The 142,526-nt window shown below is 39.7% G+C and overlaps 10 protein-coding genes across 15 annotated transcripts in view; 4 read left to right on the top strand and 6 right to left on the bottom strand.

Annotated features, from left to right (window-relative positions):
• Positions 1–2,312, bottom strand: part of LOC310961965 (uncharacterized protein) — a 3,472-nt gene extending 1,160 nt beyond the window's left edge. Inside the window, exons 1-6 of the mRNA XM_083934281.1 lie at positions 2,177–2,312; positions 1,319–1,391; positions 977–1,120; positions 745–806; positions 546–635; positions 1–79 (exon numbers count right to left, since the gene is read on the bottom strand). The exon at positions 1–79 is cut by the window's left edge and continues 11 nt beyond it. Of these exons, the coding sequence (XP_083790407.1) occupies positions 1–79; positions 546–635; positions 745–806; positions 977–1,120; positions 1,319–1,391; positions 2,177–2,179 (451 nt within the window). The 5' untranslated portion in view covers positions 2,180–2,312. The remainder of the gene's footprint in view (positions 80–545; positions 636–744; positions 807–976; positions 1,121–1,318; positions 1,392–2,176) is intronic.
• A 3,871-nt stretch (positions 2,313–6,183) lies between these two features.
• rhag (Rh associated glycoprotein) lies at positions 6,184–14,417 on the bottom strand. The gene is made up of 10 exons (XM_083933682.1): positions 14,163–14,417; positions 10,327–10,510; positions 10,001–10,151; positions 9,740–9,887; positions 9,260–9,426; positions 9,017–9,154; positions 8,351–8,472; positions 7,960–8,033; positions 7,723–7,796; positions 6,184–7,444 (listed from the first exon to the last, which is right to left on the bottom strand). Exons 1-10 carry the CDS (start codon positions 14,341–14,343, stop codon positions 7,370–7,372), a joined length of 1,314 nt encoding a protein of 437 aa, XP_083789808.1. The 5' UTR covers positions 14,344–14,417; the 3' UTR covers positions 6,184–7,369.
• Positions 14,418–34,012: 19,595 nt separating this feature from the next.
• On the bottom strand, positions 34,013–35,774 carry LOC310962200 (cysteine-rich venom protein TEL1-like; the record flags this gene model as incomplete). The annotated part of the gene is made up of 5 exons (XM_083934583.1): positions 34,013–34,111; positions 34,287–34,429; positions 34,940–35,030; positions 35,266–35,396; positions 35,678–35,774. The coding sequence occupies 5 exons, from the start codon at positions 35,772–35,774 to the stop codon at positions 34,013–34,015; spliced, it is 561 nt and encodes a 186-aa protein (XP_083790709.1).
• Positions 35,775–40,935: 5,161 nt separating this feature from the next.
• LOC310961544 (macoilin-1) lies at positions 40,936–49,774 on the top strand (the record flags this gene model as incomplete). The annotated part of the gene is made up of 11 exons (XM_083933661.1): positions 40,936–41,027; positions 42,543–42,684; positions 42,797–42,923; positions 43,131–43,254; positions 43,603–43,781; positions 44,411–44,873; positions 44,978–45,136; positions 46,014–46,184; positions 47,337–47,463; positions 48,142–48,316; positions 49,584–49,774. Exons 1-11 carry the CDS (start codon positions 40,951–40,953, stop codon positions 49,772–49,774), a joined length of 1,935 nt encoding a protein of 644 aa, XP_083789787.1. The 5' UTR covers positions 40,936–40,950.
• Positions 49,775–53,074: 3,300 nt separating this feature from the next.
• On the bottom strand, positions 53,075–64,024 carry nrbp1 (nuclear receptor binding protein 1). Its single transcript, XM_083934105.1, has 18 exons — positions 63,558–64,024; positions 61,715–61,973; positions 61,502–61,624; positions 60,136–60,237; positions 59,944–60,033; positions 59,725–59,765; positions 59,525–59,619; positions 59,330–59,413; positions 59,096–59,154; positions 58,593–58,691; positions 58,354–58,486; positions 58,020–58,110; positions 57,335–57,385; positions 56,886–57,021; positions 56,473–56,526; positions 56,277–56,340; positions 54,895–54,950; positions 53,075–54,782 (listed from the first exon to the last, which is right to left on the bottom strand). Exons 2-18 carry the CDS (start codon positions 61,943–61,945, stop codon positions 54,687–54,689), a joined length of 1,605 nt encoding a protein of 534 aa, XP_083790231.1. The 5' UTR covers positions 61,946–61,973; positions 63,558–64,024; the 3' UTR covers positions 53,075–54,686.
• A 1,704-nt stretch (positions 64,025–65,728) lies between these two features.
• On the top strand, positions 65,729–86,730 carry capn3b (calpain 3b). Its single transcript, XM_083934110.1, has 23 exons — positions 65,729–66,242; positions 75,384–75,453; positions 76,020–76,138; positions 76,872–77,005; positions 77,508–77,676; positions 78,042–78,125; positions 78,218–78,309; positions 78,427–78,504; positions 78,804–78,964; positions 79,062–79,231; positions 79,310–79,321; positions 79,526–79,734; positions 79,876–79,912; positions 80,757–80,780; positions 81,007–81,093; positions 81,944–82,021; positions 82,104–82,161; positions 82,244–82,308; positions 83,197–83,265; positions 83,346–83,424; positions 83,579–83,695; positions 83,892–83,950; positions 84,560–86,730. Exons 1-23 carry the CDS (start codon positions 65,931–65,933, stop codon positions 84,584–84,586), a joined length of 2,310 nt encoding a protein of 769 aa, XP_083790236.1. The 5' UTR covers positions 65,729–65,930; the 3' UTR covers positions 84,587–86,730.
• Positions 86,731–86,783: 53 nt separating this feature from the next.
• Positions 86,784–97,243, bottom strand: znf106b (zinc finger protein 106b). 3 transcript variants are annotated; one of them, XM_083934108.1, is made up of 21 exons: positions 97,183–97,243; positions 96,193–96,329; positions 96,030–96,091; positions 95,152–95,355; positions 93,948–95,063; positions 93,509–93,863; positions 93,349–93,406; positions 92,485–92,642; positions 92,337–92,397; positions 91,452–92,256; positions 91,294–91,355; positions 91,064–91,206; positions 90,615–90,749; positions 90,257–90,373; positions 89,326–89,517; positions 88,867–88,929; positions 88,480–88,599; positions 87,462–87,533; positions 87,300–87,371; positions 87,043–87,189; positions 86,784–86,897 (listed from the first exon to the last, which is right to left on the bottom strand). In XM_083934108.1, the coding sequence occupies exons 2-21, from the start codon at positions 96,319–96,321 to the stop codon at positions 86,841–86,843; spliced, it is 4,128 nt and encodes a 1,375-aa protein (XP_083790234.1). In that variant the 5' UTR covers positions 96,322–96,329; positions 97,183–97,243; the 3' UTR covers positions 86,784–86,840. The 3 variants fall into 3 exon arrangements, with proteins under 3 accessions (XP_083790234.1, XP_083790232.1, XP_083790233.1); XM_083934106.1 differs by lacking the exon at positions 97,183–97,243 and having other exon boundaries at positions 96,193–96,508; XM_083934107.1 differs by lacking the exon at positions 97,183–97,243 and having other exon boundaries at positions 92,485–92,639; positions 96,193–96,508.
• A 214-nt stretch (positions 97,244–97,457) lies between these two features.
• Positions 97,458–100,014, top strand: churc1 (churchill domain containing 1). The gene is made up of 4 exons (XM_083934442.1): positions 97,458–97,595; positions 97,777–97,912; positions 99,417–99,487; positions 99,636–100,014. Exons 1-4 carry the CDS (start codon positions 97,557–97,559, stop codon positions 99,726–99,728), a joined length of 339 nt encoding a protein of 112 aa, XP_083790568.1. The 5' UTR covers positions 97,458–97,556; the 3' UTR covers positions 99,729–100,014.
• A 1,032-nt stretch (positions 100,015–101,046) lies between these two features.
• On the bottom strand, positions 101,047–109,229 carry ttbk2b (tau tubulin kinase 2b). Its single transcript, XM_083934145.1, has 15 exons — positions 109,119–109,229; positions 108,535–108,665; positions 108,294–108,441; positions 106,981–107,054; positions 106,734–106,874; positions 106,522–106,626; positions 106,014–106,079; positions 105,849–105,941; positions 105,633–105,758; positions 105,385–105,542; positions 104,965–105,154; positions 104,442–104,656; positions 103,881–104,328; positions 102,909–103,609; positions 101,047–102,224 (listed from the first exon to the last, which is right to left on the bottom strand). Exons 2-15 carry the CDS (start codon positions 108,601–108,603, stop codon positions 101,873–101,875), a joined length of 2,886 nt encoding a protein of 961 aa, XP_083790271.1. The 5' UTR covers positions 108,604–108,665; positions 109,119–109,229; the 3' UTR covers positions 101,047–101,872.
• A 3,113-nt stretch (positions 109,230–112,342) lies between these two features.
• On the top strand, positions 112,343–125,613 carry mideasa (mitotic deacetylase associated SANT domain protein a). 4 transcript variants are annotated; one of them, XM_083934357.1, is made up of 14 exons: positions 112,343–112,838; positions 113,264–114,040; positions 114,170–114,999; positions 116,582–116,800; positions 118,006–118,348; positions 118,448–118,514; positions 118,600–118,742; positions 118,860–118,963; positions 119,147–119,222; positions 119,404–119,492; positions 120,875–121,018; positions 121,207–121,323; positions 122,552–122,718; positions 124,354–125,613. In XM_083934357.1, the coding sequence occupies exons 2-14, from the start codon at positions 113,521–113,523 to the stop codon at positions 124,592–124,594; spliced, it is 3,060 nt and encodes a 1,019-aa protein (XP_083790483.1). In that variant the 5' UTR covers positions 112,343–112,838; positions 113,264–113,520; the 3' UTR covers positions 124,595–125,613. The 4 variants fall into 4 exon arrangements, with proteins under 4 accessions (XP_083790483.1, XP_083790481.1, XP_083790482.1 ...); XM_083934355.1 differs by having other exon boundaries at positions 113,264–114,993; XM_083934356.1 differs by having other exon boundaries at positions 113,264–114,999; positions 118,600–118,727.
• Positions 125,614–142,526: the final 16,913 nt, after the last annotated feature.

The raw sequence follows: 142,526 nt of genomic DNA, 5'->3' as shown, positions 1-142,526 counted from the left end.
TCTTTGACTTCTTTACTTTCATCTTTATCTTTTTCCCTGAAATCATGCTGTACTTGCCCTTTTTCTTGTCCTTCAAGTACTGAAAGAAAAACAAATGTGACTTCAATGGGGCTATTATACAATTTATTTTCGTTAAGTTGACTGACAAAATAACCAAACCTGGGATTGTTGTAACTAGGTATGTGCATATCATACAAGTTGGATGGCCAAAACCTCCAAAAATGTTCTTAAATGATCAACATCACCACCCATAAGGATGAAATTACATTGCTTTTAGATAAATACATTGTGATAACTATAATGCTAAATTGACAAAGTACAATAATAATAATAATAATAATAATGAAATATTATATATAATAAAGATAAAAAGCTGGTTTGAAGCCAGTTCTTTGTCATGCCACAGTGGGCAGTGTGTAGATGAACTGTGTTTGGCTTCCCCTCTGTGGCGGAAATCCCTGTGGAACGAACATCGTAGGTCTGCCAGCAGGGATTTCTGCCAAACAGTTAAAAAAGGGTTTTGTGGGACCCTAACCGGCAGTTACCTTGGAGATCTGTACAGGTCCTGCGTCCTCTTCTCCTCCTTTTGCTTTCTTGTCTTTTTTACGTTTGTGTCGCTTCTCTTTCTTCCCTTTCTGCTCCAGGATACAAAATAAAGTTGGACTTACTTTTCAGTCAAGTAAAACATTTTACTTTGTTACTTCAACTTATAAATAAATACATGAGATAAATGCACAAGATTACTTTTTTGTGTTGTTTCTCATTTTTCCTTTTCTTTGACTGCTTTCTGGATTTACTGCGCGAGTCTAAAAACAAATTACAAAAAATCAATTTATGGGCATACAATTTTATGATGCTAAAAATAGACATAAATGTGGATTAACAAAGCACAAAATCCTCTCACATTAATACAATTGAACATTGATGAACACCAGCCAAAGATTTAATGTACTGCTGACTTTAAAGATACACTTACCACTACTGCTAGAGCTACTCCGGCTATGGCTGGACGAGTGTGACGAACCCGATGAAGAAGAGGATGATGAGGATGAAGATGAGCTGGAAGAGGACGACGAGGAAGACCTACTACGACTGCGTTTACGCTTGTTTTTTTCTCGACCTGAATAAACGCAAGACAGACATAAAGATAAACCTTCTTTTGTGATTTTCACAGGAGATGAGCAAAGAAAAACTGTAATTAACCCTACTTATATGTCCCACCCTGAACACAAACAACATCTAACATTACAAGCCCACAACAACAGTAACAGAGGCTAGTCAGGAGTTTCATGTATCGGTTTGTTATAAGTGGTCTCGCCTGTGCTGCTGGATCTCCTCCTCTCATCTGATCTGGAGCTGGAGCTGGAAACCCTGGATTCCGCCCTCGTTGACTAGAAACAAAGACAAATATTTATGCTAAAGGTATTTGAGTGGGAGTCCTGGATGGGACAGGTGACACGTTTTTTAATTGAAATCTGCGCTACAGGAATAAAATGTTAGCCAGGGTTCCTACACCTTTTCTAAAGTCAAATTCAAGCACTTATCAAGGTGTATTTTCATGCTTTTCCAGCACCTTACTAATTACTACACCTTAGTAAACTACATATTTGTATGCAGTACAATACTCAGTATTCAACATACTTATAATTGCACTTGTTCATCACATTAAATTATATTTTATTGTCTTATAAACAACCAATATGATGTTTTGAATCAGCTTCCTACAGAAGGATGACAAATGAAAGTCGACAGAAATATAATCACCAACTCTTTTAAAGATCCGTTAATCATCAATGTTTTTAGTTTCTCTAATAGGGGGAGATTCTTTTGTCTGGTAAGACGACACATAAAACATAACATTTCAAGCACTTTTAAGCACTTTATTACATTTACATTATTTACACCACACTAAAATTCAGGTGTTTTCAAGGATTTCCAGCACCCGTGCAAACCTTTGATAAACTTACACACTGACGTTATCCAACGGTTTAAAATAGGCAACGTTAACTCTTTACATTCAACCGGAACTTCTGATTACAGGCGCTTACATAAATGGTGCTTTCTCTTTGCTTTAACGTAAACAGGGCTAAACGGTTACTGAGCTAAAGCTAAACTGCTCTTTGAGATATTACATGATCTCATAATAATGCAAGAGAAGGAGAAGTTCTGTACTCACCATGGCGGAAGCAGAATACTGTTAATATATCATATATATGCATAAACTGTCACTTTAACAGCTGAAAAAGGGGGGTAAACTACATATATACTCGCAGTTTTCTCTCGCAATTAGCATTAGCCGGAATTATTAGGAGACATTTTGTATCCCATGATGCACCGCGGCTAATATGCTCAAAACAAGGGAGCGACCGACAGGACAGCAGGTGAGTACAGCGCCCCCATCGGTGAAGGAGGGGAACAACAAGTCGTGAAGTGTGAGTTGAGGTGAGTTATGGCTGTAAATTCAGGGATAATCAATACATTTTATTTCTACTGAGGATGTTTTTGATCTAAGACTAGCACAATGTAACCACAAACAACTTGGGAAGTAGTTAAATCCCTTTACCTTCCACACAAATTTACTTTCTAGAGCAGTGGTTCTCAAAAGTTGTACATGACAAACCACCTGAGGAAATATCAGGCTCTGTCAGGTACCACCACTAAGACCAATGTTACAATACAGCAGTGTAGACCGACACTATTCAGCTACGGATAGGAAGGTTTATTTCTAATCAGAAGATTATTTGTTGTTGACTGTCTTCAGCCATAACTGCTCTAAATATTCTCCTTTTGATCTGCACTTCTCTTCCTAACAATGAGACGGGATAAACCTACTACCTTTGTCAGCAACACTCATCCTTTTGAGGATAAATCTCTCTGCAGCCATTGATTCAACTTTTTATTTGTCTTATCACTAATCTAATTAAAGTTTACAGAGCATTTGTCCTCCTCATTTTTCATTATAGTTTGTTTGTTTGTTTGTTTGTTTATCTGGATCCCCTTTAGCTTCAGTTTCACCTGCAGTTTTACGTTGTAATACAATTTACACAATCACATTAAATACTCGAACATTAAACATAACATCACATTACACAGAATGCAACTCAAATAGTGACAGAATTATAACCCATGCAACCAACTCACAAGAACTAGCATTAGAGACTGAAGTTTTGTTGAAGGTAATATTCTTTAAGTGATTTTTTAAACCTATATTGAGTGTTTTGTGTTTTTGTTTAATATTATTTGTTATTATTATCTTATTCACACATTGCTCTGTATGTGACTGAACGTTGAACTGATTAGTTTTTTTGCTTTAGGTAAAATAAAACAACCTCCAACTGCATGCCTTGTTTGATTATGGTGATGTGTATCTGTACTAAAAGATATTTTTTTACACCCAGTAACAGGTGTCTTAGTTGTTATGACATTTCGTAAGAAAAACCATGAGTGAGTTCACAAATCTATTTTTAACTTTTAACCAGGAGAGGCTTTCATGCGTTTTACTGACATTTCAATTCAATTCAATTCAATTGTATTTATAGTGCCAAATCATAACAAAGGTTATCTCAGGACACTTTACAGAGTAGACGACGCTCTATGACTTATTTAGGATTTAAATAGACCCAACAATTTCTCCATAGAGGAATTTCACCTCAACCCACATGAAAGAGCTACACATGCAGCTTTATTCTGTATCAGTTGTGTTTTTTTAATATTACCTATTAAAATGCCGGACCAAACCACGGAGCAGTAATCCAGGTGTGAAAAAAACAGAGCCTGAAATACTTCTTTAACTATTTGTGGTGTTGAGTTTTTTTAATAATGGACAGAGTGATAATAAACCCTAGATAAGTAACCTTTTATTTGGGATTACAAACAGGGGAAGTGTCACTTTCTTTAAGGGAAAAAAGTTCACGTTTCTTCAGATTTAAGCAGAGTCCAGAAGCTTCGGAAAATAATTTTATTGTTTCAGAGTGGGTCTACCTCCATTCGAGAGAACGGTGCTTCGATCCCCCAGGTCTGCATGTCGAAGTGTCCTTGGGAAAGACACTGAACCCCTAATTGCTCCCTGTGCTGCACATGGGTGTGTGAATGTGGTGTGACTGGTTAGATTAGAAGGTATGTAGATGTCCACTGCCATCTGTGTAAATGTCTGTGTGAATGGGTGAATGTGACAAGTAGTGTGAAAGCGCCTTGAGTAGTCAGAAGACTAGAAAGGCACTATATAAGTACAAGTCCATTTCCAATATGGGTGGAAAGAAATTGTGTACATGAAGCAAGGCAGCCCTGCTGGATGCATTTTTTTTTGCATGGATTATGTGTAAGGGTTTTAAAGTCTGTGTGTTTCCTGAATGGCAGAACACGAAACACTTGAACACATATTCTTCTCTTCTTCGGTCACAGTGATGTTCTGGAAAGATGTTTTTCGATGGTTAAATATTGGGATTAACAATTCTTTGTTTAAGAAATTTCAAGTGATGATACATATGGATGGTCTGTCAAAAGAGATACCCAAAATGGTGAACATAATTCTCATTATGGGAAAATATCATATACACAAGAATACATGGAATAACAGCAAATCCACCATAAACTGTTTTAAAATGAAAAGAAAAACTATATAACATTCCTAAACGTGTTATCGGAAGAAAATCAGTCTATAAATGAATTATATGAAACAATGTCAATTTCTTGCTCTTTAATTTATAATCCCGTGTTCTTTTAACACGCTTAAAGCACCGACAGGACAGCAGTTGAGCACAGCGCCCCCATCGGTCAAAGAGGGGAAGAACATGTCGCTCAAGTGTTTCAAACAGGTGAGTTATGGCTGTAAATTCAGGGATACTCAATACATTTTATTTCTACTGAGGATTTGTTATTCTTAAACTACCAGAAAGAGACCACAGACCACTTGGGAAGAAGTTACATCACATTACCTGCCACACTTCTTCACTTTCTAGACTAATAAGGATTCACGGTTTCAGTTGTTGCTAGGTAACCTTAACGTTCCAGCTAGCTAACATCTAACGTTAGCTAAGATAATTACAATAAACTCAGCAATAAACCATAACGGTACTTTCGTCAAAGTTATGATGTTCAGGATTTGTTAAAAAAGTCTGTAGAGATTTGTCGATCAACTCTGGTTATTTTGCGGGTGTTTTTTGTGTCTACACACCAATATAAAAGGTTGGGCTAAAAGCTAACATCTGTATAGTGTTCACAATAAAGACTCCCTTACTGTAGTTGAGTTTGTTAGCATGCTACATTTGCAAGGCTGACCCTAGGTTTTTGATGCTCATATTTTACTATTTGAACATTTTATAATGCAATATCGAAGAATATTAGTGTTTTAACCCCCAAACAAATAACGCAATAAACTACCGTTTTCTGATGAAGATCCCTTCAACTTTTGCTATTGTGACCAAGATGTGTTATATTTCAGAGTTGAAAGATAAACTTGTCATTTCTTTTCAAAAATATCTTTTAGTTCATATTTACACACACTCACACACACACAAACACACACGCACGCGCGCGCACACGCACACACACACACACACACACACACACACACACAATTCACTTCAATTTTATTCATAGTGTCAAATCATTACAAAGGTTATCCGAAGACACTTTACCCTACAATTCCTTTATGAGAATCCGCAAGTCGCAACATCTATAATAATAATAATAATATTTATATAAAATATGTATCATCTGGCAATCTTGTGCACACAGTGGCAATGAAAACCATCCTTATAACAGGCAGGAAGGTCGATTTTGTTATATAAACTATTGTTGATGCAGTGAGCTCTTCTAATTGGTCCTCAACACAAAGCACATCTGTTGCTTATTGATGATGTAATTGGACAAATTATAACTTTGTCCTGCTGGTGGCGCTAGAGGAGAAGTTATTATTCATCCCTAGGGGACAGGAATGTGATAGGAATGAAAACTTTTCCAACAGTCTATGAGCTATTTCACTCAAAACCTCAAATGTCAACCCTCCTGATGCCTGATGAGTGATAATTCAATGTAAGGAAGTCATAAGACTGTAATATTTCCGCCATATATTTGTAATATTTCTACCACAAAAACACACAAACACAGGTATTGTACAAAACATATTTATTATGACAGTATTAGTATACTTTACAAATACAAGCACATGCCCACTGTATAAAAATACAAAATCTTGATGAGTTTCAGTGTTCTCGGCATTATAAATCATTTGACAAACCAAACTATTGATTACAACTATGTGTCGTCAGTTCCATCAAGCCCTGCAGTCTTATGTTTCAATGTAAAAAAAAGTCCAACTGATGTATGTAATGGCATGATGAAACTCTTTGAAAAAGGTTTGTTTAGTGTCACATTTGCACCTCATATAAATGCCAGAATGTTCTTATTTATCAGTTTGCAAGTCCTGTTCAACTCTTTGAAAAGCATCTAAAAAATATTCACTAAAAGTCACTTCTTTTTTTAACATTGAAGGACTTTAATAAAACCGACCATGTCAATCCATCTAAAAGCTAAACTGTACATAAGATTACACTAGATGTAAATAGAAAGCAGACAAAAAATGAACTTCAGCTGGCCGAGTGACAGCTAATCTAATGCTGAATACATTATTGCATTAAAGAAATGGTACAGCTGCCCTGAGATGGATAGAAAATGATTATAAGCAGTGGGAGATAAGCAAAGCAAAGGTTCATTAGTTACAACATATCATGCGACTATCCCTGCCCATGTCAGAGCCTCCCTGCTGGTTTCACGCAGTCAGACTCTGACTCCTTGCAGAAGGATTGGGCTCCAGTGAGGTGACATGAAGCAGCACATCAAAGCAGATTTAACCCCTCTCTTTGACCTCAGCCTCAGCAAAACATACATATGCCAAACGGATAGCAATATAAAATAATGTATGAAGAAAAATAAACACTATGCTAATGTTTTAAAAACATGCTTTTTTGCGTTTTGTAATATAAAAAGGAAATAAAGAAAAATGTAATGGAAGTGGTTGCGTATCAGCATCAGAATCTATGTTTTTTAAAATTATTGAACACAATTTTCAACGTTACAAAAAATACCTTACGCTCTCTGTTTCAAATTCTTATATTTTTTTCTTAGTGTAAAACACACTTCCCATCCTCATTGCAAATTTAAACTGTACTATGATAATAAAAAAAAACCCTGCTGCAGATATCTTTGCTCACAAAACAGTTTCCAAATGAACTTGGTGGAGAGTAGAGCAAATAGTTTTTAGTTAGGCCTATGTTTATATCACATTAATATCATTAATAGATATCTGCAGACATCATGGTGCAGCTGATTAATGATCCTTCTTTGAGCTCAGTGGACGGTGAGCAGATATTTAAACCTCTGCTTTGTTCTTCGAGTGATCGGCGTGAGCCAAGCTCTCCTCATTCTCCTCCTCCTCCTCAGGAACCTGGAAAACATGCAGTCCAAATGATTTGTCTGTAGCTTAATGAAAGAGACTTGAATAAGACACAAGTACACAGACTTTACCAGCAGAGAATAAAACCAGCAGTACCAGAGAGTTGGAATGAAAACAAGTCTGTCTGATGAAATCTTGAATGATTATAGTGAACCACATTCATCTAATAAGATCACCAAACCAAACATTTTGGGGTACTGTATCTATCATTTGTGATGCTCAGCAGTCAAATACTAGAGGTGATATTTATGAGGAATGGGATGCCTTACCTCCCAGTAAAGAGAATCATCGAAGCAGTTCTGGTCGGGAGGCTGGCCCCAGAATGGCAACTTCATTATTAAACCTTGAACGAGAAAATGAATTGTTTGATCACGCAGGTTTTTTACTAAATCATAAGACCCCTGGCCTTTTCCCTTGAGTGACAAACCCTGTGCTCAGGAACTTAACTGCCTTGTCACGTTTATGGGCTCATGTTTCTCACGTCTCATGTTATCTTCTCCACCCACCTGTAATAGCACCTCCAACCAACGCGAACCCTAGGGATGAAGCCAAGGCGGCAGCTTGCATGGCAGCATCACCCCTGAAGAGGAGGAGGAGGGAAGACAGGAATGTAAGCGCTGACATTTAACTAAAGCAAAAAATGACACAAGAGCTACAATACAGTTATGTGTGTGTTTATAGAATATAATATCTTTATTGTCATTGTACAAGTACAACATGGTTGCAACCTCTGATAGATGCAATGGAAATAAGGTAACAATAAAAAGTAAGGTAAAAGTACAAATGGGTCAAAATAGCAATAAAGTGGCAGTAAAGTTATAACAGTACTGAAATACTGCAAATGGCTTGGATGTACTATGCAGCATTAAAGCATGTGGTGAGTGAAATGGCCCTTACCCCTCTTTTTTTCCCAAAGCCACAGCCACAATACCAGCCAATCCACCCAGGATGCCAGGCATGCCGTGCAGATTGTGGACACCGCAGGTATCCTGGATGCCCAGGTTGGATGCCAGGATGGGCTACAGGGAAACAATCTCTTATTGCAACCAATGGAGTGTCTTTGTAAAAGGTGAAACATATATTTTGTTTTTTTTAAAATGGACATGGGCCTTCATATTATAAAAAATATGTAGGAATTGATCATTTTTGACTGACAAAGACATTTTTGTAGTTTTAATTGTTTTGCAGCTAATCTGTATTTCTATTATCAATCAGCCTACGGATTATGTTCCACAATCAATCATTTGGTCTAAAATATGTCAACAAATTGTAGAAAATGACCATTACAGATCCTAAGAGCCCAAGGTGTAGTTTTCAAATGTCTTATTTTGCCCAACCACCAGTCCAATATATTTTATTCACTACAGAAGTGTGAGAAAACCATAAAATATTCCCATTGAGAATTAAAAATCGCTCAGAGAATGAATCTACTATAAAAATTGTTCCAGATTTTCTGGAAACTGACTCATCAAGTAATTGATCTGATCGTTTACACAAACATTTTTTATGAAACTATAAATTACAATCACTGTTGATGCACCTGTGCTTTGACTTTCAACTCACAGTTAGGAACTTGAAGCCCAGAGTAGAGATGATGCCAGCCACTAATCCAATCAGCATAGCCCCAAATGGCCCGATGTTCATGTCAGCACATGTTCCCACAGCTACTCCACCAGCCAAGGTGGCATTCTGAATATGCACCTGTAGTAAATCAAGATATAAAAACAAGTATACAACTGAACCTTTTTTAAAATTCTTGAATTAGTTTTAGTAATGACATTATAAGTTAAAGGAAAGTTATCTGACCATGTCCAGTTTTCCTTTGTGCTCCACGAGGCTGGAGATGGCGTAGGCAGAGAGCACGCAGGCAGCCAGGGAGAGGTAGGTGTTGATCACTGCTGTGAGCTGAGTGAAGCCGGGATCAGCGATGGCCGAGTTAAAACTGGGCCAGAACATCCACAGGAAGACGGTTCCTGTAGAAGAGGGTGATAAGGAAACAGCATGTGTATCAGTTAATATTAAGTATTTTCTCCCTATCAAATCACACCACAAGTTAGAAACTTAAAGTTTCATATTAATCTTTGCTGAACAGGATTGATACACAGTTGAGGTCAGTATGTTTATCACCGTATTCTGCGGTGTTATTTGTATCCACTAGGTGGCATAAGTCGTGCATGTGCAGGGGCCAGGGAGGAACCAGTGAGGGAAGAGTACAGCAAAAAAAAAACTCATATCACTGCTGTAAACAGATGACTAATATATGACATTAGTTGGATTAGCTCTTACCAATCATAGCAAACAGATCAGAGTGATAAACCGATCCGTCGTTCTCATGTCCGTTTCTTAAACCTGGTCGGTAAAGTACTCGAGCTACAGCCAGACCAAAGTAGGCTCCAAAAGCATGGATGATCATGGATGCTCCAACATCATTAGCCTGTGCAAGAACAGTTGGTACAGAGTTAACACAGCGAATGTCTATGGTCATAATGCAGGAGTTGATGCCGTATTGTAGCTCATCAACACATGCACGTGTCATTGCGTACTTACTCCGAGGATTTCGGCCACCAGATGTTCATTGATGGAGAAGATGGTGATCTCCAGTATGGTCATGATGAGGAGCTGCACTGGGCTGGTTTTACCCAGAACTGCTCCGAAGGAAATCAGGACTGTTGCTGTGCTGAAGTCTGCGTTGATTATTCTGTAGGATAGAGAAGAAAGTTTAGGAAAACAGAAATTAGAGGATGATAAGGAGAAAGGGTAGAAGACAAAAATACCCAAACCAGCACTGTTGGACCTCCATCATTTACTGAAAGTTAATGTAAAGGATAATCAGCTTATTGAAAACCAAGACGCCCAGAAAAAGACATTCGTACTTGAAGATGTTGACTTTGATCTTGCCATCATCCAGGTGCCAGATGCCCTGCATGAGGAGGCCCCACTGCAGGCCAAAGGCAGCTAGGAGTAGGTTGATGCCTACGCTGCTGAACCCGTATCTCTTCAGGAAGGTCATAAGGAACCCGAAGCCAATGAAGATCATGACGTGGACATCCTGAAACACTGGAGACATAAGAAGGGTGGTTAGTTTTGCTTTTAATTTGATGACAGGGCCCTGCTTTGTTTTGAGAGTCCTACTTTGGCCTTAGCTAAATGTGGACATAAAATTGAATCAGATAAAACACTTGATACGCTGCCAGAAATTAGCCATTTTCCAAGACTTTACTTTACATGGTGGTATTCTTTTGACGTTGTAGTATAAATGATTCATTGAGCAGTTACTGGACTTCACGGGAGTAATTTCCTTCAATAGAGGGTGTGACCTGTTAGATGGAAAATCAATTAAATCACACTGTGAATGGGATTCTGGGAAACTGCTCCTGCTGTTGAGTTTGTGGTCTTGTACTGTTTCTATGAAGTGCATATGACCCTAATTGTTGAGCACACCCTTATCTATTAGTCTCAGTTGATAGTCGGACAAAGACAGCAGGGTTTGGAATTAGTTTGGATCACATTTTAAACTTTATTCTCAGTAATGAAACAAACAAAAAAGACAAGCTCTTCAAGAGGAGATACTATGAATCTGAATTAAGGCCAGGTAAGTTCGTGCGGATTTGTGTTGAACTGAAGTCCCACTTCCTGTCAGGATATTGGAATATTTCCCAGATGCCTTTAAGCTTGATATGATGAGCCCCTCACGTAGACAATACATCCTGTGCGCAGGCTTATTTTCCTCTGTTTGTAATGAGCATGAAGGTAGCCACTGTTGTCTACAGGACAAGAGTAAAATGTAAAACAATGCTTTCATGATGATTGAGCTGTTTGGGAACCCCCAGTCAACAGGACAAACATGTTTATTTCTGCTGTAAATCGCATTCCAAGCTCAAGTGGCCATTCGAGAACTGCTATTTTTGGCTCTTTTGTGTTAACTTCATTTTTTAGCCCCAGAGGTCACCACTTGGTCATATCTGATTTGTTTGATTCCTGGAGTCTTGTAGTCACAGTGAAGTTGCCAGGCAACCAGCTGAAACTAGATAAAGTAATCCCCTGTAAAGCCACAACATGTTGTTTTTATATTTGAGTGAGAACACATAAGATAAAGCAAATACTATTATGCAAATTAATCTGCACCCTTTTTTCACAAAAAGTATTTACATATAGAGTATGGCACATTTTCAAAATGTCCTTTGTAAAAGTGAGACATGAAAACACCTCTATCTACTTTTGCGAGGCAGAATCCAAAGATGCCACAGTCTAATAGTGTTTTAATGGGTTTCTGTACATGCTCAAACAACAACATATTTAAACAGATATTGTACTGTAGGCTACTTTAATCATAAACAAATCTGATAAACATAGAGCTGCTCAGTATTTGTAAAGAAGATCCAAAACAACACAGGACTGAGAATTACTAATATCACCAGTCTGTGTTCAGGGATTATTAAAGTCATATCTCATCTTGTCAACTTAACTTTTAAGCTCTCCACCGCTTGATAAAGAATTAATTAACCAATTTAATCAATCACTTTACAAACACTTGTGTCGATATCATAAATGGCTTTCTTCACTCATTTCATGTTTACACAGAGGCCAAATGTTGTGGCTTTTAGTATCAAACAACCTCTAAAGACTTGTGTAAGTATGTTTTCACAAGAAGACAGTTGTGAAATGTATGTAATGATTAGCTCGATAAATCCTGACGTGTGTTTGTTTCGTGTTGCATAACATGCGGTCAGCATTTTGATAACTGTACAGATATTATCAGCCAGTCATGGTGTAAATATTTGATGTGGCTCACATCCACTGAGCTGTTTTTAACAGAAAACAAAGTTTGCCCCTTCAACATGCACTTTGACCCCCCCTTCCATTTACACAGGCCTGCTCTCTTTGTAGTAGGGGGCTTCTAGTGATCAGTAGATTGAAGATGGAGAGGAGGTAAAGCTGGAAAGCAGCCATAGTGACTGGCACCACGCCCAGATGTTTGGTAATGAGAGAGAATCCCCTCAGGACCTACTGTAGTGCAGACCGTAGAGCAGTGATGCAACCAAGGCAAAAAGTACTATTTCATTTTTTTTCTAAGTGCTGGAGCAACACATGCCCTCGTCTTTGATGTTTTTATTCTGCAAATCAATCCTTATTAAGATAAATTCACTTTCCAAGAGTCTTGGTTATAAACGGATGCAGTGTTTCATCAAACCGTTTCAACCAGAGTTAGTTTCTGTCATTTTCCTGGTTTTAAAAGTGAATGGATTTGATCCGTAAACGCTTTTACTTGTTCCAGTCCACATTTCTCCGCTTACTTGTCTTCCTTTGAACTACAGTTGTTTGGTATGTGTTTGATAGCAGATCTGTATGCACGCACGCCTAACATTAAAAATCACATTTTAAATGCTTAGTCAACATAATTGAGCTGACATCGGGCATGAGGCGGGGTACACCCTGGACAGGACGCCAGTCTATCACAGGGCACATAGAGACAAACAGAGAGACAACTATTCACACTCACTTTCACACCTATGGGCAATTTACAGTCATCAATTTACACATTAACACGTGCATGTCTTTGGACTGTAGGAGGAAGCCGGAGAACCCACGCAGACACGCAGACACGCAGACACGCAGACACGCAGACACGCAGACACGCAGACACGGGGAAAACATGCAAACTCCACACAGAATGGCCTCTGCCCGGATTTGAACCCTCTTGCTGTGAGGCGACAATGCTAACCACCACACCACCGTGCCGCCCAACATCAACATTTTTTTAAATTAAATTATTATTTTTTATAAATGTCTGGAGACAAAACCAAAATAATAATATAAATTCAGGAGAACACTGTTGTTATTGATAGACATGTTCCTGTCTATCTTAAACGCTCGGCCTTAATTCTAATCATTGGGCTAATCTCTATAGGTCACACCCGCCCCTCCCAATCATGAACAGATGTTCAAAGAGTAAAACAGCCGTTTGTAGGTGCAACTATCTTAATGCAGATAAGTGCTCCAAATGCCTCAATTGCAGAAAACCGCTCTATGCTCTAAAGGTGCCAATGTTTAATTTAAAACACAGCCTTTTCGCCCTGTCTATCATCTGTCTTTGCTCTTGATTACATTCTTTCATTATCTGTGTTAGACACATAAATCACATGTGACCTCCACTGTATGAGGCCTGACTTTTCTCTGCAGGATCCTCTTTGACTGCTCAGCTGCATGTGTATGAATAGACTTTGTGAGGGATGAGAATGTGACCCCATGACTCCTCTTATTGCATTCAGCAGACCTGCGCTGGAAACAACCTCCAAATTCTTCTGTCTGTTAGAAAGTAATTGGAAAATTACATCCGTAAAACAGAATTCACGTTGTCCCAGTGAAGGAAAGGAGACCTTTTTTAAGTCACTCAACTCTTCAAAGTCCAAGACTACAGAACGATAGTTTGGGAATATGGACAATTTGTAGATTAATTTATTTGGAATAAGTTTAATTTCACTATTTTCCTTAACATTTCTAAATCAGAATTATTTTTCATATCCTACTGAAAAGCAATGAAAGTCAGCAGAACAAACTTTTTCCTCTGTTTAACATCATAGCTACAACAAAAGTGATGTGTTAGAGGATAAACACTTGATAATCCATCATTTTTAACCTCTTCAAAAGCAGTCTAGTAACCAAACTTTGAGGCATCTATCCCTCAGCTTGCAGCCCCAGGTACACTTACTAGGATAGAGATCCATGGGCCCCTTCTCTTCATGGTCAGTCTCATTGGAGTGACCGTTGTGCCCGTGGGATTTTCCATCATCATAGACCACAAACACGGCGAACAGGATGATGGTGATAATCTCCAAAGCCAAGGCCACAATGGGAAACTTCATCCTCATGTTGGTGGCGTATGCAGGCATCCTGAGACCAACTCTAGTTATCACTCACAGTCTGACGCACACTCACTAACTGTGTCTGTCCCTCCCTATCTGTCTTTTTTAGGGCTGTGTAAAGGGAGGGAAGAAAGTGGTGTCTGGCTTTAAACTGATGCAGGTTCTGTGTTGACCAATGAGCAGAAGACTGGGGCCTCGGTGGTGAACACCCCCCACATGCACTTTACTCATGGGGATGGGTTTCCTCTCTGGATGTCAGAAGGGACAAAGCAAAACACAAATGTAATGACACTCTGCCAGTGAGCGGACATTAGAGAAATACTGCTCCTTCTGACTCATTTTTCACTGTCAAAGTTTGTTGACTTGTTGACTTAACTTTAACGTCAGGACTGGTGCATTCCTTTCATTAGAAGAAGAACAATCTTTGAAAATGTAAAGATAAATCTCTTCATAAAGAGATATTTGCTATTTAGAACTGTGGTTTGCTCAAGAAAATATACAGTAGCTTTCATACAATTACAGTTTTTGTTTTTATGCGCTCTACTGAACACTGTTCCTCTTTCTTAGTGCAGACACCTTTTAGACACTGTACCCTTGATATTAAACACTTTCAGATGCATTACTAAAGTAAAAGTATCAATATGACCCTGTTAATAATACTTAGTTACAAATTTTTTAAGTATAGAAGTCGCAGCAAAATATACTTAAAGTATCAAAAGCAAACTTGGTGAATGGAACATTTATAATCCATTCATTTATAAGCAGCGTGTTGTAGCTGTTTAAGGTGGAGCTGACTTTCTACTTTATATACTTAAATCCATAATAAAGCTATATTACACAAATGTATCTATGTTTCTATGTTTTGTATGTAAAAACGTATTTGCCTCTCTAACTACATTTATTCTGCAGTAATAAACAAATCATTATTAAGAATAAACATTTAATAAGTGGTTTGTACATAAGCAGATGTAAAAATTTGTCAACAACTGTAACTCCTCCTGTGGGAAACCAAAGTGAAGATTGACAGATAATGATATATATGATATATAGTATTATTACAGTTTAATAATATAAAACATGTCTTCATAGGATAAGTTATAATGTTCTTGCTGTTTATTAATAAACACTTAAAATGCCCTCATATCTCCTTACAACTACAACATGTTGGTTTAATGCTTATAAATTTGGGTTGTTAAAGTAAAGTATTACCAATTCTACTAAATTGTCATTGCACAGAGTCAATACGAGTGCAACCAAGTGCAGTTTAGAATTTAACCAGCAAACGAGTAGCAAAAACGCATACAAATATATGATAAGAAAAAGTAATTTTACAGATTGAACAATACACTGGGTGCTACAGTAAGAAGGGACATAACTGAGATATACAAAATAAATAAGATATACAGTACAGTACAGTATACTAATATATAGTATTAGAACAAATGAATGGTGGCTATGGTGTGTCAGTAATAGAGCTATGATATGTTCAGTATGAACAGTGACATCAATCTCAGAACACATTGGCTATCACTGTGACAACCATTTACTGAGTCAAAGGCCAATATTTCGGCGGTAGCGGATATCAAAGCCTCTACAGTCCAGATGATATTTCGTCTAATCTCTATAAATGGATATCTGCATATTGGGGCAATGAATTTAAAAAAAAACATGACTACAAAGGGAAATCAGAACACTTCCGATACCAAAATCCTGTCCTGTTGCTTACAGATTCTGCGTTCATATGCAGATCTCTGTTAATAGAGATTACGGAGACATAAAGCAGAATGGGTCAGGTTATGTTATATACAGTACAGACAGCATGCATTAACGTAATATGTACAGTTTAATACGAAGACAGTAAGGACATGATGAAAAAAAACATGTACTATCGATGATCCAGATAATGAATAAAGAAATAACTTGAGGGCATCAGTTGATCTCACTTATATATATAGTTTAATAACAAAAATCTGATCAGCGTAGCTTCTGGCACAAGCATGCAGGAACACAGACACTAGAAACTTGAAGTGTCCCCAAAAGTGAATGACACAACAGTGCAACCCTTTCAAGGACCAAGGTCCAGTTATCTGTTACAGCGCCAGCATAAAAAAAACGACCCCTTGCATATGCATTAGAGAGGAGACAGGCATCTCTCCATTCACGTATGTAAACCCAAATATTTAAGATATAATAGCATATTCTATATTTATCCAACAGTACAGTAACTAAAACACAGCAGGATAATTATAACTGTAAAATAAATAGTTGAAATATTGTATAACGAAGCATAAAATGAAAACACTCGAGTAAAAGTTGTAAGTAGAGAATTCCAGTAATTTCAGTTTTCCATCATTTCATCCAGTCGAGGAAGACGGCCCCCTATGGAGCTCTGTTAGTTGTCTCATGTTGCTTCAACAAAAGCTGAACATTGTCGTTGCACCCATGACCCCTACTGACAGCGTGTGTAACTGTGATCAGGTTACCTCATGGTTCAAGTCCTGTACAATCAACATACATACAGTATGTTGTTCCTGTGCTTCCTTTCCCACTGGAAACCATCCAAGCGAGCTCTTCTGATTGACCCGTAGGTTCTGATCCTGCAAGTTGCTCCCACAGTGGGGTGTGAGGCCTCTTACCAAATTACCTCAGGCAAGAGGTCCTTTATTTGGGTCCAAGCACTTTATGAATGAGCGGAGTAGTTAATCACTGCCAGCAACACATTTCTGTTTGTCTTGGAGCTGAGAGCAGTGAGGGTTTTCCCAGACCCTTTGGGAAATTACTTCCAAATGTTGAGAGATATCAAAAACTTTGCAGCACTGCTAGAACGAATCTGCTCGTGCTGACCATGTGCACTACATTGTTTGCCTTAATATTTGGCAGACAGTGGAGGTTTTTTCAATGGGTGGAGCCACGTTTTCTTATTTCACAGTTAGGTGAGCTAACCAGCAAACTTGAACAGCATGAGAGGATTTGTGGTCCAACTGCTGCAGTCATTCATTCATGACGGCCACACATACTTCCTCATATTAGCTTTCTCTTCTTTTAGCTCTTCTTTAAAAATGGATTTTAGTCTATTGTTTACTAAACAAACCATGGCTCTTTGACTCCTCATATTTAACAAGCTGATTATTTTGCCTCCAGTCTGGAGTAGCTCTAACCCTGAGAAATGTTTGTATAATGGTTGAAACTCCAATCTGCAATTATTAACCAATTATTATGTCTGTAGTTTTGCGATCAACTTTTCTCACTTCAGCTGTAATCTGTCAGCGATTTGACAGAGAGCATGAGAACCGTTTATATAGTCAAGACTGTTCAATAACAGTAAACACTCTGAGTCTCACATTTCTCAGCGGGGTATCCCAGAGGTGCCGGGGCTCATAGTTTGTTTCTTTTGTCAACATTTGCTTTCTTGCCTTGAATATGCATGATTTGGTGTCTGAGACTGATGGTGGTAACATATAATCTCCCAAATGTCACTTAGTAAACAGGAATTCTGCAGGAATGGAACATAAGTTTTGGAAAATACACTTATTTGCTTTCTTTTGAAGAATAAGATGACATGATTAATGGGACAATTTGCCTCAAGTATGGAGCTAGAGACAGGAGACCGTTTTTCCATTTCAGCGTAAAGACTGAAAGCAGGGGGAAACTGCTAGGCTGGCTCATTCCAAAGTGAAATAAAGCTCACAATAACACATATCTTTTTGTTTAATCTGTACACAATCAGAATAAAAGAATAATGTACTATTTGTTATGAGTTAGAGCTGCTGGAAGATGGATTTTTAACTTAAGAGAGAGCCGGTTTGGCGTTGGTGTCTTACAAACATAAAAGTGGTTATTGATCAGCTCAACCAACTATTTCGATAAAGGCCCATTGAGGTAACAAAGTCTAAAATGGAAAAAGCTATCTTTTTATCTGTTTAGCTGATAAAAGTGCATGAAGCAAGCACTTTTATCTAACTTTCTCTGTCGGACTATTTGCTGCTCCACCACAGAGTTTAGAGACCGTTATGAGACAGAAGTCGATGGTACAAATACGTCTTTTTTTTTAAAAGTTGTGTCAGCTTATTTTCCTGTTAGTAAACATACTTGTGCTAACTGACTTTGAAACTTATTCCCCCTCTTGACCCTTTAATGATGGAAATGATGTACAAAATGCTGGGAGAGGTAAATGTCACAGTTTAGGGAAAATAGTAAAAAGCTTGGGAAACTATTGTGACTAACTAGTGCGAGCATATTCCAGGCTTGCTAGCACATAAGTGGTTAGCTTGCTAGTTGTTCAGGAGCTGGCCAAGCGAATAATCTGAATATACAGTATATCTACTGTATATCTGTTTCTGTTTTGTAGTTCTGTCAGTCTTATATTGAAAAGTTAGGCAGTTTCATTGACAATCCCTATTATCGCTGCTGGAAATAAATGTGTTGGCTTGTTTAGGTTCACAGAATCTGAGTATGTTTGAACATTAAAGCTACACAAACAGCTAAGCTAAACAGCTAATCTGTTCATCAGATCAAATTGGTGTTAATCAGCCTCCCTGTGAACTTCCATGAACATTCCAGGAAAACCATTAAGCGATTTATCTCTGCTCACTCACAACCCCACTGTAAAATGATTTGTGGAAAATAAACAAGCCATCATGACTAAAAGTGCTCCATACTTTGTTTCGGATCCCCAAGTGCCATTATGCAACATACATGACTACACAGACCCCTCTTATGCTTTGAAACCACATTGACCCTGTTCACTTTGTCCATCTGTCACAGACACTCTGAGTGCGAATGATCAAAGAGCAAAGGAGCTGGATGATGGAAGCATAGTTAACCTACGTTTTTAGCGTCAGGACAATCCTGGACAGGCTTTTGTCTGCATGTCTATATGTAAAGGACAAAGTGAGGTTCATGGTCTCATATATTGTTCTAATAACTACTTTTGGATGGAACATCCAGGAAAACGAATACTTTTATCTGAGCTGTAGGAGCAGATACTGTAGATTCATGTGACATTTATGATGAAAAAGTGTTCAGTGTACTTATTGAAATGCCATACAATGGATTTAAATGTTGCAAGACATTCATTTCAATCCATCAAATACATCTTTTCTTGTATGGAGGGCACCACCTTGCAGCTGATATTTTCTTTTGGATATTCCTCTGTGTGGTTGTGTTTGTTCAGCTCTTTCTCATGCAAAGGTCAATTCTACATACATCGTTATTGGGTGCCCCAACCCGTAAAGTATTCACTTCTTATCACTTGTAACGAGGACCAGAAGGTCCTCACGAGAAGTCCTCCTTTTACACGACGTGATACAGACCTCTGCACTCCTGTGAAGATATGTACACGCCTCTTGTTGGATACTCAGGGGATCAACACCACATTCCTCAGTTTGGAGGATTCTTCCATATAGAGATATGTATGTGGCTGATTGGAAACAGAGGCCAGTTGGTGTGACAGACAAAACCCAGGTCTTTTCTCCTCATTAATCAAAACTGTAAAGCAATCAGTCTTTTGTAGGGTGGGGTAACATATGTTAAATGTGCGTGAGCTCAAGACAGCTTTGCATGAGCAATATTTTCAATAATCCAGCCTGATTTACGAGGCCTGAGAAATAAATGCAGGAGAGTTCCTCGAGTGAATGTTGACCTCGCCTCAAAGTGAAGCTGTGGGCTTTGAAGCCATCTATGAAGCTGGTGCTTCCACTGGGAAACGTTTGTTGTACTGTTTTTGATTTCAATCTGTTGCAGGTTGAGAGCAGTGCTGCAGATATTCCTGCCTGTAGAGCTCAGAATGCCAGAAGCTGGAAGTTAAAAATACATCCCATGTATCTGTAAAAACGAACCGTACTGTAGCTGTGAGTTTGCAGGCACTACTATCTAAACTATCTAAATGTCAACTATAGGTCAAGAATTTGTCTAATAAAGCTTTTAATGATAAGAAAACTAAGCTTATATAACTGGATCACGTAGCCACATGAACATCACCATAACCTTAATAGGTACATAAAATTCCCTTCTCATCATTTGTGAAAATGCACCAATGTGTGCAGGAACCAACGTGTTACACCATTGAACAAAACACAAAAGGCACCAATTAAAATGAAGTTATAAAAGTTATATTTTGAAATGCTTAAAGTACTGAAACTCTTTCAGCTATCTAAAAATATTAGCTAAAGTTATAATTACATAATAATAAAGTTTAGGATGGAGTTGTCATTTCTTTACATCCCTCTGTAACATAGTTGAAAATACTGTCCATACCACCACAGAGGTCGAGGTCAGCTTGGATCATAGAGCAGATAAATGTGCAGTGTGTTGCTCAAGGACACTTTGACAGGTGTGAAAGTGTCGGCTCTCACGGGCCTCAAACAGACATGGCAGCTATGAAACAGCGTCTATCCCAACAGTAGTGAGTCCTAATTCTCTGTAGTGTCTGGTAGATATACCACTCTACTCTCTAGTAGTTCCAGTCTCTTGGAAAATGAAAACATATATTGGGATTAGACATTAATGAGGTTGTGTTCATATGTGCGACATATATTTCACATTTCCATCTGCAGGATTCTTGTCTTCTTTGAGCCAACAGGTGTTTTATTGAAGTGTGTTGAAACCTTTGTGGAGACACATGTAAAGGGTTAATATTTCCAAGAAACTTGTGCTGTTTCTTTTCTGTGAAAAGGTTTGCTTTGAGACCATGTCATCATTTTCCTGCTCTATACATGTCATTATCTCTATGTGCACCTGTAGCTTTAAGTCTGGTGTAATTTGAGGAGGGAGTCAGAATGCGTTTGTGGGTCAAAGAAGGGTCACAGACGCTCAGTGGGTGACTGCTGTTGAAGCTAAAGATGAGAAGAATGGTGTTGAGGAGAAAGAATATGGTCTCTTCTTATTTCAGAAGAAACCAGAAAAGACCACATCAGAAGACTAAAGAGTGTGCAGTAGAGATGCCATTTTATGTCAGTCATTAATACAAATACCTTTGTATTTATTCTGAAAATTCTTCTTCAAACAAGTGGGGACATTTGTGATGAGGATGATCTGGTTCACTTGTTTACAAAGATAGATAGCATTCAAACCAATCCGTCACTGTTTAGTAATATTTCATAATGAGAGATTGCTGATTTAACTCTAGCTCTGTATCATGACACTGTTGGCAGCGTTTCCATATGTAACCATAATGAATAGAACATTTGGAGATCTGTCAAACACTGTCAAGCTGCACACACTGCCCAGATTGCCATAACACAAGAATTGGAGGAAAATCAGGAAAGTATCCCCAAAGCAATTTCAGTCAAAATCAACTAGACTTGGTTATTTGTCTAGGAAGACCTCTCATCCAAGAGGCTTCATCAGTTTATGTACGCATAACGATGACCTGGACAAATGAGAACATTCACAGGCAGGAAAGTATCCCTTTAACCATGTTTGGCTCATGAGGAAAAGTCAGCTTCACTCAGATCTGATGGGGTTTTCCCCCTGGCCGCAAAGACCTGCTCAGCAAATGTGCAAATCTTTAAACATTGCATAATCAAGAACAAAAATACAAATGGAAATGGCTAATCCTTTGATGAGCATGATGTCCTCTGTCATTTTTAAGGTGAGTTGGTCATGTTACCTAAAGTGTTGCTCAAAGGAACATTCCGATTTGACATTGGTGCTTTACAAATGTCAAGCGGTCACCAAAATGATTAGGAATCATCTAGCCTGATAATCAGCCTGAATTGCCATTTTGATTTACTTCATTCATTCTGCATAACATTGCGTTCATGGTTTGCTCCAAACCAATTAGTACACAGTGAACCAGTTCCTGTAGCGCGCGGCTAGCTAGCTGTGTCGAAAGCTGATGTCACCATTCATAATCTTACCTATACAGCTCTTATTGGCAGAAATAACTTTCTCAATTCAGAAGTCTGGAACCAGGCTAGGAATCATCTTCTCTATGAATAATCATAACAAATTTCACAGCAATGTGGTCTGTAGTTGTGAGAGTTTTTTGCAGTGAGGTCCTTGGCCTAGTCCACAGAGACTCCTCCTTTCTCACCACAACCCTCCTGAACGTTCCCCACCCCTCGTTTCCTGTGGCTGGGGCTGAGGAGAACAGTTGCACACCCTGATAAGCTCGCTCGGAGGGAAGCCTATGCAGGCGGGTAATCAGCATGTTAGATACTAGCAATCAAGAACAATCACAAACTCTCATCATGTTTATGTTGCGGTGGCCTTTTATGTTATTTAAGTAAAGGGCAATCATATAGCATCCCTTGTTGTTTCACATAACACAGTTAAGAGGGAGTCTGGTAGAATTTGTCAATTTCAGGTAAGATGGAAAGAATGTATAGCAAGCAGAGAAAATAAAACAAATACGTTTCTGTCAGTCAAACGTTGCATCTTTATAACATGAACATTTCCTTTACACCAGCATCTGCGTACAAGTCTTTGCACGAAACTGCAGATGCTGATAGGCGGCGCTGTTTGAAGAAGGCTGAGAGCACTCGAATGTTTAACAGGTGTGTGTAGGATTTAGCGCCATGCCTATCGAGTTACTGTGGGATATGCAACAGGCATCAGTCAATGCAGAGTGCAGACAGCGAAGCGTGAGCACAGTATGAACGCCGTGGGACCAAAACCACATGTGCAAAACGTGATACAAAGAAATTGCAGTTATGTGTTTTTCCATGACATCAGGGAGGTGTACAGTAACTGACCCTCGGAAGCCTGTTCATGCTTTTTAAAGAGGTATAGTTGTGACTTGGATGGTTGCTTGTTTAAATCCCAGAAGGTTTAAAAAATAGAATAAGCTCAAACTTCAGAAGTAAGGCATCACATTTTGTAGAGTTTTTAAAAGACTTTAAGAGAATAGATTCACTGTATGGCAATTAGAATTACGTAAAACTTTGGTGGCATTTGCTGGTTTCCTGTGTAAGTTTGGCTCCATGAAGACCTATTATGTCTACAAATGCATTTCAACCCATGCTTACTGTTTACAGATACAGTATGGGGCCTGTTTGCAGGGGGAGGGGTTAGTTTGGTTACTTTGTAATGTCGTGGGACTTCTTCTATTTGCTCACACATTGAGATAAATCTATGCTTTACTTTCTAGTTTCCTCAATTACAAAGATAACACAAGCAAGTCGTCGCCCCAGGCCACCGCAAGTAAGAAAGAGTCCATTAGATTTTAATTCTGGCATTTCTTCTGGTAGAGAAAGTGACAAGAAATGCAATCAAACAAGTGATGTGTGACAGATCAAGAGCTAGACTTGGAACTCATCATGTCACTGCAAAGCCACATTTTCCTTTTCAGTTTCAAGTGTCAAGCTAATTGTATGCACGGCACAGTAAAAATGTAGCGCATTCATAAAAGCACCTCTCTTGCTTTTGCTTTTAATTTCCCAGTCTTTATCCCTACACTGGTAAATCCACCCGGCCTGAAAGGAATTGCCTCTCTTATTGTTGGATGAAAGCCTTTTGTTGACTACGCTGCAGCTTCCTCAGTAGTACATCCTGATATGCCTTTTAAAACACAGAGCCTCCCTACAGTGATGTTGGCATTGCTTTATCTAGTTCAGGCTTCTTTAAATGACGCCTAATTGAGGGCCTTCACCGCACCCTTTCCTCTCCTCGTGGCACCATGCAGCAATCAACCTGCTGCGTTATCACCACATCTTAATAAAAACTCAAATGATTGGACCACAACCCAGGACTTCCCGTAGAAATAGGAAAACGGAGGGAGTGGGGAGGGGGGGTAAAAAAGCAACAGAAAAAAACATCCTGATTTAAACGACATGGGGAGTGGGCTTTCAATGCACAGGATGTAGAGAGTTTGGTGGTTTTCAGTGAAGTAGAAAAGTCAGGAAAAAAGAAAATGACTTGTCACGCAAACGCAAGAGCAGAACACACAGCTGGGAGGAGCTTTGTGTATATTATATAATTAATGACTACAGCATCTAAAACATTTACACACTGAAAAATGGTTGGCATCCAGCAAACACCCGGAACAGTCATGGAGGTTTCAGCTGTGTAATGATATCTCTCTTGAAAATATTGATTTAAAGCAATGAACAGATTACATCAAAGAATTTCCAGCAGCCACGTGAAACAGAATATACGTAGAATATGTCTTTTGTATGATGATCCAGCTGTTTAAATGTTTCCCCACATGCTAGTTATTATAAGAGGCATGTTAATTACATAAGTGCCCCACGGATGTCCATTTACTGTAGATAGGAGACCATATGTTTGTTCTCTCCTCTTGAGACTTTCTCATGAAAGAAACACCACAAACCAAATCCTTGATAGAAACACCATACATTTGGAAGGACATGGTTCAACTTCAAATGTAACGAGCTGTGTTTGGATTGTAGAAACTGTGCTGTGATAATATTTACAATTTTCTTAGAAGGTATGAGTTTGTTTGTATATGTGTGTGTATGCACGCTGTGTTCACTGTTTAGATTAGAGGGAAGCATATTTAAACTATATTTTACTAACATATTTTCTGCTACCTGTTAAGTTTTTCTTTTATTACATTTTTTTTGTCAACTGGACGATATTATTTATCAGTTTCTCTTTTCCACACCATGTTTTGTATAATGCATTTGCTTGCGGTGTTAAAATATCGTATGTAAGACGTAAAGATCTACTTGCTGCTGTGTAGCGAAATACAATTTTCAAAAAATCAACAAAAGACGGAAAGAAAAACTTATCTGCAAACATATTATTGGAGAATGTTTGTGTGTGACCTTGAGTGTAGAATATTCATAACCATCATCTTTCCCTATAGACCCAATCTCAATGGTTTACAGTAACTTCTGGGTAGAAAACCTCTGCTTTCCATGCATACAATGCAACTGCGCTGAGCAAAGGGTGGCGAGGAACAACTAGATATACTCTCTTTCATCTAAACTGCATGTTTGATACTTTCATATTTAATGAAAAACAACACTTTTACTAATGTAGTTTAGAGATCTAATTGGGCGACAGACTAATGATACCACCCAGCACTAGCAGTTAGTCTGACCGGTGGTGAGATGTTGCCGTTTGTAACGCTATATTGTTTTTACCAAAGAAGCTAGAAACTCAACACATAAAATGTACATAAAATGAGCACAGCAGTAACGTCAGATAAGTTGGACGGCTGTGTTTTACTTAAGCATATCTTTAAAAGTCACAATTACGGATGAAAACGACTGAAAATAACAAGTTTCCAAATTTAACACAATGTTGCAGACAATGCAAATCAATTGTCAGCTGTACCTGGAAGTGATTTGTTACTAGTAAAAAAGCAATCATTTCAAAAACGTCACATAAAAAAATGTTTTCAAAAAAAAGCCTAATCTGGGATTTGCACTAACATCCAGCATTGAAGTTCTTGTCCGACCATAGGCTTAGCATATTTAAACCGAAACTGTCTGCGTGGCCATAAGCTGCAGAGGCAAATGAGAAAATATGTTCGGTCAGCCAACCCTTTTAAAATGCTAGTGATGTTTCTCTGTGACCAATCAGTGGGCTGCAGTGTTTGAACCTTCTAGCCGAGGTGGTACAAAAAAAAAGAAAAAAAGCATCAAAAACTACAGCTTCTGTTAGGGGAAAACCAAAAAGGAGTGAGGTGGGTAGAACCATGCCATAAATGTGGCATTAGTAAATAATTAGCAAATAGCTGGTACAACATAGTCCTGAACTTTGACCTTTCAAACTATCTTCTCTCACGTCACATAACAGCTGTGCTGTCCCACAAATGTATTGGTTGCCACTGAAATAATGAACCGTGAGCAATTGACCCTTGCATGACCAAGCCATTCCTGAGTGAAGCTTATGGATTTGGTCCTTGCATCTGTCTGACACGGCTAATGGCAAACAGATTTACCAGAGATGAGAAAAAGGAATGTTCTCCCCGTATTCAGTGTAAATGTCAGGCCCGGCAAACGTCTGTGTCAGATTACTGTGGCAGCAGCGATAAGCAGATGTAAAGACCCATGGGGCTTATTTATTATTAAGGGAAAGAGTGGGGAAAAATATAGCACTGCACTGCAGTGAGAACAGTACTCTGGAGAAAATAACGCACTCTCATGCAATATTTGTCAAGGCATTAGGCCTCTCTCGTGTGATAAAACACCAGGATATACAGTACAAACATATTCCCATCTATTTTAAAGATTTTTCATGCAGGAATAAAGAATATGAAAGTTGACAGGGAAGTTTGCATAAGGCACAGGAGCCAACCTTTGAAAATACAGAAGTTGGCTCTGAGAATATATGAGAACCGATTGATTTTCTGAGCAGAAATGTGTTTGACTTTTGCCTTGAAGTTGCAGTATGTTGAAGAATGACTGTTGGGTTGTAATCATATGTCATGGTCGTGATGCATTCACTCTTCATGATGATATTATCAAATACTGTATCTGTATCTGTATCTGTATCTGTATCCTGTAGTTTTTTCATTATCCTGCTGACAAATAAACCGACCTGAAAACATGATCTCCTTGGTGGAGGTAATAAACATTCATATGTTCTTATTAATTGCTTTAAAGGATTATTAATTAGAATATTTTTTAATCATATATCTTACAAAGGTAGTTTATTAGAAAATTGCATTTTGTAGAGCACAAAACCTTTTATGTAGTGACATTTTAGTTTGTTTTCCTTAAAACTTGATTCGAAATATCACAAGTGTATCATCCATGAGGCCTGTATTGTATATTAACTTTACTTTAACACACCCCTCACTTTCCTAATCAAAAACAGGATCCTGTTTCTTTTCTACACCTTCTTTTAGGTTTTTCTTGAGTTTTTAAGTCAATCGATTTTATTTCTTTCACAGTTGTGGTTGTGTGTCATTGAATGTTTTGCACTACATTGTGTTTGGGATACGCCCACACCCACTTTACCCATTTCCTCCACTGCTGCCTCTGGACCCCTCTCCAAATGTTTGTTTAATGTATGTTTGCGGGAGGACTATTGAGTGGGAATGCCTATCAAAGAGGCAGTGACTTGGAGAAAGAACAACACCAGTCTGCTGATGGCTGAAGCGAACCAGGCCTGTTTTATTGAGCTGCTGGGAGAGCTCAGTCTTTGGCCACTGGTTGAACTCGCAGCCATCACGGCAGCTTGTGAAACAATATCCACACTAACAGGCATGAGAGGAAGCACAGGGCACACAAAAGCTCCATACTGTGCACCCATAGATTATAGGCTTCTCGGGACAATATAGGGAAGTATATGGTGCTATAGAACTGGCTTCCACATACTGATTAGAAATTAAAGTCCCACTCCAGACACGTTTTAAAGTATGTAACAACTACTCTGCTGTGATTAATATTTTGTTTAACGGGATTTTCCCACATAGGAAGCCCCCTTCCTCCCTTCCACTAGGTTTCCTCTTTGGTAACTACATTCTAGCTTCTACCGGAGGTTGATGAGCAGGCCCAAGCTGAAAGAGAAGGGGGTAATCCACCCATCAGGATAACTAAGCTGTGGACCTACATGTTTGAGCTGGCTTTAGACAGGAGGCGATGGGGCAGCGGAGCCCCTCGGGCAGAGGGCTATGTGGTGGTACGTCAGGTGCAACTTGCAGAGCACCCCGGATAGATGGACGGCCACAGGGACCGTGCTGCCCGTCCATGGAACATTCTGTAACTAAGCTAGGTTGTTCATCCTGAACCGGGGGTCAGTCAGACCCAGACTCAAGTGAAAAGTGTGTTGTGCAATAAAATTTAGCGATTAGCAGATGTATCAGATGTATCAGATGCGTAAATGTAGTCAGTATCTTTCATTAGTTTCTGTTCAGTCAGGGCTTTGATGAAGATCAGTGCTGCGTTGGAGGTTTCTTTGCCGGTATTGTGTTGAAGTCGTCCCCCTGTCGAATAGTGTTTCACATATTACACAGTGATTGGTTTACAGTTTAGTAATGTACCAACTTAAGCTTGCCTGGGATTCGTTTCACTCTCAGAGAAGTGCATAAACATCTCCTCCTTCAGGAGAGTGATGTGAAAACACATCTTGTGACAAACTTAGATACAAGTCACTATACTCAATGTCAGACATTTTAGAAGACAGAAACTTAAGAAAAACACATTTTTGAGTGTGGAGGGGGACTTGTGTGTCTGTCATGGCTGCAATCCTCCTTCCTTTAAGCCTTTATCGATGAAAGTGATCTGTCAATGCTTTGGCATGCAGCAGGGGAGACATGTTTTCAGCTGGCTTTGGTTTGACTGTGGTTCTGTGATATTCCTGTATTTGTGATGAAAGCTTAAGAAGGAAGCTGACGGGCCTGTCAGCAAGTTTTTTTGTACTGCACGCCAAAGCACTAAATACAGGGAAGGAAGCTGCACAACACTACAGTGCTCTGCATTCATTAGAGGGAGGCCTGAATGTTTCTGTAGCACTCAGTGGGCAGGAGCTCACTTCCTACAGGTGATACTTCAATACAGTGTGGAGAATGAAACCTGTAGCCTTGATCCAGGACCGTCACACAATCATAAAGGTCCTGCAGGGCAACGTTTCAGTCATTCAGACAGCTCCTCACAGGCTGGTGATTGGTCTGAACCGCTGGTGGTTTGGATACAAACGCATTACTTTAAGCCTTACAAGATTGATTTGTATGATAAAGTGATCCCAAGATTCTCTGTGCAAGGTAATTGATGAACCACTTAGATAAGGTCAGAGCAGGTTTACTACATTTGAATAAAAACTGCACAGTTAAATACGCATTATTAAAAATGTACCGTCCTTTTGTATATATATATATATATCCCCCGCCCTGATATATATCTCTCCAAGCAGGTCAAAACACACTAAACTGTTATTTCAAAGGCTAGCTGAACCAGTGGTGATGTAAAATTTAGTCTGGGTTTAAAAGTCAGTTGAACACAGTAAATCACATAGAGTTTTCTGAACTGAGCTCTCCGATCTTTGGTCAGATTCAAATGGAATGAGCTCTTTTTTTTCAGCATCCTGTTTCTAATCCATAGGGACTGTGATATGGCGAGATAACAGCTCAGACTAAATGAACTGTCTTCAGTCTGGACAGACTGATGTAAGTGATCTCCTAGTATCTTCCTGCCTATGAAACTGTCTTATTTCCCTTTTTCTTTTCTTTTCTTGTCCATCTCTTACTCTTCCCCCTCTCTTTTCTAACACTATTACATTTAAAGAAAGAAAAAGGGGATTGTATCTTCTGCACTTGATTACTTTCTCTGTCACAAAACATGCAGAGAGCTGTGTGGCAGAGTAAGCTGTGTTAACATATCTGATTTTAACTCAGCCGATGCAAAGCACAGGCCAGTCTTTTCTGCAGGAACTTACGAGATCTCAGGTCACATTGTACATTTATACGAAATCTACAGTGGTGCAGAGCATAGTCATTATTTTTCACATATTTACACGTCTACAGTTCAGGAAGACGCACTGACGCCAAAGTCATAAACATTTTTTTGGCCCTGGGACCAACTGTTGAGGCTCACTGCTGGAGTTGATAAGCCCCACAGGATGGCACAGCCACGCTTATCGAGCTTGGCCAAGCCAGAAGACCTCTGATATCACTTGAAGCACTGGCGGAAGAAAAAGTCACCCCCTTATCTCCCCTCTGCTGGGAGAATAACGCTCCTTCCAGCTCGCCCTGTCTGCTCACTTCAGGTGGTGCTGTTGTCTGTCTTCATAGTTAATTTCATGGAGACTGCAGTGTCGGAGCCGAAATAAGACTGTTGTATGACTCCTACATGAGAAGTGAAGCTCTTTTGGCATGCAGACAAGTCTACAGAAATTCACCCAAGAGTTTATTTTCAATGGAAGAAATATGCTATCACACGAAAAGGCAGTAATTTCAACACAATAGCAGTGCATGTGACAATGTGGCGAAAGGAAATCCAGTTTTGAAGTTAGAGCAGATTATTTAATGAGCCAAAATTAAAACAATCTGTTCTGTAAGTGCAGAGTGGAAATCCATAACAGAAAAGAAAAGAAATGAAATGAAACTAGCCGATCCATCTGTGCTTCTCAAATGTAGACTGCATGAGCCTAACTCATACAAACACAGCCTTATTTAAACAGGGGCCTGCTGTGTAGCCCGAACATGCAGGGTTGACCCCTGAGGAGAGGCACACTGTCTCAGCCTCAGATGTGGGTAAGTTGGAGAATCTTCTTTTTAAAAAAAACAACCTGTAGCAGCATGATCTACTGTAAGTATAAAAGAAATAATGTGTCTGTATATGCATGCAAGTATGACTGTCTTTAACCTATCACAAGAACCGTTCATGTAATCGACTTCACACTTGGAAGGTGTATTGCTGAGGACCCAATGGAGTGCAGTGTGGTTAGGATTCAAGCAGTTCTCAAGAATGCTGCAAGCAGCGCTTCTGGGGGCCAAGCTCTCCCCAAACTGGTATTGAACTAGTATGACATAATTTAAGATGACATGATGCCACAGCTTATTTGATTTAGAGAAAGGATCGGACCCAAAAAATCAGGCCCCACCCGACATGAACCTCAATACTTTCTGTCCAACCCAGACCCCGAACCACTAGCAACAGTTTTGGGCCCAAGCCCGACAAAGAACCCACGTTTCCACTGCTTTTTATCCATGCGTGTAAGTTGAATTGATATCCTTGAAATTTGTGCAAATACAACCTTTTTCCGGCCCGAGTGAATTTTGAGAAATTACAGCCGAGCAGTCGGGTTCGGGCAGAGAAGCTTTAATTTAATTGCAGCTCAAGACTGTTACCTCTTTCGCTCAATGTTCCTACCTTTTTTCTAGTCTAAGTATCTCTGAAACACAAAGTTTATACCACCTGGTTCCATTATTACGGATACCCTTTCTGTAATTTGTGGCCTGTGGTCCAAAGCTTTACCAAGTACTCCATTACAAGTCCTAAAACAAAAGTGAAAGTATTCTTTAATTCTCAAACGGCTCCTTTCAATGTGTTATATGTATTATAGGATTATTATCACTGATGGATTGTGTGAATATTTTCTGTTGTTGTTTATAGAGGTTGAAATTACTTTTACTACTTGTACTTGTAATGTTTGGCTTCAAAAACAAAAGCTTATAAAAAACCATTTCTGTCTATAATGGAGTGCTAAAGAAGAAGAAATAAATAGACACCATCACTGCGATAAAATTAACCATCCATCATCACCCATCATCTTCAACCGCTTGTCCCTAATAGGGTTGTCGGGGGCTGGAGCCGATCCCCGCTGACAAAAGTCAGTCCGAAAAAAAAATGATGAATTAATAATCTCCAAAATATAACTAGTTAAAGGTAAAAGGTAAAAGTACAATATTTCTTTCTGAAATGAGTAGAATATATTTATATATAATGCACTTTAAGTAAGAAATATTGCGTACAGAGTTAATATACTTAGTTACATTGCACCATTTGTGGAATTTTTTAAATGGAATTTGTTCTGACACTTCCTTTAAAATGGGAAGCAATGCATTTTAATGTCAGGTTTCCATCTTATCTAACAGGAAGTTACATTTTCAGCATCCGGTAGAATTCATGCAGCCTGGATTCAACAGGAAGCCCTTACCTGACAGTGTTATCAGTGTATCATCGTGAATAAAAGTGTGCTCTCATTGGTCCTATAACACTACATATTCTAAAGAGTGGACCAGACTGTTGAAGTCTGGATTCAAACTGCTAAAACATAGGTTATATAAGATTAAGGACAAGATTATACACATTATTAGTAGTCTGTATCAGCCACATCAAGTAGGTGTAGCTGCAAACTGTTTTTATTGGCTCAGCTTTAGGAAATCCATGTGGAATTAACTTTTCCTCCCCACTCCTGCCAAATCCACCCTGACAAATGTGTTCTCCTTCCTCTTTATGAGTTTACACCTTACATATGGTCAAAGGGCACCTGCCCCTGTGGGCGGTGTTTGTCCAGAGAGGTGCAGTACCATACAACATTTCCTTTCTAATAACAATTCCATATTCAGTAATCAGCAGAGGGACACAAGCTTCAAAGATAGGGATCTTTTATTGAAACTGGTGAGTCAGAGCACATGTGGACATGTTGCATTTAAAAAATCTCAGACCTGCATTTGCAAGAGGCAGGACACCAAGAGGACACACTCCTGTTGGAACAGCTATGCTTCCTCTTCAGATCAGGACAGTTACCGTACTTATTGAAGTAGGGGCAGGGGTTGGCTGCAAGAGACAAAGGAGAAAAAGGAGAATGGATGCATAAATTAAAATTAAAATAAAAACTCAAGAGAGCTCCCTATTCAGATTGGTGTCCTTGAACTTCTGAAAGACGTTCTGAAGACAGAAATGATCTCACTGCTTGGAGTCAAAGAAAGTTTCCCAGTCATTTCACTGAGATCCAGGAAAAAGACAAAGGATAACTGGAAGTAGCCAAAATCAGGAAGCTGGATAATCTCCTAAAATCTAAAAAACAATCTATCTTTGCCGATGCAAAGATTAGCTGGTGATACTAGCTGATTAAGAAAACTAGTTTGCTGTCCTGCTTATAAAATAAACACCATGGTCATGAATGGATGAGAAAATTAAGTATTTATTTCTTCTTTATTCTCTTTCTGTGCAAGTGGGCTCCACTCACTTATCAAGTTAATACTTCTATGTAAGCTTTGACCTGTTGTTTTACCTATGATAAATTAGGTTTTTATGTATTGTTTTATTAGTGATGATAATAATAATGATAATGCTTTAAGGTGTATAGTACCTATCTTAAAAAAAGTTACAGATTGTTTCACAAAATACATGACAAAAATAAAAAAAGAGATGTCACCATACAAAATGTAGTTACAATTCAACACAACATTTACAAATCAAGCATCAAAAATGTGATGCAATGCCTTTTTTTCGTCATGCGTCATTACTCCACATCAATGACTACAACGGAAACAAGTCTGACTTTGTATTGTGTCACCGTTGAGGACATCATTTTGGGATTTCTCTTGAACAGGTCCAAAATGTAAGCTCAAAATAATGTTAATAAAACAATAAATATGTAAACCCATACCGGTAATATTTTGTTTTAACCCCCTTATTGAGCATATAATAATAATACAGTGTTTGGGCTCTCTCAGTGGCCACACAGTGTATAATATCCACATTGCCATGATCCAGACCTGGATTAAGACAGGTTAAATATATTTTTCAAATCTGCCATTGCTGTACTGTATTACACTTACTGCACAGGTTGTTGCTGCAGGAATAACGGCAATCACCGCAACGGCGTCCAATCGTGTAGGGTTGTTTATTCCGGTAGTTTCCACTGTAATGTAGGCCAAAGCATCAAATATTAAATGTAACAGCATAGACACTCACATTGGATATCGGCCCAAACATGTCACGGATGTGAACTGAGAAAGCAAAGCATATTTAATAAATATTTCATACTCATTGAGGTGTGGAAGGATAACTTAGATGCAAACTGCAGTTATTTTTCAATACTGTTTTATTACTTGGTTTTACTTGGGTTTTGTCTTGCATCCACGACTTTCGGACATTATTTGTGTGAGAACAGCACTTTAAAGTAGTTATTCGTGGTCTGAAATGTACAAAAACATTTCCGGATGAAAAATTGGATGCTTTTTGGGCCTTTTTCTTTTTTTTTTAAAACTCCCCAATACATTTATTTTTTAATTTTCATGATGAACCTCGATGTCGGATCCATTTAACGCAACCTAAATAGTGAGAAAATGTGCCGATCTTACCACTGAAAATAGAAAAATGTGTTGTACTCACGGTGGGCAGTAGTGGCAGACGTAGAAGTATTTGTATTCAGCGTTGGGGCAGTAGGCCACAGCACAGCCAACCTTGTTGGAGTTGTACCAAACAACCTTTTTTAATAGAAGAGATAAAACACAAAATTGTCAGAGCCCACGGCATTAATACTTATAGTCACTGATTAGATTACTGAGCTTTCAAAGATTTTCAAGCAAGTCAGGACCCATTTGAAATAAGTTAGTCAGAATTAACAAGTACTTTAGAAACTGAGATGTAGAGTAAGAGAACCTGTGTGAAGTGTCCAACCATTCCTCCATTGGTAGATCCCACTCCGTAGCGCCAGTCCTTAATCTCGTCGTACCAGGTCTGGATAGCGTTGCTCCAAGAGTTCTTATAGCTGGCCATGTACAGGTTCTCTCCACAGCCGCTAGCTACAATTAAAGAGGGAGAGAGAGGGAGAAAGAAGGAGAGAGAGAGAGAATTCTTTTAAAGACCATTATGAAGTTGCTCTCAATTTTAGCTCACAAATGAAAGGACCTCATCGTCTCCACTGCACATGTCTCTGCTGAATAATCCTAACTCATTCCTTGGAAGACTTTATTTTTGGCTCAAATCAACAAAACCTACTGTAAATCCCCTCTTGAGGTAAATAAAGATTACATTATTGGGTTGGGAGTCAACGCAGTGGCATTCACATTTATTGAATCTATACTTTGACTGTAAGTTATGTAATTTGTCTGGGTGTCAATGTAGCGTTTAATGTCACATGATGTTCTAATCATGTTACACATTAATTACACAGATTAAAATGCTTGAAACACATCATTCAAACGTGTAAAGTAACACTGTAGCTCTCAATTATCAATTTGCTTGTAAATTTACAGTGTGGCTGTATAGCTTTTTTTAATATAAATAATATTACATTGTAATAATGAACTTACTGCTGATCTTTCCGAAGCCGTCAGGGCTGTGCTTCATGGAGCAGGTGTTGGCCCATTTCTGAGCGTTGGCTGCAGCCTCGCTGCTCCAGCTCTGTAAGGATCAGAGGACAGATGAGCACATTTAGACCACTACAGTTATATACACCAGAAAATGGTGGTGCTTTTCTGGAAAATTATTTTAGCTTTTTCTGATTTGCTGCACGAGGGAGCCTGTGAAATATCAATCTGAGCATTAAGAGCCTAGATCAAGTGAGTATCCATGCTTGATACAATTCAGTGAAGCTCACACTGCTTTTGAAATTATGAAAGCATTATCAGGATGTTACCATTTCCAACATGTTGCTAGCAGAAGGCTGAACTCCTCTTCTCAGGGCATTATGCTTGTTCACAATCTCACTCGGGTTAGTTTTGACTGGAGATGTATCAGATGTATCAGGCTTTGTGGGAGATCCTATATCTAAATAAACATAATTTAAACAGAAAAAGAAGATTTTGAGGTGTGAATCTGAATGATTATAGAAAAAAAAATATCATAATAATATTAATGATAACAATTAAAAACACTCACTCTTCAGGATGGTTTTCAGAAAGGAAAGAAAATAATGATTAGTTTATTGCACAATAGTAGCAAACAAAGAAATGTATGTTTTCTAAAAAAATAAAAAGATTTTAAAGTTAAAATAACAAGAAATATGCACTCAATACAAATCCCATATTAGTGAAGACATATTATTTCACTTACCCCCCAGTGAAAAAAAAATGCCGAGGTGCTAGGAACCTGAAGAGTGATGAAGACGGTCAAGGCGCACAGGAAGGTGAAGGTGTATGAAGCCATGGTTAGGACCAGGACTGTTAACTTCTGAGAGCCACAGGTGTCCCTTATATATACACGGCCGCACAGACATGTGACAAATGAACACACAGACTTCAGGGCATCCTATTGTCATCAAAGAACCTATGACATGTTGTTGATGATGTCTGGAAAGCTGCTGGTCTGTGTTTACATTGTTTTCTTTGTGATAACTGTGACACGGGATGCTGTATATGCCTCTCGAGGGTGTAGAAAATCTCAAACAGATCTTAGTATCTCAATTAAACATTGATAATGTAAATCCAACACAAAGCACTGATTTATTTACATTCTCCCTGTCTTGATAGCTCATTTTGACTGGATGGCTCTTTTCAGATCTTCTAACATGATCATGTGTAATCTATACGGTGCATCATGTTTGTTTTGACATGTTTGTTTTTTGTTTTTTTTTCAAATATTCCATGTGACCACCTCTCTTTAGTGGTGACAATAGCCTGCCGGCCTTCTGTCACCTTAATCTCTACAAATCCTCCGCACACATATCCTCAGGAAACAACAGAACTTGTACCTTGTTTTGCATCTTGTCTGTACTCTTGCATCACTGGCATCGAGTAATTTCAATGAGGGAAGGCATCAACCATGAGCCCAGTGTCTGTCTGACGTTCCTGCCTGTTTAAAGGGGGGTTTCATCGCCACTGTTTGCTCATGGGAGTATTGTTGAGTCTCTGTGAATCATAAAGAAATCATTGAGTGTAGACCTACTCTGTGGAGAAAGTGTCCTGAGATAACTTGTGCTGTTATTAGACAGTATAAATACAATTCAACTGAATTGATAAATCCACTACACTCTGCTACAGCTTCTTCGCGCAGGCTGTCAGACACCTCAACACTCTGCCGTCCACAAGCTTAACCTCTGTCTATTTACATCTTAATCCCTACACATCTGTACTCAAATATCCTCAGGGAACCACAAATGGCCACTGCTGTTTTGGTTGTGCACCTTGTTTGCAATCTTGCACCATATGTGTTATCCGAATGCATCATTCATTCTTTTTGTATGCAGATGTATGACAATAACGTTTCTCGTAAAGAAGATGTACTGGGGCTGCGCTGGGATTGCCTCCACACAGCTCTCTCAGATCGCTCCCCAATACCTGTACTACCTACGTTTTTTTGGTCACAGGCACTAATGTGCTCGCGGGGCCCTACAAGCTATGAAAACAAAAAACAGTGGAAGGATGAGTCATTCAGTCTCGGGTCAAGACGCCATTACTCTTTACATAGCAAATATTTGTTTATATTCTACACTACTATTCTCTATATGAATTCCCAGAGTGTTCAGAACAGCTCCCTTACCTTGTCCTACTTGCTCTCTATGTTTCACAATAAAGCTTTGAATGATTTATTGAATCTTAAATTGACTAAGGTAATGATATTAACCAGAACAGTTTTATAAATAAATAATGTGTTCATTAAATGTATCAGGAAAAAAAGAAAAACACATTGTATAAAGCAAAAAAAAACAAACTACAATGGTCTACTGTAGTGTGATGAGCAATTTCACATGAGAGACCAAAATAAAGAAACCAAGTAAAAATCAATTTGAATGAGGTTGAAACAGAAAATACATTTCTGGGAATGATCATAAATGAATTTGGAGACCACAAATGTTAAAGCACAACTGTTGAAAAACCCTTTCAATATTTTAGCAATAGCAATGTATAGCAATATTTTACTAAACAAAGGATATCCTGAACGAGAACACATATTTATTGTATTTTTCTCTCATTATTCCATATATGACCAATGGTGTGGAGCAGCACTTGTAAAACAAACTCAAATGTTATATTTATACTTCAGAAGAAGGCCATAAGAATTATACATTGGCTTGGTTATTATGACCCAACAAATACACTTTTCATTCAACTATATGCATTCAATTTCTATGACCTAGTTGACAGCATGAGTAATTTGTAAAGCGCATCATTGTTTACTCCTAGAATTTCTACAGCGCCGGTTTGAGAAAGTCCCTATCAACTCAGATGAACAGGAAGGAGAAAGATGTGTTTTTAAAAGGGGAATAATCTTGACGAGGACCTAAAAATGTGTATTCAATTGACAAATTCTAAACAAATGTGAAAATATAAGGTGACCAACAGCAATCCCAGCAAAGAAACCAACCTGTGATATATAATAATAATAATAATATTATTTATTTTCAGTGTATGGAAATTTAGTTTAGTTTTTTGTCTGCAATTATTTTTCCTGATTGACCTGAGTTAAAATCATGCCACTAATTTAAAAGTAAGAAGGGTAGGTATAATAAGCTGTACAGTAGCTTCAGCCTACACGTTTTCAGTCTCCATAAAATGTTTTGTTGCTAAACTGTTTGATATTTGTAGTTTGAGGCTTGATAAAAAATGAAATCAAATGAAATAACATTTCTGGAGGACAGAGTCGAAAACAGGACACGGCTAATATGCAAAACACAGGACAAGTAGATAGAGACAAAATAAGCTTGACTGCATATTTCCACAAGTAATCCCTGTACGTCCGTACACAAATATCCTCAGGGAACCACAAACGACTACTGCTGTTCAGCACCTTGTTTGTACTCTTGCACCATATGTGTTATCCAAATGCACCATTCATTCTTTTTGTATGCAGATGTATGACAATAACGTTTCTCATGTGTTTTAAAGAAGCTGTACTAAACTGTACTAAATACTGAGAAAAAAGTGGGCTGGGATTTCACGCAGCTCTCACAGACCGTTACGATACCTACTACCAAGGTTTTTTCATGGTCACAGGCGCTAACATGCACTACTTTCTTTTAATTTGAGGCTCGCTATATAATGAAATGAAATGAAAATAAGGTTTCTGGATGTCAAGAGTGTATTCATTCATAGTGACATTATCATAGTTCATGACGATTTTAACAAAAAAACATCCTTTTCCCCGCAAGAAAATATTTTATGATGACAAATTGTTTTATGTATTACTTAATTTATACAATTTTATAGCTATATGTTTATTTAATGTCAATTTTAAATATTTATTTGACCGTTCTGACTATTTATGCTTAAGGCCCCCAAAAGCAGCAGCCCTGCTCTAATGGTAATGGTTATCACTATATCATGTGAATATGTATATGTCTATTTCCATTTCTTCCCTTTTTAAGAAAATTTAACTTTATTGCTTATTTTTGCTATTTTTTATCTTATTTTGTCATATTCTGTTGCTGTTGTGACAAAAGAATTTCCCCGTCTGCGGGACATTGAAGGTTTTCTGATTCTGATTCTGATTCTGATCAAACCTGTGACGAGCTTCAGCTGCTTGATAACGAGCACGTCATTAGAGTCAGGTGTGTTAGAGCAGAGAGAAACCTAAAACATGCAGGACAGTAGCTTCTAATGTTTCTCTCTTGTTTCTGTTTTTCGCTTTAAAGCAAATGCTCTGACGAAGTATGCTACTGTTGTGCTTTTCTTTGCCTGTCTGCAAAAATGAAATAAAGGAATTTGGAATAAAAAAACATGATCTCCTCTGCAGGGTTAATATGCAAAACAGCCAGCAGTGAGGCTTCTTTGCCTATTTGCACCTTAATCCAGGGACCATAAGAAACAGTTGTGTTCGTCTGTCGTGTACTGAACTTTATGCAGATGGTTGAAAATAATGTTTCTGGATCAAACCTTTTATTTATCGTCATTATTATACTTAAAAGGATATATTTTTTAAAACCCTCATTAGCCTGCCCTGCTGTTAACCTAATAATCCCATAATAAGGTTTTAAAATGTGACCTTACAGAATATTGTGGTGTTTTTTAGTAGTAAACACACAAGTAGCGTGTGTACAGCTGGAAATAGGTGGGATAAAAGATCCTGAGTATATCATTACATAATTGTGTATCTGTGGGGGAGGGGGATCTGTCCCTGAACGTTGAGGAGTCAGTTCTGCAGATACTTTTCAAATTAAGATTTTAGAAACAAAAAAAACAAAATATTGCACTTAATATGACACTTCGTTAATAGACATTTAATGGATTTACTCATTTCCTTGTAATTAGGTCATATTTATATTTATCTTACCATTTTTTATAGTTTCAAACCAATCAATGAATCAATAAAATAATTAGCAGACTAATTTATAATGAATATAATATTCAGTTGCAGACACACCTATATTAAATTGGAAATAATTAGCTCCCCCCCAAATTTGGTATGGCTTCTCTAGATAGAGACAAAACACAAACACTAAATCAAACCAGTAGCAGCAGCGGCCCAACAAACATAAATAAGGTACAATTTTAAAATAAAGGGCAGAGTTAAATAAAAGACAACTTTAAAAAGAGAGTGATAGAAGGCGCTAGTTAAATCAAATCTATACATTTACACATTTACTGAGTGTAACACATAGATGCCAAATCTATATCTACCTGAAACTTTATAAACTTTATAATTCATCTCCCCCTGGTCAGGTAAGGAACAGTGGAGACACTGTGTCCTGAAAATGTCACTTTGTCACTTTATATCATCACTGCACCACTTTATTCAGTTGTACTGTCACTTACTTCAGTAAGAAATGCTGCTACACTTTACTGTACTTTACTGTAACTTACTTCAGTAAGAAATGCTGCTACACTTTACACTGTCTCTTTATATCACCACTACATCACTTTATTGATTTATTTAATGGAACTGTAACTATCTGCTGCTACCCTCACTGTTTGTACTTTATTTTGATTTGATTATGTTAGCTTATTGTTACTCTGATCCTTTTCCACCTTTGTATTGAAACTGTTGCAAAATAATTTCCCTCGGGATAAATAAAGCTTCTTGAATCTTGAATCTTGAAAATATAATTTGTTGTACAGTTCTGGTTTTATTGTTGCCTTTATTAATTATATTATATTCATATTGTATAAATGATGTGTTTGTAAAGCCGCTTGCAATATGATTATGTGTTATCATCAGACTATTAATTACAGATTGGGTACAGTGTGTCTGCTCCCCTCCTGCGACGAGCACTTGTAGGTACAACACCCAGTGCGCATGCGCGGACGTGTTCCCAGACATCATCACAGGTTGAGCTGAGCATCCTCTTCCACAAGGAGGGACCTCCTTCATCTATTTCTGCCCTTTTTTCTCGTCTTCGCTGCGGTGTAAAAAAAACAAACAGCACGGGGGGAGGAGAAGCCATACGATGAAGAAACGTTATGTGGACGCGAGCAGGCTACGGAAAATGAAAAAGCTGAAAATAACGGAGAAGCTGTCTGAAAGGTAGCTACAGCCGCCTGGCGGACGCTGCTTTTGTTGTGGTGCCTCATCGTCTTTGTGTGAAAATTTCAGCCGTCGTCATCCCGCTCACCTGTCTGCCTCACACCCCGTATCACTTCATGTCGCGGGTCACATTGTTACATGAGCCGGTGGTCAGGGCGCCTCAACGCGCTTCAAACTGCGCACAACTGAAGCGTTGAGATGTCGCGAGTTACTTCAGCCGACATTGTTTACAGAGAGGCAGGGACGAGCAGCTGTGCAAGTTAACATCGGCCTGCTTCTCCTCAGGGTGTTAACACCTGCTTTGGCATCGTCTCCTGCATCTCCGCCACATTATGCGCACTATTAACGCATTATATTTGGATTCATTGCATTTCCCTATTAGGCTTAAGGAAGGAAGTTCATTTTGCACACATAAAAAAAAAAGCCCAATTTGACCTGTCTAGACAGTCCAGAGAAGAAAAGACTTACTCCTGAGGGATAAACCACTTGTTTTAAATGTGCACCATATCACATGAGCAAGACAGTGAATTAAAAAAACACAGTTTAATATGATGTATTTTCTGAACATTCAAACACTATCTGCTTTTGTTTTCACAAATGTGCTCGATAATCAGATATACAGTTCTTGATTTTATTCTATAATATCATACATTTATTTCCCAACTATGATTTTTAAATAAAAATACCCCTAACATTTATTAAAATACCCTCTACTGGCTAAATTATATTTTATATTTTAACTTCTTTGAATGATTTAAGATGATGTAGCCCTCCGTTTCCCCCCCTATGTTATCTTAAAGACTAAATATTGCTTTTTTTCCTTTGGAATAACTCTCATTTTGGCAGCTCTATTTAAGATTAAAGTGAGATACATTTAAGTACACTTTTCACGTAACATAGAGCTAATTTGAACTTGTATAAAGAATGTAAGAGCTGTCCCTCCTCACTCTTTCAGATAAAATATAGCTTTTTATTGTTGCATGTTTAGTGTTTTATTTAGTATAAAATACATGTAAGATCAATTACAATACATTGTTTATCGGTCACATTAAAAGGCAGATTTAGAACTTGCATGTGCAATGGGGTGTTATGGTGCTCCCTCTCTCCTCCAGATGAAATATTGCCATGGTTACCAAACAAAGGGGTGATGTGATAGCAGTCTACGGACAAGCAGAACAAAGGAGGAAACCACAGCTCCTGTTTGGCTCGTGGTCGCCAGATAAAATGAATGAGGGAACAGTCATTGTTCTGCAGTGTCTCTACTTAAAAGGACGGACTGCCGTTTTAAGATGCAGCTGCACAATTATAGGTTTAGCAGCGTGTTTCCAGTCTAGTATTGGCTTCTTTGTGTTTAATGCTTTGTTGTAAGAGGCTTCACAGTTTCTGTAATGTCTTTACAATCAGAGACTATAAAACAAATCTGTTTCACATTCATCCACACTGAATACAACACCCCCGCTGATGTTATATGCATAAAAATAATAACAGTAATTGACTGTATACGTCTATTTGCAGTGCGTACACCTTCCTGAAGTTTATGATGATGTGGACGTTGGTGCTGCTGGCAGATTTCATCCTTGAATTCAGACTGGAGTACTTGTGGCCGTGCTGGCTGTTCTTTGGGAGTGTATACACCACTTTCCACTGCCACGGGCTGGTGAGAACCCCTCCTGTGTAGGCTCATAATGCATGCCCAGACAATTATAATCCCATAGAATGAATCCAGCACATTTTTACTGAAATTAATGTGTGTTTTTGTTTGTTTGCAGGTTATTTGTGTTGTTTTTGTCTGTGCTGCCTTCACTCTGGACATCTTTTTTTTTATTTTTGTTCCTCTGCACTGGCTGTTCTTTGTGGCAAGCACCTATGTGTTATTCAATTACATATGGCACACAGGTGAGTAATATTGTTAGTTTTGTTCTGTTTCTTTTTTGGCACACATGACAAAATATACCACACTCTCAGTTGCTTTCATACAAATCAAGCTTTGTTCAGTGTAATAGCTATGCAGCTTCTCACAATTTAATTGAATTAGTAGTGATTTTATTTGAAAAAACACTTTTGTCATCTCTTCACTTCTGATTCTGTCGTATCTTTTTGCAGAGAAAGGCATCTGTATATCGACAGTGTCCCTGTGGATTCTGCTTGTTTACACAGAGGCTTCACTTCGACTCAAAGACCTTAAAACCTCTCATGCCAACCTGTCTCATCTTTTTGCTGCACACTGGTTTGTTGATTTAACACAAAGCACCCTTTACACTCCTTAAATATTTTTCAAAATTGAGGTTACTTAGATAAATTAATTGAACTGTAATAAAAAGCATTAGTATTAAACTTGTATTAATCCCACGTGGTATTGATATTGGCCTCTATGTCTGTGCACCATAGATTAAAGTTGGAAATTAACATTGATAATATCTATTAACAAACAATTAACAAGTAAAATAAATAAAATATGCATAAATCTAAAAATAGACTTACTGTTAATAATAAATAAATTGTCAGAAGAGATGTATTTATATATTTTTAATGTGGCACACATACTCTGTCTTTTCCCCTTCGTATTCACATTCAGCATTGGATATCCTGTCGTGTACCTGGGGTTTGATGCCACCTGCTACTTCACCAACATCTTCAAACTGCGCATACAGAAAGCCGTGCAGAATGAGAATGACTTCCACATGCACCTGCTGCAGCACTCGCTCCCTCCAGGCCTGCAGGTTTACCCCAAGACTGGCACAGATGGCAGCAGCAGTAAGTCTTCTGCACCACCTGATAATACACACTTGTCTCTTCCACTCTTACTATCTGCAGGATGGGTCGTATGTTTCCGGTCAAAGGTTCAACACTTAAAGTAACCACTCAGTTTAATAATGTTTATTTCAAATCAACAGTGGGGGAGACCTACCAGAAACTGGGTGTTTAAGAGCAACAATAATAAATATAAAACATGTCAGTTCATCATTATGACATCAGGGAAATCCTCTAGATTTTCTACAATTCTATTAATGACTATACGTCATTCACAAACTCTTCAGGCAATGAGAACTGAAAAGATTCCTGCAGAGATGTAAAGAGAAAGCAAATTAGGGAATTCTTACATAATACAATTATTCCACTAAAGTGAAAATGATGACAACATAACTCAAGTGGCAGCAAATGTTGCACCAGGCATCCACAGTTTCTTTTCCATTTTTTTCCCAAAGTGTCTGCAAGGGTGTTGTTGATATGTGGTGGCACAAGAATAACAAGTGAACTGCTTATTTTTCTACTTTTTAATGCATTGTTTGCAGGGAAGGCCAGTTAAAAAAGGACGGAAGGCTGCAAATGCTGCATAATTGAGATCATATTATATTCATTTTTGTTTCTGCCCGCACTTGCAGGCTCAAAATGGAAGATAAAGCCTGAGTCGACTCAGTATCAGTGTCAGAATGGCGCTGTAGTGGCCCATGATGAGGCACAGACTGTGGACTGCCTCCAGATCCGCAGTGAGGAGAGAGCGACAGAGAAGGGAACACAGGAAGTGAGGTCAGCTGAATCAAACCGGCGGCCGTTATCATCCAAACCTTGTGAGTCCAGAGAAATGCCCCACAGTGGGGCAGGAGGATCAGAATCCTCTACAACCCCAGAAAATCTACCTCAAGATGAGCAAGGAAGCAAAGCCACGCGGACGGCTAAAAGCTCCTCGCCAAAAGCCTGCAGAGGCAGCACAAACACTCCTTCACCACCTGCAGGGAGGACTGATAGGAAGCAGAGATCCAGCTCAAAAACAGTCAGCCCCAACCGGGACGTTACAGAGAAGAGTGCCACAGCCGCTCAGAATCACCACGCTGAACAGGCGAGCAAGTATGCCACCATTAACTTCTGTTTAAAATTAGGCATGTGAGGGTGAAAACCAGAGCTAAAGAAATCTAACTTCCCCTGTAACTCTACCTTTTATTGTCTTCCAGGCTGGAGCAGGAGCTGAGGAGGCTGAAGGGTGAGCTGCAGGTGAGCAGGCAGAGTGAGCAGGAGCTGCGAAGTCACATCTGCAACCTGACCAACAGCGAGAGGAGCCTGAGACCTGAGGTTTCCCTGCTCAGACAGTCCAACATGCTGCTCCAGAGCAAGTGAGTCATCCAACAGATCCACTGCTGGAAGCTCTTTGGTTCCTTCTGTGGGCTGTTTGACACATTACACCAGTGTACAAATATAAAATAAGATGTCTGAATCCTCAAAAGGACTGATGGCTCTCTTTTTAAGATGGATTATCAAGTCATATTTCATGTTGAAGGCTGTGGCTCCCAGTTCTCATCCATAAATGAACGATAACCACTTGAATCTTACTTTTACTTTCACAGCATGCGATCTGAAATTCATTAGAGTAGATCTAGGTGGGTGAATCAATGTGATGAGCATGAATTTAATATTTTTACTTGGAAAGGTTCACAAGCACAAAATACAGTTTTTTAAATATGCAACCAACAACATATCCACCCACCCTCCCACATGTCTACTGGAGCGCACTCACCTGGAGGAGCAGAAATAATAAAAAATATAAACAAGGTCACATTTAGCTGTACTCATGTCATTATGTGTACACATTTATATATCTGTATACACATGCCTGCATCGATCTACAAGGTAAAAACTAAATTAATACTACACACACACACACATATACCCAAAAACATTTTGGGGCATGTGAAGAGTAACAGAGCACCCAAACTATTCCTTATACGGGCAAATTTACAAAAAACTAATAGTTATGAAAACCATCAACTCTTTTACCACATCAGACCCACATCCACCAGCTGGTTTTGTTGTGTTGCTGTTGTTCACAGCTTTGATCAGCGCCACCAGTTCTGAGAAGACATGCTCCGGTTTTTAAAGCATGGTGCTCTCCAGCAACTACAAGGATTCTGTCTGTTTACGAGACGCTGGAAATTAATCTCAAACAGGATGTGGCAGTAGCCAACTAAAGTGTGATTAATACTTTTCCTTCAGGATGCTGTGTCTCACTAAAACCAAGCAGAGGGACAAACAGAGCAGTGCGATGCTGGAGAAGAAGACCAGAGCAGAGACGGAGGCCAGACTCTCTGTTGAGAAACAGCTGGCTGAGCTTCAGGCTCAGAAACTGGAGGAAGCAGCCAGCACAGCACGGAGCCTAACGAACAGGTAAGTCACACTTATCAAACCTTTAAAATGCACTGTTACTCAAGTGGCTTTGTACCTGGAAAGTAAAACTGGTATCATTAAATCATGTTTGAATTATGCCTATTCACTTTCTTGCTGAGAGTCAGATGAGGCGATCTAGCTTGGCTCTGTCTAAAGGTACGACGATTTAAGCACCGCGTTACATGCCGGACTATTTCTTTGAGGTCACTGCCTGGGCAAGAAATAGTCCGGGACGTAACCCCTCGAAGGACCATCGGTTTTTGAACGCATTAAAACAAACGAGATATAACTTTAGAGATGCGAGTAGGTGGGTATAGTTTCCCTCTGCTTCCAGTCTTTGTGCTAACTGTAACACTATATTGAAAGTAGGGATGCAACAATGAGGACATTCTCCCACCGGCTATTAAACTTGACAACACTGGTGTTAACAATAATACACCGGACATTTTACAAGAAAAGAAATTCGTAGATGACACTCACTATCTGTAGAGCTTATTTCGATCTCTGGCCTCTCCAGTTGAGCTTCTGAGCTGATCGTGGCTACTGACGTCATCAGGTTCCCTGTCAGGTTTAAATCTGAAGGTTTGCCAAATAGATGCTTTTGCTTTTTGTTTTGACACCAAGTCCTCTGCCATGTCTCGTCACGTGATAAGTAAAGTCTGACTCCTGCTACCTGCAGTTTATAATTGAAGCGTCCCTCATCCGACCAGGTTTTGATGTCACCCTTATTTTACAAATTAGAGTTGTTTTATTTAATGAACATGGGCAATGATACAAAGACATTGATTAAATGGGTTTCATTTTTATAAGAAGGTGGTGGGAAAGTAACATCGATGTCATAATGGTAAGTCTGACTACTGTGGCAAGCCTAATTTAAAGTTCAGATATGACCCTAATATGAATTTTTATCTTCTATGTAAAGGCAAGAAAGTGAATAAAGGTATTTCCCAAAACTATTACTTTTTTTACAGATTGATAATATATTTCCTTGCATTTTATATAACCATCTTCATGTGTGATGTATAAAAAAACAACAACAAGACCAATGCAAATAAAAATGTCATGTTTCTTTCTGTTTAAACTGGTCTTCATTTCCAATGAAACCCCTCTCTGACCTCTCAAAACTGTTAATTTCTCCATCTCCTACACCAGGCAGGAACACTGTGAGACCCAAATGTTAAGGAAAAGAGTTAAAGATCTAGAGACAGAGTACAAACAACTACAGCTGGAGTGTCAAGTGAAAGAGAGTCGTGTGGTAGATCTAGAGAGTGATGTTGAGGTATCTTTTTACACTATTTGGGAATGAACTTGTGAGTTTCAGTGTCTGTGAGTCTCAAGTGGTGCAGTACTTGGTTGTGGTCATGTAGTCGTCTGATTTTTATGTCTGTAATTTTGTGTTCGTAAAGTCTTTTTTTAAACTGAATTGTTCATTAGGACCATTTAGATCTTTTCATTTTTTTTTATTTTGGCCGGCAGTGATCATATCAGTATGCAGTGATATTGTATGGTTGTTTTTGTTGTCTTGACATCAGGTGTGTACATTGTTTTATTGTGTGGTATTTGATTTCATTTTATTCACATACTCCCCATGAAGCATGCTGAAACAAAAGCCAGGTCTATCATATAAACATTCTTCTGCTTTAATAAAAAGTTAACGCAGAAAATCAATTCATCCCTTAGAGTATTTTATATCTAATATAACGTTCAGCTTTTGTGTTTTTTGAATGGCTGGCCAATTCATCATGGAAATGGAAGTTTTCTCTTTGTGGTGCATTGGTTTCCTAAGTGAATGAACCTGAGCACATTTGCATGAAGGCAAAAGCAACAGCGAAGCACTGAGACTGAGATTTAAAAAAAGTAAAGTACTTAGGACACCAAAGCACTGCATCCCTCAGGTGGTCGTCGCATAAAGTTGACTGATGTTTTGATGTTACTGTCAATGTGTCTTTGGACTCAGGCTCTGGGAAAGTACCGCTGTGTGGAGAAAGAGACAGACATGCTGCTGTCCACTCTGTCAGCAATGCAGGAGAAAGCTCAGCATCTGGAGTACAACCTGAGCGCGGAGACTCGCATCAAACTGGACCTGTTCTCAGCTCTGGGAGGAGCCCGCAGACAGCTGGAAATCGCTCAAGGTTCCTACTCTCTCTCTTTTACATATTTCACATTTGTCTTGTCTCCTTGTGCATCTTAATTCTTGAATATGTGACTTTTTTTGACTTACTGCACCACTATAAGCTTTGTTTGTTTGTACGTGTGTCTGTTCACAGGATATCTCAAACTACTGAACTCACATTAGAACATTATTTTGAGGAAAAGTAGACCATAAGCAAGTGATTTGAGTTTTTTTGATCAAAAAAAGGATCCAATTGCCCCAACATGTGGCTTTAAAGTGCTTTTTATTCCGGCCCCACTCCTTAATCATTAGGCCATCAATGACTTTTGGTAAAATACAGTTTTAAAATATTGCAAAAGATTCACAGATTTTTGTGTGAACACATTTTCTGCCATTACATTTTTTATTTTCCTAAAATACTTTCCTAAGTTTTCTGATCATTCCTTTCCTACAAATGCAATCCAGAGTTCACCAGACATGACCCATAATGTATCTGGATGATGATAAGCTATATTATTAGTCTCTCACTGGTTGTCAATGATGCCCGTTTCACATAAAACGACATAACCTTTGAATGCATTGTGCAAAGATATCAACTCTGACACATTCTGCATAATGTTATGGTTGCTTTTATGTGACGGTACAGAAACATAGTAAACATAAATCTATTATATTTTATTAAATTAAACATTTTGCACATACTCAAAATCCTCAAAAGCCATTATTCAATCAGCACAGTGTCTGTTACACTGTGTTGTGGTGCAGATTTTATTGCAGATACAGGTTTAACATTATTAAACAATTACAGTATTAAAGAAGAAGGGCACTCGGAGAGCGCAGACCATATTAAAAAGGGTGATCAGAGCCGATAAGTGAATATCTACATGATGAAGGGGAAGTTTTAGCTCTGGTGTCATCCAGAATACCTCAGCAATGAAGAAAACTAATGATTCAGAGTCACAACAAATAAACATTGACAAAACGTCCTATGGGTAATAAATTACATGACTGGCTTGTTGCATGGATCAGTTTCCGTTTAGACAGAAAAGCATACGTGCATTTACCAAAACAGTTGACAAACATCCGTCAGATCATGTTCTTAGGACGTAACCAACCTCTCCTGTCTAATATGACACCTAAAGACAATTCCTTATTCACCCAGACCTAATCAAATAAATACATAAACCTGAGGTAAGAATGTAGGTTACACACATTAATGTTAAAAATGATGATGCTACATCCTGCAGCCTCCTCACCCTCATGTATTACCTTTGTTTGTCCCACAGATAAAGTGCTGAGGCAGGACCGGGAGATTAAGGAGATGAAGCAGAAGATTGCGGAGGTGATGGCGGTCAGTCCCGGTGTGTCCTACATGGCTCCTCGGCCTCAGGTGCCGCAGTATCTCACAAAGTTACTGAACTCTGAGCGCTACATGCTGAATCCACGAGCACTGATGTACCAGTGTCTGAAGAAATAAAGGCTGTCACTGCCTATTTCTGATCCTCAGACCCCTCCATCATGAAACGTGAGGGGCAGGGCCTAATGGACTTTTAACACAGAGCTAAATGACACCATGAAGTCATCTACTTCCAGCCATGAGTGGAACCAGAATGAGCCTCCACAAGTCGATTGCCTTTTGCTGCACGGATGGTGCTAACTTTTACATTATTATATATATATATTTCCTGTTCCCTCCCACATCCAGGGTTGAGGAGTGTCACATTTCAAAATAAGATATCTGATATGCAGAGCTGCTGTAGGCACAATTTCTATGTAAAGCAGCATTAACCCTCTAGTCGTGGTTGCAACAGAGAAAAGCACATTTCTTCAAAATCACAACCCCTAATTTGTGTCCAAATGACTGATTTGTGGATATGTAAATTCAAAATGTGCAAGTAGATTAATCTTGCTACCCTGCAGACCGACTTACTTACTGTAGCTTTAAAAGACTGATTAACTCTGTACAACATATTGACAGTAAAACTACAAACTCAATATTGTTCATGCCGTTATCAAAAGTATTATACTTACAAAGTTGTAACATTTAGGGACTGTTATAACCTTTGTTCTAATTCTACAGAATCAGCTTGATCCGTGGCCATATCGGCTAATCAATTCAAAATAACACGGTAAAAGGATTTTAATCTGGCAGATGCACTCCCTTTTGAGTGAAATTAATTTTAGTATTATTAAATTGTCTAACCAGCCTATTTCACAGCGGACATTTTGACTTGTCATAAAAAAGCACAGGTGTTACTGAAGTGTCCCAGATGAACGTGACTTCAGCCATGATTTCATTATTTACACATCTGCTTTTCCTTCTGTGAAATGTCGAAATGTCTTCTGTGAAAAGGCTCATTAAAATATGAAGATTTCATGCTGCGGCTGATTTTGGTAAAATGTGTTCAGACTCGAAGCCACTCAATGAACGTCTCAATGTGAAAATATGAAAATGGAAGGAAGATAAATTATCATAATGAATTATCCCCAAACACTAGTTTGTTTTGTTTGTTGACTTCCTTTGAATTTTAAGAATAAAATAAACCATTATTTGATCAAACACAAATGTTAAGTCTAAATAATATTGTATTTACAATTTTCTCAAAGCATAATTATGAATTAATAACCACCGACATATGCTAAATTTTTAAGGAGAGTATGTCTGTGCCTGTAAATAGTGAAATTAAGATCAAGTTAACAATTTTTAAAAAATCTAAAAAGGGTTTTGTAATGTGTCCCCTCAGAGTTGCAGACATTTTGATTCAACAGGTGTTGTTTTTGTGGGAATGCAATCGGGGACCTTCTTGAGAACAATGTGCAGTGGTGTTTTAAATGTCTCCGTGCCCACATAAAGTTGAGGAGATGCAGTAAAAGGAGCTCACAGTTGGTGGCGTTTTATCTCTTTATTACTACAGCTACACTCGGCAGCTTTCGGCTCCATGATGGCAAACCTCTGGAAAAGTGAACTGGATGGTTTCCACTTCTGCTTGCCAGAATTAGACTCCGTCCATTCAAGTGGAGTTGTGAATAATAAGGAATGACATTGAACTAACATGGTTCATGAATTTAATGACTGTGCCTATATACATTACTTTCAAACTGGAAAGTAAAACACAAATTTAATGTGAAAGAGTAATGTGTTTGAATTGAAGTGCTACGTACTGTTTTTGTATTTTTTGTTTGTTTCTTTTTACTCACAGTGTACAGAATTGAAAAGATCCACACAGCTGAAAAACACTCATGAACTGGATGTCGCCATTTTGGTAGCTTTTTCTTTAGAGTGTGTTTCTAAAGTGTTTTCTATCAAAAATATTTTTTAGTCTTGCTGTACTTTTATTATGCTGCTGTAATTTTGTACGGCAATGTGTTTGTCAGCATGAAATGTGTTTTATTCAACTGTTATTTGAGCACACATTGTGACTTTAAGTATGTACATGAATACTCTTGTACAAGGGCTACAGTTTCTTAAGATTTTGAACAAATGATTAATTCAGTGATGCTCTGAAGGTAGAGATCACGCTCCTGATATACCAGGATGGGTTTTTTTGTATAAATAATTTAAACAATTGAATTTTGTCTCATTTGTCTATCTATGTGTACATTATTTTACTTAGAACATAAATAACTTAATTTTCCAAGCTCAAAAGATAAAACTACACCAAAATGTAATTTGTTGCAAGGGAAAACCCATTCTTTGGCCTTAAAATGCTATTTGCACTTGAAACAATGGCCCCTTACCTTTTAGACTCATGACCCCTCAAATCAACAATAGTCATAGTATAGTATGTCATGAAAAATGTCAAATAATATAAATAATATGTCATGACACTGGTTCTCAAACTGTGGTACTTGAAGGAATCTCCAAAATAAAAAAAAGGAAACATTACGTACTATTTTAATATACTAGAAAAATACTTTTAAGATCCATGAAATTGAATTTAAAATAAGTTTAGTATTTCCTGTAATGTTTTTGTTTCAATATCAGCCTGTTACGTAGTCATGCTCATGACTTACGAGCTAAACCGTGATGAAAAGATACGAAGCAGAGGTAAAAAGAAAAAGGTTTGAAAACACTGACGCTACCACTTCCTACAGCGTGGCTGTGGCTCAAGACGGTCAACAATAAGCTTCTAATTAGGAATAAACCTTCCTGTCCGTAGCTGAATAGTGTCGGCCTACACTACTGTATTTTAACATCGGTCTTAGTGGTCAAGCCCCAAAATAGTCATAGTATAGTATGTCTGTATGTAAGTAAAAATATAAAATGTCCAAAAAATTCTTAAATCAGTCATAGGAGAGCCTGTCTAAACCAGTCATGGCATACTTTTTTAGAATAAGATGATCTTTTCAGCCTTTCTTTCAAAGACAGCTTGAGGAATAACACACAGGAGTGAACCTGGGGCCGCAGGTAGGAATTAATCCCAGGCCACTGAGTTGAGGACTCAGTACATGGGGCACCTGCTCTAACTACTGAGCCACCATGCGTCCTGAGTCAAGGCATGATTTGTTGAGAAAAGTCAGAATAGTGTGTCCAAAAATGAAGCCAAAAAAAGTCATAATATGTCAAAAAAAAAAAAAAAAAATCAAAATATAAAATGTCTGAAAAATCCATATAGCCTTAAAGGATAAGTTGTCTAAGATAGTCATGGCAGAAAAGTCAGTGTCGTGAAAGATGCCGTAAAATAGTTACAGTATAGACAAAGAAATACTGTATTATGAGTAGTTGTCTTTTTTAAATTACACATACATTGATCATGGAAGTTGACACCACACAAAGGTAGTGTAAATTTTTATTTCAGGAAGTGAAAAAAGGGGGTAAATGCATTGCAGAAACAGAACAGTGTCCAGCATACAGTGTACACGATGGTTACAAGCATGCCAGGCAGTTCCACACTTGCATCTCCAAGTATCTACAGACCCTGTCAGAAGGACATCCCAGCAAAGAGCAGACTGGACCCCCGGCTATAGTTTTAATGACACCATTTTCCAATTTATCCGAGGAGCCAGAGGCCACAGGACATTCCCATAAAGGAAATAAAAGTGTACAGCAGTGCAACCAACAAACATATCCCCAAACGGTTATTAACAAGGGTGGTCAGAGCCAACACGTGAATATCTACATGGTGAGGTGAAGTTTTAGCTCTGGTGTCACGCAGAATACCTCAGCCATGAAAAAAACGAATGATTCAGAGTCACATCTAAATATCGACAGGCCCAAACTGACGAAACCTCTCCTGCGTGGTAAATCACTTGACTGCATCACCACTGCTGCTAAAATGAGAATCAACACTAGAAGCGAGCTTGTTGCATGCGTCAGTTTCCATTTAGACACAGAAAAGCGTACGTGCGTTTACGGAACCTGTTGACGAACATCCGACAGATTATTTGCTTAAATGCAAAAGCATCTTCACCGAGGACCTTTGCAAGCTCCCCTGTCTAAAATGTCACCTAAAGAGAACCTTCTACTGACTAGACCTAGTCAATAAGTGCTGCAATGGGCTACTTGGAAAACAGAAGCTACAGCAGCTGCAGTAGTAGTTGGACCACAGTCAAGTGACGACACCCCCTTTTCATATAAAATAACAATTTAAAGAGAGAACGTAAAAGCATACATTCAAACAACCACCGGCCTTAGTGCTGGAAGTGAATTACAGTATACACACTCGAGAAAAACACACAATACTTTGATTTTTTTATATTTTAGCTTCAGATTGTGTTGCAGATGCATGTTTCATGATTACGTTGTATGGTAGAATTTTGAGGTAAAAGTGACATCGCATCTGTTGCACTACTAGCTCGATGGATTCAAGAGTCTTCGAAAACTGATACAAGGTGGGAAGGTGCCTCACTCGCTGCTCAGGAGAAGGTTTAAAAAGGACCAAACAACCAGACTTAACCTTACAACACCATAATACATACACTTCAGTATGCCGGGACAAAGATGATTTTTATACAGACTACTATTAAACAGTTAAGTAAAAATGCTTAAAAGACATATTTAATACTGACTCAAGGAAAAATACAGCTGTAATCCAATTTTATGTTGCTTACATCTTCCTTCACTACTTGAGAACTGATAGAAATAAGCCAAAAAGTGAAAACATTTATATTTTCCTTCAAGTTGCGACTAAGATTTCCTCTTTTAAAAGAGAAGCAGATGGCTGTATTGGGTGGGAGACAAAAAAAAAAGAAGATAGAAAGCAACGACCACTTAGTGGCAGCTTTTTTTTCCCACCAGAAGATACGACGACAGGCTGCAGTGTCTGCAACCAGACAAAGGCTTCCTCCTCTGTGCTCGCAAAGCTTCCTTGCAACTCAGAGGTGGCGCAAAAAGCTAGTCCTGTTGTAGAGGACGAGGAGGGCTGAAAGAAGGCGGAGTGAGTCCTCCGCTACGAGGAAACAGTCACCGGATTGAGAGAACCGTTCCGGCTGTAGAACTTTGAGAAGGCCTCTTCAAGAACGGATGCAAGTCGTGGCTGATCGCCCTGACATGGAGAGACAGCGGGGTTAAAACATTTTTTCAGAGGCTGCGGTGGTTCTACTGATAATAGCATGAGGGTTCAGGTCAGCAGGGTCATGATGATGAACTCCACTTACCTCACTGATGAATCCCAGCTGAACCAGCTCCACAGCCAGCTCCTGCACGTTCTCATCTGAACAGAAATATAAAGCAGCCAGAATCAACGGCGGCAGATTGATGAGGTGTTAAGACACATTACTGAGGCATGCGTGTATTATCAACTATCGAATAATGTGCCCTTAAAGTATTTAAGTCTGTTACTTCGGTAGGTGCAAAGTGCAATTTTGCTAAACAGTTTATTATGTTGTGTGCACTGTATACTGTACCTACACTATAGAACATATGCACACACTTCCACAAGCAAAGGGGTGATGAACGTTAAAGTGATAACTGATGCTTCATTTCCACCAAAACTAGTGCGCATGTGCAGGTTTTTTTAAACAGAAGGAAAAACGCTAAATATGATTGACAGAATCCTTTCACGTTGCCAGTAGACGAGAATGCCTTCAGATATTTTTGGTTTGTCACATTCAACGACACGCTCCGGAAAATAGGTTTTATTTTACTGCTCCAGCTTTCCGACACACCGCACAAAACTGCTGACTGTCAATTTACTTGATATCGCCGCTACTAACACTAAACTCAAACTGTCCCGCGCTCTCTTCTGCTGACACTGCATTGACCTTTTTTCACTGAGATAACAGTATTATAAAGCAATGCATGCTTAGAAAAGAGGCTAAAGTATTACTTGGAAATTAATTTGAACATAATTAATTAAATTTCAAAACATTGCAAATTGAAAACTTTAATAGTGCAAAACTCTGATAGAGGAAACAGATTAATTATTCATCAGAACTACAGATGGGACCCTTGGGACCGATCCGATCCAGTGTGCATCTCTCGTCTCCAGCAGACACACTCTCAGACACCATCCACTATCTTCAAAAGCGGTGACGTCGTTGGAGCTACTTCAGTGCATACCACCGTGTCGCCCCATGTTTTGCTATATTATGCATCATTTATTGCACGAGCATAGGGACAAACATTTACCCGCCCTGTGGCATGTAGCCCTCCAAAATTAAGTAGCCTCGGGAATATTTAGTCGCATTTGGCAAGTGGCGACCCCTGGTTTACAGCCATGGCTGGATGTGAGTGGGGGTTTTGTCCAGTGGGAAAGGGAGAGGGCTGAGGGTGACAACCATGAACCACATCGTCCCTGTTTGGTATCTGGCATGGCAATACTTTATCTCTCCCTCTCTCCGGCGATTTCAGCATCATCTCTTTAATTTTAACTACCAAATAAATGCTCCAGATATACAAACAACAAATATTTTACAGACGAAAACATGTATTAGAAAAATCCTTTAAGAAATATATACAAGATCAAAAATACCAGACTAATGTGCAATAGAACAGATCGTCTATAGTTGAGTTGAGAAAATAGTTGAGAGATACTCACTCGGTAACAGATCACAGCTTAAGTGCCTGTTCAATTTATCCTCAAGTTTCAGCAGCAAGGTCAACTGAAAGGAGAATTAAATAATCCATTTCAAAAGGTCCATCAAAACATAAAGCACTTTAACGTATGACATATGAAACTTCAGGAGCAGAAACATTAGTTTATCACTCATCGAACAGGCAGAATTGAAACTTACGTGATGCTTGGTGCCCTCATCAACAGGCTCAATATTGCACTGCATCTGAAGGACCTGTGAAGGAAAACCACTTATTAGTCCCCACCAACGTGCACATGATGATCAGAAAGTGAAGAATTAAATGCACATCCAACTGAAACACTGAAAAAGACGACTTGCATACAGCATCGTGTTCTTTTAGTGTCTTATGCTACAGGGAGACTACCACTTGTTATCACGCACACATTGAGATGCATTATGTGACCTCCTCCTACATATTCTTAATATCCTCCTTTACTTTGTATATTCTCCAACTATTCCCTACGATGTCTTGGACAGTAAATAATATGATTATATATACAGGGTTTGGAATAATACGGATTCATGCGATCATTTGACAGTTCTCATCTCTGTACGCTCAGATCAGTTCTTACCTTCCTGGTCTCGAGCTCTGCAGGTTCAGGAGTTGGGGTTTTCACTGAGGGGGGCACTATGGGCGACTTCACTGCCTCTTGCTGAGGTTGTTGTGGACATGGTACCCCAAACGCAGTCAGAGGATAGATCCCATTCCTGGTTCATCAAAGGAAAAGAAGGGCATAACTTCAGAAAAAAAACGGCTTATGATCTTTTTCATGCTGTGCAGCTGTGCCCTGAACACCGGAGGATATCTTTAAAACTAGGGTTTTGCTGACTATGCATGTATATACAATGCCCAACTCCAGGCTTTGCACATATTCAACTGCAATACAACAACAGATACCCATTTTTGGTCAATCAGTTGTTTCAGTGGAGGGTGAGCCAGATCCAGGCACCCAAGTCGGACTCATCAACAGCAAATGTGTTTCCAAGTATGTTCCCAGCTGTAGCGTAGATGTTTTCTTACCTTACATCTTCCAGGAACTTGTCCAGCTCGAGGGCAGGAAACTGGGAGAGTCTGAGGCAGAAGAAAAACTGTTAGTTGTGCTGAATATTCAGCCAATCAGGACCAGTGCGTGACTAAATCTTCAACTCAGTTCAAAAGTGAAAAAGCAGAGCTGGGCAACACGGACATGTTTTCATTTCACATGCGTGGATCGGGTGTTGTATTATTTAACAGTGATAAGATATAAGATAACATTAAAACTAGATCAGAATACAGGGTGTCCCCAAAAAATGGATACACACTTTAGCAGCTGATAACTCTTTTTTTTATATGTATATTTTATAAGGATATCCAAAAGACAGAGTCTACATTATGAGACCTGCAACAGTTGTGGAATTGAGAGCAACCATTGTTCCGTGATGTGTTTCGTGAAGGACGTCAGTTTGAGAACAGACGTTGACAAAACAACAAAATTATGTTTTAACCTACTGAACAAAGTGTGTATAATAACCAAAAGTTCAGACACATTCTTGTCGGTGTTTTGTGAGACGAAATATATACATGTGTAAATATCAATATTCTAGGGGTTTGAGTAAAATAACAGGAAGACAGTAAATCTCAGAGACACTACCAAAGTTTTCCTTACCCAGGTTTTTTGTCTAATTATCTCTCCATGTCAGTGTTATGTGGTTTTATTCAGACTTACTTCATCTGAACTCCATCCTTGGCTTCAACAATCACCAAGTTAGGGTCCATGTTCTTTGTCATCTCCTCTAAAGCATTTTCTGGAATCATATCTACAGATTAACAGAGAAGATAACAGTCAGATAGGAGCAATCATGATGGTTATTTTTCTATTGAGCTTAAGGACTCTGTGTCAAGAGTCCTATAAAATTAAAACACAATAAAGTCCTCATTTTTTGGCTTGTGGATAATAACCAATTTAACCTTCAAAGAGAACACATCATCTTGGGCTAACTGATGATAAGTGTGTGTGTGTGTGTGTGTGTGTGTGTGTGTGTGTGTGTACTTTCACTCACGCTGGTGGCTGACGATGCAGTGTGCAGCCAGCAGCTTAAGTAAGGGCACCTCGAACAAGGCCTGGTGAAACAACAGCTCCTTAGCTGTGGGTCGTTTACTGGGGTCCACCTCCAGACACTTCTGGATGAACTCCTGGTAAAGCATGAGGGGGGGGGGGGGGGGGGGGGGGGCTTTAGGTTATGGATTCATCTTTAAAACAGCCATACAGGCTTTAAATTCTCGCCTCTCCCTCACTCACCCGTTGCAATGTGTCCTCTAGGGACTGAATGGCACTGTTTATGGCTTCTTGGGACACATACGACGAATCTCCATTACTCTGGATTTCCAACACAGCCATCTGAAGAAGTCATCGGACAAAGGAGCGATTTATAAATACAAACAAAAAAGTCATCTGCAGTCACTCTCATAACACATTTTAAAGACACTGGTCAGACCCGAAGACCTGATCACACAATAGTCTGAATGATTAAGAACAATATTTCCACATTTCCTGTTTCGTGAACAGCAGAGATAACTGACATGCTAATGTCGAGTCATGCCACTGCTGTAAAAAGCAAACTCACATGAACTTTCAAGCAAAAAACAGAAGTAAGCATATCTACAGTTGGGGTGATTTTGCACTGATACATACACCATCAAAGCATTTACCAATCAAGCTCCTTTTCTATACACAAAAAAATGAGCGATTATGTTTGTCAGTATGCCACTAACAGCTCAGAGCAGAACACGGCGTCCTCTCACCTCTAAGGCGCACATCCCAAAGGAATAGATATCCACGGCTGTGGTAACATTGGCAACAGCTGAAAGCAGAAATAAGCTCATCAGTGCCACAGAAACTCTGATGCACAACACAATGATATCTGAGGAAAATGACATGAACTTTTTCTCTCACATTATTTAAAATAAAACTGAAAAACGTAACTTGGCGTATAGGCGGATATACAGGACCTTTGATGACAAATGACAAGATCTCACCTCCATACTCTGGAGCAAAGAAGTGAAGGCTCTTCTGCTCCTCCCGACAGGTTTTCACATGGTTATTGATGGTGTCTGGAGCAACTAAAATAGTGGAGAAAAGCCTTAATAACAACATTAATACAACACCTAGTACTAATGCTTTGACCCAATACTAAATTCTGAAAGATCTCTCTTGGTTGAAATGATCTCTACCTGAGCCGATCTTGATGAGGCCGTTGTGCTGGATGAAGATGGTGTCACAGGTCAAGTTGCCATGAATGATGGCAGGTTCACATGAGTGCAGGTAGCTGGAGACACGAGGGCAAAGTCTGTAAAATACCTGCTACCACACCAGGGAACTTGTTTGTTAACATTACGCTGCTCACAGAAATGAACCTTTTTGTCTTGCTTACCTGAGAGCAGACAATATTTGCGTGCACCAGCGCTTCCAGGCCTGTCACACAAGAAATAGGTTACAGAAAATACAAGTTGGAAAATGTAAGATGTGCTTTTTTAAAAAGAAACTTAATAGATTAAACCGTTTTTTGATCAACTGATCTAGATTTCTCAGCATCATTTCCAGGGAACTTCTTTTCAAAATCTGTTGATGAGTTACAGCCGAGCTTTCACACCTTTTCATTCATGGTCTTGTGATTTTTCTTTGTCTTTTTCAAAAACTGTTTGAGACTTCCTGAAGACATGTACTCCGTGATGAAAATGACCTGGAGACAAAAGACAGGAATGCAAACGGGTAAACAAAAAAGCCATTAAACTCCTTTGCTATATGATTTGATAAAAAGGGGATTTCTGAGTAGACTTCCTACCCTCGCTCTGTTCTCCTTGACATCCGCCCAGTATTTGTGGAACTTCACGATGTTCAAATGTTCCAACTGGATCAAATTGTCAAAAACAGCTTTAACTTTTTCCTGCGGAAAGAAAAATATTAAAGATTCAATACAGTAAATGTCTAGATAGATGTCACATTTTTTCCCATCTTGTCATATTTAAATTGGATACTGTTTTATTGCAAACAAAATTGTAACAAATCAGGCTGAATGAGCATATTTTGTCTTAAAATATTCATTTTAATTTCTGTAAGTTAGCATCCATTAGAAGCAGCTTTGTTCTTTACTCCATACAGATCTACAGCCGTTTTAATTATAACAAAATCTATATTAAAAGCTCAATTAGACTGAGAACACCATTTTCATATGCAAATTAAACTTGAAAAGATGCCTGTTGCAAACAGCATGGCTCTAAATGGTCTCTTTCAAGCCTTGCTCAAGGGCACCCAGTATCTACCTTACAAAGACACAGTGCCACAGTCTCAAGATTCAATACTTTGGCAATTCAACATGATTGATTTGAATTTGTCTTAGTGAGCTCACTTTGAGAGAGAGAAGGCAACAATAGTAAAGCCATATATATATATATATATATACATACACATATATATATACATACACATATATATATATATATACATATACACATATATATATATATACATACACATATATATATATACATACACATATATATATACATATACACACATATCTATATATATATATATATATATATATATATATATATATATATATATATATATATATATAGCAGCTCAAATAATCCACTAGATAAAGTGTCTCAAGATAATTAAAAACATCTCCATTATTACACAATTATTGAGCCTGCAGTGCTGTTTTTAGTGTTTCTCCTATCTTTTATTTCAACAGAAATGCAAGTTCTGCAACTTTGAAAATAGAAACCACATCAGAAAGATGCAAAACCACCTAGATAAATACCTAAAATGCCAAAATATTTAAGCAAACGAGAGCCTTAAACTGACTCCTTCTGGCCTGCTTACTCCCTCCCCTTCAAATTTCTAAAAAATGGTTTCTGCTAATACTCAGGAACAGTGTGTACTTTGCCATGTTGCTGGCAGCAACAAGTCTGACCACTTGCCTAATGAGCTTACAGCCAAAGGGGGGAAATGGAAATCACTAGGCGTCTACATTGCTATTGAGATCACAGTAAAGAATGCAACCCAACACAAAAACACGATCCTTAAAACATTTACTTCCTTGCTGACAAACATTATACTGATGATAATTACTATTATATATGTTTCATTCATACTGTAGGCTTCTTCAGACACAAACTTCATTGACCTGACACTACACCCACCTCCTGTAGTTTAAAATTCTTCCTTTCTGAGAACATGACTTCATTCCACACCACCTCAACTCCTTCCTCTGTGTCCATGGCCAAGTAAGCATTGTCGATCCCAGGGACGTTCCGCTGATTCACCTTCAGGAGGAAAACAAAATGTGATGCATCAGGCTTGATTTATACCTTAGTGAAGGTAAACTTGACTCCCTCCGCAGACACATCCCCTACCTCTTCTCTGCGTTTCTGCCAGCGTCCACAGGGGCTTTCCTCCAAAATCTCTGACTCATCCTCGCTCTCCTCTTCCTCATCCTCTGTGGCAGCAGTAGCTGGAGGCTGCGTCACCATGGACACAGGGGGAGACACAGATGACACTGTCTGACCTGTGGGTGCAGCTGCCATGGTCTCAGCCTTCACTTCCTGGGCAGTGTCCGAGGCCTGCTTGTTCTCTCCCTCAGACATCTTCTTGGTTGTCAGGCCCAACAGCCAGCTGTGAGATACACAAGAGATGCCCCAACACAATATGAGCATCATGATCAATCCTGACTATTGAGGAAGTAAAATGCTAAATCTGTTATATCACAGTTAAAAACTAGCTTGACAGCAGATGATGGAAGTGTAGGGGCCCTTGCTTTGAGTGACTTCAGCACATCTATGGGGTTTAGATCTGGACTCTGACACTTCCTCCTCCAAATTTAACTGACTTCTTAAGAACCTTTGGGTTCAGTCTTTTCCAGTCCAACGCAGAACATAATGTTTCCCATCAGACCCAAATAAATTGAACTTTAGCAATGTCACGTCATGGTTAAGGGGATGTTTTCTGCAGCAGGAGTTGGGCCTCTTGTACAGCTACATGGCAGGGTGAATGCAAATGTTTATGTGAACCACTTTCGGCAACATGCAAGACCTTCACTGCAATTATCTCCCGCAATTTTGACAGACAAGACAATGCCCCCTCCCGACATAGTAAAAACAGCAGTTAAGCAGTTCCTTGAAGCTAAGAATGTTGAAACAATGAAATTACCAGCCCAGAGTCCAGATCTAAACCCCATACAGAATCTCTGGAAAATCCTTAGCAACAAAGTAATGTCAAAGAAACCCACTACAGTTACTGAACTGTGGAAGAGACTGAAGAAGAATGGACCAAGATCAAACCAGAGCAGTGAGAGAAACTAGTGATGTCCTGTGGGAGCAGAAGTGCTGAATTCAAAACAAGGTCCTCTACACTTCCACTTATTTTCGAATCCTTCAGCCCGAAGAAAACATTGTTTAAATCTTCTCTTCTGACACTGTCTTTTTCACAAAATAAAGGTTTTTGTTGAAGTGCCATGGTTATTTACAAGAACATGCTAGTACAGCAGTGGAATAGCAACAGCGGATATTCTATCTCATTCTGAAAAATAAATATATACATTTGGAAGGCACACATAAATCCTCCTGCTCAATTGCATCCGTGCATGACTACTCTACCTTAGTGACTACCTTAGTGACTACCTTAGTAACTACCTTACTAACTACCTTAGTGGCTACCTTAGTGGCTACCTTAGTGACTACCTTCGTGGCTACCTTCGTGGCTACCTTTGTGGCTCGCTTAGTGACTACCTTAGTGGCTACCTTAGTGGCTACCTTAGTGACTACCTTAGTGGCTACCTTAGTGGCTACCTTAGTGGCTATGCTAGTGACTATGTTAGTGGCTACCTTAGTGACCACCTTAGTGGCTGCCTTAGTGACCACCTTAGTGGCTGCCTTAGTGGCTCGCTTAGTGACTACTTTAGTGACTACCTTAGTGGCTACCTTAGTGGCTACCTTGGTGGCTACCTTGGTGGCCACCTTAGTGGCTACCCTACCTACAAGCCAGTTAGCCTATCATAAAGGTTGTGTAAATGTATTCATGTTTTTATTTATTCACAAATGTTTATTAGCTGATGATCGTCCGTTGCATCCATTATAAAAAGAAAGATCGTCAGACAAGTTGCAGTAACTCTGGGGGACCCCTAGTTGAAGATCTCTGCTCGACAGGAAAAGGTCATAATAACAAACAGCATCTCAAATCTGAGTAGGAATCACCACATACGTGTTAAAGATGGGAAATGTGCCGATGCCAGCTCCAGTTTAGCAGCAGACTCCCACCGTCGCAGACCAGTCCCAGCTTCTTAGTTAGCTTGCTGCGCTGCTAGCTCCTTGGCTTCGGTTCAGCAACCGGCGAGCGTGTAACGATGACAACGTCCCCAGCCGTTGCTTTCTTCACTTTAACGTTGGATGTGTATCGGTGTTTTTGTTCGGCAGCCAGTCAACCAGCAGCAGTTGTAGCACCCCAGCGCCCTTTGCTGCTCCTCAAGACTCCAGCTAATGTGTGCTACTGCTAATGTGAGTGAGCTAAAACAATAATACAACAGCGCCGACCCTAGACGCGTCCACTGGTGAATAATAACATCACAACAGTTCACAGATACTCGACAGAAGAAACAAAAAGAGGTCAGTGATATATCATTAACTTTATATTCTCAACGACTGACTGACTTAGCTAGCTTTAACATTTAGCCAAATATGATGGCGACAACTTCCAGATGCACACTGCACTACGAGCTCGGTCACGTCAAAGCCGAGTATGGTTGCCAGGTTCGGTTTGTCCCACCCCCTTCAGCGATGTTGAAATCGCTGCAGCGGCTTTGTGACAAAACTGGGATATAGAGTGGTTTTATGGTATTGTGAACATACAATAAGTTATTTTGCAAAGCATAGGCCAATTATGATATTTAGACGTAAAGTTTATGTATAAGCGTACTTTTCAAAAAGCAAACAAAGAGAGTAAAAAAAACACTGCCGATTTAAAATGTATGTAACTGTTTTTTTGCTTTCAAAAAAATGTTTTGTAATGTTACTTTTGAGGGTTACAAATGTGAATAACTGGTGTTTCTGTTTACTGATTAATATCTTGTTTTTTTTTAATTTTCAAGAAAATAGTTTTGTAAGCTCATTTTGATGTGATTAAATTATTTCCTTGTTTCTTTACTTATATCCTTATACTTATCCTTACCTTATACCTTGGTAACTTCCTGTCTGCTGATTCATTCACATTCACTGCAACAGGGAATAAACTAGGACTGTTTTGGAATATCTTTATGTTTACATTTTTTGGAAAGGTCCACATGAGCTTTTACGTCAGCCTAAGCCTTTTCTGTATCTATTCCTTGTTTGAGTTTCCACTGATCCGTTTGTAATCATTGTTTTATGACTACTGAATAAACAACAACAGTTCTCCAGGACCTTAAAAGTCCCATTCTCTTTTCTTCACAGTCACAAATTTTGCACTAAACCCTCATAAATGCAATTTTCAGTTACATTTCTTTATCAAAAGCACCCTGAATTTTGGAAGTCAGAATAATAAAAAAAAAATGATTATTGCAAATAATGCAACTCAAGAAAATGTCAATAAAAATAATGTGTCATTGCAGCAATATGGAAGCCTATTTCTAACAGAAACAATGTTTGGAATAACAATAGTAGAAATTGTGATATTAATCTTACAATATAATAATTATGATATATAAGAAGTAATATATTTGACTTACTGTGAGTTTACCATGTTGCACCAACACTGGTCCTTTCATCCTGGGTTTATTGAAACAAGAATGCAGGTTTTTCTCAAACCTGGCAACCCTGCGCTCAGCAGCCTCCCTCTTCTGATTTGATATGTGGTGGATTGACAGAGAAGCAGGCCAACTGAATACTGACTTATGATAAATGGTGGGTTTAGTCAGCCATAACAGACCACTGAAAAGGAAGTGAGAGTAAGGAATTCTGTTTTTCCACTAGGTGTCAATATAACCAGATATTATATTAGATGCTGAATAGAGGTTTGGACTTAACTAAGATGATACAATGAGTCTGATTTGCTTTATAGGTATAAGCTTGAATGGGCTTCATATGCCATAGGCCTTTTAGTACAGGAATTAACATACATTTAAAAGGGGGTGTACATGCCAATGGGTGCATGACCTGACACTGACCTACATCATATATTTTTCACAATTATATTTCTCCAAAAGCGTTCACTCTGGTAATTATCCTCCATAGCTTCAGTTAGATGGCCAGATCTCGGGCAGTCCCCCATGATCAGAAAACTGTGACCTGGAAATGTTGAGTTAGGGTAAGGGTCTCTCTTCAAGGAGCCTCCTCCCCTCTTCTAAAGAGACCTATATTTAGGTGCAGCCAGCAGCAGGGACACATCAGTGACTGTGCGAGAGGCTGCTGGTGACTGTCCAGGAGCTGTGGCAGCATTTCCAGCAAATAAAGGAACTAAAAGTGAATCTCAGGGAGGACACAGGAAGTTTATTTGGGCTGTTTCACAAGTTCATGCTGTTTTTTTTTTTTTGCAAATAGCTAGTTTTTTCACTTAATACATTTTGAAACAGGAACACCAAGGGCTGAGGCGTTCACTTTTAAGATGGGGGACAAGAAATATAAAATGCCTTTGGTTGAAGATACAAAGGTGAGAGTGCTTCATGAAACTGAAGCGTTGTTCGAGCCAGATGACAAAGCTGATTACCCTCCTGCTGGGACTAACTCCATCTACTCTGCGATTCTGAGCAGAAACGAGGCTGTCAAGGATGCCAAGCGTCTTAAGACTTTTTTGGAACTGCGAGACAAATATGTGAAGAAGAACGTGGTGTTTGAAGACCCACTGTTCCCTGCAAATGACTCCTCACTCTTCTACAGTCACAGACCTCCCATGAAGTTTGAGTGGAAACGTCCCTCGGTGAGTGCAGGTCCTCATATCCTTTAGGCCAAGTTACTTTAAGTGCAAAAGGGTCTCTAGTGTGTTTCAAAGAGCTCTAAAATCTTTGTGTCTGTCATCACTTCCAACACAACACATGGCTGGGGTGTCAAGTGGCTGCATGGCTGTGGATGCATAGCTCTGGGTTATCACCTTCTACAATCACAGACAGCTGACTCTCACACAGGAGGACGCCCTCTGCCAGTGCTGGGAAACATAGTGGCAACTCAGTGCTGGCGTCAGAGTTTCATATTTTTCTAATATACACATGCAAGAGGGTTCGATACGTCTACCAACACTCGCCAGCACCAAATGGTTCTGATTAAAGCTTGATATCCTTTGCCAAAAGTCTTGGGGCTACTTTTCCATGTAGATGAAGAGACACATGTCCCTGACTCAGTACCTGCCAACACACTGACACAGATCCAAACACTAATGTAAAAACAGACGCCACAAATGACAGAAGCATTTATCATGTTATACTACCAGGTAAAAATATACTGTCTTATAATTTCAAGTCCAATGAGCAAAATGAACTATTAGTTTAGTAACTACCAGTATAGAAACTAAAAATATCTCAATTATTTTAAGGGTGTTATATTATCATATATATATATATATTAGGTTATATGATGTACATTTATCATATTATTATTATAATTATTATCATTATAGCTGCAACGATTCAACTCGTCATGTTTTATATAAGTTCTGCAGTTAATCAAATGTAACGAAGCACCATTTTATTCATATTTAACGTTTAGGCCTATGTTGTAGTGTTGCCACCGTACTCTACGGGGGAATTGTTGGGTCTATGTTTATCATAAATAAGTCATAGAGTGTGGTCTTTACCTAGTTTGTAAAGTGTCCTGAGATAGCTTTTGTTATCATTTGGCACTATAAATAAAATTGAATTGAATTGAATTAACAACCAGGCTAACTACATATGTCAGATATATGTAGTGGATAAGAAGTATTAAAGAAATAGTTTGACATTTGAGAAATACACATATTTGCTTTCTGAGAATACGAAGAGAAGCTTAATACCACTCATATATCTATCATATATATAAAGATGATAGCTGGTTGACTTGGCACAAAGACTGAACAACAACAACAGCAGCTAGCCTACCTTGCAGACATAATGTAATTCTAATCAAGAAAGAGATTAGGCATATTTTACAAAATACAAAATTTTAAAGAAAGTTTCTTTAAGTAGTTCTCAAAAGAAAAAACACAAAAAATGTTTACATGTAAGTGTATTAAATATTTAGTAACTTACATGAGCAGTATGAACGTAACACTTAATCCTTCTTAGTTTATGTGATTGCTGTGGAGATGTATAATAACGTTAATGTAAATATGAGCATTTATTTATTTAAAAAAAAGAAGACAATGCATTCCCACAACATGGATTGTATTTTGCACTTACTGCCCCCCAGTAAACACAAATGAAAAACTGGAAATAGAAATAATTTTTTTAATGTATTCTTTGTAACATGAATCTGCAGCTCGATTGCTGCTTAATGACTGACGATGAATGTTAGTGATACATGAATCCTATACAGGGGCTCAACAGTGGAGCACGATCTAAATTCAGAACATGACTCTGCGTTTTTCAGGCCATGAGGGGAACAAAAGCGCCCCTGAATTAAATCTTGATTCCTGATATCTTTTTGGATTTAGTAACGGAAACGCACATGCTTAGATTTTTTTTTAATCTCTAGATCATAAGTTAATTATGTCACCAAACAAGAGTTGTTAATTTGAGATAATGAGATAAATACATTGTCATCGTGAAATAATGGCATTTAAAGAACGGCCATCAACATCTTCCTTAATTAGAGCGTTTTTAAAAAATCTGGTGTTGTTTTTTGCTTGGTTATAATACTTTAAAAAACTTTCCATAGCAGTTTCAAAGGTTTAAAAGAAAATTATTCTCAATATTTTTGGCTTGTGCCACCTCTTCAAATGTTGTGACTTTTTTCTTCTCTGGTTGCTTGATTTTAAGGATTTGTAAGGACATAAAGTGTCCAATATTTAAGTAAAAAGAAAAAAAGTTTTAAAACAAAACTAAGCATAATTTGTGTAACAGAAATGTGTATTTTCATTCATATTCATTTCATTATCTTGTGAGCCATAAAAATTACTTTTATTGAAATGAATTTTAAAATCAGTGCATCCTCAAAATTTCCAACGTTTACATGTATTTGCAATTATTATTTTTTATTTTCTGCACCCAGTGATACAAACAGAAAAGAGAGAAAAGGTTAATAATATTAAATAAATAAGTAATAAATAAAAAATTGTACTAAATATGAATTAATAATATGCATATAAATACATATTCACACAAAGACAAATATATGTATGTGTGTACATATACATTCATGCATGTATTCAGGTAAACCTACACATCCACATCTGAAAACTAACAGAGGGATGCTTTTTATATGTGACCCTTTAAGGCGTCCAGATCTAGTCTTACAGAAGACCTTAATCCTTCAACAACATTAAAAAGCAATATGTGGGCTTCCGGTCATGGCGGCATGCTGATAAGACGCGTGTAAGACTGCTCTGCTACTCAAATCTTTAAAATCCTTTCTAAAAGCAAAATTCATACGAATCAAACGGCCCGACAAATACGCCAGTATTAAAAAATAATACCGATGCCACCTAAGAAGACGAATCGTGGCCAGATACATCAATCCAGCCTTACCAACTTTGCAACGTCAACCGCTAAAGATAAGCTAACTGCTAGCAACATGAATCCTACCGCGGATACTGGTGCCAGCACTAGCGTTGACCGCAAGAAGCAGACGGAGGCGGATATTACTGCCAGCGAGGAGTCCGGTACCACTTTGACAACTATACTAACGGCTATTAACAACATGAAGTCTGAGTTCTCATCCAAATTTGATGGTATTCTCACCGCCATCGAAAATGTGAAGAAGGACTTGACAGACTGTTCACAAAGAGTCACACAGGCAGAGGCGAGGATTTCGACCACAGAAGATGACACAACTGAGCTACAAGTGACGGTGAAAAACCTAGAGAGGAAAAATAAAGACCTCGAAGAGAAAGTACTGGACCTGGAGACCCGGTCACGTCGCTCCAATGTAAGGCTCGTTAATTTACCTGAGGGCGCAGAAGGCGTAGACACCTGTGGATTCCTGGAGAGCTGGATACCGGAGGCGCTGGAGCTGACTCAGCTCCAGGGGACAATCACGGTGGAAAGAGCACACAGGCTTGGACCAAAACGACAACATGGGTCTAATTCTGTATCGAGAACCCTTATAATGAAGTTCTTGAATTATAAGGACAAGGAAGCGGTGATGAGAGCAGCCAGGGCAAAACGGCAGATCCTCTACAAAAACCAGCCGGTGAGATTCTACAATGACATGACAGCGGAGACGCACAAGAAGATGAAGGAGTTTGAGGAGGCGAGGCGACAACTACGATCACTTGGGCTCCGGTACGGCATGATCCCTCCGGCCCGGCTTATAGTGACCTACAACGATCGCTCCCACATCTTCAACAACGCGGACGAAGCCGAACATTTTATTAAGAAAATCCAATCGGATAAGGAACAGGCCGACTGAGGTACTGAGGAGCAGAGGACCATAAGACATGTAAATTAACCTGTTGATACATTACTGTTATACTGTATTTGCAGAGACAGAAGTGAAGGGTAAAGTTACAATTGTTTAATTTAATACACTGTTCTGAGTTTCCTCCCTTACCTGTCTATCGATAAGAAACGATTGATTTAATATATATAACTTAATTCAGGAGACCACATATCGGTATGCTTTTCATTTGTTGGGTTTCTCTAAAACAATTATCTGAATTATTGTAGCAGAGCAGTTAGGTATATTCAGTTTTTTTTTTTTTCTCTCTTAAATTTTTTGACTATTATTATTATTATGCATCAGCATAGTTATACTGTTCCTCACATTGTGTGGACCAGCTTTTTGCTTTCTGGAGGTCCAATATTTGAAGGGGGTGGGGGGGCACCTGGAGCAATGACTCTCAGGTGTATGTTAAAGGCCAGGGGAAAGTATTTTGTTCTTGGGTTCTTTTCCCCTGTATTTGGGCTGAAATTACTTAAAATGTTGGGGAAATTCAAAGTCATTTATATCAATGTCTGTTGAACTAAAGGTTAAAATTACATCCTGGAATTGCAGAGGGCTACAAAAAACAAAAAAGGTCAAACAAGTTATGAACAGGATTAAAGTATTACAATCTAACATAGTATTTCTTCAAGAAACTCACTTAACACTTGAAGATGAACTCAAAGTGAGGAGGAGGTGGAAAGGAAAAATTTTGTCAGCCCCCTTCACCTCTCAGGCAAGGGGTGTAATGATCATGGTTCATGATTCTATTCCTTTACAGGTTCACAAAGTTATTAGGGACAAGGCAGGGCGATACCTGATTATTCAAGGGAAAATTCTCAGAGAACAATTAATTCTGGTAAATATTTATGCCCCAAATACAGACGAGCCAAAATTTTTCCAAGACTTATTTCTAATTATTGCTTCTTTACCTGGTGCTTGTATTATGGCAGGTGACTTCAATTGTACATTAGACCCTTGGAAAGACAAAAGTTCAGGAATGGATCGATCACATTCAGGAAGCAGGAGTGTCATTCATTATTTCATGAAAGAAATGAATTTGATCGATGTGTGGAGGGAAGACAATCCCAATGATAAAATATATTCATGCTTTTCTAGTACACATCAGTCATATTCCCGTATAGACTTCTTCCTGGTTTCAACAATACTAAAATGTAAAATTAAGAAGGTTTCCTATGATGCAATACTCCTGTCAGACCATGCCCCAAACTCTCTAATCTACTGTGATCCCAAATTGACTTGTGATTCTCCTAAATGGAGATTTAAAACGAAATGGCTTGCGGATACAGGCTTTGTTACCTTTCTTGACGAACAGATTAAATTCTATTTTGAAACAAATACAACAGAGACCTCAAGAAGTATCAGATGGGAAGCATTTAAGGCATTTATTAGAGGACAAATAATTAATATCACTAGCTCTAAAGCTAAGGAAACTTATAAGAAGACAAAATCACTAGAAACAAAAATAAAGAAATTAGAAGAAGAATACTATCAATCAGGATCTCAAGGTACTCACCAAGAACTACTTCTACTTAGAACGCAATATAATGAAATATCTTCAACAAAAGCTTTATCAGGTCTACTACGACTTAAACAGACATTCTATGACCAAGGTGAAAAACCTGGCAGGGTGCTAGCATGGCGCATCAAACAAATGCAGAATGAAAGGCTAATAACTTCATTGAAAAATGGTAATAATGAAACTATTGTGGACCCAATTGAAATAAATGAAACCTTCAAGAATTTTTTTGAAAATCTTTATAGCTCAGAAATAGGTTTAAATACTTTCGAACTAAATAATTTTTTGGATCATATTTATATTCCCAGAATATCAGAAGAAATTAAAGAAGAACTAGAAAAAGATATAACTTTAATGGAATTATCTGTTGCCATTGACAATATCAAAGGAGGGAAAACCCCAGGGCCAGATGGGATACCTATTGAAATTTATAAAATGTTTAAACATAGACTTATGCCGCCACTATTAGAAATGTTCATGGAATCTTTTCGAAATGGAATTCTCCCAATATCCTTAAGAGGAGCTCTAATCACTTTGTTGCCAAAACCTGGCAAACCAAATAACAATTGTGAAAATTTTAGGCCAATCAGTCTTTTAAATGTGGATTTAAAAATTTTGAGTAAGATAATAGCCAGGAGACTTGAGAAAATTATTCCAAATATTATTGACAAAGATCAAAATGGCTTTGTAAAAAATAGGCAAGGCTTTTATAATGTTAGGAGAATACTAAATATATTGATTGAAGAAAAGGGGGCAGCAGATACAGCATTACTGTCATTAGACGCAGAAAAAGCGTTTGACAGAGTGGAATGGTCATATTTATTTGAGATCCTTACACGTTTTGGTTTTGGAGAAAATTTTAATAAGTGGATAAAACTACTTTATACAGAACCATATGCTGAAATCATAACTAATCGTAATATATCCAGATCTTTTAAAATACAAAGAGGATGTAGGCAAGGAGATCCCTTATCTCCTTTGCTGTTTATAATGTCTATAGAACCACTGGCAATAGCGATACGAATGCACCAAAACATAACAGGCATATTAGTTGGGCAACAGGAGCACCGTCTAGCTCTATTTGCGGATGACATAATACTTTTTCTGAAAAAGATGGAAACATCCATCCCTGAATTATTAGAACTCATCAATATATTTGGAAAAATCTCAGGATATAAATTAAACAAATCAAAATCATCAATTATGTTTCTAAACCAACTAGAAAGTAAAAACCCTCCTAAAATAGCCACTCAATTTAAAATTGTCGATTGCTTCACATACTTGGGTATCCAAATTGTCCCACAACTTAAACATATTATAGCATGTAATTATGAACCACTAATGCAAGAAATTTCAAAATCACTGGATAGGTGGACACATATACCAATATCACTAATAGGTAAAATAAATGTCCTTAAAATGAATATACTGCCTAAACTGTTGTATCTGTTTCAAAACCTTCCACTTCCTCCTCCAAGTAACCTGTTCACTCAACTAAAAAGATTGTTTATCAGATTTTTGTGGAATAATAGACGTCCCCGAACACGACTATCACTACTGTACTTACCTTTTGACAGAGGGGGACTGAAATGTCCCAACCCAATCTGGTATTATTGGGCAGCACAACTGAGAACATTGCTATTCTACTTCACAGAAAAAGATGCTCCTCTCTGGAAAGAAATGGAGGAACTCAAACTAAGTCTGCCCCTCCCTACATACCTGTATTCAGCAAGCACTAAAATCCTTAAAAAGACTACAAAAAATCCTATTGTGAAAAACATGATTGTAGTGTGGCATCAAGTTAAAAAATATCTTAGAGAAACGTCCTCTCTCTCTGTCTTCAGCCCAATATGGAGGAATGACTCCTTTCCACCAGGAAAAGCAGACGGGGGATTTAAATCTTGGGTTATGAAGGGGCTGGGGAAAATAGGAGATCTGTACAATGAGCAAAAGGTGCTGATGTCATTTGAAGAAATAGTTGATAAATTTCATATACCCCGTAATCATTTTTTCAAATATCTACAGTTAAAAAATTTCATTAGAACACAACAAAATCAAACATTAGATATCCCTGTAATGTCTGTTATAGAGAAACTAATGAATACGAATTGTTTAGGGAAGGGTCTAATTTCCAAGATGTATAAATGTCTGGTGGAGGGATGTACAGAAACGTCTATGGAAAGGCTGGGGGCATGGAGAGAGGATCTACAGGAAGACATCTCGGTGGTTGAGTGGGAAGAGGCATGTGCTAAAGCACAATCAAGAACTACTAACACCCGCCTAAAATTACTGCAGTATAATTGGTTGATGCGATCGTATGTAACTCCAGAAAAGCTAAATAAATATAATAGTGCTATTCCTGATACTTGTATCAAGTGTGAGAGGGAAAAGGGGACATTTTTCCATTGTATTTGGCAATGTACAGAAATACAAAAATTCTGGCAAGAAGTAAAACAATATATTCAAAATATTTTACATATTCAACTACCTTTAATCCCACAGCTGTTTATATTAGGTTTGTACTCAGAGAATTTGAAAATTAAAAAAAATCAACGATTATTTATAGATTTGAGTATATTAATTGCAAAAAGAATAATAGCTCTATCCTGGAAAAATACCAGAAGACCAGGAATTAGCAGGTGGTTTTCTGAGCTATCTACCACACTGCCCTTAGAGAAAATCACCTTCACACTAAAACAACAAGAGCATCATTTCCATCACATCTGGGATCCTTTTATTTCTTATATATCACGAACGGATTTGCCACATGTGATGGAAGAGCCTGGAGACGTGTGAACAGTGGCCCTCTGCAATATTCAATTATACAGTAATGTTTCTTGTTTTTTGTTGTTGTTTACTCTTATATAATGGACTATAACTATTTAGTTCCCCAACCAAAAATTGGAACAATTGGGATGGGAGGGGGTGGGGTTGACTTGTTTGTTCAATACATGTGATTGTATTTCTTTATGTGTGAAAACAATAAAAAAAGAATGTTGGCAAAAAAAAAAAGCAATATGTGCTGCAATAAAGTGTTCCACAGCATGAACATATGTGCATTAATGCACCAGATGAAATGAAATGAGCCAGAGTCAAATGTAAGGACAGAAGAAAAAAAAAAATCCCATTAGTAAGTGTGTAAATATAGCTGGATGATAAATTGGTCATTTCCCGCAGGAGCACAGACAGTCAATCACCTCTCTGAATCCCGCACTACATTAACACTTGTTCAGAGGACTAAAGGGTCGTGACCAGCAGACCTCCAACAGCTGTTTCCTCATAAATATGCAACGGATGCAGCCAGAGAAATTTCCCCAGCTCGCTTTCAGTTTCAGGGGCAAGTCCTCATATTGTCAATCATGTCAAGGTAGATTTGTAAACACAGATTTGAAAATGTGTGTGGAGTTCAAATGCCGACCAATACCACAACGAGTCATTTATATAATAGCTTATTTTGAAAATAATTCAAGATATTTTACAAAATTTTTTATTAAACAAAAGAAGCCAAATTTCTCAAATATTAAAAAAGAAATCTGAAATTCTTTCTAATGTAATATCTAAAACTGGCAACATTTTCATTGAAATCAGGTCCTCCTCCATACAAAGAAAAAAGATTATGAATCTGATGCACCGTTCAAAACCGTAACTGACAGATTTTGGTTGATATAAAAAAAAGAATTGAGCTTTAGTAAATGCAAGATTAATCAGTCTGATGGTGATATTTATTTTCTTGTCTGGTCTTTATAATAGTGCACTGTTATCTTGCAACCTAATGTGGACTTCAGCATGAAAACATACCTAAACCAAGATATTTTTTTCTGGTTATAGAGATCGGATCTTTAGGTGTGTACAGCTAATGTGTGTATCAGTTCATCTTACAAGGTATTTCACAATGAGAAAGAAAAAAGATGGACTGTTATTTTGCAACATGAACAGAAATACCTTCTAACACTCGCTTTTCTATGACAGGAAATTTGTGAAAACCCCCAGTTCATCGTAGATGGAGCCAACAGGACAGACATCTGTCAAGGAGAATTGGGTAACTTTTAAACTGTTTCTGATTTCAAACAAGTGGTACAAAAGCACTTAAAGACCATGCTGCCTGAGAACTCACTGACAGACTGTAGTTTAGTGCTTTGAAACAAAAAAATACTTTCACTGACCCATTTAAGACAAGACATTAACATGTTTTTCTTATTAAATTCTCTGTGTTTATTATTTATTTATTATTAAAATAAAAAGGGAGAAAACAATAGCAAGAGCATAGAAAAGTGTTGAAAGAAACTGCATTTGGTGCCAGATGGATGTTCTTAATGGTGCAAATGTGTCTCAGCTAAAGCCAGTTTGCACTTTCTGTGCAAGCAGAAACACTTAGGGGAAATGGCAAGAACATAAAATATCTGGCAAGACATGAGGGGCTGAAACCAGAGCTGGAATATGCCGGACAGCTGAAATGACCACGAGAATCTGCCAAAACTTAGTTACCGTATGCTGACGACTGACACCTGCAGCAATGTGACTTAATCTGTGACTACTGCTTCATGAAGCGTTATGTTATTGATCGAGATCAAGTGTTTTCATACCTCATGAATCTGCTGTTGGCAGGTGACTGCTGGCTGCTCGCTGCCATCGCCTGTCTGACAGTGAATGAGAAGCTGCTGTACAGAGTGATTCCCCCGGACCAGAGCTTCTCTGAGAACTACGCAGGCATCTTCCATTTCCAGGTTTTACGCAGATTTTTGGCATATTGTGCAATAAGCAACTGTTTTTCTTTCATGCTGTAGTGACAAGGGCTGGAATCAAAGCCAGGACATGAATATAACCTTCTCGGCTATCCAGGCGCTCCAAATTCATGTTTTCTTACATGTAAAATATGCTATTACACAAACGAAAGATGTTTTTTTTTGCAAATTCATCTTATTTGAAATAACGTTTTGCATGATAAAGCCCGTGGAACTTGATATTTCAAAATCATATGTGCCCATATTAGCAATGGTGGTCCACACAAGTACACAAGTTTTAATGTGCTTTTTAAAAATCATTATTTATTGGTTTTATTTGCAGGTTTAAATTGCAGAAGATAAAGATAGTATCACATAGTATGTCCACCATAGAGCTCTGGCAAGTTGATTTTTTAACTGAAAACCTGTTTAGTCTTCTTATCTAACTCTTGGCAAGAAGTCAAATAAGTCTAATTCCCAAAAGGTCAAACTAATAATGTAACGGCAGCCTATTTTTATTGTCTTCAGATTATTCAATAATGGTCTGAAAAATCCAATATTGATCAGACATTACAGATTTTTCAAGAAAGAAAGAAAAAGCACATTTTCAAACATCTTCTGTAAACACCGTATAATCTTAAATATGGTAGGAGATTTCTTTTTTACCCGATGCTGAATTATTTTTCTCTGTTTCATCATTGACTTTCTGTTTTAAATCTGTTCCTCTTACACTCAGTTCTGGCGTTATGGCGAATGGATCGATGTTGTCGTGGACGACCGGATCCCCACCTGCAACAACCAGCTGGTTTTCACCAAATCTTTCCGGAAGAATGAATTCTGGAGCGCTCTTTTGGAAAAAGCATATGCCAAGTGAGCTCATCTGTAAAGTCGTGCATCTCTGCAAACGTCACTTCTATGATGTTATCATCAACATTCATTCTGTTCAGATTTCCTGTCCATGCATTGAAAAAAGTTTGTCATTAAATCTTCAGTTCTTGTCTTCATTCTTTAAGTTAAAGCATGGAGACATGAAATGATGAGGAAAGGGAAAATGACTCCGATGGCATTGAAGTAATGGCACATGATTTAAGAAAATCTGCAAAACAAGATGATAAAACACTGACATCTCAACTCCCTGGCGTGCCATTTCTTTAACTTCTTTCAAGTGAAACAAGGTTTAAGATCCAATATTGAGCTAAATGTCTTGTTAAGGTGTTTACTTTTTTTAGCAGTGTAGCGACACTAACTAGGCGCACCACTCCTCCCTCCTCATGTTTCCCAAATTGGATGCAGACACTGTGAAAAATCCAAGCCTTGGAGAGAACACACATATCAGTGCATTGACCTGAATTATTGACCTTTTCTCTCTCAGGTTGCACGGGTCTTATGAGGCACTGAAAGGGGGCAACACTTTGGAAGCGATGGAGGATTTCACAGGAGGAGTTACTGAGTTCTTCGAGTTGTCCGACGCTCCCAAAGAGCTCTATAACATCATGAGGAAGGCGCTGGAGAGAGGCTCGCTGATGGGCTGCTCCATAGATGTGGGTAGTGAGGAGAGCAGTGAAATAAATAAAAGTGCACCGTAAACACTCTGTCACTCTGTGAGATAAATGAATATGAAATATGAAAATCAAGTACAACTGTAAGGAGGCAGTGGATTTAAAAAAATACATTTCTCTTCCATGCAAATGAGCCTATTTCACCAAATGTCTCTGAATTTCGCTGAATTGGAGTGGGAAGTTTGACTTTATTATCCCCCATATTTACATCTTTAAATTAGATTTTAGGAAAACTAGATTTTAACCATCGAATCTATTGTAAATGACTGAATTAAAATGACGTTTTAGCAGCATATTGCCTCAGAGTCCAGTCTGTGTTTTGCTCTGATTTGTGTTTTATCTGTCAGATCTTTTCAGCCGCTGATCTGGAGTCTCGGACTGAACACGGGCTGGTCAGGGGTCATGCCTACTCCATCATCGGCCTGGCAGAGGTGCAGTAAAAGTCTTACTATAAATGCAGATTTGGTATTATTTGTAAGTGAAGGTCTGATAAAGTGATGCTAATAGGTTGGTTGTCATTCAGTGTGATGAGGTTGCAAAGGACACCCAAATTCGCCTGATTCGTCTGCGCAATCCCTGGGGTTTTGTGCTATGGAAGGGGCCATGGAGTCCAAAGTAAGGCTAGATTTGAGACATGGCAACTTTAATTCAGCCTGTTATATTATCATTAGATATTTGTAAATAATTCTGTCTTCTGTATGTTGTGTATAATATGATTTGTTCTTTCCGTAGCTCAAAGGAATGGTCGACCATTTCCACCGCAGACAAGGACAACCTAAAAAAACAGACTGTGGAGGCGAGTGAGTTCTGGTGAGTGAAACCACGGAGATATGCTCTTCATCACATCTTTAGTTTTGGCTAGATCATACATTTTGATTAAGACTCAGGAGCCTGGCACAAAACCGTAGTGCTGCACAAGAGCTGATTTGTTTTTTGCTTCCAAGGAAGAAATATTTGTTTCAATGTAGCACACACTTTTCTGCCATCCACTTACATACCAAGTACACCTGAGGCTGACACAATAATACAACTCACCCTCAGCCACTTTTTAAAACTAAAAAAAGAGCTAAGTAAGAGTAAAGAACTTCGTCTTTCGTGTTCCCCTCCAGGATGTCGTTTGATGATTTCAAGAGGAACTTCACAAAGCTTGAGATGTGTAACTTGACCCCTGACACCCTGCAGGGTGATGAAAGGCAAAGCTGGACAGTGTCGGTCAATGATGGTCGCTGGGTGAGAGGCAGCTCTGCTGGCGGCTGTAGGAACTTCCCACGTAGGCCTTGGCTTTTTTTTTTTACATCAGCTTTTTTTCATCCAAAAGCAAATATTGATCAAATTATAGAAGTCTTTACTCAGGCTGTGTTTTACAGACACGTTCTGGACGAACCCACAGTATCGGCTCCAACTGTACGAGGAAGACGACGACCCAGAGGAGGGGCAGGGGGCCTGCACTGTCGTCGTGGCTCTGATGCAGAAAGGTCGAAGGATGCAACGGCATCAAGGGGCCAAATTCCTCACCATCGGATTTTCCATTTACGAGGTACTGACGACAAATCACTGGATAAGCTGATGTACATTCACTGGAGCTCTTTTTTAAAAATCTTCTTTGTCTCTGCAGGTGCCAAAGGAGGTATGCCCATCATGGAGAAGGACACTAGTTTGATGAAGTCAGCATTTTCACAGTACTGACCTGTACCTCCAGAGAGTTGTAAAATACTTTGTGTATTTTACAAAGGACAGGATTATTTACATCCCTGAACAATCTGTCAGTTATTTCTTTGATTGTTCTACTAGCTCATTCCCATCGCACCGACTGATTTCTTTTCATCCATAGATGCGTGGACAGAATCAACACCTGCAGAAGGACTTCTTCCTGTACACCGCCTCCAAAGCAAAATGCAAGACCTACATTAACCTGCGGGAGGTGACGGAGCGTTTCCATCTTCCCCCAGGAGAATACGTCATCATTCCCACGACCTTTGAAGCCCACCAAGAGGGAGAGTTCATTCTCAGGGTCTTCTCTGAGAAGCAGAGCACGTCTGAGTAAGGATCACAGAGGGTTGGGAACCGCTCATATTTGGTGGTGCAGCTGACGCTAATTTGGGGATTTGTTGACAGTAAAATACAGTGGCAGCCATTATCAGTGAGTAACAGGAATCCCAATGTGTCTGTTTTCCTTTGCAGGGAGGCGGAGAACACGATTGCATCTGACCAAACGCAGGTTTGCAACGTGATTCAAGACGTAGTGGCGTCAAGCTGTGTGTTTTTTCGATAATTCTGACTGATATTTCAGTGGTGAAATGACTAAAACAGAGGAGTAGGTTTTCTTTATATCTACACTATTATTTCTGACATGGTCCGAATCACTTTCAGTTAATGGTGGGATTGTTCTTCTCTCCTCATATTAGTAATTGTGGTGTTTAAAGAGTCACACAGTGTCCTTTTTCTTAAATGTGTTTACAAGGTCAGCTATTCTGTTGCAATACACTTCATTTTATTATTTGTTGTACACATTTGATAACAGTTCAGATTAGAGAGATTGGGATGTAGAAAAAAACCTTTAGGACTAGGATCAATACATTTCATCCAATATTTTTCACCCTTGTCTTTTTGTAGTTTCTGTAGTTCTTTTGAAGTCAGGAAAGTCTTTTAACATGCAGCAATAACGCTCCTTAGTAATATAGATCATCAATTTTGAACGAAAATTAAGGCATATACAAAATAGAGACAAAAATTAGATATAAATACTATAGTATCCCTGAGATTAAGATTACCACTTCCTCCCAAAGAGGCTGACAATAGAAGAGAATAGAAATACTTTATTGATCCCAAGCCGGGAAATTGCAATTGACAATACTCTCAAACGCACTTTCACACTGCAATATCAGTTTGAATTTGATCAGGTATATTTCATCAACCTTGTTCTGGAAATCTCTTTGTCTTTTTCCAAATTCATACATAACTCATTGTTTTTCCAACAAGCGTAACTAACAGACTTCAAAAGTGTTTTCCTCCTTTTCATCTCATTTCATCCTTCTGTTCTTCCTTGTGATATTGACCATCAGCAAGACAAGAAAAAGAAAGAAAAGGTAATGCACGCATGTTGCAATAGCGTTGTCAGATTGCTTTTGATCTCTGCTTTCCTCGCTGCTGCTCTCCATCATCTGTCAGGCGTTATCAACGCTGGCAGTTTGTGTCATGATCACACAGATTATAACCGGTGGAATTAACATTGACTCTTCTCTTCTCTGTTTCTGTTTGTCTTTTATAACCCGTCTCTTCTCTTACTAACCACTGCCATTACCCACATGCCAGCCTATTGTATTTGTGTCAGACAGAGCACGAGCCAACAAAGAAATTGAGCATGACGGCATTCAGGGGGAAAAGAAGAAGAAACCAAAGGTAATATCATTGTAGCGGGAGCCAAAACCTTGACAGTGCATCCACGAAGCAAATAGTTCATCTTTGACCTTTGACCTGTCGTGATTTCTGGAGACTGACGGCTCTGAAATGCAATCTTGACCAGGTCAAATAACACTGCTGGGAATGAAACAATCAGGTTTGAAGCCAACTGGTCTCACGCTCAGCTGCACCTGTTTTTCTGTAAGGCCTCAGAGTATACAGGCCTAGTTGTTCATGTCTTTCTCTAATGCGCTGCTCTCCTCTGGTTCTGTAAAGAAATGCATCAATCACTAAATGTAGGCATATGGTTATTTAAAGCGCGGCAGGAACAAACTGAGGAAATGTCAAAAATAATCCTAATATTTTAAGATGCCTGATCACCAAACAAAGACTTATTGATGGGAAAACTGAAAAACTACAGTCTAGTTCTTCACTTTTAAAATCAGAAATCAAAGTTTCCTCCCAAATTTCATTATTCTGTGCTTCAAAAGCTCAACACAGTAACTATAAATATGTTCAAAACCTCCTTTGGGCATCCATTTTACCACGTAAAAACTGTTTTAAAGAAGAAAAGACAAGAATAAACCAAACCACAGTAACTGCACTTTAAAAGGTGACTGCAGTCACAGCTAGCCTTAGCTAAAGCTAATCTACCAACTTTTTCCAACCTGTTTCCTGTAGTTAAAAAACATTGTTTGCTCTAACATTTGTAAATGAGTAATGTTAACTAGCCTAGCTTAGAGGGCCATTACCTTGTCCATACCCCTTGTATATACAGTCTACGGTCCAAACATACGATAATCCTCATAAAAGGCATACAATTGAGGTTTTACTCTTATGTGTCCCTTAGCGAAAACTACTCCAGCCTGAGGAGGAGACTGAGGAGGAAAAACAGTTCAGAGCCATTTACCAACAGATTGCTGGTGATGTGAGTATAGAGAGAGGAGAGAGGATGAGGAGAACACAGTCAGGTGTGGAAGTCTGAAACAAATTGTTCCTTCCTCCATCAGGACATGCAGATCTGTGCCAACGAACTCAAGATGATCATGAGGAACGTACTCTCCAAACGTGAGTACGCTGGAAAGATTGAGACCATTATTATAAAGCTGTGTGTCAGTTACATCATAACGGAGCTGTACTTTTCCCACAGATAATGAAATAAAGACAGAGGGTTTCAGCCTTGAGACATGTCGGAGTATGATCGCCTTGATGGACGTATCTTTTCAGTTGAGCGTTTATATGGGGATGGAAACAGAGAAGCATCATGTTGCTTAGGCAGGTGACATCATCAGGTTGTTAGTTTGAATCCCTCAAGTGACTGAGGCAATAGAGTACCGCAGGAATGAGTCCTAAAACCCCGAAATAAGTTAGGTTAGATGCTTGAAATAAGGTCTATGGTTAACACATGCTTAAGAGCTGATGAGGGAACCAGGGTGATTCTGACTCCTGGGTAGGCCAATTAAAATACTTTGTCCCTGCAGGACTTTAGTAAGGCTGCAGTCAGCAAGTCTGGCAGATCGATTTCACTCAAATTTTGAATGTTTACAACTCGAGCTCCTCAGCTCCCTCCCATTAAGTGCTTTTCAGTGCGTGTGCACCAGATTCCTTTTGGTGGTGGTGCACAAACTGTGGCTGACAATCAGCTCTCACACTGCCCTATGCTGAGTGGACAAGATGATACGGGCGCAGTCAATTTTTGCAAAACAAACAGGCTCTACGTACACGTAGAGGAGCATTTTTTTCTAAAACCGGATGATTTATGTTGTTTTATCGGAGCATAGTGCCAGTTTTAGTGAAAATGATCAAAAAAAATTCCGACTGCAGCTTTAAATGTGCTGAACTGTACATCCTCAGGTGCTCAGTGGACTAACAAAAACAAGTGTATTATTTGAATGGGCTGCACATTTATGTTGCAGTGATACTAAAAATGTCTTTGCTTTAGGCAGGTGAATTTGTATTGAGTAAATAGTAAATGCAGTGAAATATACTTTTTTGAAATAAACACCAAAAGGGAAGTACTACACACACACAAAAAAATAATCAACACCTTTAGGATCGTCTTCCCTGGCTGTGATAGTTTTTCCATAACTGACCCTCTGTCAGACGGATGGGACAGGAAAGCTGAACCTGCAGGAGTTCAAACACTTGTGGAAAAAGATCAAGGAGTGGCAGGTAGGACCGCCGTAACCACTCAAGAGCTTCTGCTCAGCTTTGACACACATCTCACTGTCCGTCTGCTCCTGTGTTTGCAGCTGATCTTCAAACGTTATGACAAAGACAAATCCGGCTCCATCAGTAGTTTTGAGATGAGGAACGCTGTAAATGATGCAGGTGAGCAGCATGAAGGACTTCCCTTAAAGAATGAACATACTGTATATTTCCAGGTTTACATTCAATGCTTTTGTTTAAATTTGTAATAGACTGCAGGTCACAATATGATATACTGAACTGTGTACGGGTTATAAACTGTTGTCTCCACGTGAAGGGTTTCACCTCAACAAACAGCTATATGACATCATAGCCATGCGCTACGCAGACGAACACCTCAACATCGACTTTGACAGTTACATCTGTTGCTTTGTGAGACTAGAGGGCATGTTCAGTAAGTATGCACCTGAGCTTTTTTGTCGATTTACTGAGGTTTTTAACAGAATCACTGCTTAATGAAATACTCTATATTTTATACTTGTTATGAATCTAAACTTAACTGGTAGGACCCACTAATTGCAGCCTTGCCTTGTGTCTGATCAAGGTTTATAAAGAGACGGATGAAGACTGATTTGTTTTGTCTCTTGCAGGAGCTTTTAATGCCTTTGACAAAGATGGGGATGGAATAATCAAGCTCAATGTCCTGGAGGTAAGTGTTTTAGTACAACGTGGTATTCTGTGTTTTTTGCAATTTAAATGTTAAACAATATTTTCATTCTGATGAGGTTATTAAGACATGCTTGTGATGAAGGGCATCACACATACAATCTGAGTAACCAAAAAAAACAGAAACCAGTTGATTTTCAGTAAATACTACCTAAATTATTTTCCTTTTTTGAGGCTGCACTTTGTTGATATCATTACACTAACAGGTGGATATTTTGTCCACTTAACCCTTAAGCATCCCTTTAATGTCCTTAGAGGACAAAAATGTCCATGTCAATAAACTGTCATAAGGTTATTTAATATTCTTTTCAAATCTTTACCAAATATTCATTATTTTTTTGGAAAGTTAACCCTTTAAATTACAGTTTATCTACATGCCCCGGAAAATGAGAACACTTGGTGGAAAACAAACCAGAGCTCTAGATTGAACGCCTGATGTAATAAGGGGACATTTGTCATTAACAGTCTGAGGTTCTCAATCTTGGCTTCACAGTTCATTATAGACTTCCACAATTAAAAAGTGTGTACTGTACATATACTTTCAAAATGAAACCCTTTAGGCTTACATTTGTGTGTTTGTCCCTCTTTCCAGTGGCTTCAGCTGACCATGTATTCTTAAGTCGCCTTCTTAACCACTGATGTAGCCGCAGACAGCCGCACACTTGTGACTCCACTCTCCTGGACAGCCTCTTCATTTATTTTTTTTAGTACTTTTGCACAGATTTCCAAGTATTGGTGTCATAAATCAGAGGTTTTTGATGATTTCTCCAGTTTTATGTAAAATTTTGATTGTTCTCATCACTCCAACTATGACGGTTTAGATTTCAGGTCAGTGTTATTTTAGCTTATTTTTGACTGACTGTCAGTATTGAGCTGATTCATGTAACACCATCTCGATTCTACGGTGACGGTGAGAGCAACTAAATGTGATGCATGCTGAAGTCAGTGTAACCTGATGATCATGTTACATTAGTATTTGGCACGAAGAAGCAATGGGCAGTGAATCGAGTAGAGATGACCTTTGTCGCTAAAGTTCCCATGCTGTGAAGAATTATGGTTAGTAATGAAAAGCATCTCAAAAGTATCAGTGTCAAAAGAAATGCTTGAATATGAGAACTGAGTGAAATCTTACTGAATGTACTGTATATTGTTTTTAAAGTATAGCAGAGGTGAACACTGTAAATGATATTTGTATTTTTATTGCTGTACACATACAGTAGGTATTAAACACAGAACAAATACACACTGTACAGTATAACACAACAATTAAGGCATGACTTTAATATACAGGTACTCTCTGGACTGTTTGCTCTGACATCATTCACTAGTACTTTGTACTTCCGCTGTCCAAAACAAATGTGTTGTATAAAGTGATACAGGGGACAAGTACATTGCCTGAAATAACGCTCTGGGAAATGTAGCAATGTAAAAAATTATAAATTCATAGGTGATTTATATATGTAATGATTCAAACATAATTTTATAACCAAACCTTTCAGTCAACATATTCTCAAGTGTGACAGGAGACAACAGTCAGACTCAGGGGGAAATTAACCATACATTGTCTTTACAGTGTGATATTAGGAAAAATACTCTTCAGAAAAGATTTGAAGCAAGTGGGTAGAGATACAAGTTTCAGTCTTCATACAGAAAGTACAGGTTGCTAAAAATTAGCCTATGACTCTGGCATTACTTCCAAAACTGTCTGTAAATTAAACAGTATACCAGAAAGTTATGCCTGTTTATTTCCACAACCCAACCACCCTCCCCTCCTGCACTGAAGTGAGAGCATCTCAGGACTAAAATTTTGAAAAACTTTAGAAAGAATTCTCCTGACAATCCCTCTCACCCTTCCTTGTGTGACTAAGAATGATCCTTAATGTCTAATGTGGTGGAACTAAAACACTTACATCACCTATAAAGAGGAACTTTACAGGTCTTGGGGAGTACTACTGTATATATGAGAGCTTCACTAAATTTGACAAATGGACTCAAGTGATTTCCCTTGAGCCAGCTTCAGTTGGGGCTGAAGACGACAAGTTTGAAAATGAAAACAAATCTTTTGGAGGGGAGTTAGATAGAAAAGACCCGGTGGCTCGTCAGCTCTGCTTGAGGTTAGCGGCTCGAGGCTACGTTAGCTGTGACAACTATAACACACCTACATGGACAGAACTGTCAGCGGCGGAGTTGCATTGTGGGTATTGTAGGCGCCAGGTTTTTACAAAATCTCTGATTCTGCTGCATTGATTTCAACCCTTTTTTTAAAACTGTCCATCGGGAGTCCAACACTGTGACAGCAGTGAAACACTAAACAGACACAAACTGGGTGTTAGGATTTAATGTATAACCAAGACTGTGACATTTCGGCTTTGCTGTTCCTCAACAGATTCAGCTAATATTAAAACCTGTGACTGATTCTTAATAACGTTCACACTAAAAGCTACATTGAGATGTTTATGCCAGCACAGCATAGTTGTAGAAATGTTTTGAATATTTAGCTTCTCATATAGTAAGGACAAATCTGAAGAGGCTCACTGTTGAATATCTTTTATGGTGTATAAAGCCATGTTGTGGATTACCAGTGTTAACAAAACACTTGTTGACCAACAGTTCCAAAAATGTAATGAATCCTTTTACATGTTCAATAAACACCAATTATTGGTAACTAAAAATTGATGAAAATAATTAATTTAACAGCAGGACTGACTGTTCTTGTCACACAACGGTTTCAGAGATCAATAACGAGTGGCCTGTTCAACTAAAAAACATCACAAAATTCTGAGAAGAACTTCAAAACAAAAAAAGATCAACCTATGTGTCGTAATGGATGCAACTCCAAACTTATCTGCTGCATCACTTCACCACCACAGCTGTCAAGGCTGGTCGTTACTGTCCTTGTCCACGTGGCTCTGCATGTGTGCGGGCAGCTTCTGCAGGAGAAACACAAACAAGACTGAGGAGCGGCTCTCATCCTGTTTTCTGAAAAGTCTTGGTTAGGGCGTGAAGGCCCTCTAGGATTACACATTGCTGAGCTACTGAGCTGACAAGAAAATTTAGACGGTGTCAGTTCATTACCTGCCGAATGGACTGCTGTGTGTTAAAAAATATGTCGCAGCCTCTCCAGCGACATTTGAGCGCTTGCAGGTTCGTGTTGCTGTGATCTCTGACGAGGTGATGCACAAGATGCTCCGGCACACCGAAGATCAGAGTGCAGTTCTGCCACTGAACAGAGGGCAAAAAGACACGTTGAGAAGTCAGTCAGAATATAAAACAAACCTTATAACCATTAAATATCTTCATGAAGAGGAATGTTGGATCTTTTTTGTCGTTACCCAGCAGCGATAGTTCTTCAACAAATTGAGCTTCACAGCTTGAACACTGCCGTCATAACAGCCTGTATAGACCTGAGTGGGACAAATAATGTTAGATACATGGTTTAACAATGTGCAGGCTTAGACTCAAAATTATGACCGAAGCAGTTTTAGTCCACGTACCACACTCTTATGTACAACCATGCACATCACCATGTCACTGTGACCCCCGTACACCTGCAGGCGGTCATGGGACTGAAAAGAAACAAATACAAAGTCTGAAATGAATAATATTTAGATGATTCACCTGACGCACAAGAAGACAGACACAAGGTTTCATTTAACTTTAACTTTTTTTTTTATAAATGGTGGCCTCATTGTACCTCATTTCTTTGTACTAGGGAGCTGACAGGTTAAACTGTTTAGTGTCTTATTTAACTGATCAGATATTTGAGTTCACACACAGCGCCGCCGCTTAATGTCGGTTTTCGGCTAAAGCCTAGTGCGTTTGAGCAGTGTGAGTGCAACCGCTCCGCGCATAGCTACGGCCAGCTGGCCGTCCACGTCCCGTCTGAGAGAGGTGGGCTTTTGTAGAGCGCGTTTGCACATTTACAAGCACGAGCGTGCGCACGAGTACGAGCACGAGCACGAGGCCTACGGCGGTTCTGACGTAATTTATGTGCGCCTGTTCGGACATAGAAAATAGAAGGATGGACCATGCGCGGACATTTAACAACAACAACAATGGCGGTGAAAGGTTCACGTTGGTGTGATGCGTTTACTGCAGATTTGGTAGATAAAAATATTCAAAAACAGTCGGACAAGACGCACCATAACTCTGAGGTCTATGGAAAGATTTGTAAATAAAGCTACGCATCGTGATGACGTCAATCAATGCGTGTGACGTGTTACGACGTGATGACATATAGGCATGCAAGAAGCATTGCCGAGGCCCAGGTAGTGTGAGTACAAACAGGCTGGCAAGCGGGGGGAGAGGGAAGGGGGGGACAAGTACCCTAAAGCCCGGAAGGACAGTGTGAGTGCGCCCTAAGTATAATTCGTTGAGGAAACAAAGCTCATTTTGAGTATTTTATGATGGAAGGTGAAGCTATACGAACTGAATGAAACATTTCTATAATACACAAACCACTCATCCACAAATCAGTGCCGTTGTCCTCGAGTCGAGTCATAAATACCGTACCTGCAGCTCATAAACTCGGACCAGTTTATCCAGACAGGCTGTCAACATCACTTTCCCCAAGATGACTATTGATGTGACGGCATGACCGTGACCCTTGTAGATGCGAATCAACTCGCCCGTCTGCAAATAAAAGAAGCACGACAGAAATAACTGACTCTGAAAGCATGAAGTTGAAAGAAATCAAAACACATACAAACACAGAAATATACTTACTTAACATTCAAATATTTAGATTAGGAATCTGAATAATCTCTCATTGTCATGTCGGTCGCCTAAATAAACTCACTTTATAATGAACTTTCAAGACACATGAAATATTGTTATAAGGCATCGAAACAAACTGCAAGTGCCTGTCTATCAACATATATACTGTATATAGATCATTACGTGGATGTTGTGGGCATGAACAGATGTGTCACTGGAGCCACTGAAGACCAGGTCATTCACCACCTGAAAACAGCAAAGAAAGTAATAAATTGTAATTCAGTACACTTTACATAAGTAAATAATACTAACAGGGAGAATCTCTTTGATGATCTACATTTCTTTTACAAGAAATGGAAGAACTGGCCCCTTTTAAACCAAATGTCACTCATTAATAAAATAATTTATTGCAGCATTTTAAGTAACAAAGTCTTTCGAGATTTGAGAAGATGTAAATGTCTTGTTTTATCTGTGTCAACATCAGCGTGTCCAATCATTTAGACTCTTTATCCGGACAAAAATCATTGTAAAAGGGATAGGTGGGATTTTTTGAAGCATGAGTTGCATGAGGTTATTATCCATAGTGTGTTACCTCACACAACCCCACAGTTCCAGTGTGTAGATGTGGGTTTCTCTCCTCACCTTCATACAGAGAACAGTTTTGGAGTGACCCTCCAGCGAGCGCAGCAGCAGGCCGTTCTTGGCGTCTCGTACGCTGATGGTGCTGTCGTAGGAGCCGACCAGCAACACTCGACGGGCACCCTCCTGTGCTGTACCCAGGCAGCTCACACCTCGCGGACCGTGGCATTCAAACACGTCCAAGTGCTTCAGAGTCTAACGATAGAAATTGGAAAATACAGTCAACAACACCGCAGAACCAGTGGCTACATGTACAGATATGCAAAACAAAAGATTTAGCCCGATCATTCAAATACTCTGGTTACAGGTAAGCATGTGTAAGAAACTTAGTCTGAGTAAATAAACCCTGTTTAGATGGTTGGTTTACTCACCTTAAAGCATAACAGGGTTTTTTTTTATTTAATGTCAAAGGCTGTTAGTCTGTGATGTGATGATGAGATGAAAGAATGTGCCACTATATCAAAACTTAAAAAACATTGAATTTCTATGAGCTGGAGCACTGCATTTCTGTTGTTGTTTCCTTCTCTATCTCTGGTTCTTCTCTTTGTTATTGTTTTGCTTTGATTTGTTTTTACCCGTGAGCCAAATATCCGACACTGTCTGATTCAAACTGAACTTTTACTTTGTTAGTGATTAATAAATATAAATAACTATGAAAAGATGAGAGGAGGTAGGAAAAGAAACGTTTTAAACTTCCTATCCTTTTTAACATGAACTATTATTATTTGGGTCATGCATTTATTGCTTAGGATTCTGAAGAACCCATTTGCTTGTTTTTCTATCTTCCTTTATACTGCTCATTCACTTTATTTAGTTTGTATCATTTTTTTTAACATGTTCAATAAGGATTAATAATTTTTTTAAAAGTATAATAAATATAAACTGCTCAAACGGCATTGAAATCACAAGTGACTAATACAATCATTTCACTCACCTTTAAGTCATAGCTAGCCACTGATCCATTGGCGAGTCCCGCATACAGGATGTTCCATGCAACGTGCAAACACAACACTCTGTCTGATATAGTGATCTGATCCAGACACTGTGCGGTCTAGAAGAAAAGACATTCAATCAAAAACAAAACTAAAGACAGGAGGCAGTACTGCGTTTGTAAAGTATGAGGGTTGAAAACCCATTAGCAATTCAACATGTGAATTACAACTGAGGGCTATCACACTAACAGTCAAGACAACAAAAACTGAAACCATTCTGTTGTCCAGGAGAAAATATGTATAATAAAACTGCTCTATGCTTGAAAACAGGAACAGTGTCTGAAATCTTAAAGTCCTGACCTTTATGCTGTAACAGCGAATAGTCTGGTCACTGGATCCGGTGTAGAGGCGTGGCGGCATGTTTGGGGGGGACGACACCAGCAGACAGTTGACTTTGTTTGTGTGACCCTCAAACACTGCTTGGCACTCCCTGTTCTGGATACACAGAGCCAAAACATGCATACTATTTCATAGATTATGATTGAATGGAGCCATTGTCTGTGCTGCTTGGTTTGTTAGAAATAATAATAAAATAATATGATTAAATAAAACATTTAAGATGAACTACTGTATATAAACAGCAGTGAGTAAAAAATGAAGATGAAAAAATGACACGTTATTTTTGGAGCGTAAAAAGCAGAACATTTTAGAATCTGCATGACTGATTTTATTTTCTTATTGTTTGAGGGAGGATACCGTTTTCACAAAGTTTGACAAAAGCGTGTATAAAGTCCGGGCCGTGATCATACCATCAGACTGTAGGCTCGGGCTGTGTTGTCCCCTGAACATGTGTACAACCGACCATCGTGAACATGGAGGCCGTGGACGGGGCCTGTGTGATTCTCAAACGCCCCCACAGACGGCTCCTCGTCCTGGATCAAATCGACAACCTCTGAAATATAACAACAACAACAGTGTAAACATATTTTCTTTGCATCTAAACCTGTCCTGTGATGCAAGCAGGAGAAACAACCCTCACCTGAAGGAGCCCTGACATCTTTCACATCTTTCACATCTTTCACAGCTGTCGGTTGAACTCTTCTGAGTGGTCAAGAGAGAAAAGTCAGTCACATTTCACAACTACAAGTAAAACGATGCTCTTAACATTCAGGATTCTACCACCACACGCAATCTCACCTTTCAGCGTGACTTTGCTGTGACGTCGGTGTGTTTAAAGAACTGAACTCCACACTGACGGACTTCTGAGGAGGCGCTTTGTGGACTGGAACTTTCGCTGTGTCCTCGTTGTCCGATTCATCGATATCAATGATCACTAAGTTGGAGGGCTCCATCATTTTGACAGAGGCGTCGCTCTCATTCCCTCCATCGTCGTCTGGCGCTGCAGCAGATGCATTTTCACCTCTTTCAGGGACAAAAGTGGGCACGGACTTCTTTGCTGCTGGCTCTTTTTCTTTAACTTGTTCCATGCACATATTTCCGCTCACTTCTTCCACATTATCACTGTCAACTGGCTCTGCTTCTCCTCTTCCTAACATCGATGTCTGCTGCCTTGCAGAGGGTTCAGGAAAATCACTTGTGTATGCTGATGTCGAGCACTCTTTTCTGGGTTGTTTTAGAGAGGTGACAGCAGTTGTTGGAGCAGCTAAGTGCGGTGACGGGAGCAGCCGTAAAGGGAGTAAATCGGAGGGAAACAAGGGCAAGGGCTGGTTTGCAGCAACCTGCTGTGTATCAGGGTTACAGGAGACTGTTTTAGCAAATTGACTGGCCTGTCCAGCTGGGGATGGCTGGAAGATTTCTTTCTTTACTGGCATGGTTGGCATGGCAAGGGGGCTTTTGGACGATGCTGGGTTTGTAGGAGATGGTTGCTGGCTGGGGGAGGCGGGGAAGGCAGTAAAGGAAGATAGGGGAGAAAGTCTCGGCTGCATGACAGCAGCAGTCCCTGCTGATGAGGTGGCGGCTTTCTCCGCTCCTGCGAATCCTCCTGAAAGAGATTAAAAAAGAATTAGGTAAACTACTAGTTGCGTGTGAAAAGATTTAAAGCAAAGGGTAAAGCTGCTGTACCTTGCATCCCTTGCAGGATTTCAATGCGCTGGGCTCTCAGACTGTTGACCTCTGCAGTAAACTGTAACAGCAGGAAGAACAATTAAATGTAAAACCATTAAGGAAAAGGAAAAGAAACAGATTTCTGAGTCCTCATTAGTGGTGGTACCTGCTGTCTCAATAGTATGAGTCCTTGGACCTCTCTGTAGGCAGCCTGCAGGGCGTTGCGGGCCTGCATCAGAGACTTGTCCAAATCCTGCAACGAGTGGCTCAGCTCATCCTCCCTCAGAGACACAGCCAACAGCTGGTCCATTGGGCCCTGGTCTGCTTGGGTGGAAAACACACTTTAGGATTTATTGGTTGACTTTTTTGACCCCTTTGATCTCTTTGATCCGAAGACTTGTGATTGACATCTTTCCGAGTCTCCTGTTAGCTTTGTTTCACCTGGTAAGGCAGGACATAGTAAACCTGTATCATTCTTGGTGGTAGACGGACATTTATGAACTCATGAATTCCCATCAAATTTTTGCCCACCTTCAACCCAATCAGCCAGAATAACTGAAAGCACCCGTGTGAGTGTTCAGGGCAGGGGTGTTAAACTGATCAAGTAAAGGGCTGTGTGGCTGCAGGTTTTCATTCCAACCAAGCAAGAACACACCTGACTCGACTTACTTAATCATCTGAACTGTCTTCACACAGTTGATTTGTTGGACCAGGTGTGTTTTTGATTGGTTGGAATGAAAACCTGCAGCCACACAGCCCTTTACTGGATCAGTTTGATACCCTTGGTTCAGGGGCTTTAAATATAAAGCAGATAAAAAGAAGAGAAGAGTGGTTGCTAAGTACTCAAACGTAGATTAAACAGCTCCTGGGAAACTGGGAATCCCTGACAAAGACCTACAGCAGTCGAAACATGTTGGCTGTTTTAATGATTTATATATATATTTGAATCATATCCTTTCTTTGTGTCATTTTGGAGTGCCTGGACTGTTTTCCTGTTTAAAAATAAAGCCCTCAAAAATATAAGAATTACCTTTGTTTGACTTTGTCTTCTTTTTTCTACTTGGCTCCTTATCAGCGGTGTCATCGTACTGTAAGAACACATGTTACATTAAATTCCAACAATAAAAAACGTATCAGCTGGATGTTTTTTTAGCTGTGTCCTAAACTAAACGACACTGTATACTCCTCACCATGTTCTGTTTCCTCTTGCTGGCACTACTGTTGGCTCTCAAATCTCTGTTCTCATCCTCCAAGTGTGGCTCCACCTTCACATGTACAGCTTTGACCGCATGACTGCTACAGCCTTCCCGTGCTGCACCTGGCTGTTCCACAGGCTCCTGGATTTGAGAATCTGACTGCGTTTCTGTGTGCGACTCATTGTGTGTTGTGTTCTGGGGCGGAGGAGGTGGTGCGGTCCAGTGTGCACCCGAAGGATTGTCTGGGACCGACTCCCAGTGGAAGCCTTCTGACAGAATCATGTCGTTGTCTTTGGCTTGTGTTGAGCTTTTTTGGTCAGACCAAGAGTTTGCCAGATCCGTTCCAAACCTTTTATCACACAGGATAAAAACATTACTTTTTGGTAAACAAAGGGTAAAACAGATACAGTTGAAAAGACAAGAAGACATTTACCTGGACACGCCTTTGCTCCTCTCCTGCTTTTTCCTTTTTGTCTCCTCATACACCTCCCTCCAATTTGATTTATTCTTGGCCCCTGAGAAGCGGAACAATTTATTCAGGGTTGGTTTAAGCGCAGCCTGTTTTCCCCCTTGAGCTTTCGCTGATTCATGGGCAATTCGCACCTTGCAAGTTTTGTTCATTTTAGGCTCAGAGGATGTGGTCTGGCTGTCGTGGCAACCCTGAGATGGTCCATTTGAATCACTTGCAAACATGGAGCTCTTTTCACAATGCAGAGTCGTTCCTTGTGTCATCTTGAGCGTTGTCTGCTTCCCCTTAGGAGGAGCATCATTGGGGGGACAAACACAAGACTGGGATTCAGGAACACTGCTGTTGACCTGTGAAGATGTAGCTGCAGCTCGTTGCATGGTGCCACTGTTCTGCTTCCGGGCTTCGCGGTCAGCTCTACACGGCTCCCTCACACCCAGTGCTCTTCTGATTTGCCGTAGCATCGCACTGACGTCAACGTCCCGTATGGGAGCTGCGTTGGCGGATCCGTTTGCTGAAGCAGGTTGAGCTGAACCTTCTTCTCCTGGCTGACAAGATCTGGCACTCTCACTCTGACCATGATCAAAGATGATGGCTCCATTATGAGGCAGATGATCATTGATAAAGTCTTCATTGTACTGCTTACTGTAATAGTCATCCTGGCTGTTAGCCCATGATGTTTCGCCTGGTGTGGTCGTGGCATCTCCTTGGCTGCTGTGCGGTATTCTGATAAGTCTGCCTGTGCTTTCCAGTTTGAAATAATAGTTGTCATCATACGTCATCTGCTGAGCTGATTGGGTGCACTGGTCTCGAACACGAGGGTAACACCAAGTTCCTCCACTTTGATTCTGCAGAGTTGATTCTCTTTGGTGGAGCGGCTTTTGCAGACTGGAGACCTTATTCTCCTTGTTTTGAACAACAGCATTGCCTTTTCCTTGCTGGAAGGTTCCCTGTTGCGGTACCTTCTTGTTCACTTGTTTAGACACCACCGTGTTTTTTTTGCTGCCTCCCATTAGCTGTTCTGCACGCTTCTGACCATCTACCTGCTTCCGTTTCTTTTTTTTCTTGTTTGTTGCTTTCTTCCTGTAATGGAAAAAAATCCAGAGTTATTCAAATGTATCGCATTACGGAAGGAATAAAATGCACATAAATTAACAGGTAAATTTCTTACTCCTCTTTTTTTAGTATCTTGTTTCTCTCCTGGATCCAGTCCATGCTCTCTTTGCTCAGAGTCTTACACAAAGAGAGGGGCTTTACTTTTCTGGACATCAAGCTCTTCAATTTGGCTTGGTGTTGAGTGGTGGAGATGTGTTGAGCATACTGATTTAAATCCATGGAGGTTGCCTTACACGCCTGACATTCATGAAACAAATCCCTGTTAATGGAAGAGCATAACAACATTTGTGTCGGATATGAATAGATATCAAAATCTCTGTTTTAAATGTACCATGAGAAACAATGTCGATGTATTAATCGTTTTGCACTGGCATGTAAGAACTGAAGGTAATTACACACACTTTATATGAAGCTAAAAACAAAATAAAGCACATGCTGCAAGGTTCATCTGGTGATCCTTTCTGAGATACATAAAAAAGAGAGCTAGAGTTACAAGAAAACTCTTCATGCAAATGTAATTATAGAGGATAACGATAATATCTTCAATAATATTAATATCGGCATCTTGCTCTTACAAAACCATGTGAATTAGGTTAGTCTCTCATGAACTTAATCTCTTATTTTCTTTTCTTTATCTAATCCTTTCTTGCTGTTTAATTGTATTATGTATGTGTGTGTGTGTGTGTGTGTGTGTGTGTGTGTGTGTGTGTGTGTGTATGTGTGTATGTGTGTATGTGTGTGTGTGTGTGTGTGTGTGTGTGTGTGTGTGTGTGTGATCTGTATGCATTTTTACATGTTAAATACAAAAAACAATGACCAAAGTTTAAAAAAACCAAACAAAAATTAGACCTTCCCCTCGTGCATTCCTTATGAAACAATGGTTGATTAAAATCGAGCAGGTACACACTTGTATATCTGAAAAATCTCACTCACTTGCCCAGCACGATATCCAGCTCTCTGTGGTGCAGCATACTGTGCATGTGCTCTTGTGCTTCCTGTAATTAAAAAGATATATTGTTAAGATTATATATCATTTAGAACAGCTGTATGTTAAAAAAAACAAAAACAAATGCGGGGTAAAGTTAGAGCCACTTACATGTTTCAAATGATTCTTTCGACACAAAATACAGTAAGAGTGTCTGTTAACCCTCTTGGGCAACTTTACTGTGTTCTTCTTCATGGGGGGTTTACCCTCTTTATAATGTGGGGTTTGAACCTTTGCCATTTCTAGTACTGGTGAAACACAAACAGGTGACAACATCACAAATAACGTTATGAAAACCAACAGGGTTCCTACATCCTTTCTAAAGTCAAATTCAAGCACTTTTCAGGCATTTCAAGTTGCATTTTTATGGATTTCCAGCCCCTTACAGCTGTGGTAAACTACATATTTGTGTACAGTACAATGCTCACTATTCTTATTATTGCACTTGTTCATTACATTAAATTAGATGTTATTGTCCTATAAAGAACCAACATGATGTTTAACTCGACTAATAGATCGACAGAAATATACTCAATAACTGTTATGATAATCTGTTAATCATCAAACGTAATTTTCCATGCAAAGATTTCAGAAAATACTGTTTTCAGTCTCAAATATGGAGAAATTCTTTTCTCTGATATACTATATACGACATCCCAACATAACAGGCAACTTTATTCAAAATCAAAAGCACTTTTCAAACCTTGAAAAGACCACACTAATAAAACTCAAGTGTCAGTCAGCACCCGCACAAACCCTGACTAGCATTAAATATAGAACAGATAAACACCAGCTGCAGCGTCCCAATAACATCATATCATCACATAATAGAGCCTACGGAAAAATAGACTGGTATATCGGTTTGTGGTGCATGTTGGACACTGTTAATAACCATTAAAACACTGCAGTCGTCTTCACTTAACGTTAACTTGTAACAGCAGCACAGCGTGGTAAAGTCCGAACTAGCCAGCGTTCACTACACAGACTAACGGGCCCCGCGTGACGCTTCACACAAACCGTTGAACGGTGTAAACGACATTTAAGTCATTTGTAACCATAACATTGCTGACAACAATATTAAGTTTAAATTATAAATATTACCAGACAGATTTCACATGGCAACACTACACAACTCAACTCAACTGGAGCTACACGCCATTTTTGCTTACGTAATTTACGTCACAGCGTGGGTCGGTCACTTATTCGCTCAAAACGATACCGGAAGTATGGTGGTCGGGGAGGGGCATTCTTTCTAGATGTACAAAAGATGTGGATAAGAGTGATTCAGTGGTTCTGCGACGAAATCCGCTAATGAGGTTGTTTTACAACTCTAATGAGCCGCGGGGACCACTGTTCCGTGCGGAAGAGGCGTTTTGCCCACACCAAAAAAAACAAAATAGAAAAGAGGAAGAAGGAGCGTTTTAGCTGTTTGCAGTGTTTTATCGCCAACTGACTGTAACCTTTCTCAAGTTAAAATGTGCAACGGCTGTGTGCATAAAGAATACCCGGATCGGGTAAGTTGAGGCAAATAGTTCTGACGTACAAACGCTATCTTGTTGTACTGCTACATTTATAGACACTGCTAACCAACCACCCAAACGAGGATGCTCTCTCACGACGTTTAAGTATATACAATTAAGTGTTAAAGCGAGTTTAATGTGATTGTAAAGGCATTTCTGTGATGTCCCGCCCCAGGGGAACACTTGTCTGGAGAATGGCTCTTACCTGATGAACTACCAGGGCTGTGCCAACTGCCATCAGAGGGACTTCGTGCTGATCAGCAATAAAACCACAGAGGATGAAGATGGAGAGGAGATCGTCACATATGACCGTTAGTCCTTCTTCTTGTGACACATTTTACCACCCAGTTTTCATTGTAGCAGAGAGAAAGGGAAAAACTAAAAGTTTGTTCTGAACGTCCATGTACTTCTGGGGCTGTTTTTTCAAGTTTGGTTAAGGCCCCTCAGTTCAATCTAAGGTAAGTGATTCTGCAGCATGCAGTGGAGGAAGATCATCTTCCTGTTTCAACATGCCACATTCCATAAGGAAATGTCTTCACAGTTTGGTGTGGCCTGCACAGAGCCCTGACATCAGACCGACCTCGCTAATGCTCCTGTGGCTGAATGGGACCAAATTCCTGCAGCCATGCAAGAATTGTGTTGCTTACATCTGAGGGGATTTGGATGAATACATGAAGTCCAGGTATGTGCTCCTGAGAGATATTAGCGATGCAAAGAGACAACAGGGACAAAGTGGAATCTAGCCACCAGGGCTTCAACTCCAGAAACATGTTGGCTGGACTAAGAACCAGGTTATGTCTGCATCTCTCCCTGACCTGAACACCCTCTATGCACGCTTGGAGATAAACGCCTTAGCTGAGGAGGTACAAAAGGCCCAGGACCACTGCCCATGAATCTGGGGCGGATGCTGCATCTTTCAAAATTATTAACCCACGCAAGGAACCTGGTGCTATCCTTAGCTGAGCTCTCAGGGTGTGTACAGACCAACACCGGCACCCCACAAGAGCTGATTCTGGACTACAGGAAGCGACAGAGGGACACGCCCCTCTCTCTATAAGCGGAACTACAATAGAGAGTCAGCAGCTTCAGGTTCCTCTGGGTTCACATCAGTGAGGACCTGACCTGGACCCACCACAGACACTGTCACAAAGACTGCGAGACAGTTCTTCTTCCTCTGAAGGCTGAGGGGGTTCAAACTGGACTCCAGGATTCTCTGCTCCTTCTACGGATGCACCATTGAGAGCCTCCTCACTGACAGGTATGGCAGTTGCACCGCCCTCAAGGCTCTACAGAGTGTGGTGAACACTGCCCAGCACATCACCAGGACGAAGCTGCCATCCATTGAGGACCTCCACACACACCCATGGTACGGCAGTCCAGTCCAGCAGCACCAGGCTCAGGGACCGCCGTAAGACTGTTGAACCCTCAAGCTCCTGAGCTCCATCCCCTTGTCACTTGACCTTTATATACTTAATATATATACATCAGAGTGGCTGTGGCTCAGGATGTAGAGCAGGTTGTCCACTGATTGCAGGTCGATCGCCAGCTCCTCCTGTCCACATGTCGACGTGTCCTTCGGTGATGATTGGGCAGCACCTTGCATGGTAGCTTGCTGCCATCGGTGTGTGAGTTTGTGTGTGAATGGGAATATGAAATGGTAAATTACATGACTTTCTTTCATATTTAATTTGTTATATTTAATCTTTTTTTAACTTACACTATTTTATGTCTTAGATTCTAATTTAGTTTTTTTTTTTTACTTGTGTTCTTTTTTTACGTACTTAATAATCCACTAATGTCCATTTCTCCTTCCAGATGTTTGCAAAAATTGTGACCATGTCATCGCCAGGCACGAATACACGTTCTCCGTTGTTGACGAATACCAGGTGACCTATCTCTATCATCCATTACTATTTATATGTGAGGCATATGCTTTCTAACAAGGCCAAGTTTGTTATCTAAGAGTATCCTTGGTTAGTCGCTGCCTGTTTAGTCTTCTTAGTAAGTATATTAAGTCTGTTTTGTGTTGTCCAGGAGTACACCATGCTCTGCATGCTGTGTGGAAAGGCAGAGGACTCCATCAGTGTGTTACCAGATGACCCCAGACAGTCTGCACCTCTCTTCTAGACCTTCAACCTTGATTCACTTTTTATAGTGTCAGCACACGGACCTGCTGCTGGCTTCAGGGTTACAACCCTTTTTAATTTTTTTTAAAACATGCATTTAATATTTTATGCACATCTTCAATTAAGAACCATAACCATATATACCACACCATATTTTAAGTCCTTGGCTGCTTATAAACTACCGTATGCTGATATCAGTTACATATAACATTTTGTTTTCCTCCATGACAACAAATATTCTGTATGTGAATTGATGATATACTGTAAATAAATATTTTTACATTTTATTACCGTCTTACCTTCTTGACACATCGTATTTGATGTTCCAAAGTCAGAATGACACAAGGGCTTACCATACAGAAAGTACAACTTATTATCCAAAAAATGCATAAAAAAAAAACCTGAGCATGTAGGTACACGTCTATACGGTTCTATAAGTACTATACCAAATTGTCAGGTGGAAATGAAGCTATGGTGTCAACATCTGACCATTTGCTGTAGTTTCAGTTTCTTGAGTAGCAGTCGAGGTTCATGACCAACCTGTGTCTGCCGTACTGCAGCACTTATACTTACGTATCTAAAACAGCCCCTTTCTTGTGCAGAAACACTGATAAACCTGATAGATTTTATGGAAAAAGTCAATTTTTTAGAGAAGAGTCTCTGTAGCAAGAATGCCCCCTTGCGATTTTCTTTGTTTGCACATTCTTTAACTTCCTGTCAATTACTGCTGTTTAGCTTTGAACAGTGACCACAACAGATGGAAGAGTCTTAGTTTCACTGTTGTCACCTGGGAGCCCGTCAGCAGTCGCTCTTGTGCTTAAAGGGACGCCTGTCTCAGAAAACAGCTGCTTCGACAGAATTTGACAAGTGATTGCTCTCAGGGGAAAATATTGCAGTCTGTCTAACTTGTGTACAAGGAAACCCTTATTTTGAGCATGTTTAATCAAAGTTTAACTGTCTTTTCCCCTTTATCTGATCACCGAACATCTGCAAGTAACTGCTGTTTCCGTTGCTGTGAATGCCACAAAACAAAATCCAATCAATTGTATTAAGGTGGTGGCAGAGATCTCAAATATATCTCAACACTCATGCAAATAAAACCAAAACGATCTACATAACAATACTGCAGGAATGAAGAAATAGTGAGAAAATTTGAACCGACCCTTTAATCACAACAAAAACTGCTGCAGGTTTAGCCAGGATGTAATATTTTTAATTTTAAGATCTGGCATTTATTCAATTGACTTATTTTAATATTGATTTCAAATTGTGATAAAAAATAAAATTCAACAACAAACACACATGATAAACAGGTTCTGTTTTTATCAGTTTTCTTCCTTTGCCATCTACTTGATGTCAGAAATAAAATTGCACATCGCTGCTGGTCTACATTATGACGTATTTTTGATCTGAAGCAGTTCAATAAAAATACAGATGTCTTAGCGGATTGTACAAATGAATAAAAAAAATAAAATAATTTACAAGGATACTCATGCACCTTTACAATACTTAAGTATGAGTGCACATTCTTATATGCAGATGCCTTTTGCGTGACAAATATTTCCTAGCAAAGTAAAAGCGCACTACTACACTGTGATGTGCAAGTCAATGTCACATACATACAATAATTAATCTAGCGATTTTACAAGTGCAAGGTCAACATGGGGCTGCATGCCCTGGTTCTGTACATGAATAACAATGTGGGTATACTGCTCGTGGTGTTATTTATTATTAGTGTTCTTAACGTGAGTACATGGTTTCTATTAGTGTTCTATTTTCTTCATGGTACATATCTACAATAAGCATCTTTTTTACATCCCTCAAGTATTAAACAATATCTTTTTGGTCTCATTTTAGGCCGATATGGAGAGTTAATAGAGGAGTGAAATGAGAGGTAAGAGTTGGCAATCTTAAGGTTTTCGCAAACCTTTTTGTTTCAACTTATCAAGCCACATTGTCAAGTATTCTTGAGAGACACATCCAACAAATGAATAAATAAATAAATAAAATTTATACATTTTACATTACATACAGTACATTCCCTTGAGTAAATACCGTATTTACACATGCTATCAGTGACTGGATGTGAAACAGCCTCTCGCTACAGTTGCACCATCTCGATCAGTCACTGGTGCTTGAATACAGTCATCGACTCACTTTGCTGGAGCCTTTACCCTCATTGACGAACCCCCTTCCCCTGGAGCTGTGGCCCCACTGACCCTGCCCTCCAGACCTTTCATGTGGGTGAGCGTGCCGAGGAGAAGAAGAGCCGGAGAAGCTAGATGGAGAGCGGCTGCGTCCCTGTAATGCCCCGACCTCCCGGAGCTCCTGACGGGAGGGGGAGGAGCTTTGCGAGCGCTGCAGGGAGGACGAGGAGCTGCGAGGGCGAGGAGGAGGGCTGTAGAGCATCCCGCTTCGGTCCTGCATCAGCTGAGTCAGACTGGCCAGGAAGTCTGCATCACTAGTGCTGCTGGCACGCACTCTTAACCTCCGTCGCCTGGATAAAAGAACGCAAGACAATATGATTACAATGCCTTTTTTATGACGATGCCTGCTCGACAAATCAAAGTTATAGTTTTTAAAATGTTCATAAAACCAAACCCTGTTTTTGACACTGATCAATTTCCTACTGCTGCTAATTCACATTAAAAAGCATTCAACTAGTGAAACACGTTGTGGCTTTTATTGTGAAGCAGAAGTGAGACGGGGATCATTCATCAAAAATGCAGTAATCGAATTTAAATATTGCAGAGAGGAATAGAACAAGATGGAGCAGCCAAAAAAAGCTGTTTCAGGTGACAGGCTGCACACGCTCCAACTCCTCAACAAGGTTATTACTCCTATTACTGTGCCCCTGCCCTTTTGTGGAAAACGATCTGCAACGTGTGCAGCATAAAATCAGATCACAGTTGCTCTTGGCATGATGGAGAAAGGCCAATTATTGTCATCTTTATTAAAACAACATAAACAACACAGACTGCACTGTTATAGTTCTGATAAAGTATCTGCTTGAGTGTTTGCTGCAGTATTAAACTGGAGGAAGGAACCACAGGTGTCGCCAAATCAACCAGAACTGAAATCTTAAGGATTAAAATCTTTAAATATTTTTAAAAAGCGACAAAGAAACTTGATGAACTTTGAGTAATGTGGATTAACTTATTACACATTTACAGCGTCATACCTGTTGTCCACACCCGGGCGGATGGGTGGTTTCCCAGGAGGTGGTCGAGGCAGAAACCTGCTCGTGAGTTGTTCGGGTAGAAAGGTGGCGCTCACAGGACGTGGGATCTTACTTTTGCTACCCGATGAGGAGGACAGAGAGAGAGGGTCTTCTCCTACACAGTCGGACCTCGATCCTCGCTCTGACAGGAGCCTGTCTCTCGGCAAAGCACAAGGCAGGTTGTCACAGGACAGAGACGGAGAGGGTGAGTGGGTGGGGGAGCCGGGGACTGGACTGCTCCAGCGATGACGCCTCTCCATGTTGAGGTCCCTGATTGGGGAGTCCAGGGGGTTGCTTGGATCTCGTACTGGGATTCGACTGAATCTTGGGGACGAGGGAGAGTCTCTTCTCCTAAGCAGAGCTGGGGGTGGAGAGGAGGAGACGGTGACTGTGCTCTCCACGGCGCCTCCTGCTGTGTCAGCGTGAGGTTGCTGGTTCGGCTCCGAGGAGCGATCAGGCAGACCAGAATCACTCTCTGGGTCTCTGTCGTTTGTCAGATGAGCAGCGGGGCCTTTGGCTGAGCTTGGCACTGGAACTAACTCCAACCTCTCTCCGTCTCTTAAGATTTTCTCCGGGAGGTTTTCAGATTCACCAGATGGGGCCTCTAGTGGTATTGCATCACTCTTCTCCTGTACAGGTGACTGTAACGCAGAGCTGGAGGACTAAGAAGAGTTTGATGATGGTTAGAGATTTTTTTTTCTTTTTTAAATGAAGAAAATTGATGTGAAGACAATGTACAAGAGCATGTCTGAATATTCAAATAAAGTACATAGGTCCTAAGTATATCTTAGTGTGTCTACGTTTCCAAGGGAATTGAGCACAAATTTAAGCAACACAGTGCTTTGTCAATAACATCTTTTCATATTAGTGTGTGTTGTATATATTTCTTATTTATGTTCCACACTATATATGTGAATGCTTGGTCCCCCCTACCTGGTCCATCTGGGGTCTTCCCATAATGACTGAGGGCATTTGTCCCAGCATCCCCGGCAGTCTCCTGTGGCCCAGTAACCACGTGCCAGGCATGGACATCTGTGACAGGACAGGACTGCTCGGCACCACGGTGGACTGGCCCTCCTGTGGCTCCGAGGGCTGGTTCTCCGTCTCGGCGGGTGTGTGAATCCCAGGCTTGTCCTCATGCAGGGCCTCACCTGGAGGCTTAGTGGCTCCGGAACCACTGCCTTGCTCTAGCTCCAGCATCACCCACTCCTGAGAGTCTCCCTCTTGGGGCACGGGACTGAGGTTGACGGCCACAAAGCCGCTGCTTGCTGCGCCCTCTTCTTGATCAGGAGTTGCTGTGTCAGTGTGTTCCTCATTGCAGGAAGGCTGATGTCCAGATTTTTCCCCAACTTGAGAAAGGACAGGACGTTGTTTGCCCAAGCTGAAACAAGATATTATAAGTGTTATGGGGAGTTTCTGTCAGTTTCCCCAATATATTATTTGCAGGCTCTCATAACCTTATATATTGTATTTTGTTGTAAACTGAGTACTAACTAGGCCTCAAGGAAGCGTTCAATGGTGGGCTTGGGTTCAGGTGCGAGCCTCTTTTCAAATGCCAAGCTCTGACTGTGTCTCATCCTCCGGAGCAGTGGTGCAGCCCGGTCCAAGAACATGGTCTCTGATCGCACCCGTCTAGGAGAACTCTGCATGGAGCCGGTGTTGGGGCTCTGGTTCCCCTGGTTCTGACTGTGTTCATCTTCACTCACCACCTGAGGAGAATAATGATGAAAGGGCTCAAAACACTGATATATTGCCTCCATAAGACCTCCATTTCTTTAAATGTGAAGTGGGTTTCTATTCAAGCCCAGGAGGAGGAGATGTAGTAATAAAGGTCGACCAGTTAACCATTATTATATTTTGAAGCAAAGTCAATGCAGTCTTTGGGAGATTTTTGTGCATGACATCCACTGCACTGCAGCTAATCTACGCATTTTAATGAACAGGGAGAAAAGCAGTTACATAAGAAGTAGGTAAGAACATGCTTCTTAGCATTTACAGTAAACTATGGTGCCCTGACCTTCCTGATCATCGGCGGTACATGTTTATGGTTCCGGTTGCGGTCCATCTCTTCCCATACATCTGCACCAGGGGTGGTCGGTGTGGGGATGGGGGGGCAGTTGTCAGCATCGCTGAGGCGCTCCCCTTGCAGGACATCCTCTGTGTTCTCCCTTTGCAGCTCGCCTGGCAGCACTGAAGCATTGGCCATGCTGTGAAGGAGAGGGAGAGGTCACCCTGCAGCTCATTTCCACAGCACTATTTTCTCAGGGATCTCTGACTGTGCAGAATTCCAAGTCTAAAAAAAGCTGTAGCTATATATGTGAACACATATCCAACAGAGTGTGAAGGAAGTTTGAATAGAACAAGTGAAACTGTAATGAGAACCAATTAATAGAATGAATGGCTCAGTAGTGACTGAGCGTTCTTTAGCTGTAAATACCCCAAGTACGCCGGTGTGAGGCGAGTGAGCTGCTGAGCTGTGGTTGTTGCGGCAGTGATGGTCAGCATATCCTCAGAATCACATTTCTCCCAGTCATAAGGGTCATTCTCCAGCACGTTGTGGCTCTTCATAGCATTCTCAAACACTGACATCAGGAGCTGTCACAGACAAACCACAGGCGTCAGCATGTGACAGCTGAAGAGGAATAAACAGTGTGTGCAAAATCTGCAAAACAAGAGATGGCCAACCTGATAGTCTGGCTTAGTGAAGTAGTCCAAGGTCAAGATGTGATCCAGGAAAGTACTAAACTCTGAGGGAAGGTGCTTAAGCATGAGTCGGTGGTCATATGTATCTTTTAGATTTCCTACTTGTTCCTGAGAGCAGACAGGGGAAAAATAAGGGTCTGAATGTTTTACATGCCATGAATTACAAACCTGTACAGACTAATATAAAGAGGCACATACTTTGTCTTTGATTTTCCTCCAGGGAAGCTGACCAACCGTGAATTCAACCAGCATGTAGAAGAGGGACCATAGGTCGTCATGACGGCCCATTTCCTACAAATTAGGATACACAAGTGTGAGTAATTTTAATGGTAAAATCAATAGCCGTTTTTGAACAGTGCTCACCTTATTCTTGTGAGCATTGATTGAAGCATATCGCACGGTTCCTCTGAAGCCTGCAACAGGACGAGGCTGAAAGAGAATAAAGATTTATCTATACATTTTATTTTAAATGCAACTGGATTTGGTTTTAGTCTTAAAGACGTTTCCCAGTTTTGGGATGGTCAAACATTGATGTCACATTGAGGGTCATCAAGGTCGCAGAGTGCTCTTGTGAAAGTTGTCACATGAAGTATATTTTTTATTCGGTGTGAAATATGTACATTTGTGTGATGCAGTGTTTCTAGATATCATATCACCTGGATGACTCCATAGTGCTGTAAGAGTAAGTTATATCATGCAATATCTGATTTTAATTTCTTTTGGATCTTTTCTGTGTTAACACGCCAGACCAAACCTCTAAGAGTTGAGAGAGTATGATTTAAAAGAGCTTTTCAGATGTTAAATAGCCTGCGGGATCTTTGATTGAAAAAGCTAAAACATAGCTTTAGGGAAGCTTACACAGAGTACTTACTGGACGGACTTCCTGGCTGGAGTTGGTAAACTGGCGGGCCAAGCCGAAATCAAGCATATAGCAGCATCTGCAGGTACTGGCTAGTCTTCCCATTGCAAAGTTAGACTACGATTTTAACAACACAGAAAAAACACAAGCAAATAAATGGTAAACTCAACTGACACATAAAACATATAAATAGACAAACCATCAAGATTCTCAAGTCAACTTACGGGTTTAATGTCTCGGTGCAGGAAGCCTACAGAGTGGATGCTTTCGATAGCCTCTAAAATCTGCTTGCAGAGTCTCAAAGTCGTGGAGACGGAAAAGGTGCCGCGGGACATGGTTCTGCGCAAGTCTGCCAGATTCCTCCCCTTAAGACGGGAAATCAGCATTCAGCATGTCACAAAGATGATGCAGACTGATTTGGTGTCAGCAGCAATTAAATTAAAAAATGACAGAGATTGGTAAAAATCCTACCTGAAGTTCCATCACCACATAGTTAAAACGATCGTTTCGGCCACAGCCCACAAAGCGACACACGTGGTCTTTGCCTGTCAAAGAAATATATTGATATATATTTTTATATATATAAACAGGTAGACTGGTTTATCCCTGCTGGCCTTGCTTGACATAGACAAAATCTGTATTCGCCATTTGTTTAAATTTCTCGGCACTTCTATTCAATCTATTCATACTGTTCCAGACACTAATGTTGGGTATAAATGTGTTGCAAACGCTGATTGTGTGATGTATTAAAATCACTGCTGGAATATTTCAGATTTAGTTAAAGCTGCAGTTGGTAAACAGCAAAGGTTTGGAAGCAGAGTGAGACCTCTTTATGTAGCTCTCCTCTCTCTGTCCAGAGCCAATAGGAACGCTCTCTCGCTCCCTCTCTCTCCCCTTTAAGTCTGAAAACAGAGCCAAGAGGAGGTGCAGAAGTCCGGTTTTCTTTCAGGACACTTGAATTACTATATGATAAATTATTATTATTATTACTTTGCCCAAGAACAACAAGAATAAGTCTACTACTAAATGAACAAAATGCACCATGATGTGGGGAGTAAACAAAGTCTTTGGGAGAAACTTTGTTACTTTAGCCTGTTCTGATCACCAGAACAAATCCAAATTTAAAGTTTTTTTATTCACTCAAACGTTATTTAATTCTTTAGAATACATTGAGCGGTCGACACTCATTTTTAATGATGCTAAATTAGTCTCCTCTCTGTTTATTTTTGATTTCGAAGTGGCATTATCAACAGCTGCAGTTTAGACCAAACGCATCTGGACAATATTTAATAGACTTAAAGGGACTGCATCACCAGTCGGACGCGGTTTGCTGGTATTAGCCCTATTTGGACGGATCTTGTCTGCCGCAGTTTCCGGTCTTCTCATGTTGCTTTTACTGGGTGATCGCCACCAAAGTGCAAAAAGAATTCATTTACACACTTCTAAGAATCTACAAGTGAAGTTTTGTATTTGTACATGGGCATTTACATGTCAAATTAGTATATGAAAGTGACGTTTATGAGCGAAAGCAGTAAGACTCCAGTAAGACTTTACGGTATATTTTGGAGCTGTTAAAGCATGTCATTTTTATTGTGAAGGACTGAAGTATGGCGCTGGATGTTTTGACAACATAGATGTTAATCTGGACAACCAGCAGCTCCCACTGTTAACGGGGAGGAGATCGGGGCTACAACCAATCACTTCACGGAAACGTGACGTAGCACTAAGAGTGGGGCACCTCACAGGTTTGTCTGGTTCCCAGGATAGGGGACAGCATCACTCACCTTGAAGCTTCTTTAGCACAGCCACCTCCATCTTCAGCACCTGTTTGGGCTGTTGAGCAGACTCCACCTTTAAGGCAACAGTGGCCTGGCTCAACTGATCCAGAACCTCATAGATCTCCCCAAACCCCCCTCCACCTATCTTCCTCGTCTGAAAAGGAAAGGAACATTCACTGTCAACCCCAAAGTGTGGTTGCAGAGAACTCATTGCTCTTCTATTTCTTGATTTTGTGATTTCTCTTACCACTTTCCATCTGTCTCTGACCACGTCTGCCACTGACAGGATGTCGGTGTGCTCCCCTGCCCCACTCATCCTCCTCCTGAGTGCTTTTCAGCTACAGCCTGCACCTGGCATCAGTGACGCAAGCCCCCTCACTGAGATCAGGGAACGGATTTTAAAAATTCACATCAATTTATCAAAAAAAATTAATAAAAACAAATCACTGCACAGCATGCATGCAACTGGGGCGTGCAAAGGGATGGGAAGAGGAAGCAGCGTTACTTGTTACATATCAGTATGCATGACAGAAACAAGTGCAGAATACCATTTAAACAGCTATTTTAACACGTCTTAAAGGCTCATGAAAATGCTAGACGGTCACGAAAAGATAGCAGCTAGCATTATTTGACTCTGAGACAAAACACTAACGTTACCAGGACTATGGCGGCATCATAAATGGCCATAAACCGGCGGTTTGAGAGGATTAGCCGTTGGGAAGCTAATCTAGCTGTGGGTGACTGCGGCTCCGGTGGTCCCGTAAACGAGCTAACTAGCATGTTTACTAAAATAAACCGTTAGATAGCAAACTTCTCTTGACCTCTTCTTACCTCGCTTCGTTGCACCATTGCGTTCCCAGTTAAAATCCAAACAGTCCCCATGCTCCCAGTCCAGCTCATTCCGAGCAGTTGTTTATTTTAGAAATGAGACAATGATAATGGTGATGGACCATTGCTGACGTTAGCTCGAGTTAGCTTGATTTGCTAACAGAAAGGGGGAGTGTGCCCCGAGCTCTGCCTCGCAGTGGCGGCGGTGACGTCACAGCGCTAGTTCCTGTCCTGATAGTCCGCAGACTCTGCGTCCCCTGATGGAGCAGCAGCAGCAACACACACAACCGTCTCTATACGTTATACAATCTATTAGCGAAGCAGAACAGTCTGCACATGACAATATACTTTGGAGCTCTGGGGGGAAATGACAACTATTTCCACATTCAAAACAATCACTTAATTAAATTGGAAGCACGCAATGTAATTCTCTACTTTGAAAACAAAAAAAAACAAAAACGTTTGGATTGTCCATTTATTAAGTCTAGAAGGAAAATTTCATATCCATAAAGTTAAAGGCTGAATATGGAGAATAGGCAGAACTACCATCTAGTGTCTCAAGATCGTAGTGGCAACAACAAAATATAATTCCAGCAGTCAGGTTGCCAGGTTAGTCAGACCCGGTCCAGTTGCCTGAAGGAGACTGGAGTCTGTTTGAGCCTGTTTGAACCCATTCCTTCAGAAAGGCAGACGCGTTTGACTGACAGTTAGCGTTAGCCGTTACAGCTAAGTAAACATGAAAGTTAGCTTACCGATCAAGGAGAAACGTAGCCATTTGGGCGTGCATTTTAATGCAGTTGAACTCCTTTCTCTCAGTCCATCGAGTGGATGCTTGGCCTATATTGACTCTGGTTTTTGGCCATCTCTGGATACTAGGTTGCTGGGACAAATATGCAGCTGCAGGACTTGTAAACTCCATTTCCCCCAGTGCCAGACTACAGTAGCTGCGCCAAACAACAGAAAAAAAACCTGGCAATTGGCTGGTACAATGGAAACAGCATGTGAAGTCATTGTCAAACCCATAAAAAAATAGTTAAAATATAAATTCAGACTCAATTTTTTTTATTTTTATGGAAAAGCAATACTTTCATTCTGTACCCCTCAAAACGCCCCGTGGGTCCATTATTATTGTTATTCTTATTATTCTTATTATTCTTATTATTCTTATTCTTATTCTTATTCTTCTTCTTATTATTATTAAATATAGCTTTTAATAAAGATTCTACATATTCAACCTTTACATTTTCAAAAATCTCAGCCAAAAATCCCTTCGAATTTTGGAATCATTTTTGAGTCTATCCATTTCATTAATTATAAGAAAAGTATACTAAATTATATAGATTTATTTATTAATCTATTTACTTTGTATTTATTGTTTTATTATTTATTGTGTATTTAAGTACTCTTTATTCTTAAATGTACTTATGCCATCACAATGTAAGATTGTTATGTTCAGTGAAAGGAAAAATGACTGCCATATAAATATAAACAGTAAATACACAATATATATATATATATATATATATATATATATATATATATATATATATATTGTATATACAGCACACTGAATAGAGGGAGGAACCCTGTATTTGTGAATGTTAGGAAGATTTATCATTTTTATATTGTCCATTGTGTACACACCCAGAGACAACAGATGGAAACTAGCATTCTGCTATATCTGGTGCAATACATTAATTGTACACCAATAAATAAAAAAATGTCATGCATTCAAGGGTTTACTTAAATAGCCTACAAAGTATTATCAAAATATACTTAAACTGCGAAAAGAACTGATGCATAACAGAACATTTGAATATAATGTATATTATATTAATATTTAATTATTGTAATATGACTTTAATGTTGAAGCTGGGGGCTTATTTCATACTATACTCTCGGTAGCTTGTGAATTTTACCAATCTATTAATAAAGTCTTATTTTACGCAAAATAATACTTCACAATTTATGTGTATTATGTGTATACTATCTGAATCTGCAAAGTAACGTAAATAAATGTAAAGGAGTAAAATGTTTGCCTCTGAGTGAAGTTGAAGTATAAAGTAGCATAAAATAGAAATACTCATGTACCTCAAAATTGTTCTTGAGTGACACAGTGGGGTCTGAAAAAAGGTTGAACCTGGTTCAAACTGCAGTGTCATGTGTCAAAGTGCTGCACTGACACATCAAATCTGAGCAAACACTCTCCAGCTCCACACCGAGATCTGCTCGTTCACATCCCTGCTGCGTCCCAGGGCCTGGTGGGTGTGCAGCCTGATGAGGCACAGATGCAACCCTGATACCACACTTCACCTCCCGTCAGCCGCGCCTTGAGATTTCAAGAAAGTAGCCCAACCTTAACAGGCCCCAAGCATGTGAATGTTTGCTTAATTTACTGTTTGCATCCAGGTTGAGTGTGAATTTTCCTCCCTTGATTCAAAGTCAATATTTTCCTTCCTTTCCAAATGTGAATTTTTCATTTTGTTTACTAATCCATTTGCAATAGAGCTGTAATGACCACAAGGTGGAATGTGAACGCAAACATCTGTAAAACTTATTAACATGTTAAATATAATTGATGTATTTATTTTTAATATTGTGGACACAAGCGTGCTGTTTCCCCCCTGGGAATATGCAGGTTATATGCCATGCTTTAAAAGATTTTTAAAAGGTAAAGACAAATACATTTTTTAGATTCCTATTCCTTTAATTTATGAATTAATTAACTGTTCCTAACAGAATTATTCCTGGCAAAACTGGCCAATTTAGAGTTTAAAGTGATAAGTACTTTTAAGTGACTATTCTATATAAAACATAATGGAGTTGGATTAATTAAACAAGAAAAAAATGAATGCAATTGCTCCTATGTGTGATCTGTTATTCGGGTGTTTGTTTTCTTGTTAATTATTATTTATTCTGTTTTATCTATTTTACCTTTGACATCACATGCACTAAATTATATCTCAGGATTAAATAAACGTTAGATGGATGAATAACAGGGTCTCTTTAAAGTATCAGGGTCGGGGGGCTGCTTGGACTGGACCTCAGTATTTCGACAGTCCTGGGCGGCCCCGGTGCTCTAACCTTGTGATGAGCTGCAGCTCCGCTCTCCGGGCAGCGCTGACAGCGAAACAAACGCACACGGATACAGCGTTGGGAGTGGCCACACAATCGGATTGGATAACAGGATGTGAGTTGAGCTGTTTTGGGGTGAGGCGGTGCGTTCGGGGGTGCACAACTTTCTGCGTGTTTGCGCAGTTTCGCAGCTTTTCATACACCCTGGACGAAGCGAGACGCAGCGGGTTAAGATCTGCGGGGCTCTGCAGCCAACGTGTGCACATCAGCGGAAATACCAGCGCAGGCCGCTGCACGGCACACTTTCCACACACACACACCGTCTCATGTGTGGTTTTACTCGTTGATGCGGGGAGAAAGTTGTGGACATCCCCCCCCTCCCCCGAAGTGCACGGTTTTACGCATGCAGAGGCGTTAATAAACCTCTCCAGACCTGTCCGTCCGGATCTTGGATTATGCGTTCGTGGGATTTTAAAATCGCCTCTTCGCCATATTGTGCGCTGTGAAACTCGGGGTTGGAAAGTTGTCAAAGAGTTATGACATTTGCTGCGCACAATCCCTTTATGGAGCTGCATGCAGTCGACTTTGATCGAAACCAAAGTGACTCCATGGAGCTGGCCATGGAGAGCCCCGTGCACCTCTGATAAGGTATAAACACTGTTTTAACTCGTGCTCACTAATCTGCCATGTTGCCTAACAGTGCTCACGCTTCCTTATTGCTTTTTTAAAAATATAACATTACTGGCTATCGCTCGGGTGATTGCACGAGCCCCTTCGTTTCCTGTATTTCTTGTTATGCCTAATGGCAGCTACACAGCCAGCGTCTCCTTGTTGCTGTTGTCTTCTAAACTTCTCCAGCTTATATTTACGCCCTGCCTGCACGCATCTGGACGTAAATATCGAGGTTTAACTCACAATCAACACACTGTGATTTTCACTTTACTGACTGGGCTAGTTGCTCGTGTAGGCCTCAGTTTCCTCTTTGCTGCATGGGAGTTGAAAGACTACTGAAAACTTTGTGTGCTCCTCTACAGAGAAAAAGAAAGTGTCTAACCCTTCCTTTCTCTCACAAGGTCCGGCCCCATAAAAGAGGATGAGAAGAAAGGACTGCAAACTTCAGATTTGATTCTGGAAGGAGGGTTGCATGCTCCCCACCCTGCACTTTCCTTTGGGATTTATATTTCCTCCCAAATACCTCGGTATACACAATCAAACAAAGAATTCCTCAACCACAGGCAGTGAAAGCACACTACAGAGGCGGTAACATTTTTGCACGTTCAGAGATCAAGATTGAGAGCTCCGACTCCAACGTCACCTTTCTAATTTCACTATGAGTCTTCCTTCTCAAGTAAACGCAGACAAGAGTGGCAAGCATCGTGCTGCAGCCATGAAAGAGCCTGTGCAGCATCCAGGAGAGGTTTATTATGGTATGGGACCTCCGGCTTTAGAGTCGAGCCACAGTGACTCTGCTAGCAGCTCTGGTGTTTACAACCCTGAGAAAGGGCCCCAAAGTTTACCGCACTATCAACAGGCTGCTCCAGTAAAGTGGATGCACCAGGACTCCGTACAGGCCCCCGGCTGGTCACAGGAAGCTCCTGTTCCAGCCTGGGGGCAGAACTTTGGCCCCTATATGAGTGGAGTGAATGTCAGGGGTCAGATGGCCTTCCACAAAGGAGTCCATGAGGGTGTAGCTCTGCCAATGGGGGGAGAAAATCAACTGCCAGGACCTGTTGAGGTCTACAGAGATGCCACCCAGGCTCCAACTCAGGGGAGGGGGCTCGAGTGGGAGCAGCACGCTGCGGCTGCAATGCACCAGGCTCAGCTGCAAGCTTATCAAAACGCCCACAAAGGTGTGGAGCTACAGGGTCAGCCTCATGTACCTTCACACACTTTGCAGGGGTCCATTCTGCAACCCTTCCAGACAACATTTAGGCCCAGCAAGCAACAGTTTTCATCAGGTTATTACTCTGTGTTTCCAGGAAACAAGGGAATGCAGAGCCTGGCGTACAGCGAACAACCGAAAACTCAACAACATCTTCTACACCAGATGCAGCAGCAGCAGCAAATGCATCACCATCACCAGCATCAACAACAACAGCAGCAGCAGCAGTTGCAGCAGCAGCATCACCTTCAGTTGCAACAGCAGCAACATTTGCATCAACAGCAGCACCAAATCCAACACCATCAAATGCAACAGCAACAACTGCAGCAAATGCAGCAACAGTATCACCAGCAACACCAGCAACAGATACAGGAGCGACAGCAACAAATTCAGCATATGCAACAACAACAGCAGCAAGTGCAACAACAAAATGTGCCACAGCAAGAAACAACGCAACCAGCGGTGCAACCAAAACAGCTACAAACTCAGAATTTGGTGACGTTTCAGCCTCCTAAGCCGGGTCCACCCGACACTGCGCCTAAAAAACAGGCAGCCCCTTTAGTGAAGCAGGATCCAGAGGCCCAAACCCTTGACACGTCACCCGTACCTGATCCATGCTCTGAAAAGGTCGGCACAAATCCTGCGGAGCCTTCAGATGCACTGCTGGCTGCTCCTCGGCGTTCGCGTCGCCTTTCCAGAGATGGACAGTCCCCGCTGGGACCCCCTTCGACAAACTTATGGCCTCAAGCACCCAAAGAGCCTCTACTATCCCTGAACGGAGTAGCAGGCACTCAGGCTGTAAAAGGAGGGGAAGTGACAACAGGAGGGGTCATCCGCAGGAGAAGGAGGGCGTCTAAGGAGATCAACCTGGAGACTCTGGCCCAGAAGGCGTCTGAAATGGAGTTCCTGCCAAATAAAATGGTCAAGGTTAAAAAACATCACTCATTACCCTGTTGCTGTAGTTAATTATTTAGTTTTGGTGATTTTACAGTCAAATAACCCCATGAATAGTTGCCATAGGCCCAGTATAGTTGAGCAAGAAAGGCAAGTGCAGCTTATCTGCATGTAAGAGCAAAATTTCTCATTTGGCAAAGTTGGCGAGCAGCTGCGTAAAGAGGAAGAACCCTGTTTCTATGCAGAACTTTCCTATGGTTGACATAATCCTTTTCTTAGGTCTGTTAACTTGATTCCTGCAGCTGTCAGGCCTCAGCTATGGCAGACTGTTTAACAACTGTGTGCACAGTCATACTATACAGGACATAAGGTATAGTGGTGCGACCTGAAAGACGGCCATTATTGGAGATTCTTCCCTTTGGATTTGAAAAGTTGCTCTAATTTTTGTCACTGTAAGAAAGACGACACCCTTGGTGTTGTTACTCAGGATTTTTAATGTTGACATTCTTAGTGTCACACCTACAGGAACTAGCTTCTTTATTTCCTCTTTAGCAGCTTTGTTTAACAGACACTAAGCTCAAAAACTAGTTAAACTCCGTTTACGTCAGTTTTTTTCTTAGCACAGGGATGTTTAGGACTCTTCCCTCAGGGGGTTATCAGGCTCAGGGACGGTTTTTGTGCCGAGTGCGCATGCTGGATTAACAGTTGGTGCAGCTGCATGTCTGCACACCTCCACATTCCTCAGGCTCCTTCCCAGTCATTCAGCAGAACTAGGGAGGGGCCGAGCTGTCAACCTGCACAGCTACATACACTCTATTACTCCTCAACAACACAAACAGGTTTGATATTGCTGCTGTATTGCAGAAGCCCATTTTGCCGGTTAGGAGATAAGATTCAAATGTCTCAACTCTGGTTCTCACCTTTTTCCTGAGGTATAAAACGTAAAATTGATTTTTTTTTGTTTCACGGCTACCAGTAGAATTTAGGATAGCTGAAAATTTTACCAGCTTGGCCAGACGTACCAGGGAGGTGTGTGCATTGTTCTGAATGCTGCGGATATATTTAGAAATAATAAAACAACTACATTGCTACTGCAGATCTTCATGTATTTTTTAAAAACCTGTTGTGATTAAAATCAATCAACTTTTGTTCAGTAAATGCAACACTTAAAGTAAAGCGGCTACTAATTAGCTAATTATGTAATTTAGAGTTGAAACAAATATCTTAAATATGGGGTTTTGCTGATTTTCTCAGTTTTATATCATTTTGAATTGAAAAAAATGCTTTGTAACAAGACAATTGAACATTAACATAAATAATGCTTTTTCACAGACTACACGATTAACCAAAGAATTGTTTATATATTAATATATAATGTAAATTATCTTAAATTGCAGCTAATAAGATCTGTTATAATATACAGTATCATTCAGGAAGAACATTATTTAATGTTGTGGATTGATTTAAAAATAAATCTGATTCCCTCTCTCTTATCATCTTTCTTCTTTTTATTTCTCAATCCCTTCTCCATTTCCTCGCGTCTTCTCCCGCTCTCCCTGTTACTTTCTCTTTCCCATCTCTCCTCATGTTCCTTGTCTTTGCTTCGGCTCCTCAGCAGGAAGATGGTTCTTCAGGCAAACAGACGTCTATGGTTCCTCTGGTGATCCCTGTATCGGTGCCGGTGCACAGGAGCCAAGCAGATCATCAGGGTGGCTGGACTCCGGGACGACTCGGCCAGGCTGAACGGCCTACAGGACTATCCGACCGCAAACCTTCTGTCATCGTGGCTCGTCGACGGTCACTCAGAAACTCCATGACTGAAAGTTTTGGCCAGGTTAGTATTGTAAGGAGGTGACATTATTCTGACATTCCCATATTATTAATTATATTTTCTGATTAAAAATCTTTAGTAATGTAGATATAATTACTAAGAGGGTAAAATCAAATAATATACCAGCTAAAACGGTTCAGACAATAAAACTTTACTAATGCTGCCTTTCACACCAGGAAAAGACAACACTTGAGATATCCAAAATGTAAGAAAATGTCTAGCCTCATATCACAATATTGATATAATATCAATATATTGCCCAGGTCTACTTAGACCCCATTAGAGTACATAACTACCTCCAGACCTCCTGGGGAATCTGTGAGTTCTCATGAATGCAAGTAGCTTTGATACCTCAGCCTGGAAAACATCCACTGTAACCAGTCTGCCATGTTTGTGATGTGGTTTAGATGATAATGTGACTCATTAAGTCTCCACAACAGCTCTATTAATGTGGGTGTGTAGGTTCACAATGAAGCCAGATTCAGCAAGTTCAGAATAAACTACTTGGTTCACGGTTATTAAGAAAGTAACTTAAACAGCAGCCATGTACGGCGAATTTGAAAAGCACAAGACCACTGACAGCCCAGAAAGTGGTGCTTTTGTCCAAACATATGTGGGAAAAGTCCATGTGTAAAGAAGAGTACATGTTACTCGTCTGTCTAGTAAAATTCTTGGTTGATTTGGCAACAGCAAACACTTCTTGAGTGACTAATTCATCAGAAATTCCCCAGAAGAGCAACTGGTATATCACTTTACAACACAAACAAACTCAAGTTGTTTCAACAAAGAACTCAGTCAATATAATTTCTAACTGCAATCCGATTACATGTGATGCACGGAGCAAGTCGTTTTCCACACAGCAATGGAGCTCAGTAAAGTAGGTAACCTTTTGAGACTGTCGTTTGCCGGTCTTCATCCAACAGTGTTTCATTACTGCCTGCAATATTTAAAACTTGCAGAAAAAGAGCCAGTTGAGGTGGTTCGGCCATCTAGTAAGGATGCCCCCTGGGCGCCTCCCTAGGGAGGTGTCCACTACATGTATACTCAGACAAACAGTATGAGAAAAATAATGTGTTTTTTAAACATTAAAGCATGTAAACATGTTTGATAAGAAACCTGAAAATGAGCATAATATGGGACCTTTAACTTGTTTTAGACTGATATCAGAGAAAACAAAGGTCTGATGAAACCCTCCATCTCCTGTCTAGGATGGGGAAAATGATCCAGGACCAGACGAAGATGGAAAATCTAAATTTAAGCGCAGACCGCGTCCTGAGCCGCTCATCATCCCTCCACACAAACCATCCACCTTCATCCCTCCATCCTGCTACTCCAGCATCACTGCCTACCAGAGCAACCTGCGCTCTCCAGTCCGCCTGCCGGAAAACCCCCTCACCCTGCCACCGTACACGCCTCCCCCCATCCTGTCTCCCGTGCGCGGGGGCTCGGGACTCTACTTCTCCACCTTCCTGACCAACATCGCCGTAAGCAACCAAATCCTGCCACCGCCGCTTACGCCCAAATCTGCGACTCGCAGTCTGTTGCGCTCCTGTAAGTCTTAGTTGTTGCTTCTCTAAGTATGATCTCAGGCAAATTCTACCAATGAAGCGTTCTCAGATATCGTCTAAAATGGAGTTTTTGTATTTGCAGCCAGTTCAGAAATCACACCTCCGGTTCTGCCTTTGATCACTGACGCCACACCTGCGAGCCTTGAACCGTAAGCACAGTCGCCAACAGACCTCTGAGGTTTTCAATATCTGGACATCACCAGAAATCTGCTTTTTTTTCCTCCCCTTGTTCAGGCGTATCAACATCGGGCAGCAGTACCAGGCAGATATTCCCGAGTTACAGGATCAGTCTTCGTCCCAGTTTGATGAGCACAAGGCTGTCCTGGTTTGGCTCCCCGTGGACGACTCCAACCTCAAACATGGTGACCAAGAGAGCAGTTAGTATCTCACACGCTCTTCTATTGATCATTGTTTTCTTTGCGTGACCTTTTTGTCACCGTCTCATCCACGCTAATTCTTTACAAACTGTTGTCATTTTCTCTTTTTTTTTGTAGTGGAGGATTTGATGAACATGGCTTGTTGCAGTGTGCTCAGGGGTGGAGGAACCAACCAGGAGCTGGTTTTACACTGTTTACACGAATGTGGAGGGGATTTCCTTGTAAGTATTGTGAATCAAAACCACTTGAGTAACTTGCTGCAGTTCAATTTATTTGCTGGATAACATTTTAATGAAATCAAATTCCTAAACAATGAGAGCAGCAGAAAGAATCGTTTGAATCGTGTGAGCGTTGAAGCACTCAAACAAGGGACAATCCCTGTAATTAATCATTTTGATTTTAAGGAGACGTTGGGACGTTTGATGCTCCAGGACCCAGTTTTCCCCAAAGGTCATCACCTGGCAGGTTATCACTACTCAGGTGAGTTTTGACATGACAGGAAACCAAAGCTGTTTAATGTGAAATCACTTCAATACAATTCTCACAGACTGCCTTGGTCTCTCTTCATCTTCCTCCTTCTGTCTCCAATTTCCTAACCTCTTTTTACACGTTTCCTCATTCTCTCGTAAGCGTTTAAAACATTAAATTGATTTATTTGCAGGCTCCGACTGTTGGACTGCAGAAGAGAAGTGCTACTTCAATAAGGGGATCTCTGCCTACAGGAAGGACTTCTTTATGGTGCAGAAATTGGTACGCTCGTTAATTTTACCCTTTAACGATTCTAAATCCATAGAAAGCGAATGTTAAATAAATTCAAATTAGATTAAAATGTGCTCTGTGTAGCATTTCAATACCAGTAAATCATTAGCACATTAATTATGAAGCATTAGTTTAATTGCTTTAAACAAACAAACAAAAAAGTCATTACTCTCCTGTGTCTGCATTTAAAAATATGAGATCAATTCATTCATTTATTTATTGGGGACATTAAGGACACATCATATTCATCAACATTCCTGTTAGTGGGCCAGTGTTAGCCAGATGGCTAATTTTCAGCTGTTGTCCTTCGCGGAGATGTTTTGAAACCAGAGCAACAGGAAGCGGCGAGACATTGGTACAGTAATACATCCACTATTCAGTGCATGTGGCCATGCAAGCAACATGAAGAACCGAAACAGAGCCAAGCAACACTGATTATACACTCTTTTTGAAGGCTGCAGAGCAGCAATAAGCAACGAGACATCAATTAAATACAACAATCGTGATAGAGACAGGGTTCCTACAAAGTCTTGAAAGTTTGGAAATGCTTAATTATAACAGTTTTTAAGGTTAGTAATATGCTTGAGTGACATTTTCATTCACATTTCTTGAAGTCAGAGACAAAACCTAGTTTGGAGCCTTATTTAACCCGCTTCCTGATGAGCTGTGTGGAGTTATGCCAATATACTTTAAAATCTTTTTATGAATAGACGAGGGATCATTCTAATGAATATCGACTTAAATTGGAATAAAGGTTGTTGTTTTTTTTAAACCCAGCCCCATCTCATGCCAGACCGGACCAGAGCCTGGTTGTTTAACATGGGCGCCAAAATGAAAATGACCTTTCACAGTTGTATTTATTAACAATTAAATGTGAGAATAAAGAGTCTGGAAGGTTTTAGTTATGGTACTTTAAAAAAGCTGTAGAACAAACCCTGGGAGTTCTGGATTAAAAATGTTAAAAGATTCAGTTACAAGTTAGTAAAACCGGGCTCTCTTCAAAAGCCCGGGCCTTGAGTCACAGGTTGATGTGTAATGGAAGTTTTCCTTCTCTTCCCTCACATCAGTTAAAACTTAATTAGTTCCCTATGTGCCAAAAAGACAAAAATCAGACTAAACGAGCAACATCCTCTGTGTGACAGGAAGTTAGTAGATTTATGGGAAATGTGCTCTTAATTCCTTAGAAAGCAACAGAACTACTGGTGTGAGGCAGAGGCTTACGCTCATTTTCATTTTTTTTTCATTTTGTAATAAAATGTACAGAAATGATTCAGAATTGAATTGTATGCATCCTGCACAGCAGCGTCACAGTGGAAAGGGTTAATTATTGATATTAAATTCTGCACATTTTTTTTTGGGGACCAATTTTAAAGGTGCAGACCAAGAGTGTGGCTCAGTGCGTGGAGTTTTACTACACATACAAGAAACAGGTGAAGATCGGTCGCAATGGGATTTTAATCTTCGGCCCTCCGGATTCACCGACGGAGAAGCCCACGGAGGCTGTGGTGGACCTTAAGGTAGCGTGGTGTTAACTTGTGATTTGTGGTAAAACATTAAAACGACTAAGTCAATGTCACAGAATGTGTGTGCTAAACATTGTTTTCATAGACGAGGAGGGTAGAGTGAGGTAACGAGAAAATCATTTTAATGCTCAAAAATATAATAATGCAATAATCTTGTATTTTTCTGGGGTGATTTGTTACAGAGTTCGCATCAGTCAAAACTGACTCAAGGAGAGACTGATGGAGACGACAAGAAGGATGTTCCTTACGAGAGCAGCCAGCAGGCGAGTGTTGCTCGGTCACTACAGGCTCATGACTATGTAAGTATTTCACTACATATTCTAGCATCTGAGAGGCAGCACAGTAACACAAACAGTGTCAACACGTAAGCGGTCATCAGACCTGAGGAGCCAGAAGCCTCAGTATGTGGCAAGTTGTGAGGCAGACTGTCCATCTGGCTGATGTATACCTCCGAGGAGAAGTGAGGGTCGGGGGCTAGCTTTCACTCAAGAGGCCGCACCCCTATTTATTCAACTTTAACCTCCAATGAAATAAAAACAAGCCTGGTATAAAAAAAAACTCACCCCCCTCAGTGTTGTCATGGAGATATGACCTAAATATACAGAGTAGAGGGTTTGTTGTACCAGGCCTTAAATAGGTTAAATGATGCTGTGAAAACAGCCTGTTTAACATGGGGGTCAATGAGAAATTGCTCTATTATGAAACCTGCCCCCTAATGGACACTCAGAATCTGACTTTATTAACCCCACCCAGCACAGCGAGTGAGGGGAAACGTTGACACAGACTGAGCTGATCAGTGTAGATAGATGTTCAAAACACACATACAGCGGGAAATACTTCACAGGCGTGCTGAGAGGCAGTTCATCGAATAATAACGCACCTCATTTAGACCACATTTTTATGCCTCCACGCCGGCGACAGCTAAGGCCAGAAACATTAGGTTTTCAGGATGTCCGTCTGTTTGTCCCTTTCTTGTTAACATGATATCTCAGGAACCCCTGGAGGGATTGTCTTCACATGTAGCACAAAAGTCCACTTGGACTCAATGATTGAACTAGATTTTGAAGGTCAAGGGTTACTGTGACCTTACAGAACACTTTTTTGGCAATAACTCAAGAATTCCTGAGCTAATTACGACAATTCTCACAAATGTCTAATAGGATAAAAATGGTGAAGAGATGAACATTTATATACAAAAGGTTTAAGCTCAACTTCACTGTGACATAATGTTTTGCAAAAAGTTGGTTGAATACTGAATTGCAGACACTAATCCTAAAACTGAACTGATTATATAGCTCTGCTGAGCTGCTTCATGACATATATTATGTAAGTCTGACAGTTTGGATGTAAACTGCAGCTTGACCGGTTAACGGAGGCAAACAACCACAAGGCGGCAACTCTAGTCTATTAACACGATCAGGTTTCAGAAAAATGGATGTGAGCAAAGAAGGTTGGGCCTTCTCTCCACTGATGTATGAAGTAAAAAAAACCAAACAAACTAAAATCTACTTATGTTTGGTGGTCCAGGCAGGGACAGTGCCGGTGATCAAAGAGCCGGACTGTGTGAATAAGGAGGCTCACCACCCGCCAGCACCTCACAGGCCTCGGGCAGAGCCTGCAGCAAAGAAGAGCAGAGCGCCAGCGAAGCCCCCGCCGGATCCTGACGCAGTATTTCCGTGCAAGAAATGTGGCAGGTACGTCAGAATCGTCACACAGATTTACTTTGTCTTCATTTATAACTCAGACTGTGATATGATGTTTTGATTTCCACTAAATGGTCCTTTCTCACCCTGCGATTAAACTGCAAACCGTATCTGATGTGTCAGTCACATGCCTCATGCAACAGATGCGATAATACACTTACTTTAATCTACCCAGCTGCACCTGCTCTGTGCAGGCTGGCGTCTCACATAACTGCGACATGTGGTGTTCAGGTGTTACAGCTGATATATTCTTTTAATCAAATTGCTGAGCTGTACAATACTTCAGAGTACCTCCTGGCAACAGCAGAAGGACCCCTGGTGGGATTCACTGCTTTAAGCCTATAGGATTATGAAGAGGCGGGGGCATTGTTTAGTGTATAAGGAAAGCTTCACACTGCACAGAAAGTTTGGCTGCTCCTTTGCTGCTTGACACTTGGAAAAGCTTGGACCAAACAGAACCCGACTTCAGAGTCGCGTGAACACTGTCTACCCGTGTGCACAGCGCTGCCGAGATGTTTGCGGTCTAGACACAGGGTTTTAGTTTTGTGCTAACCCAGTGTCTCTAATGTTTGTGAGACTTGTAGCTGCAGTGACGTGTCCATGGTTGCAGTGTCAGTAACAGGGCTCGACGGTAACAGTTGCCAGGTTGCAATTGGCAAACAATTTTTGGCCTTTGTTTGCCGTCACACATCTTGTCACAACAAGAACCAGACAACTGGCCTTTCTGCCGCTGCATCAGTTTCAGAGACAATTGTGAAGCAAATGAAGTTGTTTGACTTAGGGATGAACTTTAAGGTGACTGAACTTGTTCAACAACCATATTTTTTATTATGTCTGGTTTCCAGCCTGTTGATCTTTATGCGGGTCAAAAATAATGATTTTTAATAATGGATACAATTGAACATTATGAAACAAGTATATCATCAAAATCATATGAAGAGATACAGATAAAATAAAATATACTACAATGTGGCCTTGAAACTGTGAAATAATTTCCCCTGTTTGTTTTGATGGTTTTGACTGTGCTGAAAAGGGGTATTATGAAATAAAATGGGGAAATGGCGTTGCAAAACATTTTGAAGAAAATATATATATATATATATATATATATTTGCCAGATTCAGTAAACTTCCCTGCAGTAGCGTCTTGTAGCATTGTTCCCACTGGTCCTTTTAAAATCCAAGAATTTTGAATTTGAGGGGAAAAAATTGATCAGATATCGAATCGAATAGATATGGGTCAAAGTGCTTGAATTTACATATTTTGTGGAATAATAGAAATTAAAGTTCTTCTATTTTTTTACTTAATAGTAGTAAATATGTTAGAAGTGTTCACACTTTCAGCCTGTCTTTAATTGTCTGCGAGCTTTTGCTTAGCTTGCATTGTTCTCATTATAAAAGTTCACAGTGTTGTAACAGTAATTGACCTTGATTCGTGTCTCAAACTGTGGAGCCATGTTGGCTCCTTGGACCTGAGTAGGGGTACTGGGCCTGGAAAGTCACAGAAAAGTCCTTGAATTTGATGCTTAAGAAGAGGAGATCGCTGTAGAAAACTTTTCATTCTTGTATCAGATATACTGGCTGCATCTATTGTGTGTAATGTTACATTTTTCCCCCTGCACCACAGGGTCTTTTATAAAGTGAAGAGTCGAAGTGCTCACATGAAGAGTCATGCGGAGCAGGAGAAAAAGGCTGCAGCGCTGCGTCAGAAAGAGGAGGAGCAGGCGGCAGCTGAAGCTCGGGCCAGGAGGGCGGCGGTGGCGGCTAATCGGGGAGGAAATGGGAATGGATTGACGGAACAGACTGAGGTCAGCAGCCAGGAAGACTCATCTGAGAAAGAGGATGACAAAGATGAAGACTGGCATTGAGAGACAAGAAACCAATGAGGAGATGGATCGATGGGTAGAACAAATGGTGGAATCAAGAGAGGAAAGGATGAAAAAAAAGATATCCTGCCCAATGGAGAGCAGAACAAAGACTTCCTGTTCATGTTCACACTCCTTCCTTGGCTGACACTGGCTCCGTGTGATGGTCCATCCAACAGCCAGCCAGTCACACTCTTCACACAGTTTTGTATCTTTTAAATATTCAGAGGATGTTTATTTTTTGTAATGCACTTATCCTGTATGCTTCTGCTTTTGCCAATATTGCCTTTTTATATCCTTTATTTAATTGAATATATGTCAAAGAAATATTATACATTTTCATTGTGTGGACTTAAAGGTTATATGATATTTCACAAGATAATCAGGATGCCTGTTTAGCAAAAAACATCAAGATCAAAGCAATATTTGACTTTACATTAGCGGCCCTTTTAAATTAAGATAGAGTAAGAGCTGGTATTTATCTTTTTCTTAGGGAAATATTGTGACGAATTTTTCAGATTTCCATCAGATTTTTAGGGTTGGTTGCACACTTTTTTTTCTTACAACTAAGGGACCTTTGAAATTAATATGTACAAAAGAAGTGTATATGAGATGGCCATATATTTATGATAACTGCATTTTTGCAATGATTTTGGTAATATAAAAAACTAATCATGTCAGCTGCAATAAGACTTGTGAATTGAAAAGTTTATTAAAATCTCTACTGTTCTGAGAAGTGTCTTTATTATTTAGTCACAAAACAGTTTAAGATTGCAAGACTTTGTTGATCCAGCAGGTGGAGGCAGTGGTCCAGTATGCTGCAGGATATATTCACCCCACACAGGTTGTGTGATCTATTGAAATTTAGTTGTCTGTATAGATTAAGATAAACGTGGCTGAAATTCTTTGTGGAACCATTTCTTATTTTACCTCCTTAAATCATTTTGCTTAAAATGCCGTCCTTACATTTATGTCTACTGAGCAGGAAAGATTTACCACAATAAAATACAACCCTAAAGGCTCCTAGGTGTGATTCATTGTGCTAGAAAGGCTCCATTATCGTTTTAAGATTATGGGCTAGAAAGCCAAGTCTTCTTCAGATGAGAAGTGTGGTGAAATTTGGCATTGATCAGTGATGACATAACTCAGCCTTTTAAAGAGCGTGCTCAGTAAAAGGAAGTGTAGCCTGTCGCCCTCAGGAGATGAGATGCAAGCATACTAGCCTGAGATCATGGAGAACCAAATGGACCTGTTCAGTCTCCCACTCATCACTGACATGTTGCACTCATTCAGCTCTCATTCACTTTCCTGCAGAAAGAAGCCGGTTTATATTCATAACTGCTTCTTGAGCAAGAGGAAAATGCACTGACATTGCTGCTTAATGCCGTCCCTGGATTAAGTTATAAAATAAAGTAAAAATTTACAGCAGGGGCCTTTTTAGGTCAAGGACCTCTTAGCTGAAAGAGACGGAGCAGAAACCCCCTACTACACACATATATATATATATATATATATATATGTATAAAATTGAGTTGCATATTAAACTGGGCATACACTAACATGTAGGTCGGCCTAAAGCGCATGCACATTTTATGGTGCATAAAATTTAATCTATTTAAAGACATGATTTACATATATTTATATGTCATGTTTTAAAGTAAAACATGTTTGTGGAAGACAGTGAATCTTTTAGCTTAGCTGAACCGTAACTACTGTATTCTCTCTCTTAAAATTAAAGGTAGAATATGGAGAATGAGCAGAACACGCCATCTAGTGTCTCAAGATTGTAGTCGCAACAACAAAAAATAATTCCGGCCATGTCAAGTGATGAATCATACAGGGTTGGACTAATTTTTTACTAATCAGTTCATTTAACAACAGTATTTAACTTCAGCCAGTCTTGAACCCGGAAGTCTTTCTTTGAGTGCTGTGTAAAACCTGGAGCCTACAGGAGACCGGAGTCTGTTTGAGCCTGTTTGAACAATAGAACCATAGTCTATGGTTTGAACCCATCCCCTCCGGCAAATTGCACCATAAAAACAAGTATTACAGAGGAGTTTGACTGACAGTTACCATTAGCCGTTACTATTAGCTGTAAAGTTAGCTAACTGATCAAGAAGAAACGTAGTCAGCCTACAGTAGCTGCGCAGAATAACAGACAACCCTGGCAACCCGCAATGCCGGCCGCTATTGGCTGGTACAATGTAAACAGAACGTGACAAAAAGTCATTGTCAAACCATCAAAATTTTTAAATATTGATTCAGACTAAATTTATTTTAATGCGAAAGCAATACTTTCATTCTGTACCCCTCAAAACGCCATGTGGGTGAATTATATAAAAAAAATGGGAACAACTATTGGATAATGTTTAAACACTTACATCCTTTCATCCCCACGCACTACCCTTATCATTGATATTATATAATATTTCCCTTCTGCAAAAAGAAACACAACCCTCTCTCTTTCTGATCCTTTAATAATTTTAGTACAGTCCCTTAATTTCTTAAAGAGGAGTGAGATCATTTTCAGGGGAGTCAGGATCTTTTTTTTTTTCTTTTAATCCTGCAGACTTTAAATAAAAATACAACTGAAAATAGTTATTTTTATTGTATGGTGGCTCCTGATTTTTTTTCCTCATTTCTCTTTTTTTTTGTTAAAATGTCTCATGAAAAACCACAATCATGCTTTTTTTTAGGTTTGTAAAGTAAAGAATAACTGCAACCATTAATTTCAGAATTAATGGTTGCAGTGAAATGTAACCGACAGTGAATTTCCTCAGAGGGTCCTATTTAACCCCGTCGCTTGTGACGAAGCATGTGAGGTTTACAGCGAGGATCAAATGTCTTCCCTGAGTAGTGGGCCTGCTAATAAAGCCCCATTAAAACCCAGCTACAGGGACACAGCAAAACATGTTAGAGATAGAGGAGAAGATGAAGATATTATGAGGCAGACTGGTGGAGGGACAGAGTCAAGAGCACAACTGTGGATCAATGTCACTAAACGTCAGGAAGACAAATGATAAGATCAATGTTTCTCCTTCAGCAGGGCTGAGGTTAAATATAGCCTACATTAAAATTATTTATGTCAAGCCACTCAGTGACAAAAATGTAATCAATTTCTGGGTGTGACCCAAGCGGCAACAGGTCAATGTTATTCCTGCAGTAACTTAACAAAAAGGGACATGGGGTCGCATTACACAGCGGGTTCATGATGGGACTGCACGGGGTCTTCACCTATGTTCCCTGGGTGTGGCTCAGAGGTAAAGTGGGTTGTCTTCCATTTGAGAGAATGGAGGTTTGATACTAGGCTCCTCCTGTCCGCATGTCAAAGTGTCCTTGGGCAAGACTCGGGCTGTGAATGTGGTGTGAATGATTAGATTAGATTAGATGTATGTAGATGTCCAGGGTTAGGGGATGGTGTTAGGGTCTACATAGGACTTTTGCCGTGGAATTTGGCACTAATTGTCGAAAAAAATCACACACTACGGGAACGTAGGACTGCTTTTTAGAAAACACATACACAAACAAAGTGGGGAACATAGGACCCTTGGAACATACGTACACTCCAGACTGCACATAGATAGCCCACAACACATCATGCTCAAACACCTGGGCTCTTTATTCATTTGTAAGGTTAGAAATAAATCAGTCCTTGTTAAATTTAGGGATTTGTTTGCCAAATCTGTGAAAACAACCTACAGTACATGCACATCAATTTCTTTTTACTAAAAGGGACCAGTGGGAAGGACTTAAGGGTACCTACGGGAAGGAGTGGACTATCATATTCATAATAGTGATTTCATTGGGGTATAATCCCCTGAAACTAAGAATTCCTTCGTTCCATGGCATCATGTTGCACCGCCATGTTTCTTCAGTCCGACAAAACAAACACAGGCTCTGGAGAGCCTTTCGCATTTTTTCTTTACCTGAAAGCCACCGTTCTCTTCACTCATGGAAAGGGAGAGCTGAGGGAAGGGGTATACAGTTGGATGCAATCTGCAAGTGCTAGATGCGACTTAGTCTCACACACTGCTCATTTAAAGATTAATTAAAATGTAGGTTTTTAGTGTGTGGCACGTTCATCCTTGAGAAGTGATGAAATTGAATACATGAAAACATAACTTGTCATTTTTCATTGTGTAAGGTATGGTTAGGTTTAGGTAACAAAACGACTTGGTTATAGGTTTAGAAAAAGATTGTGGTTTTGGGTTAAAATAAGTACTACGTTTGTATTAAGCTACATCCGCATGTTAAAACAAGTCAACGTTGGTTTTACACAGGACACGAAGAGCAGTATCCTGAGTGGAAGTCCTGTGTTTGTTTGACCCATACATCCACCCCGACCTCCTCCCTATGCAGGCTTTGGTGCTCTTTATATTACTCATCTCAAAGTGCCATGGTGCCGAGCTGTTTCTCAATTCCAAGTATTCCAAGTTCGGACTTGGGAGCGTTTGTGAGCTTGTGAAATGCATTCTGGGATACCTGGCTGACTAAAGTCCACACTAGCTGCGACTGATGACGTTTCACAAGTCCACTAGAACACAAGTACAGACAAGAACGCAGATTGAGAAACAGTTTTGTAGTGTCTCATACATGCCCCAAGGGAGTGCGATGGACTTTACAGCCGTTTTGACATAGTGGTTAAACGGTGGAATTACAACTTCCGTATCGGTCCCATGATGTCATTGGGCTCAAAAAGACTTTAAACCATTGACTTGCAAAAAGAGACAAATCTGTAAATCCGTGGATACATTTTTTCTTGCCAAGCTGCCATGCTGTTGGGAGTGAGAATGGGTTAAAAATAGGGACGTAGCATTTACTGCATTTAAACTAGAAAACCTTCAGTAAGCTTAAAGAAGAGAAGATGCTTCCCCTCAATGTCCTCTGAAGGATTCTGCAGTACGTAACACACATAATATCTCCAACATTGCTTACATACAGCTGTCCTTGACGCCGAACCAAAATTGCGTCATTTGATGACTATAGCGGCCATATAACTGACAAACCGCTCAATTTCAATGTGCGGTCAATAGCCTTGGGGGATGTAATCTGCCGGGCTGACCTCTCGACCCGTGACACCTCCGCTTCGATTGGTTGTCTGTTTGTCATCTTTACCCACATCTCCCCTCCATCGTTTTACAGGTTCTGTTCAGTGAACGTAAAAAGAGCCCTGTGCGCTGCTGCAGGTCAGCTGCTACTCCATCCTTAAACAGTAGCTCACATAATGGAATTAAACCCATCTGTCAATATTTCAGCTGGAGTCAGCAGCATTACTCTCTCATGGTTATGCAAATTGCCCTGGCCTAACAGTCATTCATCTTGGGTGCAGGAAGGGTGCAATGCCTCAGAAATACATGCTGCTGATGACTGACACTGGCATGTTTCGTGAGATCTCTATCACTTCTCATTTTAATGGAACATATAGACCTTGCCCTCAATCTACACCTTGAAGTGTTGCCTCTGCTTTTGAGTGAATTGGATCCTTGCTCTGCTGACAGCTGCAGCAGGAAGAATTTATTACCTAATTCAGGGTCTTAAGTCCATCAAGTTCTCCCTTGGGAACACTATTTTCCAGCAGCTTAGAGAAAATGGGTAGAAATGATAGGAATAACGCGAAGATCAGTAGCTTACCACTCACGTTTGTACAGTAAATACGAAGCAATGCCAGCAGCCAGTTAGGTTAGCATGAAGACTGGAAACGGCTGGCTTAAGTAATGTCTAAGGGTAGCACAATAAATCTACCAGCACCTCTAAACAGAGTCACATCATTGTTTCACAGTTTCAGGAAAAGCAGCTGAGGAGGCAGCAGGGAGAAATAATTTAATGAGATAATAAACGTACACACTGAAAGGCCACAGGTAGGCAGATAAATACAGAAGTAAGAGTAATTAAACTAGACATGCTACACACTGGGAACGACGCTGAGGACTTGACACTAGAAAATAACTTAAATGAACAATAAACTTATTTTAATGTGCATTTTGAAGGTTCGAAATAGAAAAGCTTAATGGAACCCTCCCCAAATGTGCATACAAGTTTACTCGCTTGAGGTGGTTTTCTAGGTGCTGGCTGATGGGATATGGAAACACCTGTGCCGAATAAGTTCTGACTCATATGGCTGACCAGCACTGATAATCAGCAATACATATAGGTGTGTGTTTGGATTTGAATGTGTGTCCGGTTGCTCTTTCCTTTGTTTGTTCGACCATTGTAACCTTTTACTTCCAACATAAGCAGAGAGCGGAAAAACAGTAAGCTGCTCCACAAACAATGAGTTGCAGAGCAAGTCTCTTGCGCAAGTACCGCTTACCATCTCCGGTGGACCAACCACTGCTCAGTAACTGTGCGTAGCTTGTGATTTTTCCAAGCCCCCACCACAGCGACTTCCTGGTTGATCCAATACGGAAGTGCCAAAAATTGCAGTTGGCCCAGTGGCCACTAGGGACAGGTTTCATAATAAAGCTTTTAAAACATGACGTAACAAAATAATAAAATAAAAAATACATAATTTCCGGGTTCAAGCTGGTCCAAGCCTTGTATTTCTACAACGCGGCAGTGCGTGATCCCCGTTGTTTGAACAGAAGTGAGTTTTTAAAATACAATGTAATTATCATTTTATCTCTTTCTTGTGGATGAAAAAGATGTCTAACTGATGAAAGAGGTGATCGTAATTGTTTTACGTTTCGCTGTTGTTTTGTTTCAACGGAGCGTTTGGACCCAGAAATCGTATTTTGAAAGGGTGTTACGTCAGACAAGCATTCTAGTCTGTATGTTTAGGTCACTTAAGGGGGATACTATTTTTTTTTTTTTAAAGATAATTCTTTTGTACCAGGCTATTTTTTATTTTATTGGAGCTTAAAGTTGATGAATAATTCGGGGCGTTGCCTCTTGAGTGACAGCTAGCCGCTGGCCCTCACATCAACGCCCTTTTTTGGTAAGAGTAAATCAGTCAGAGTCAAAGTCAGACAAGATGGCGACTCCCATAGGTAAATACAATTGGATCAAGTTGAGAGAACGGACCTCGACAGAGAGGCTACGGCCATATTTTATGCAGTCTATGAATTTTTCCCAGTAATGTCGCCACAGACATCCAGTTTCTAATACTGCAAATGCAAGGGCTTTCATCAGTGGGCCACAGGCTCAATCACCATTGTGTTACCTGACTCAGTGATGGATAATGACTTCACAGACACTTATTTAAATACAAATCTTTCAGATTATTACTTACTTAAAAAGTCACTGAGTGCTGTTATGAGATGTGAAGAGGGGGGTACTTGACATTTAGATCATATAATGCAACCAGGGGTGGAGAATGAGGGAATGAGAATTTAATCTAGCTTGAATGCTGAGATACATTCAAACAGGAGGGTTTAAATCACTGATGCGACAATATCAGAGAGGCCACGCTCCTTCGCCCATAAAGTCACTTTTTGTTTATTACAGGAGCCCTTTCCTTTGTTATGACTCTGCAAAATAAGCTTGGGTAGCGGAAATCTGAAATTATCCGGGAGTGAAGGAGGTGGTGGCTGTAGGCCTGCCAAATGCACTCACTCACTGTAAGTGCTCTCAATTCACTCCTCATTTCCTGACTCCTGCCAATCTTCCCATGAGAGAACAAGAGAGTTTGGCCCGTCCTCACTGAGTCACTGCTTTAACAGAGAAAGTCAAGGACATAATCTACTGCTTACGCTGCAATCAACTGATGTGCTTCACTAGAAATGGGGACATTTGCACTGTGGTGACCTTATGATACATTTCTAAAGGTACTTCTTAAATATTCACCACACCACGATGCCTCAGAAGGTGTCACTAAACTGCGTGTAGTCAATGTGCTATAAAGAATGAACAAAAAAAACATGATCATTTTTCATGCACTTCTTTTACTTGTCTTCCTTTAGACTAGTGGAAAGAAAACATTCAAAAACCACATTATGCATCTGTAGACTTCTCTTATCTTCGACGAAAGTATGCATTAAATAATGCCTTGTTTGTGTATTTAAACATAATAACAACATAACATTGTAATACAAAAAATAATTGTCTTAATGTAAGTTTCATGGTGATATGTATTGTTAACATGTTTGGTACCCTATTCATCCAAATCTCCAGCTTACAGACACCAAACTTTTCAGTTTCATTCCTCTCTATATTCAGAAGGTTTTTACAGAGGGCTCTGTTCCTATATCCTTCATAACCTGATTTATACAACAGTTTATTCCTAAAAACATGGCAAAAATTGATTTTTAATACTATTGCCAGTTTTTGTCTGATGTGATAAAAAGAGACACCCAAAATCCTCCCTGGTAAAACCTTTGACTCTGACAACAAGACTTTTGAACCTGGCTTTATCGAATGTTCATATTTATGTAAATAATTATTTAAATATATTCAAATGATCACGTTGCATAAGGCAATGCCTCATTTGCATATGCAAACATACCATTTCAGAATACAAAATATTTGTCTTCATGTAATTAATCAACGGGAGAAGTTTTAATGGGGATATCTATTAGTTAAAAATATTACCCCATTCATCTGTATCTTTCCTTAATTAGCTCTATCCTCATTTATCTGTTCACTTCATATAGTCAAGATTTCATTCAGCCTTAAAAAGTCCTTAATCTTAAAATAAATAAATCAAATAAAAATGTTTGTCGTAGGTTGTGTGGCGTCATGACTAAAATGTGAGTTAAAACAATCCTCCATCGTACCTCATTTTAAACAAATTTGTTGAGAAAGTATAATCAATCACTGAAAACAAACAAAAACTCCACTGAACTCACAGTTGATACAGTAAACATACACCACATAAACCACATCAGCATGTTTCTTTCTGCCTGAGAATGTTCTCCTCAAACCCCTGAGCTAACAGTTTTCCTTTTGGCTTGTGACATGCTGTTACACCTTGTTGCGATCCATCAACAGATCTGATTGATACTGAATCAGTAATCCATCACAAAGCCATCAACTTGCAGCCTTCTCCTCTCAGGGCGGAGGTGATGTAGTGGCCAGGAAGCTCTGATATATCTCTGCATCTCACTGCTTTTTTTTCGCGCCCAGCCCTTGCCTGCCCTGTCCATCTCACCTGCACCTGCCCCCACCACCAACACCACCCTGATTAAGCAGCCCTTGTGGGTCCAGATGTGATGGAGTGTCAGCGTACATCAGCTGCGGGACGTAAACTAGACGACGGGTCCTGATTTGTTGAAATCAGGAATTCTTCAGCGGTTTGGTGTTGCGATCGATCCAGGCGTGCAGCCAGAGCAGCATTAGTGAACAAGCTGCTGTACTGAGAGCTGCACGATGAGGGACCAGTTTCTCAGAGGGACTTTTCCAAGTTCATCATTATTCATTAAAGTATAAGCAAGGTTTTAAGCATGAACTCATACATAATAATACATAATTATATTATATATATATATATATACAGTATATACACATGAGAGCCTTTACCTGTTTTATTGAAGAGGAATAGACTGTTTTATCTCTGTCATGGGGTATATACTGTGGGCTATATAGAGTGCCACATTTCTCAAAAAATATAAATACAACAAAGTAAAATACTAAACTACAAGAAAATCAAAACCCCACTTAAAGTATGAAAGTGTTAACAGCTAAATGTACTGAAAACATCAAAAGTAAAAGTACTTGTTTTGTAGAAAAATGGCCCCTGTGAACAATGTATTATTTTAAATCAGTTTGTTGGATCATAAATACTGATGTATTAAGGTTTAAGCAGCATTTTACTACCCTACTTTATGTGTTGTTTGTTTAAACTGTAGCAATGCATTATATTGCATTAGCTTTTCACATGTTTTGAATAAATATTTTGATCTGCAAAGTATAGCTGTGAGATAAATGTAGTAAAATAAGTAAATTAAAAAAAAATACTCAATAGTGCCTCAAAATGATTTACCTTATGTTTGAGATGTGCATACTGTATATTTGCAACAGTGAGATCCATTACGCCGTCTTGATTTTTCATTACTACAGACTGAGGTAAATTTTGGTTGAATGTTTTTTTGTCTTCATTGCATTGAAGTATTAATGCTGTATATTGATTAATCTTCTCTTCTTTCATTTTCAATATTTTCTGTTCTACAGGGACCATCTTTAACACCACCACAGAGGAGTGATTATAACAGCCCCCTGCTTACTACAATAACGAAACTTAAAATAAGATATAAAGGCTTATTTTAACTTTCTTGTTATTTATGCAACATTTGTTTGATCATATTCACTGAAGCCGACATTATGCTCCGATAGAACTACATAAATCATACGTTGTTAGAAAAAAAAAAAACCTCTACGTGCACCTAGAGCCCATTGTTTGTTTTGCAAAAATCCACAGCGCCCGTGTCATCCTGTCCACTCAGCGCAGAGCTGACTCAGGCACAGTTTGTGCACACGCCACAGATTCCCCCCTCCCCCCTCGTGCATGTTTCAATATCACAGGCACATCCCTCAAGCCAGGCATACGCTAAATGACGTTAACAATTGCAATCTATGAGTAAGTTAGCGAGCCTACCTCCATGTAGTGTGTATTCCATGCCGTTTATTGATGAGAAAAGACACCGGCACGTTCACAGAAATCTGGTGCACGTGCGCTGACGAGCACCCGCGGAGAGCGCGGAGAAGCTCGTTATTAGTGGGGGAGGGGCGCAAAAGTTGTAAACATTAGAAATTTGAGTGAGTCAAGTTGATCAGCCAGATTTGCCAACTGCAGCTTCAACTGGCCTGAAATGTAAAAACAAAGTTTTATATTATAATCTCCAGCATACTTATTTAGAGTTAATGAGCTTAAACATGCAAATTCACCAGTTCAAACACTGGCGTGCACAGGGGGGCCCCCCTCGTGGCCCAATTGTTGAAAAACGTGCGCAAAAACCCCCTATATGTGCCCTTTTTTGCTTTTCGCCCCTGCCCTTTAAAAAGTCTGCGCACGCCACTGAGTTTAAATCAACCACTGGGAATCATAAACGTCAGCATCTCTCACATTACTTCAGTATTAACAACAACTTATTTACAATTTATCGAGTTTCCAACTTTACAGCGCAACTTTTGTCTTTTTTGTACCCTAGTTTCTGTCTTGACTGAATCAATAAAACACATCCAAAATCATAAATTGCAATTTTCACCCTTAACAGCAGACAGTAATTTGACACCATTGATTTACTGATAGACCCAGATTCTCCTCATAGCCGGGTTCATTGCTTTGTTTTGACACATTTGTATGCAGAAATGAAGAGGATACTGCGTAAATCTTCTTATAGTTACACTTTATTGTACGTTCGATCAATAGGAACATTTTCTCTGGTGCCTGAGAACGATCTAAATCAGACTTATTGTCTCCTAATGACCACACAGAAAGCTGTTATTTCAGTCTCTGCTCAGTGGCTACATTTTGCACCCAGTGTGTTATTAATCAAGACAATTGCTCTCTCCAAGAGTGCTTTCTCTGTTTACATATTCAGGTAAATACGCTGTCACTGTCCATTACACAAAGACACTGTTGTTCAGTTCTCTGGGCTCTTGTTTAAATTGAACTGACAACTCCAATAACGTCCATATCTGGGCTCCAACATAAACAATCATGTTCATTCTCTGCAACTACAAATATTTTGTGTTTGTAACGGTGTATGGGTTTTGGAAACACTTTATGTAATACACTATTAATGTCATGACGATGAAGTGGAGGCTGTTCTGCACATACTTACACCACCTTCAACCTCGCTGCTTCAACACATGATAAAACTCAGTGAATATTAATAATAAGCAGCAGTGGGTTGGTTGGTACAAGCAAAGAATGTTACAATAAATGTATGAGGTTATTCTCAGCAAATCTAACTAAAATGGAAAGAGTCTGTCTATTCTGCAATTTGACTTCACACTTGACGCTTATATGGCTGATAACTCAAGGAAACGTGGTGTAGAGTGTGAGCTCTTGAGATCCAGGAGACATATTTACTAGTGTGTTATGTATTAAGAGGAGAGCCCCATTAACTGTTACACTGCTAAACGGCTGTCTGGATACAGGTCGCTCTCCGTCGCTTGCTACATCACATTCGAGAACAGATGAAGAAAGCGAGAATGAAGAGACCGGAGATCAGAAGTCATCTCTATTCACGTGTGTCCACACCTGACACTTCAATGTCTGATCAGATAGTGATCTGATATATTTCATTGTGGATATACTGCAGTGCAATAGATACATCCAAAAGAGAGATATTTCTTCTTTTCTTTATGTCATATTGGCAGAGCGCTTATGGGATGCACTTTGTTAAGGAAAGAGCAACAGAGTTGAGTGATTAACATAGCTACCCAGGGTTTATAGTAGTTCACATCTTGCACTTGTCTCGCTCTCTTGCCTCGTTGGACTCTTGGCTATTGAGAAGTTGTTCCTGGCTGCTGATTTGGGATCAGTTGAAGCAGTAGATAGAAGACGATCAATAGAAGATAGATCAATCTTGTTTATATATCCATCCTAAATCCTTAAAGAGATACTTTACCCGCATTGTGTTCAGTTGAACGGTGTTTGGCCTCGTCTCCGTAGTGGAAGTCCCAGCGGAATAGGAACTATTGCCTATTAAGGTCTTGAACAGGACTTGACTTGCTCTTGACTCTTGGCTCTTGACTTGATCTCAACTGACTTTGGATTTGGTCTTGACTTAAACTCGACAGGAGTTAGTCTTGGATTTTACTTGGACTTGGTGTACTTGACTACAGCCCTGCAGCTACCACAGTGCTATCCATGCTGTCCAAACCTCACTGAGATCCAGACTATGGCTGCTTCAAACACAATCCAGATCCAATCTCGGAGCATACAGACTTGACAGGTGACGTGTCCTGGCATAATCGAATACGAAAAGTGGCTTTACAAGACAAGTGTAGCCACGGTCTATGTGGCGGCAGGTGTGTTGCTCAGGACACGAGGAAGCACAGTGTTGAATGTAGAGTTGTTTGGATGAGGGGTTCTTGAGAAAGCCGCAAGCAGCAATAAAGGAGGTCACGCAATCAGCTCGTTCTTATGGGGGAAACAGGGTCATCTCTGTTTGTGCATTTCTGAAGGTTTTCTGAGTTTTATAGACTTTAGTATAAAATTACATGAGAAACTAAGATGAATTGATTAAATGAAGCAAGAAAACATAAATCAATAGTCTGCCGACAACAGCGGGGAAGTTAGTTGGTTTCAGATTTAGGCTTTATCTTCTAAGAAAATGCCGGGTCCCCTAAATTGACTGATTAATCACTTTGGCAAGATCCCCCAAAAATAATTTAACGGATCATTAGACCTGAACAGCAGTCCAGGATGGTTGTGCTTTATTTTCATGTATCTTATATTTAAAGATAGCATCTTCTCAAATGAAATCAAGAACCTTTTATACTTTACTTTTGAAAGGAAGAAATCGCACAAATACAGATGTGCTTTCACCTCTATAAATAAGATAATATGTATCAATCATCCTGAAAGAAGTAAAATTCACAAATCAATCATCCCCAAGGTCATCTCGGGCTAATCAAAGCAATCACTGGGGCACAATAAGGCTCAGCAATGCAGCGGCCAATTACTCACTGAACGATGTCCTCAGAGTTTCGTTAAGTGCTTCTGCTATCAAAGTCGATTTCCATTTTAATGTTAAATCGACAATGCTAAGCAACCTGATGTTTGTAACTGATACTGATACACTGAAACCTGATATGGGTGAAGAGACACTGAGAGCTTGCTGTGTCACAACAGTCAGCGAAGAACATAAGACAACAGCAGAGAGAGCCATGAGCCCGTGAGGCCGACATGCCTCCAATCTGTCATATAAAAGACATTATTTTGATTTACTTTTCCATTTCTCTTATTTAGTATTACTGTGTGATATGCAGATTATCTTTATAGCACTCTGTCATGTCTTTTTCCACAGAATTCCCATTTTTTTCTTTTGTCGTCATTTTATCACAGGCAGTGGTAGAATATACGTTAAATAAGTATATTTACTTAAGTACAATTTGAGGTACTTTGCTTGCGTATTTTTATTTTATGCTAATGTATATACATCTACTCCACTATATTTCATATTGTACTTATTACTTCTCTACATTACTTTTTACTTTGCATATTTAGATTTTTAATACAAAATATGAAGCAACTGATATTATTTAATATATAATTATAGATTAAACCATAAATATATAAAGTCATTAATATCAGATCCACCATTAGCTCCAACACTAAAGTGATGAACACAAAATGATAATTACAGTTATTTAATGATAGTTATGTGATTTATCTGAATTGAGCTACTCTGCACAATGAATATTTTAAAATGTGTTACTTTATGTTTATTGTGATGTAATACTTTTGTACTTTTTACTTGAGTCAGATTTTACAGGACTTTTACTTGTAACAAAGTATTTTTACACTGTAGTTTTGCTTTTACTGAAGTAAAATATCCAAGTTCTTCTTCCACCACTGATCACAGAAAAAGACTGCCCTCATTCAAAAGTTACAGTACCTCTAATGTGTCTATCCTTTTCCGTTTTACAGCACTTCTGCAAGGATTGAGGGCAGTGGTCATAACATCGACATCATTCATATTAACTTTACAAGACGGATGTTACCACCCATCTTTTAAATCACATGCACTTTCTTGTTACAACTGCCAAAAACTTTCCACAGTTACCATCTAAAGATGCTGCAGCGAAGGCAAATGTACAAGATCTCAATAAATCAGATTGAAGAGAGAGTTTAAACCATGTTTCATAAAATAAACTACCTCTGAAAAAGATTCAATAAAGGTGCAAATTCTCATTGATTTTCAATTACAGACATTTATACTGATGCTCTGAAAGGCTGAGTGGACATAATTACGTAGCACAAGCACTACATGGCACAGGCAGTTACCATCATAGGACTCTGAAATCTAAAGCAGTCAAGGTTAAAAATAACATGCTGCATGCTTGATCAACAGTTTCAGGATCAGCCCTGATGGTTTTTATGGATGCATGAATGCATTTCATCATTACAGGCTAAAAGTGATAAAATGTAAAAAATAGACTCACTGCTTTTGAATATTATTTTTCACGCATGAAATGTGTGCTGCGGCAACCAGAGTTAAGTACTGCGTCACTTGAATTGGTTGTTTTATCCAAAAGTGTTTATACAAGTTCACAATTGTTTCAACTAAAAAATTAAGAATTCGGATGTGTCAAAGTCAGAGTGGTGCTTTGAGGAACATGTTTTTCGTGTCTTTTACCGGCACATCCCTACGCTGTTCATTCTCTCTCCTCATCCTCCCTTCCTCTGATTCATTAGCAGGACTCCGAGCCCTCCTGCCCTCTTTTACTGCCTCCATTAAATCCCTGCTCTCTCCATTGCAACTCTCCATGGAAAGCGAGCAGCGTCAGTTCATCATCACAGCAAAGAGCTGTAGCCATGTTCTCTATATTTTTCACCCTACCCACTTTACTGTTGCCAGCCCAGCCCAGCACTCCGTCCCTCTGAAACACATTAACGAAATGCAAATGAAATTCATATAATGCTGATGAGTCTGTGATTAACACTAGGAGAGGTACAGTATATCCAAGACTCTTATAAGAAGTATATTTTTCCTTGCATATGTTGTAGAGCAAAAAAGCACTGAAATTAAATATATGTATTCATAAATACACGCTGTTTTACTGAGGTCATTATCAAAGTGGGGCTACAGCTAATAAAATATCCTACACGTTCACTGAGAAATGGTACATATGCAGTATTACCCATTTCATTTAAACACTTGGGGGGAGAAGCTTAAAAGTTAAATGATGCCAATGGGTCATTACACATGCTGTGCAGATGAACATTGTTCAAACTTCATTTTAAATTTCAGTTACAATCAAGAAGCAACCTCCGGGGCTGAAAAATGAAGCAAACATGCAAGGGCCAAAAACTGCAGTTCCTCCAATGGCCATTTGAGGCTGGCTGCAAAGGCGAGTCAAATCCCATCGAGTCCAATGTTAAAATGCCCAACTTTACAGAAATATAATGCAAACTTGTTTACAGCCTAGTACAAAAAAACAACATAAATCATATTAAGGCTTAAAGTTTTGCATAATGAGGGCGTGCAGCTTTGAGTGACAGGTGGGTGCCGTCACAGGTGGGGAGCAGAAACCGAAGACGTCATTCGTCCCGCCTAAGCCGTTTTACCATTTAATCGAATCACTCTCATATAATTACATTTTAAATATCCATACTGGTGGTCAAAATTGTGTTCTTACTAGTCAGAATGATATTTAAAGATATCCACAATAACATTCTTGCTAGTAATTTATTTTCTTCTAGTCAAAATTCAGTTTAAGAGACCTTTAAATGCCTATAAAAAAGAATAAGTCGTTTAAACATTTAATAACTAGACTGGATATGTATTGCAGATATCTGAAATTAAAATAGTTTTTCATTTAGGGAATGTGAAATTAAAATTATGACTAGTAACAATTGGATTGTAGATATCTGAAATGGGAGTTTTTCCTAGAAAGAATGTCATTACATATATCTAAAATGTATTTGTGGATGTCAAGAATTGAAATTCAATTACACATGAACGGCAAAAGTGAAGTAATTTGTATCAGTAAGAATGATGTTGTGGATATCTGAAATGTTCTTTTGGACCAGGAAGAATTGAATTACTAATATCTGCAATTCATATCCAGTCTAGCTCTTAAATGTAAAAACGGCTTGCCGTACCCGCCTCATCCGTGCTTGGCTCCTCAAAACAATTTGGGTGACGTCATGTAAACTATGCGTCTGTGTTTTGTAGAGTCCATGGTGATGATTTAAACATTTCCAGAAATACCTAACATGTTTAATTTGGGGAGAATGTGTTTAAAATGATGCACAAAACATGAAGAGACTTTCCATTTGATGATGCATCCATAAAAACGAGAAGAAAAAAGAGAATATGTTTACGATACTGTCAGCCTGGCATAACATGATTTTAAATATCTTAAGGGAAACAAAAAGGGAAACCTCTATGTGGAGTTTTATAATATCACTACTAACTATATCCACCATAGTTTTAAATAACAATTGCTTTCATACATTTGAGCACCAGTGTCTCTTTACTGCTTGTCAACTGGGGTGTTTTAAGCTCTGCAACAACCTTGCAGTGTTTGCGCTGTAACCTCACGTAACAACCTGTCCAAACAACCAGGAATCTAATATATGTCTGCAGAGCCGAATACCACAGGTCCCAGAGGAGCGGACGGTGCTGTGAGTGGTGAACTGGAGTCGTGTTGTGAGCAGAGGACCGAGGTCAGGATGCGTAGAGGCCTGAAACTCCCTCAGAGATGGATCCCAGGCTACACATGGGACACTGGATTATCCGCTTGTCTCTGCCTTGTAATTACTGAGGGCACAACTGTAATGGTGGACAATAAGCATGGCCAAAGAGGGTAATTTAAATGCATCAGTCTTCTCTTCTTCTTAATGGGATAAGTCACACTGCAGTGTACAAGGTGAGGTGAAGGTTTTGGCCCTTGCCCATTATTTTTAGTCCAATATGCTTTAACTTGATCTTTTTCTGTGTGTGTAACAGTTCACATTAACATAGGTGGGTCAATTTGCTGTCCATCCAGGGGCCAGCCCACACCAGAAGCTAATGAGCTGAATTTAAAGGTTAATGGAGAATCATTTACAAAGCGGCTTCAGGAGTGATTTTCCTGATGATGTAGTTCAGGTGCATGTAACAGCAACAGCCAAGTTTGATTCTGGCTGGGGATCTTTGTTGAAATCTACACCAATTAATAAAAGAAAAAAAAGAAAACAGAAATGTTACAGAAAACAGGTTCCAGAAGTATAATATGTCAATCTAAAATTAGAAGAACTTCATGCAAAAACTGTATATGTTGCACCAAAGACTCACCAAACACCATTAACCATTTTATAATGCAAATAGTTTTAAGGGTC

The sequence above is a fragment of the Echiichthys vipera genome, assembly GCF_963691815.1.
Source record: "Echiichthys vipera genome assembly, chromosome: 19".
Lineage (NCBI taxonomy): Eukaryota > Metazoa > Chordata > Actinopteri > Perciformes > Trachinidae > Echiichthys > Echiichthys vipera.
Note: the sequence above shows the minus strand (reverse complement) of the source record. Positions and strands in the feature narration are given on the sequence as shown.

What these genes read in the sequence shown, in the direction of transcription:
- rhag (XM_083933682.1), bottom strand. Translation starts at nt 14,343, where the DNA reads ATGCCTGCATACGCCACCAACATGAGGATGAAGTTTCCCATTGTGGCC. An exon ending in ATCAAAGTCAACATCTTCAA is followed by an intron (nt 10,152 to 10,326) that starts GTACGAATGTCT and finishes TCTATCCTACAG; the next exon opens with AATAATCAACGCAGACTTCA. An exon ending in GGTTGGAGGTGCTATTACAG is followed by an intron (nt 7,797 to 7,959) that starts GTGGGTGGAGAA and finishes TTCTCGTTCAAG; the next exon opens with GTTTAATAATGAAGTTGCCA.
- nrbp1 (XM_083934105.1), bottom strand. Translation starts at nt 61,945, where the DNA reads ATGTCTGAGGGAGAGAACAAGCAGGCCTCGGACACTGCCCAGGAAGTG. An exon ending in AGAATTTTAAACTACAGGAG is followed by an intron (nt 60,238 to 61,501) that starts GTGGGTGTAGTG and finishes TTCTTTCCGCAG; the next exon opens with GAAAAAGTTAAAGCTGTTTT. An exon ending in AAGTTCCTGGAAGATGTAAG is followed by an intron (nt 57,022 to 57,334) that starts GTAAGAAAACAT and finishes TTGATGAACCAG; the next exon opens with GAATGGGATCTATCCTCTGA.
- capn3b (XM_083934110.1), top strand. Translation starts at nt 65,931, where the DNA reads ATGGGGGACAAGAAATATAAAATGCCTTTGGTTGAAGATACAAAGGTG. An exon ending in GTGGAGGCGAGTGAGTTCTG is followed by an intron (nt 78,505 to 78,803) that starts GTGAGTGAAACC and finishes GTTCCCCTCCAG; the next exon opens with GATGTCGTTTGATGATTTCA. An exon ending in TTGCATCTGACCAAACGCAG is followed by an intron (nt 79,913 to 80,756) that starts GTTTGCAACGTG and finishes ATTGACCATCAG; the next exon opens with CAAGACAAGAAAAAGAAAGA.
- znf106b (XM_083934106.1), bottom strand. Translation starts at nt 96,357, where the DNA reads ATGTTGTCACCTGTTTGTGTTTCACCAGTACTAGAAATGGCAAAGGTT. An exon ending in TTCATGCCCACAACATCCAC is followed by an intron (nt 88,600 to 88,866) that starts GTAATGATCTAT and finishes TTTTATTTGCAG; the next exon opens with ACGGGCGAGTTGATTCGCAT. An exon ending in TCCGAGTTTATGAGCTGCAG is followed by an intron (nt 87,534 to 88,479) that starts GTACGGTATTTA and finishes GTTTCTTTTCAG; the next exon opens with TCCCATGACCGCCTGCAGGT.
- churc1 (XM_083934442.1), top strand. Translation starts at nt 97,557, where the DNA reads ATGTGCAACGGCTGTGTGCATAAAGAATACCCGGATCGG. An exon ending in GGAGATCGTCACATATGACC is followed by an intron (nt 97,913 to 99,416) that starts GTTAGTCCTTCT and finishes TTCTCCTTCCAG; the next exon opens with ATGTTTGCAAAAATTGTGAC. An exon ending in CCGTTGTTGACGAATACCAG is followed by an intron (nt 99,488 to 99,635) that starts GTGACCTATCTC and finishes TGTGTTGTCCAG; the next exon opens with GAGTACACCATGCTCTGCAT.
- ttbk2b (XM_083934145.1), bottom strand. Translation starts at nt 108,603, where the DNA reads ATGAGTGGGGCAGGGGAGCACACCGACATCCTGTCAGTGGCAGACGTG. An exon ending in TCAGAGACAGATGGAAAGTG is followed by an intron (nt 108,442 to 108,534) that starts GTAAGAGAAATC and finishes TTTCCTTTTCAG; the next exon opens with ACGAGGAAGATAGGTGGAGG. An exon ending in TGTGCTAAAGAAGCTTCAAG is followed by an intron (nt 107,055 to 108,293) that starts GTGAGTGATGCT and finishes TTTCTTTGACAG; the next exon opens with GCAAAGACCACGTGTGTCGC.
- mideasa (XM_083934354.1), top strand. Translation starts at nt 113,521, where the DNA reads ATGAGTCTTCCTTCTCAAGTAAACGCAGACAAGAGTGGCAAGCATCGT. An exon ending in TCTTTATGGTGCAGAAATTG is followed by an intron (nt 119,493 to 120,874) that starts GTACGCTCGTTA and finishes CCAATTTTAAAG; the next exon opens with GTGCAGACCAAGAGTGTGGC. An exon ending in CCGTGCAAGAAATGTGGCAG is followed by an intron (nt 122,719 to 124,353) that starts GTACGTCAGAAT and finishes CCTGCACCACAG; the next exon opens with GGTCTTTTATAAAGTGAAGA.